At 31.9% G+C, this 115,619-nt stretch overlaps 2 protein-coding genes and 1 long non-coding RNA gene across 5 annotated transcripts; 1 reads left to right on the forward strand and 2 right to left on the reverse strand.

Annotated features, from left to right (window-relative positions):
• The first annotated feature begins 1,524 nt into the window (after window positions 1-1,524).
• LOC148305498 (uncharacterized) lies at window positions 1,525-59,546 on the forward strand. Its single transcript, XR_015838153.1, has 4 exons — window positions 1,525-2,107; window positions 23,213-23,269; window positions 37,018-37,086; window positions 58,830-59,546. It is a non-coding gene; the product is annotated as an uncharacterized LOC148305498 (long non-coding RNA).
• A 15,556-nt stretch (window positions 59,547-75,102) lies between these two features.
• LOC148305499 (juvenile hormone esterase-like) lies at window positions 75,103-85,269 on the reverse strand. 3 transcript variants are annotated; one of them, XM_088266599.1, is made up of 4 exons: window positions 85,177-85,269; window positions 83,313-83,481; window positions 77,813-79,098; window positions 75,103-75,990 (listed from the first exon to the last, which is right to left on the reverse strand). In XM_088266599.1, the coding sequence occupies exons 2-4, from the start codon at window positions 83,445-83,447 to the stop codon at window positions 75,819-75,821; spliced, it is 1,593 nt and encodes a 530-aa protein (XP_088122725.1). In that variant the 5' UTR covers window positions 83,448-83,481; window positions 85,177-85,269; the 3' UTR covers window positions 75,103-75,818. The 3 variants fall into 3 exon arrangements, with proteins under 3 accessions (XP_088122725.1, XP_088122724.1, XP_088122726.1); XM_088266598.1 differs by lacking the exon at window positions 85,177-85,269 and adding an exon at window positions 84,972-85,116; XM_088266600.1 differs by lacking the exon at window positions 85,177-85,269 and adding an exon at window positions 84,879-85,019.
• A 4,004-nt stretch (window positions 85,270-89,273) lies between these two features.
• LOC148305500 (juvenile hormone esterase-like) lies at window positions 89,274-94,300 on the reverse strand. Its single transcript, XM_088266621.1, has 3 exons — window positions 94,051-94,300; window positions 91,391-92,661; window positions 89,274-90,676 (listed from the first exon to the last, which is right to left on the reverse strand). The coding sequence occupies exons 1-3, from the start codon at window positions 94,183-94,185 to the stop codon at window positions 90,499-90,501; spliced, it is 1,584 nt and encodes a 527-aa protein (XP_088122747.1). The 5' UTR covers window positions 94,186-94,300; the 3' UTR covers window positions 89,274-90,498.
• Between the last annotated feature and the right edge of the window lie 21,319 nt (window positions 94,301-115,619).

Genomic DNA, 115,619 nt, shown 5'->3' on the forward strand with positions numbered 1-115,619 from the left:
CCGCTCCATATAAAAGAGATGACAACCCTGTAGACTGCAACCTTAGTATTTATGGTCAGATCATGATTATAAAAAAACCCTATTCCGTAGTTTTTAGTAAAATCTACCTGCAGTCGATTACTCGAACTGCTTGAAAGAAATTACGGGAGTCATTTCGGTCGGCATATTCTTTGATTTCCTGTGCCTTTGTAGTCTACCACTTATTTTTCAACTCCCGAATATCTCGCTAAGCTTGCCGCTTGGCCGCCCTAAAATTCACATCGGCTTCACCATCCTGGAGGCGCGAAATCATGGCTTCGAAGGTCGAATTCTTAGCATCGAGTATGTTTTCAAAATTGTCTCTCTTCTCCACAAACCAGTCTTTGCTCTTCATAAAAAGTCTTTGGCCAAGTGTGGAAGACGACTCCACGCCCTCCCCCATATCAAGATCCCAAAGATGGCAGAGCTCAAAGCATCCTGCACTTTAAGGGGGGCTATATCCACATTCAATTTATAGAGCTCCCCATATACAATGGCAGTTCTTCCTTCGGGGCTTTCCGAAGAAGGCGAGTCCATCAGGGTCCTAATGTTCCAAGCAGCAACAATCAAAGGCTTCCGTCCTTTCCTCTTATCATTCGATTTATCAAAGTGACGATTTTCTCGAACAGGCACCCTCACCCGTGGATCCGATTGGGAAGATATTTTAACTCTATTCGAAAACTCCATCTTTATGCTGAAAGCTGCTTAGGGGAAAGATAGCTTAACGGGTACGCGGCTGTTAGCTATGACCGCTACATACCAGAATTTATCCCGTGGCACAGATAATCTGAGATGACAGGGCCACCTGATCGTCAATACGGTCTAAAGGGATTTTGAAGGTGGAAAAATTGAATCGAATATAAGGTTAGGGAGAACGCTGCTCGGTAAGGAAGATCGGTGGTAGTGTGAACAGAGAACGGCGTAGGACAATCCTGAGAAGCCATACCCGTAGCTCTTGGGAGTGAGAGCCTCCCGAGTTCACGGATCCGCGAGGGGAGGGGAAGGGGGGGGACGTTCGCCATTTTGTTCTTTTCTCGCTTCCACATGCGCGCCTCTCGTATACGTATACGGCACTCCCACATACGCGCGATCCGAGCTCTGAATCTGTGGTGCGGGCTTCGTTAGCGCAATTTTCTCGGTTTTCTGTCGCGATTCGGACGGCTCTTTCGAGCGCCTCGACAGCCGACGACCGGCGTCCCGAATCCGGGAATCCTGGAGAGAAATAAATGGCCGAAAATTGGCTACGTACGTATGTAAACCTGTATCGCGTAGCGAAGTGCGCGCATGTGGAAGATTTTACTCCTATCCGTGCCTCATTGGTGTTCACGACTTAAACATGTGATACTCGACTCTAGCTTCTAACGCTTCTAACGTTTTGCGGCTGTTTCGCTCTGGCGGCCGCGCCGGGGCCGGCGCCGAGCGAGACGGCACGCTGCTCGGTCGTCCGCCAGCCGCGTAGTTGCTAACAAAGTAACAATGCTAACGGGGCCCAGATTGTCCAGGGTTCTAGTCGTCCCGCGGCCCGCGGTGGGGAAACTCGCTGGAAGCGGCTCTCCGCGCTCCTCCGCCGGGCGCTGTGAACATTATGTATATTGCGAACTTTACGGCGCGATTATTCATTTTCGCGCGTAGATTAACTAAATTCGGTCGCCGACTCTCGGCCGTCATTCCACCCTTAAAACAAAAGTGGTATTTCGGTTTTGCGAGTTTTTCCGGTCGTTCGAAATTCAAATTGAGCGCCATGGCCGACGGATATGCGCAGTTTTCGGTCGGCGGTTCGTTTCGCGCAATATTACAAATTTCCGCCAAGTTTTATTTTTATTAGACGCATTTTCTGATAAAACTTAAGTGACGATTTTGTTAAACCAAATTTTCGGCGATCGTATTTCACAATTTCACTCATTACGCGAAGTTGGACTTGTCGAGATGTTTTGCCGTCGCAAAGAAAATTATCGAACATTTTACTGTTTGCGAAAAATCAGTTACTGTTTCGTCTTCGTAAAACATCATGATGTGTTCAGTGAAAAAACTCTAAGCACTCTGGATTCCTGGGATATGTCAATGGATTTCGAAACGTATTTTTTCTTATGTAATATTTTTATTTTTATTATTGCTGTTTTTAATTTTTACTCTTTGAAAAACATGTATTTAACTAACAAAACACTTATTACCATATTTAATCTGCACTTTTTAAATTTTCTACAGAGTTAAATTCTTTACCACACTTCACTTAACTTTCCATAATATGTCATGTAAATATGCATAATTATAACAGTCGACATATTTTTTCATTATTTAAATAAATATACTTTATTTTATATGTTATATGTCCCTTTGAAACTTAAAATATATTTTTATAAAAAAAAATATACAAATTTAGAAGCGATGTTTCAGTTATTTGATAAACTCGAGTAAAATGCGCGAAAATAATGAAATTTCTATATTATTCTAGACAATAGTAAAATACATATAAAGACATTTGGTTTTAAATTATTAACGTGGTTCCTATTGTCTTACCCTAGAGGTCATTGACATTTACGAATCACCTATGCATAAAAATGGTTGGTTAAAGAATCAAATTCGCATATTCTTTTCCCTGATAAAAAATTAAACTGTCGACAATCGCCATAAGAAGGAAACTAAATTTCGTGGAAAAAATCAAATCCTTTAAAATCTTGCATGTATCTCTACACATATTCTAGCAATTATTAACCCTTAGCACTCCTAAGTCAAGTGATTCTCGACATCGTATTTATTACGCCAATTGTCGAGTTTAACTCGACATTATTTGGCGAGATTTTTTAAATAAAAAAAGTACAAAAAAATATTACTAAATGTTAGACCTCTTTTTAAAACGATTTTTTAAGAATTGATTCTAGGTTTAAAAAAAATATTCAGGAATCAAAGAGTGCTATGGGTAAATATCAACATAAGCATAATAGATCTTTCAATTCTGAGAAATGATCTAAAAAAAAATTTGATAATAAGATGCCAATTTGATAAAATTATTTAAAAGCTTCTATTCTTTCCAATGCCTTCTTACAGAGATTCCAAAAAATGGATAAAGTTTGAAAAATATGCATTTTAGCTAAATGTGTTTTTATAAAAATGAATTCAATGGATTATTGTGATTTAAGCATTACAGCAATATTTGAAAAGATAAATAGGGTAAGAAATGTTAGCATGATATAGATTTATAAATTAAAATGCATGTCAAATTTTTCATACTTCAACAAATTACTCTCTGTTATACATTTTAGCAATAGTTTGATTAACATGTATATATTGTTTTTAATATGCATTAAAAATATAAATTATTGGTATGAAAAATTAAAAGATATTTAAAAAAAAATAATTATACTAAAAAAGCATTACAGATATCTCAATAAAGACTAGATAACTTTTTGTGTGGTCACAATCTGTCATCGGCTGGCTTAAGTTGTTACTTTACACACTTGAGTCACATTCTTCTTCTAACTAGCTTCTATCTGTGATATTCAATCACGAGCAGAATGGTAAATGTTACGCAAGTATACAAGAATGCATTCTAGCCAGCCATACAGGACGTAAGCTTTGTAAATGTTAAGGGTTCCATATTTCCTTCTTATTAAAAATTGATTGATCTCAACTCTGTTAAGACATCTTTAAAAAGTCTTTATACCTCTGAAGGGTTAACTATTATTGGTTGCCAAAAAAACATATTGATATTTATGATATCCAACATTTAAACCACGTATGAAGTCCAATTATGTATTTTATTTTATTTCAGCAAAACATTATATCAACCCTTCGTTTTGCATCTAAGAATTCGTACAAATTCACAGTGGTTTCTTTATAACTGAGCCATTTCTATTACTTCATTTTTTCTTATCATTAATTATAAGTTTTTCTTGCCATTCCTCCATTTCCCATATAAAACAGTATCCTTTGCCCTGTATTCCATCCTTACCTACGTCATCTGTATATCGTCAATTCTTTCTTGGCTCTAAAGTACTGGACTTTACTTTAAATCATCTTCACAATCAACAGTCAATTTAATACCGCGTGAATTCAATATGCACCCTATGCAACGATCGAATGGTTGTCAAACGAATATTTATCTCGTTAAAGTATACGAAAAGATATGTAAAATGCCGTTATTTATCAGGAAATGTAAATAAAATGAAAATATTAATCAATTTCGTATATTTTAAAATGATTTGTAATAATACAGCATGGAGTATATGTACAATTACAAAATAAAATATTACTTCCTAAATTTTTGCGAACTTAGCTAAGTTCCAAACAATGGGGTAGTCCATCCCTAACGGTAAGAATTCTTTTTCAGTTAGTGAATAACAACGGTATTACAGGTTGTGTGAGCATAGAGTGTTCAACGACAAAAAATATAGAGTAAACAAATACCTTGCTTACCATCTACAGTGACAATGAAAAGGTTAAAGAAAAACCTACCTGTTGAATTTCATTCACATTTAAGCAGTGCATTACAAATAAAAAAAACTTGCAAACTTACAAAGATGCAACTTATTCCATTTTTAGGTAAAATTTAATACCAGGGTAACTTTCTAAAAGTTTGCGTACATTATGGAAATATTAAAAATTATTAACCTTACATGTAATATCTATATGTAAATCATATACATACACATATAGCCTTACGTATACATTTCAAATTTTCTCAAACATGCCTCAAATATATATATATATATATATATATATATATATATATATATATATATATATATATATATATATATATATATATATATATATAAATCTATGTCAATAACATATTTTGTGAAGTAGTTTCGTGTTAATTTTTCATTTAAATTTTACTTGGTAATACATTTATTGGTTTACATACCACTATTTTTTTTTAATCTACCGTGTAACATATTTCGATGTATTCTGCATCATTTTCGAACACCATTTGCGTATGAATATGATGCGGAATGCATCGAAACACGTGTCACGAAATATTTTAAGAAATAGTGTTATTCACCAAGTATAACCTAAATTAAAAATGGATAATTACTACCACGAAGAGACTATCGAATCAGTTAATGAAATATTTTTGTTGTTGTTAAAAAGTTACCACTAATTATAGGCTGTTTGTATTTTTTTTAATCAAATAAGAAGTATTTGTTTTTATATTATATACAAAAAAAAAATAGATTTCATTATTTTTCTGTGTGCTTCAGCGGCTCATTATTATAAATAGGTATCAACTTGTGGTAGAGTGGGTTCGAACCCAGAAACTCTGACTCAAGAGTCGGCTACACTCACCACGGGACCACAACCCGACACTTACGTATGATATTTCTGATTCAGTAGTTTTTCATTTCTTTACGCGAACGGAGTATACACCGTTCATCCCGCTTAGCAGCGGAGGAGGGATATTGGTAGTAGATAGATACTAGGTACTAGTGGTAGTGTACTTGTCTTGTACATTGTACCACACACGATCCGGCCGGCGACTGACAAAGAACTTTCCCGTTATGCGCTGGAATGCGGAGGAACCTGGTAGCCATGTTACAGAGTAACGCTAACCGTTTAATTTTTCATCCAAATTAAAAAAAAATCTCTTTGCTTATATTAAAATTAGAGTACATACTTTTAGACAGTGCTTTCCTTTTTCTGTGAAATTTACAGAAAAAAATAATACGACATTTTCATGAATTTTCTTTTTACTAATTATTATTATTTAATTTTTCAAATTTCAATATATTTTTCGTTATTATTATTACATAATTTTAATTTTAGTAGTGTATTTTTTAATCGACAGTAAATGCACAATAATGTTATAAATACAATTTTTAAAATGTGCACATTTGAATATAATAATTATTTCATTTATGACAAATGGAAACCAATGATTTTTTAATTTCATATATTCCCGCTTAACCAAAACTAACCAACCGTTACGCAGCTTTGCCGCAGGGGTTGGTAGAGAGAATAGAACGCCACACGACTCTGTTTTTAAAACATTCTACTCTTCTTCTACATTTTTGTATCTCCTCATAAACATCCGCCGATTATTCTTACTCCCGATCTGATCAACTTCAAGTATTTAAAATATGTTCATAATTTACCATAGTAAGTTAAAAAAATTAAATCCATTATTGAATTATTTATCTATTTATAAATCTAATATCACGAACTCAAGCGTATTTTTTCGACTAACCTTAAATATTAGTCTGTCATGTTATATAAAAGTCGTTAAAATATTTGTTTTTAATGATATTTAATTTTCTTTTCATATATTTCATCTCATTAACAATATTATCCCTAAAAAGTGCATGCGGTATTTGTGAATTGCTTTCGATGATTTTTTTTTTTTGTGAAAAAAAACTTTATAAACCTTTTTTAAACCATGTTATTTTTGTGGATTACATACATGTCCTTGTGCGCACAGTTTCCCCTCGCCTACAAAGAGCCAACCACTTGATGAAAGATATTTCATATTATAAATGTCCGCATGGTCCACAGTATCCCACGTTCCTCTTCTTACATAACATCATTATTTATTATATAAAAAATTTAAGATTCCCATATACAAACCATTTTCTCTGAAACCGATATACCATATTTTGTGTTGTATATTATTAAAAGGTTGTAATAATTTAAGCGTGTAATCTTTGATTTTGAAGATAATTATTTGAAAACGGATATAACACTGCGCGTTCTTTTGTTATTTTGATGTAATAATAAATTAATATAAATACGAGAAGATTAGTATTTTGATAAAAAAATATTATTAGTAATTCGGAAATAAACCCTTATACGTTTTTCGATTTCCGCCAAGCAAATGTAATATTAGTATATTTTTAAATGGTTCGTTTTGCACACACCATCAAATGATGCGAATATGAAACACATGGGTCAATATGTTATTAATTATTAAAACAATACTTTAATAATGCGTTTACACGCAAAAATATGTGATATTTTTAAACGTTTCCTCATCAAGTCATTATGAAAACGATCTATTTTGCATAAGAAAAAGGCTTTTAACTTGTTGACAATTTTGAACTTAAAATGTAAACCATAAAGTTTGTGTTTAATATAACGATTTTTTTGTCAGTTGAGATTCACATACTACTTGAGATATTAGAGGAATATAATCAATCAAACCGACCAACAATAGGTTGTAAGCTAGTCATAAGTAGTTATATTGTGCGAAGATGCGTCTGTTCAGTCGGCATGTCCTGTGAATCTGCAAATTTAAGGGATGGTATGGTAACAGATATGGGGGATGTGATGAAGCCGATATGGTGCATCGATCCGTTGGCTTATTATAAAATAACATGTGTACAGATCAAGAGATATCAAGGAAAGCACAGGATTCAATAATCTAAAGTATCCTACTAAGTATCCTAGTAGTTGTTTTCACACTAATATTTATTCAATATTACCCTGGACTGTATATATCTGAAGTGGGCGGCTGATCACCTTTCCTTCATATATTAACGATCAAGTTAACACTGAGTTTATATGATGTAGTGCCTAATGCACAATTGGGATGCGGATAAGGGTTTGGAGAAGATGAAGAAGTTAAACTAAACTAACGTCTGAGATGTTTCAATTCCATTGAAGAGATGTGGGAATACTAAATTTTCTAATAAAACTATTCATTTTAGTCCTCATGGCGGTGGATTTGGGTTTAGAAAATGGTTAGCTTGATAGAGACATATTTCATACGTATTTAATGTTTCGGTGTCCTCCGATATACGATCACCAGAGCAGACAGTCTTCCTGGTGTTTTTTCTCGGGACTTTACCAGGGTTTAGGGGAAGGGCTGAGGCGTGTGGCAGTTGGCCTGTAGGCGGGGGCGGTCTCCTATTGGAGCATAGATCCCCTAGTAGAGTAACTAACTCCCTTTATGCTGTTATCCTGGTCACTAAATCACGGTGGTGGATTATGTCTTTGTTTTGTATTTACTTAATATGCTCCCCTAGTAGTGATAAGGGCTTTAAAATTATTAGTAATTACACAATCTTTGCTCGCGAAACACTGGATGATCTCAAGCCCTATATGTGGAGGTCCTCACCAAAAAGTTAAATTTCCTATGTTGCACAAACATCCTTTAAATGCAAATCTGTTCTGTTTACTGTATTCTATCGAAATCTTAATTAAAGTAGCAACAAAACGTGACCAATCCTGTGTTAAACCAATATGAAATCATTAAATCGCACAAAAACATAACAATTTTAAAACCTAGAATTCCCGAATACTTAAAATCATTTATAATGGAAATGTAACGTTTTGGTGAGTACCTCCACAAATGGTATGTGACCCAGACTTCATACATTAATATGATGTTTTTTTATTATTTAAGTTAAAGTCATATTCGTACATAAATCTTTAATCCGTAGTGTATTTTATTTTATTTAGAATGCAAGAAGGACCATGCTTAAATCCAAATTTTGGCATTTTCTCACGAACGTTTCAGGATCCGGGACCGATAGAGCCTCCCGTGAGGCTCGCTAGGGTCAATGACAACTTCTAGGAATAACGTCTGCGGCTTCAGTCAGAGCTTTTATAGGGAGCTTTAAAATTATACGGCTGTTTTGCGGTGCAGATCTGCTCGACAGAACTTCGTTCGGCATACATTCATACATAATAATGCATTATACCTACAGATTGCCAACATTCCTTTACTTGAATCGTAGCGCCTTATTTCTTTAACATACCTTCTACACACACTTCCACATTCGTTTTTCATACCCTTACCTTTACATACATGTTTACTTTGTTATTTTTATTTCAATTTCATGAGATTATTAAATCGTTTATAGAATGATATTGAATTTTATTCATAGATTGTTGAATTGTATTAAAGGATTATGGATTTTCGTCAAAATATAACTTTATTTTTTTAACATTCTAGCAAAGAATTCATTCGTAAATGACACATTACGAAATCATTTAAAAAAAAAGTATTATCAAAAATATGGTCGTATCACGAAATAAAATTAAGATCGCTTCATACTTCATACATGATAACATCGCTCATCAGATAATACTAAACAAATCTTTATTACCTCGACAAATGTCTATAAATGTAATATACTACATAATACAAACATGAACATTGAAATTGGCTAATTATTGTCATAACTCAAGTGCGTTTCTACGTAGAACACAGGTTCTCAACCTTTTTTTAATCTAGCGCCTTCTGCCAAAATTTGTCGTTGTTGACGGGAATTAAACTTGATAGAATATCCCCTCATAGAAAGAGAGAGGCAAGATACCTGCATATTACTTGCTTCCACTTTGCAAACATTCTTCACCTCTCACACGTTCATAAAATTCCTCATACATCCGCCTATTATTTCGACCCCTAACCTAACCGCTTTCAAATATTTGACATACCTAATCGTGCCAATTTTTTTTCGGTCTTCCTCTGCTCTTTTTTCCAATTATGTACATTCGTCTAGTAAATTAGTTTTACCGTTCTTTATTCACTCATTCGCTCCACATGTCCAAACCATCTCAACACACCTTTCTTAATTTTATCGAAAATGCTTATCTCAGCTTAGCATTCCTTCCTTACTATTTTTATCCATTTTTGAAAGATTTATTTTTTATTTTATTTCTGTGTACAATCCAAGAACACTTTTAGCATCTCATATGATAAAATTCACGTCGACCAGTAATATTCGTTCTTTACGAACGCACGCGGTAGTAACACCTCTATGTGAAGACTTGGTGCACACGATGTGGGGTATGGTTGGCGCCGCGCCTCGTGTGTCAATGCGCCCGATGCACTCAGTGATCCACACAATGCACACACACTACTCGACCAACTACCTAACTTGTAAACCACTACCTGAATGCACCTACCATATGCACAAGTCTGTTAAACATGATTATGTAATAAAATAACAACTAACGCCGAATGGATAACGAGAGAATGACTAAGAAAATATATATGGCGAATATGAACAGAACGAGGACGGCCGAAAAAGACTTGGCACGGATGTATCAAAAGTCTGCGTAATTGGAGTGCATGTATGACTAGACGTATGGATGTGAAGGAAGCAAGGAGTGTATGTCAGGACTGAAGAGTGTGGCGTTCCATTCTCTCTGCCTATCCCTTCGGGGAAATGGCGTGATGGTGTAAGTAGTCGATGTAGTAGTATTAGTTTTTTTCTACAATGATTTTATTTGACCAGTGACGGTCTTTTACCGACATCGCCAGACTGGTGAGAGGCAAGACGAAATTCTACTCTACTATAATGTTAAATAAATATCAAAGCAAGTGTTAAAAAAAGCATGATTTATTATAATTTTTCTAATGAATCCAATTTTAAGGAATAAGTACATATATTTTAAAAATAATTAAATATTTATAATAACTTACTCGTATATATTAAAGGTTTTAAGTATGAATTTTATAATTTTATTGTAGAAATGGATTGAATTATGTAAATTAAAATAATATATGTATATTTGAATCTGGAACCGTTGGTCGACAACTCCTTCTACTGCATATTAGTATGGGGAAGTCCTGTGTTCTCTGAAATATAAAAATTTCGCAGTTGTTCCTTATCGACATAACATTTAAGTATCTATTATTACTTAAATCTATAAAAATAAAAGGCTGAAGCTTCTGCTATGCTAATGACACGCTATACAGGTGACCTAAAAATTACACAAGCTTAATGCATGAGATTTCTAATATGGCCCAGTCACATGTTCCAACAGTTCACAGGCCTTCGCTTTCCTTGTCCACAGCGAATATTTTAAGCGAATTAGAAATTCGAGCCCGCCTTGTTTCAACGAAAACTGTAATGTACATAAATAATTTATTCATATTTTCCCGGGTATTGTTCTTGAAACGTGCGACAGTGTTGGTGCAGTTGACAATAAGGCCATCACATGGCGGCATGTTCCATTTAATGAATAATTATACCGTTTAAATAATCCAGTTACACGTGTGAACCTTGCGGGATGCCCGAAAATACCTTGAAAAACAAAAATTATCAAGCAATCATAGATACAGATTGAGAAACAAATATTTCCAACCAATTTGTATATGTAATTGATTGAGAAAGATAGTAAAAAAGTGGTACCATGTATAAATGCTATCTGATACCTTCTGTGTTTCGAATCGAACCAGCTATCATGGCAGTATGTTACAGCTATGCGCGTTTTGGTCGTTTTTATAAAATGTATGGTTAAAACATTAATCAGTTTTTCAATATATCAAATGAATACAAATAAAGACACAAAGCTAAAAGGTAATTTCAGCATGCTTTGAGTGCCACAATGTGAATAGGATCGAAAAGGGTGTTCGAAAGGGACCTGCGTTTAGGAAATTTCGATTAGATTGATATAAAAAAAACACAAATATTTATCAATAGGAGAACAACAGACTGATTTGATCCATTATTTTTTTCTCAAATATAAATTGATTATCTTGTCGTTTAAATCGATGATCTATTTTTTTCAATCCCAAAGGAACATTTACAGTTTATAGGTATTTTAACTAAATATGAAACATCTATCGTTCCTCTTTATATGAAAGAAGATGGAAATCTGAGCACCTTAGCTTACCACTGATATAGTAAATAACATTAATTTTGGAAGAATTACAGGCTACGGATGCTGGAAAATGAGATAAAGTAAGAAATGCGCACGAAGATTTCAAGCCATACTTAACAGTATAAATGGAATAATGTTGCTTAAGATCTTGTTGCCGAGATTGAAACCATATTATTGATTATAATTAGGAATTCACCGAGCCGTTTAACCCGCAGCTCACCGATCCAACTATTTCGATTACTTGTGCATTACAATGGTAGTTGTGCAATAACCTTAGCAGAGAAAGGGCATACTGAATCATGGAAATCAATTATTGAACTTTCGTTTTAATTAAACGAGTAATTACTTCGATGATAATTTAAACGTCTTCGGATTGACAGGTCTTGTTTTCATTCGTTCCATGCAAATTAGGCTTCGTCTTCAATATTTGATCAGAATCAATAGATTTCTCTAAAAAGTGTGATGAAATCGATACTTTATTATTCTATATTTATCACAATGTCATATTCTTAGGAATGACAGATCTTGGCCTCTAGACTGGTCTTAAAGTATAATAATTAGCACATCTTCCCCTAGGACCAATTTTCTATCTAAGATACTCAGTATGGCCGCATCATCATAGATCGTTTCGAAGTAACTTCTATTTATTCTTCTTCTTTGTCATTCTATAGATTCTAGGGATCTGTTTGTTCCGCCGCCCGTTCCTCTTAAGATATCGACTGCAAGCTATCTCTCCACATTTTAGGGGTCTACTGGGAGTCTACGTCCTTCGGGATTTCCTTGGAGGACGATACGTCTGTCTTCTGACGTGCTCTGTTTACTCTGTTTACGTGCTCATTCCAGTTTCGCTTCTGTTGTCGTCTTCATCTGACGATATCTTCCGTCTTACACGTGCTTCGGATATCAATGTTTCTTGCGTGATCTCTCAACATGTTTCCGATTATAGATCGGAGAGTTCTTTTCTCAGAGCTTCGAAGTCAAGATTTTGTTCTAGAAGTATCTGACTTTGCTTCGATTCCATAAGGGTCTATTGGTCGGACTCATATTTTGTTGTATATTCATTTTATCGATATAAATTTTTTCAATTTAGACAAAATTTAACCACCAATGGGCTGGAATCGAACAAACAATCATTAGATATTGTATACTGAATGCTGTCCATTAATACTACAGAATGTATTAAAGTAGGTTAGCAAAAAACGTTCTTCAATAAAAATTGACTCAGGTTTTCTATCCGCATCCGCAACAGTTAGTAAATACATTTTTTCACTATGTATGAAGAGCCTTCTTTTCTTCTAGGTGTATGCTGCATTGATACAATGAGGTTTTAAGTAACATGAAATACTGTGTTCAATTTCTGCTATTTCATAAATACTATACACATTTTTTTACAGCATAATCAGCTTAGATCGGCATCTATCCCCAAGGCTGATGGGATATTTTTTGTTTTACGTATTTTAGCCCGATATTCAAATCGTTGAGGTATTACAGTCTGATCTTAACAGATTTACCATAAAACATGATTGCAAGCGAGTTGTGATACTAAAAATAAAAATATAGTGCTTATCCGGCCCTGTCTCGGTTGGGTGTAAGGTCGCCATCTCAGGCGTGAGAGATCTCCTCGTATGGAGATAAGTTGGAATTCCGGACCCGCTTTCCTGGAACGACTGCGGCCGGCTCTTTTGAACACCCATCGGCCCTTATAATGCACCCATTTTTGGGACCTTGTCTTGGCCAACAACAAATAAAGAAAAACGATACAAAATGCTTCGGGGTCCTAATGGACGAGGTTCTGCTTACCTCTAGGTTTTGTTGTTAACAATATCGAATATTTAATTCCGAAATTCCTGGCGAAACCTGTCTTTGAAAGGAAAGCTTCTTTTTATTGAATGAGATGGTGACTATTTTGTAAAACTAACTATAAAACCTTCTTCATATTTTTCTCAATTCTCTTAATTTTCGTGTTTCCATTTAAGATGATATTGTTTAATATCTGACGTAGATTCCCAATTATTATTCCATCTCTTGAATACGTGTTTATAAAATTTAAAAAAGCATGACAGGCAAGTGCTTTTTAACATCAATTCACATATTGGATACGATTTCTGAAATAGTTGAATATGTCTCCAGAGTATCTACATAAAATGTGCATTTCAGACAAAAAATACTTTGTTTGCTATTGATTTTGGATACTATGGTGAAACACTAAATATAAAATGTATATTATTTTTAATTTTCAAAATTTTGAATATGCTCACAACTCAAAGACATTTTTGTGTCGATGCGATATTCGAACTTCGATATAACGATCCCAGTACAGATATGAAATCTTGAGAAGATGAATCATGAATCATGTCTCACGGTTCATGACTTCATTCATTCTGACAATCATTCGCATTTCCCACTGCAAATCATCACTTAAGCACTGCAATTGCCACTTTGATATCTATATATAGAGCAAATTCTTCTCTCAATTACAGCGGAGGTCCTTAGCCTCATAAACCATATTCTCATTATTAATATAAACTTGATGGACACACGAGACTATTCTCCACCACCTTCATTGTGTTAATATCGTACAATAAATAGGGACATAACGGATGATTAACCCTAACATAACTAAAAACGAGGACATCCGACTTTGCACTTACGAGTATTTCGTAATATGATTTTTATGCAGAAAACCCTTAGAATTCTTTTTATGTTGCCGATTTAGCATCAAATAATAACAATCTACAATTATCCCTCTATTAATATAATGATGCTCTTTGCTTTTATATTAAATATAATTTTTAATCTCCCTTGTGGTAGTGATGGTCGATTGAATCCAAAAATCTAATTAACGACTTCTTCACGAGAACTCTTTGCCTAATTCGGTTTTTCGACTCGATCATTCAACGCTTATCAGTGCATAAATTTGGTTGTGTTTTGCCCATATCTAGTTCGTGAAACATTTGACAATTTTGCATCAAAAACATAAGCTAGATCGGAATATAAACAAAAAAGTTAACGAATATCATTTCAATCGGATATCAATAAACAGTTATCCATTAAGCAGATATATATGTTAAGGTAGTATTCTTAGAAAAATAAATATTATATAAAAATTATCCATAGACAATACTGTTATTACGAGGGGCATATGAAAAGTAAGGTCTGCATTTTTTCGTAAATAATGATATTTATCGCCAATGTTCTCGTGTATTACATGGTTAGAAAATATGAACATTCAGCTACTTTCCGATGTAGTCACCTTCGTGCTCGATGACTTTCCGCATCCGGGAGACGAACTTTTGTATTTCCTCCTCGAACCGGCTTCCCCTAGTAATATAAGAACTGCTTCTTGAACTCCCTCGTCGTTTTCGAATTTTCGCCCTACCAAGTCTTTTTTGAGGGCTGGAAAGAGATGATAGTCACTAGGGGCGACGTCTGGACTGTACGGTGGGTGATCAATCATCTCCCATCCAAATTGCTCGATGGGTGACGGTGAAGCACACTCAACGCGCTTGCAAGGCATGCGACGGCCTGCCGCTGCGCTCCTCATCATGAACGTTTCAACGTCCAGCAGAAAATTCTCTGCACTACATCCATACATTTTTTCGCTTCAATGCACTTTGGAGCGTACACTTCTTCCTTTTTCAATCGGAGCAACCTCCTTTGCATGCAAAAACTTAATGGCAGAACAAGGTTCGCACTAGCGGGAGCAATAATTGGGATGTCCATCGCAAATGCCTGCTGCGCCGACACTGCGGAAGGGAGGAATGAAGGGAAAGGATAAAAAAACGCGATAGTTTTATCAAGTTTTACGTAGCGCTGCAAGCTTGCAGACCATACTTTACTTATGCCCCTCGTATTATTGATCATACGTATTAAGCCAAAAAAGAGGCGTCGAATTCATGAGAATTTATTTAGTCGTACAGTAAATATACTTGCAACTGAATTATACTCGTACCAACACGTGAACATCAAACGTATGAAAAAGTTTATAATCAAATGCATAATTACATACAATTATACGAGGCAATGTATGTAAATAAATAAACATACACATGCATGTCATGAAGGCGAGTGCTGTTAACTACCGTTGGTTATGGGGACAGTTAGAAAATGGCTTATCGGGGATATTATTTTTTTCTTCTGTATTTTATAGAATCTAAATATTTTTTTAAACCTTCTGTTTTTGTCAACATGTCATTATAAAGAATATATAACGACCAAAGTTTGATGAAAATTTCTACGAGAGAATCAAAGATACGTAGGTACGTAGGTACCTTCACAAATCTTTGTGTAACAAAAATGTGGAAAATAATTTGGTACTGAAATTTTCACATTCGAGATTTTAAATAAACCTAATAAAAATATTCTACAAAATGATGAAAATGCCGAATTTGTTTAGCGCCATTTTAGTTAAAAAATCACCCAATATAAAGCATAATTCAGCAAATCAAAAGATATCGGGACGATCAATTTGAAAGTAGTTTCGAGAGCAGAATAATGTTTTTTTTCTAGAAATATAAATAAAATTAGGTTCAAACTTATTAAGTTATCAGTTTAATGTGGAGTTTTCTAAAGTAACATCAATTAAAGCGCTTGTATGTCAATAATAATAATAAGCCAAGATTAAGCTTTTATTTCAAATACATATACTTTTATGACATCCATCTTCCAAATCCTGTAGAAAATATACTTCATGATGCTATAAAAGTTAGTAAAATATATTGGTTCTTATAAAATTGGAACTTAATTAAGGAACAACAAATCACTTATTAATGGGAGATATTAAAAAACAAACATTTTATTTATTTTTACCTTATTTATATAATTCTAAAAACCTGAAGGGATTCAAAAAAGATAAAAATTAGATACATATATTTGAACATTTCCTTAATATTATGTTATCCTGATATTATGAAATAACTACAGAAAGAGTTCATTAAGGTGATATGGAGAACAGAACGAGGACGGCCGAAAAAGACTTCAGAACTTAAAATCTGGTGGTGTCTAAAGTTTGCGTAAAGGGAGGGCATGTATGACTAGATGTATGGATGTGAAGGAAGTGAGGAGGTATGTATAAGACTGTGGCGTACCATCTTATCATCCTACCCCTGCGGAGAAACGGCATGATGGTAGTAGTAGAAGTAGTAGTATTAATAATAATAATAATAAATCTTTATTCCAGCTTGACTAAGTGGTGGGTGTAATACTTAGTCAGCCATACTTATATGTTTTGCAGCATTTTTTAAATATTTTTTTATAAGACTGGTAGGCTCGATCCTAAGATTGATTAGTATTACTTGTCCGGGAAATCCAAGAAAACAACAGCTCAATTGATTTATCAATAATTTTTTATTATTATTCATAAATAATTTAATTAAAATTCCATCCCGTACAAGGAGCATTGTCGTATGGACTATCAGCAGAGTTGTGCAAGGGCCCTCATATAGGGCAAAAGGAAGCAATAAATCACGTCGACTTGGGCAGGGTTGCCTCACACGGCGCCCTCTGCGCTAACCGCTCCCGTTCTTGGAATACGAACCGGAAATATCATTTTTACACAAACATTTCCAATAATTTTACGCATGCCTACGTAAGAACTTTTATGTTGTGTTTATTTTTACAAATCATAAAAAATGTGGTGGACACACGGCCGGCATAAAGAGCAGTGTCGAAACATTTTTAACTTAATAATAATTTATTTTAAATTTAGGTATACAGTATGAAGCTTAATTTGTGTACCTCCAGATTACCACATAATCAAGTAATGTTAAAAAAAAAATACAACATTTTGAGTGTGTCCAAGTACTTGTTCACAAATCTGGATTTTCTACAATTAGGAGTTATTAGTTCTTATCCCACCATAGATGCCTCTAGTGAGCTCGTGCTTACTGTGTTACGAGTTGAGTTGAGTAGTGTGGTTGTAAATCATGGGTAGAATTGGTGAATGTTACGCGTGTGTAAAATGATCACTTAAACCAGCATATGATGGTCGAAGCCCTATAAATGCGCAGACTTCTATATCCTTCTTCCTCTTTATTGAGATGTCAAAAATAATATGAAAAATATACCTATGAAACTTTTATTTTACATCAAGATTTCGAGCATTTACATTCTATAGCAAGTATTTTTCGTAGATTTATATCATCTAAAAACATGCACAAAAAAACAAAAGAAAATGAAACGGAGATCATAATAGCGATATACCGTGCAATTTAGGGAACTGCATCAACAAGAAATTTAGTGTTTGTTACGTACCCGTTCTGCGTTTTACTTTAAATTTATTTGTTAACGAATTACATACATACATTCTCTTCAACAGGTAAAAATGCGAACTCCTTTTTAAAACAACAGTTTGTATTTTTACCAATTGATGAGAACGTCTATAGTTTCCGAAACTAGTCGTTTTTATATTATGTACTAATAATTTAAAAAAGAGGTATCTTAGAAGTATTTCATTCTTATATTTAAATCATCATGTTATTTCACAAAGGAAACGATAAATCAATGAAAAATTTTTTTTATCTCGATGCCAATTTAACGTATTTCAAATTCAATATTTTTCTTATATTTTTTTTTAGAAAAATCCTTATAAAATATTGATAACCGTTATTTAGAATTTCATTTAAAATATCAAATTAATTTTTACTTAGGTATGTGTTTTTTTTGACGACGATAACTATATTAAACTATGATATTGCATTCTTTTATCGAAAGGCAATAAGAAATAATGCTTTTCATATTTATTATTAATATTTTTTTATATTATTCCCACATACGAGTATGTAAGCATTATAAATATTTGAATTTTTGTGCTTTACTTTATTTGTAAAAACCTCATACATTGTATTATTTATATTTCCGGCCGTATTCATAGGTAAACAGGTTTTATATGCAGTCATCGAATTTACAATATGGACAAGATTATAAGAATAATTGACAGGAACGAATACATTTATGATAATGCAAAGGAGATGTGTTTTGTAAAAGCTTCAATAATTTTCACTCTTGAAATAATATTTTATTTGAAGATTTCCGAAAACAGAAAATGTCTTTTTTTTCATCATCAAACAAGTATAATAAGGATTTTTTTCAAATGTTTGCTTTTCAAAATAGATGTGGAAAATGCCATATTGACAAATACGCAAAAACGTATGAATGAAGATGCTTTTATATTCATTTGAAAAATTTAATCAATGGCAATGATAAATATGGTTTTAGAGCATTTCATCGGCAACGTTGAAAACCCTGACTGTAACATACACTCAATATTGAAAATTGAACATTTCTGTTTAAAACAACCATATAATTTTGTCCATAAACTTTTAAAGGAGTTTTTAAGCTCTTTGTCTCGAAGCTATTGATCTTGCTCCTTTTTTCTGATTAAAAGAAGCCTGCAGCTGGATGTTGTGCGAGTAAAAAAGGATTAATATCTCAGTCATACATTTAAGGTTTTAACTTTATTTTTTTAATACCGACTTCCTTTTTTGATTGTTTAATCATTTCGGATATTTATAAAGAGTCATTTTCGTAAAGGGATTAATTATTTATCTTATCGCGATTTTTAAAACATTTATTGAAAGCTAATTAACGTTAGTAAATTTCTTAGAAAAAAATAACTTTTGACAGCCCTGCACTTCGAGTATGTTTGTAAGTTGACAGTCCAGGCTAGATAATGAATATGGGAACACATCAACCATGAATGTTTCTAACACAATGCCATATTCCAGTAATCCTCAAACTGTTGCACGCAACAGAACGACAATCACTAAAAGAACCTCTGAACTTATTAAATTAGTAAACTTTATTTTTCTGAAAAATATAGCGTTTTGTAACATTATGATTTAGAATACATATTGATAAATATTTAATTTTAAAAATGTATTTTTTTAAACTCCTTACTTTTTAGTAACTTTTCTTTTCAAAATCATATATTTATTTCGAATAAAAACTTATTTTTTTAGTAAAAACGTTGTTTTAAGAAAAAAAAAATTACGTTAAATGTACCCTGGTTTAAATAAAATGAATAAATATTGAATACAGGGCTTTAAGTTTGTGAACCTCTGCGCACATAATATACAATGTGTCGTGATATCTCGTGGTGTATTTTTTGTAAATGTCAACAATATTACCGACAAACGGTCTCCAAATGTACCAGCGCTTATCTCTATCTCTATTATGAATGACTCTGTATAAGGTTCAGACCGTTACTAAAGCGATGACCCGTGAGAAGTGTGAATGTACCAGCGCTTATCTCTATCTCTCTATTATGAATGACTCTGTATAAGGTTCAGACCGTTACTAAAGCGATGACCCGTGAGAAGTGTGAATGTACCAGCGCTTATCTCTATCTCTCTATTATGAATGACTCTGTATAAGGTTCAGACCGTTACTAAAGCGATGACCCGTGAGAAGTGTGAATGTACCAGCGCTTATCTCTATCTCTCTATTATGAATGACTCTGTATAAGGTTCAGACCGTTACTAAAGCGATGACCCGTGAGAAGTGTGAATGTACCAGCGCTTATCTCTATCTCTCTATTATGAATGACTCTGTATAAGGTTCAGACCGTTACTAAAGCGATGACCCGTGAGAAGTGTGAATGTACCAGCGCTTATCTCTATCTCTCTATTATGAATGACTCTGTATAAGGTTCAGACCGTTACTAAAGCGATGACCCGTGAGAAGTGTGAATGTACCAGCGCTTATCTCTATCTCTATTATGAATGACTCTGTATAAGGTTCAGACCGTTACTAAAGCGATGACCCGTGAGAAGTGTGAATGTACCAGCGCTTATCTCTATCTCTATTATGAATGACTCTGTATAAGGTTCAGACCGTTACTAAAGCGATGACCCGTGAGAAGTGTGAATGTACCAGCGCTTATCTCTATCTCTATTATGAATGACTCTGTATAAGGTTCAGACCGTTACTAAAGCGATGACCCGTGAGAAGTGTGAATGTACCAGCGCTTATCTCTATCTCTATTATGAATGACTCTGTATAAGGTTCAGACCGTTACTAAAGCGATGACCCGTGAGAAGTGTGAATGTACCAGCGCTTATCTCTATCTCTATTATGAATGACTCTGTATAAGGTTCAGACCGTTACTAAAGCGATGACCCGTGAGAAGTGTGAATGTACCAGCGCTTATCTCTATCTCTATTATGAATGACTCTGTATAAGGTTCAGACCGTTACTAAAGCGATGACCCGTGAGAAGTGTGAATGTACCAGCGCTTATCTCTATCTCTATTATGAATGACTCTGTATAAGGTTCAGACCGTTACTAAAGCGATGACCCGTGAGAAGTGTGAATGTACCAGCGCTTATCTCTATCTCTATTATGAATGACTCTGTATAAGGTTCAGACCGTTACTAAAGCGATGACCCGTGAGAAGTGTGAATGTACCAGCGCTTATCTCTATCTCTATTATGAATGACTCTGTATGAGGTTCAGACCGTTACTAAAGCGATGACCCGTGAGAAGTGTGAATGTACCAGCGCTTATCTCTATCTCTCTATTATGAATGACTCTGTATAAGGTTCAGACCGTTACTAAAGCGATGACCCGTGAGAAGTGTGAATGTACCAGCGCTTATCTCTATCTCTATTATGAATGACTCTGTATAAGGTTCAGACCGTTACTAAAGCGATGACCCGTGAGAAGTGTGAATGTACCAGCGCTTATCTCTATCTCTATTATGAATGACTCTGTATAAGGTTCAGACCGTTACTAAAGCGATGACCCGTGAGAAGTGTGAATGTACCAGCGCTTATCTCTATCTCTATTATGAATGACTCTGTATAAGGTTCAGACCGTTACTAAAGCGATGACCCGTGAGAAGTGTGAATGTACCAGCGCTTATCTCTATCTCTATTATGAATGACTCTGTATAAGGTTCAGACCGTTACTAAAGCGATGACCCGTGAGAAGTGTGAATGTACCAGCGCTTATCTCTATCTCTATTATGAATGACTCTGTATGAGGTTCAGACCGTTACTAAAGCGATGACCCGTGAGAAGTGTGAATGTACCAGCGCTTATCTCTATCTCTCTATTATGAATGACTCTGTATAAGGTTCAGACCGTTACTAAAGCGATGACCCGTGAGAAGTGTGAATGTACCAGCGCTTATCTCTATCTCTATTATGAATGACTCTGTATAAGGTTCAGACCGTTACTAAAGCGATGACCCGTGAGAAGTGTGAATGTACCAGCGCTTATCTCTATCTCTATTATGAATGACTCTGTATAAGGTTCAGACCGTTACTAAAGCGATGACCCGTGAGAAGTGTGAATGTACCAGCGCTTATCTCTATCTCTATTATGAATGACTCTGTATAAGGTTCAGACCGTTACTAAAGCGATGACCCGTGAGAAGTGTGAATGTACCAGCGCTTATCTCTATCTCTATTATGAATGACTCTGTATAAGGTTCAGACCGTTACTAAAGCGATGACCCGTGAGAAGTGTGAATGTACCAGCGCTTATCTCTATCTCTATTATGAATGACTCTGTATAAGGTTCAGACCGTTACTAAAGCGATGACCCGTGAGAAGTGTGAATGTACCAGCGCTTATCTCTATCTCTATTATGAATGACTCTGTATAAGGTTCAGACCGTTACTAAAGCGATGACCCGTGAGAAGTGTGAATGTAATCAGTGATTATTTATTTAAGGCATTTTTTACTTTTTTTACACTAGTCGTTGAAGAAATCTCACACAGCTCTTATACTTTACCGTCGTATGGTTACATTGCGTATAGAAATATTGAAATTCAAATATAAATTTAAAATAATAATGATTTGAAATCAAATCGTATCATTCTTAGAATAATTTTTAAGTTTTTAATTGAAGTTTTACTTGGTGAATACCATCATTTCTTAAAATCTATTGTTACACGTGTTTTGATGCATTCAACGTCATTTTAAAACTCCGTATTTGAACGTAAGTCTTAATTTTATATTATAAGTAAGAAGGTGGAAGTCTAAGCATGCCTATAATATGTATGTATTGATATTTCATCTGTGAATAATTCAGTGTCCGATATAAAATATTGCTAAAATTTATTGTTGCGGGACCTTGAAGAATGAAGAGGGGGTAGGATCTGTTTGTTATTTTTATTTTCATTTTTAACCGAAGGAACATAGACAATAGGGAGGAGGTTTTAGTCATTGTCATATTGTTAATTATGGGTTTATTATAGATTTTAAGAAATAGTAGTATTTATCAAGTAAAACTAAAATGAAAAATGGATGGATATTATCTCAAAGTGACTGCTGAATTAATCGATACCTCAAAACGAAAAAAAGGCCGGTGAAATAAATATTGAATACCCTAAAAAAATTGTATTAATGTACATAAATTTGAGAGCTTTTTCGTGTTTTTACCGATCGTTTAAGGCTTTCGTTAATGTCATTTGGTTATTAAATTCATTATTATTTATCATGTCTATGAATAAAAGTTTCAATTTTAAGCTTTTGGTGTTACTAATTTATAGATTTATGGTCTTATATTAGCGTAATAAATTATTTACCAAACAAGCTTTGAAACATACCCCTAAACATTTAAGTATTTATTAAACACGTGTTTATTTCAGCTTCATTATTTACATGCAACAAATAATTTATTTTTATTTTTTTCCACAGATATGCACCAAAACAGCCCCAATCGTGGACCATGATCGTTAGCTAAGGCATTTTCACGTAAGTCACTTAAACATTTAGGTTAATACAATATTTAAATTATTTTTATTATTATTTTAATCGTAAAGTGGAGATGCATACGCACGTATATTAAAAGAATTTCAGCGTAGAGGCAGAACAGTTAAACCAGGACAAGTGAATACGAACGGTACTGTCCCATTTGTCTGAATATATCCTGAGCCGTTATTGCTTTGCTTAATATTGTGTCAATTTTGCTTTAAAAAAAACGAAATTTGCACCAACGGTTATACTATATTTTGAAATAATGCATTCAGTGTATATCATAAAAAATATACAATACGTAATCAGTCGCTAACTGTTAAAAGAAAGTCATTTTTCCAGGTTCTCATAAATATGCAGGAGGTGATGAATTAAGTAGTAGATTCATAATATATTATGTATAAATGGATTCAGTAGCCTACACTTAGGTTAATCAGTATTCAAGTATGGGTACTAATACAAACAATCGTGTTGTATTTCATTCTCATGTGACTATGCATATGAGTATTTCATAGAGATACTTTGAATATGCATAGGTTTTTGAAACCAAAACGAATAAACCGCATTTACAGAATACAACCTTTAGTTTTTTTTTTCTTTTTTCTTATTTATTTAATTTGACTAAAATTCATAAATCATTCATGTTATAAAATTGGATTTTTCGAAGCACTAAATAAATTTGATCAATATTCCTTGATGAACTTCCATGTTAAGTTCTTAATATTGTATAATATGATCGCTAATGGTTTGGATATTTTATTTTACGATTATTGTTGAAAACAAATTATAAATATTCAGTTCAATTATATTCATTCCGATTATAAATATGTATTTTTTATAAAGCTTCATAGTGTATTAAAAATATTAAAAAAAAATGATATGAAATAAAACAAAATAAAAATACTTAATTTAAAAAAAATCTGATATTTATTTTTATCAATGTAAAAATCTGTAGGTATAAGGTTCAAACCTTGACTATATCAAAATACTATAGAGCGTTTTTGGCATTTTTTATGCTTTACGGGGAGATTCTGTTTGTATATAATATTTAAAGTAATTAAATTATTCCAGAATTCTCTCGGAGTAACTTTTCGATAAAAGCAAATATATTTTAAATCTAGTTTTTTTTCTTTAAATTAATAATTATACGTATCTATTTTTTCTCGGTTGCTTTGATGTAGATATACTTACAAATGTACAATAATAAATTATCATTTAAAATTATGGCATAATTAAGTATCTAACCTCTCTCTTATGAATAGTCAGCAGTGTAATCATATCTCCAAATTCTATAGAATCATTTACATACTACAATTCCTAAAGTATTTCCTTAGTTTTGCTTTGCATACAAATAATACAGCGCAAATAGAAACTGCGCTGTCTGACCCACATTGATTTCCCAGGAAAATGCATACATGTCAATGCTTACTTATGCAGAAAATTTGTCGGGTCGGAAGCAAGAGTCCGTTAAATGCATATTAAACTTGTCATCAGTGTTCGTCTTCTTTTTCTTCTTGATGAAGGCCTTGTGGCCTGTATTTAAGAGGGATTAGCCTCCTGTGATGTCGATTCCCAGCTGTCAATCCATCTCTTTGGTGGTCTGCCCGGTAGTCGTCTACCTTCAAGTTGATCGTGGAGACGCGTTTCGTCTTATTAAAACATCATCAAACACCCTAGTCAAATAGTCTTTTTTCTTGCCTTACCCACATGATCTTCGATCATCCTTAAAAAAAAATCACAATATAAGCGTCTTGAACACTCTCAATAAATGTAACCTTTTCTTTTTCTGTTATAGATATCTCAAGTTGAGACACTTTGAGTGAATCTATCAATTGTTGAGGTCAAAGTTGTGAAAGAAGACACTATTTTTTCCAATTTTTTAAGAAAAGTCGAAGTTCCACATGATGAGGCCATGCTATCGATTATTCCAGTAGATTTCACGCCGACTTTCTTCGAGAATAGACTCCAATCGAAACAGAATCTGATTTTATTTCAACCGATGCTTTGTGACAAAATTTCGTAAAATACAATGTCCACTTTTATTTCTTAATCGAATATCACGGTTCCATTAATGGAATATCGGCTTTAATGTTCGACTTCTATGTTTTTTGTTGTTGTTTTTTATTTACTTCGGTATTACTTCTCTTTTGTTCGATGAAAAAGAAAACAAATACGTTGTTTTAATTGTAATTGATTGAAAATATACGTGACCAAATTAGGAAATTAATTTACAACCGTTTATCGACGCCGCTTGAAGAGAAATAAAAAACAATTATACTCTGGAAGCTTGACGCTGTTAAAAGTTGTCAAAAATTAAATCATTAATGCTTTTAACTATTTAATATTAGTTATCTATCCCTATAATGTAGTGGTCGCTGCGTTTGACTACCGTGGTCCTGGGTTCGATTCCCATGGTTGGTCAAAATAAATGTGTGATTTTACTCTATTTTGGATTTTTAGGGATGGTTTGTGAAGTTATCTGATAAAATCACGGATATCCTCATTATCATAGTCCTTAATACTTTCATTTACGATCTTCTGAGTTGGTTCTTGGTTCTGTTTGTGTCGGCTTTTGTCTCCTCTACATAATACAACAGTTAAAGACCTTCTCTTTGAACCCCCTGGGAATCGAACCCTGAACCTTTAGTCGGTAGCTAAACGTACTAACAACTTCACGATGGAGGCGATTAAAATATATTTTCAAACACACGAATATGTTAAGGAAATTATTTTTTTTTCTTCATTCACCTGTCCTGTGATGCAAGCTGCAAACTTATTAAATACCAATTAAGTGTCATTATTTCGTTAATTTGACAATTAGATTCATTAACGAGCATTTGCATATTTCAAATGTCTTGCCTTAAATGAATGATTTAGTCAAAGGATGTGTGAGTATTTTCATAACACAAATAATTAGGCATGTATTTTATTTTGACCTACATATTAAATCTTTAAAGCCCGACTTCCATTTCTCGCTGAGCCGAACACCAGACGTCAACCCTGAAATAAATTGAGCGTTTAATCGTCTGAGCAGGTGGAAGATTTGAAGGTGATAGGTGATCGGTTTTAAGTAATAAATATTATGGTTAAATGATACAATCGCCTTTATCCTAACCGAAGCACGAACCCTAATGTTTCTAAACAACAGGTTATTTGATATTTTGACAATCGGCCATCATAAATGGGACGTTGATTATTTCATGGTTGAATTTTTCCTTAGAATTAAATAATCGCAATACTTTTCAGTTCAAGTCAAAAAAAACTTTAGTTTTTAAAATAAAACTAGAACTTTGTTTTTGACTACTTTTATTTTTAGTACTTTTCTCCGACTGTTTGCTACCAAAACTTTGTCATTTTCAGGAATAGACATGTACAGTACATGTCCATTCCTGAAAAAGGTTTTGACCGGTTGCAGAAAAGTTCCAAAAATAAAAGTGATTGAAAACAAAGTTTTAGTTTCATATTATAAAATTTTACTAACTACTCCATTATAAAATTTTAAATTGTAAAAATATACACCAGACCAAATAGTTAAAATTGTCTGTAAAATGAATCAATCCCAATCGGTTACTTGGTATATGTTATAACAATTTATAAAATAATACCTTATTTTCTAGAAAATTCACCATTATTACAGTAGTATCAAGTAGGATGCATATCCTATACCCTCACAAAAACATCTTTGTTTTTTTAAGTGATTTTTTGACTTTGCTAGAAATTTTACCCTGTAACTACCATAAAACAATTTTTTATCATTGTATTTAAATTTTTGACATCGTTACCGGTAACTGAATGATACGACCACCGTAACCGGTAAATTTTAAATCGTTTCTTTGAAAAGGAATATTACCGTAACCACGTAGTTCGGTTCACTTCAATAATAACCGGTGATTATTGATCATTACCGTCTTATCACTGAAACCGTTGCATATTCACGTATCTAGTAACTTTATTAATAAAATGATTATGTACTTGTATGATCATACCGAGTAGATGATTTTTATTAGTTCTAAACAGTTAATTACTAACCCAAATAACTGTTTATTGATGCTGCGATTGCTGTATTTAACGGAAATATTGAAAGCTGAATCGATTATCTCAAAGTCTGAATAGAGACGATAATAATATATGTATGTTAAGTAACTGCAAACAACTTATCTTTAGACCATCGAGGCATATATTTTTTGCGTTGCATTCCTCGGCTTCTTTTCAAAGCAATTGGCTTGAAGCGAGTCGGTAATTTCAGAACCCTCCATTCCTTATCAGCTCGCATCTCCTTTGTCGGCGCTGTAATACCACTAGTTCATCACTTAATCACCTGACCTCTGTTTTTATTTCCAATATGTAGTATGCATATACCAACAGGTTTTTGATTTTTTTAACTAGCTGTACCCAGCCACGCGTTTTTGTGGCTCAGTTAGGTTAAATAAAAAAGAAAGAAATGATATTCAATTTCACAATGCTTGTGGGTACATAATTTAAGTATACAATTTTTAACAGCTTTTAGGAATATGCTGTCCGCCGCGAGCAATGTTAAGTGTGTGTGCGTTGCTGTTATCTTCAAACGATGACGCTGCCATTATGGTAAATAAACTGTTAAAAGTAAAACTTATTCAAACTAAGCAAAGATGGCTCCCGTGAACTCAAACAAAAAGCGTCATTTGATTTGTGATTTATGTATGAGTTTAAAAAAAACGAGTAGTATGGTTGTCAATCATGGGTAGAATGGTGTATGTTACACGTGTAAAGTGATCAATTAATCAGCCATGACAAGTCATAAGCCCTGTAAAAACCCAGACTTCCATATTCTTATTCATCTTAGACAGGCGCTGTGGCGTAGTGGGTAGACGCTCGACTGCGAAACTGATGTCGCGGATTCGATTCCCACCAATTGCAAATTGAATTCAAGAAATATTTATTTTCAATTGGCCTGGGGTGTTTGCGATGTATTTTTCACATCTAACATTACTATCTTAACTATCCTACCTGCACAAGAGCCTTTAAAATAGAGGCTTTGCGGGTTTATCCACTTTTTAAAATCCATGTTGGAATGTCAATTTACTATGTTTTTTATCAAGGCAATTTCCGTATATTTAAAAATTTTCATTTGTACTGAACTGACCGCGCGTACGCGATACGGGTTAGTGATGTGTGACAGGAACTTTGCGCGCGTATTACAGACGTTCGTGAAGGCAGGGTGGCTGAAACACGATATGATTATACTCCCATGCAGTATCATAATGTAACGATTATGAAGGCGTTCATTAAAATTTGCATTTGTTTCTCGTGTGAGCGTCAGGTGTTCTTGTTGGCAAACTGAAGTATTTCTCGTGGATATTAAATGTTGGATTAACCGCCCTTGAAGTAAACATTTCCGTTAAAGATTTGTATTCATGTATTCCCTATCATTGTATAACTTAAATTTTTCCCAGAAAATGTAATAATTTTAAAAGGGAATTGTCGGACAAATTCAAAACTCAGTTCGTAAACCTTTTTAAAAATTATAAATTTATTTACATTTTTTGATATCTTAACACAGATAAAGAATAATATGGATGTCTGCATATTTACAGGGCTTAAGACCTATCATAGGCTGGTTAAGTGATCACTTTACACACGTGCAAAATTCACCATTCTACCCATGATTGAAAAACACACGACACATTTTTTTAATTCAATATGTTTTGAGCTTTTATTAAGAAGAGATCTTTTTTATGTACTGTATGTATGCAATTTATGAAATTAGTGAACAAGTATCTGGACACACTCAAAATGTTCATTCATTTTTATTTTGACTCTTATTTGCAATTTATTACTATTGGCTTTAATTTCTAATAAAAACCTCGTACTGAATAATAAATGATTATGGGATGATTGATAGAATTACATTCATAATTTATTTTTTTAATGACTGCATTCTCAGTTGGTTTTGCTGCAAATCTCTGTGAATGTCATAAATTTAACACTTTATACTCTACAGATACATTATACGTATATTACGTATGTACATCAGCTTAAAGCTCTGTACTTTGTACTTTACACTTTACACTATGCTCTATGGTATGTTTCTATGCAGTCATATTGTTTATACCTATTAATTCCAACTGAATTTGACATATTTTGGTTATATTTGTATATCTGGTTATGAAAATTTTACTAGTCACTTTACTAATTGATTTGACAGTTACTTTGTGGTAATATCAATCTATTTTCAACTTAAGTTTCACTTTATAAACTAGATTTTACAAAGAAACATATTGAGATGTGATAGCAATATAGGTTTACATATGAATACAAATTCTTATATAAATAGCTCCTATGTGAAAACACGTATCGTAAATAAATATCTTTCAAAAAACCTTGTGATAACACTTAAAACGCACTGTATGTTTCTTTAACAAATTGATTTAAAATAAAATGGGTAGAATATAACTTCACTAGCCATTTTTAAGTGGTAAGCTCTGTGAATGGCCAAACTTCCATAAAACCTTCAAATAAAATTTAATCCATGAATTGGATTGTTCATCCTTTATTATAAACAATGCTATTTCAGAGTGAATAAATATTAAGTTCAGTCAGTTATTTGAGAATCCAGCATAGTTCATTTTGTACGGTAGCAAAAGAATTTTAAGTATTGAACACAGCACTGTAAAAACAGAAAAATAATTGTAATTTATATATTTTACTCAAAATCTAATACATGTGTGTACTCGTATTCATTCTTGCTTGTATATTTTATTTTCTTTTTCGTATCGTCACATGAATTGGATAAAACAGATGTAATAAATGAGACGTGTCCAAGGTTTATCATTCTATAACACAGTGAGTACTAATTCGCTGATAAACGATGGGAATTTCACTATCTTAGCTCAACCCTACTGAAAAATGATAGATCAAACTAAAGCTCTGAAACGGTTGATCGTGTCCTTTTTTGGATCTTTTTGCGCAGGTTCGAGAAAGGCGTTGAATAGGTTTTATTACATTCATAATTTTAAAGGAGCAACAAGTATATGGTCACCATATTTTACTGACGAGAAAGTAGTTACAAACTACATTTTTACTTTGGAAAACTTTTGGTATAAATGAAGTTATGTACTCTATCCAATCAACCCTTTCAATCGGTAAATTTTAATCGTGTATAATAAAAGCAATGGAACAGTTATTACAAACTGATGTTTCACCTGACACCAGCGCTATGCTTTAATCAATTTCTTCAATAAAAAAAACATATTTTTCATAAACAAAACATGTATATTGGTTATTCTTCTTCTTCTTAAAACCCTCACCCGATGGTGCATAAGGCACTGCATCATATAAATGCAGTATTAGCTTGATCAGGAAAGGTGATCAGCCCTGCGCTTCAGGTACCTGTCCAGGGTAATATTTGAAAAATATTGAAATTGGGAATAGAACCCGGGACCTCCAGTACGGTAGCCGAGCGTGATGACCATTACACTACGGAGCTTATTGGTAACCCAGCACTTATAAATAAGACAAAATGATAACAAAAACAGTAAATCAAGTGATTGTTGTGTAAAATAATGTATAAAATGGGAAAATCCTGAAAACCGGGACGTCTGGCAACCCTATACATCTGTGATGTCACACTGAGTATCAGATCTCAGCTGGTAATTTAATTCGTGTCGTATAAGTATGTAACATTGCGTTCCCAGTCTATTAAATCATCCTACACTAGAAATATACATAAGTACATTTTATAAAACTTACATGTGTCAAGTGCGTTATCCTATTCACATGCTTGTATAAATTCATTTCCTGAAATAAAATAATTATACTTGTGGACTACTCACTTGGACTCATTTCAGCATAATATACTAGATCTTAGTCGAAGTCTAAGTCATTCATGTAACAAAAGTTGATTCAACTCTCTACCAAGACATTTTTTACCCAAAAATATAAATTTTGGAGTAAAATAATACCGATGAAAGAATCAGTGGACATAAAAATCTGAATAATTATTTCTCTTAAACAGCATATATAAAATTTCCAATATTATCGCGATCTACATAAACATGAAACATATCTTCTTCTCGACAAATATCACTGAACCTATAAGTGATATTTGTCGAGATTTTTTTTTTTATTAAAAATGAGATTTATCTATTACTTTTTAGAATTAAATAATTCATAAATTAAGGAGAGCTTTTCCACGTAAAACACAAATACCCCGCTGGATCGAACAAAAAAAGGTCGACAGGATATTTTGATGTTGAAAATTTATTTTTATTTTACAATAATTTTTTTGACACTAACAGCATGCGATAATTTTTTTGACATTACGAATATACCAGCTTCATAATTTATTACTACCTAATCCTTTAAGTTAAATAAAAATCTTAAAGTTTAACAATAAAAAACGTAATGTTAAATTTGTAAAGAAATTGTGTTTTTTTTTCATATTTGTGGTATTTTAATATTAATAAATAAATATTATATCTACGATAACATCAAAATGTATATGAAAATACCAGGATACCAAGAACGCGAAGGAGGTAAAATTTATCTCCGTAAAGATCGTTCAGGTACCTATACATACGTGTTTACAGGAAATACAACAAACCCAAAACAACAATCATCTGCTGTCTGTGCCTGTAAACGTGTCCATGCCTCACTACTCACTCATACAAGACAAACCATGTGATGCGTACAACCACACCAACACAATCACAGCGCAGCATCGTCAATGGGCACCTTTTTTTACTTCACACATACATGCAAACTATAATATGGAAATTTTTATGAATGACGACAGTGGTGATTCAACATCAGTCCGCCATATTGAAAGGATTCGGTTTATTATTTTATTGAAATTAACAAACAATAAAATATTAAATAAAAGATAACTAAAACCAAAAGTATATGGTATTACGATTCATATATATATATATATATATATATATATATATATATATATATATATATATATATATATATATATATATATATATATATATACATATATATATATATATATATATATATATATATATATATATATATATATATATAGCATTGAAAGCTCTCTTCGCGAGCTTAGATTTGATTTAAAGACATCAGGTCTTCCTCATTCATCAATAAAGCTTAGCGAACGGTTTTTATAATAGTATTTTGATATTTAAATTTGTTGACGAATTTATTATACTACTATAAACATATATATATAATATAACAATTTCTATGTCTTTATAACTTCCTTGTTTAGTACATGCATAACTAAAGATTACCTATTTAAAAATAATAAAAAAAAAACAGTTAAATACGAGTTGTATTGGTTATTTAAAATGTTAAAAAAATACAAATTATTGTTCAAAATAATTTTCGCTGCCAACATAGTCAAATTAGTAGAATTGTAAGTTTACTTCTTAATAAAAAGTTTAATTTAATGTTTTTTTTGTCTCTTTGAGTGTTTTATGTAAATAACGAAAAAAACATTAAAAAATTAACTTAAACCACGCTGAATATTTAACTTAATGCTGTAGTAAGAAACTGTTCGTTTAACTGTTTTACGAGTATTTTGAAATCGTACCATTTTGTAACTAACTATGATCTTTTATATTATTCATTATTACTATAAAGGATTGAAAAAAGCACTAATGTCATGAATAAATAAATAGTTTTAATTTCATTAATTGATTCTGCATGTCACTTTCTGATAATATCTATACATTTTTTATTTCAATTTTACTTTTTGAAAATGATGCGGAATGCATCTAAACACGTATCGCAATAGATTTTAAAAAATAGTGAGATTTAGTATTTATCAAATGAAATTGAAATCAAAATTTATTTAGAATGTGAAACTGAGATTCACATGTACTATTTTTGTATGAAACTATGTTTGGTATATTGAGTCCTTAAAATAATGCTTGTGTTAAGGAGCCAGCCAACGAGCTGTGTTGGGTGGCGATCCGGTGGAATAACAAAGCCGAAGGAAGCGGACGCTCGCGTGCTACAACTTGTTTCGGAACATCCGGTGTCTCGGTACCCACTCTTCCGGTTGCCGCCTTATAATGACCCCAACGTCTTCTTCCTTTGCGGCGTTTCCTCTTGCACGATATACGCAAACATCGGGAGGGCGCAATTAAGAACGTTGCAGATTTAATTCAGCAATTCTAATTGATCGAGTATAATTTACGTAATTGCATTAATTAAGAGGTGATATTTTGCCGAATGCAAGAATATACCATTCCATTAAATCAGCAGGGTAGAAAGTCAAAGCATACAGACGTAAAACAACTCATACGAATTATATAATAGTTAAATTTCATGCAAGTAAAACAATTAACTAAATTTTATACCTCGTTACAAACCATTAATGTTGAATTATACCGACATTATTATCCACGGGTGTTGATAATAATTAGTGGGTTGTTTAAATAAAATCATGCATAATACTTTATAATACAGAAGTTCTTTGTCAATAGGCAGTGAGAACGTTAAGTTTTGCAAACAAATTAGAAACTATTACTTTATTTTAAACCATTATATATAATAATTTTCATATATTGATTCGGCAGTCACTTTGTGGTAAAATCTATCCATTTTTAATGAATGTTTTACTTAGTAAATACCACTATTTCTTAAAATCTACTGTGACACGTGTTTCGATGCATTCCGCATCATTTTCCGCAAACGGTGTTTGAAAATGATGCGGAATGCATCGAAACACGTGTCACAGTAAATTTTAAGAAATAGTGGTATTTACTAAGTGAAACATTAATTAAAAATAATAATTTTCATTTTATAACTAACTAACTAACCACTACGCCGCTTCCCCCGGGGTAGGCAGAGAGAATAGAACGCCAAATCCATCTGTATTTGCAAACAATATTCACCTTTTCCACATTCATGCATCTTCTCATACATACTGACTGATTAATCCGACTTTCAATTGGTCAGGTAAGGAGTCGTATGTCTCAATTGAAAGTTGTTGTATTTTTACTTTTAATTTCACTTAGAAATACCACTTTTCTCTATAATTTATTATGACACGTGTTTCGATGAATTCCGCTCATTTTCAAAAAACGGTTAGCGGAATGCATCGAAATACGTGTCTCATTAGACTTTCTGAAATAGTGGTATTAACCGAGTGAAGTTTAAATTAAAAATGGATAGATATTACATTATTATCAGTAAAATTATTTTTTGACATCTCAACATAGATGAAGAAGAATATGGAAGTCTGAGCATTTACGGGGCTTAGTATGGGAATTTGAGTAGTGTGGTTGTCAATCATGGGTAGAATTGGTGAATGTTACACGTGTGTAAAGTGACTTAAACCAACTTATGACGGTCGTAAGCCCCGTAATTGCCCAAACTTCCATATACTTCTTCACATATTTTAAGATGTCGAAAAATAATATTAAAAATAACTCCTAATTGGAGCAGATTTGAAAACGAGTATTTGGACACATCAAAATGTTGTTATTATCAGTTAATGAACTTGTTGAATTTTCATATTATTTTTTGACATCTCATCAAAGATGAAGAAGAATATGGAAGTCTGAGCATTTATGGGGCTGACGACCGTCATAGGCTGGTTTAAGTGATCACTTTACACACGTGTAACATTCACCCTTTCTACCCATTATTGACAACCACACTACTCAAATTCTTGGAAGCTCTATATATATGAACCAATTTTGAAACATTATTCTCGAATCACTAGAACTTCACTAGAGACATCTATTGGTGAGATGAAAAGAAGCTTTTTATTGAGCAGAAACTCTTTTATTAGTATGTTGAATTTTGTTAGTGATCTGTTGGAACTGCTCACCTCGGAGGTAACTGTCAAATTTGAAATAGTTTCCTAGTTCCAGTAATTCCTAATTGCTTCCTGTCCGGTTTATGAGGCGTACGCTTGCTGCAGTGCGATGTTCCTATAGTTCGAGGCCCTGAGAATTCGAAAGATTGGTTATTTGCCGCTTCGTTAATTTCCAGTAGGTATGTGTTCCCTCGCAAGGCATTATGTAAATGCTTTATGGGATCAACAGCGTGCGATAGATTTTGGTAAGACAGTTTTTATTGCTATTATGAGGTATTAAGTTCGTTATAATAGAAAATTATATCGAAATTATCAGTACATGTTCGGATACACTAAATCACGCGCCTGAATTAGAAGGGTTTTAAATTTTAATTGACTTTTCTCATCTTTCCGGAGAACCCTGTATAAAATTAACGTTAATTTAATAGGAGTTTAAAACTGAGTGCTTTTTTACATTTTAAACATATTGCGAGAATTCCAAAATTACCATTGGTATATATATTCAAAAATTGAATAAATATTCAGCAAAAATTGCCAGCAAATGATTTTTTTATTGAAATAAAATCTTTTAAAATTGCTAGATTGTAAATATAAATATAAATATTTAAAAAAAAATCATGGTTGACTCACAAAATATATTCCTTCTTCTTCAAACCCTTATCTTCACCCGATGTTGCATAGGGCAATGCATCATATAAACGCAGTGTTATCTTGACTACTATGTAGGTACTACTATGTAGTATGACGTCAGTAATTGAATATAAGAAATCATATCGGCATCATAAAAAGCATGAAATATGCGTAATCATAATTTAAGTTCATTTCTAAGATGTTCTCTTTGCAATGTTTATATAAAAACATTAAAAAAAGAATGTTGAAGACCTTTGAAATGCTGAGAGTACTATCTCGCCTCAGCCCTTTGCGAGCTAGGCGAGATTGCTTAAGTTTATTCTATTTCTGATGCAACCGGAAAGCTTTCTTCCGCTATCCGTCCATGTGCATGGGATTGTAAGCCCACGTGTCTTTTTTTATAAATATCATGCACATTAGGCGCGTGTTCGCGTGGGGTAAAACTATGGATACTCGTCTGACGCATAATCCACTTTGAAACACATTTTAGACAACGCTTCCCGGATATATCTACGCGAAAGAATCTCCTGTCATTTCCAAAAATGAACTCGCGTCCCTATGTATACGTGTACCTTTTATACCATCATCGTTCTAAGGTTTTGGGGAATTAATTTAGGGGAGATCAAATAAAGAATAACAAAGTACCACTTGAATTGTGTTAGGTACTTTTAAGTACTTATTTGTTAAATTATTTATTGATTTAGCATTAACTTAGGACCACTTTTGAGATTATTGAAATTGATTCTAGTTTTTATGAGAACATCTGTAGTTCTAACTAGTCGTGTTTACATTTATAAACTCAAAAGAGGTCTTATACCAGTGCGTTATTTTTTAATTTAAATATTTATTTGTGTAATCAAATAAGCAAACTTATAATGTAATAATGTCGTTCTCCTAAGGTTTTGTAAATAGAATATAAGTATTTTCGTTCTTTGAGGTTTATTAATTATCGTCGTTCCTTTGAGATTCCGTAATTAGTACAAGTATTTTCAAAGCATATATTTTAAATAAAAATAAATATAATAATTGTCTATGTACCGTTTACAAGAATGTATCGAGTACCTAATAAAATGACATTTAACGTATTTTATGGATGTATTTATTAAATTTAATAAAAAAATTTATTAACCTCTTTCTCTATACATACCAATAGTAAATAAAATTCGACCTCATCAACATATAAATCATTTCATGTTTTACTTTAAATAAATAACCCTTAATTTGTAAACTTGGATTATTCACTGCTTATTCATGGAGTAATAAATATGTTGTTTTACTTTTTAAAATTTAATTAAATTAATTTACACAAAACCTTTATTTTTTTTGTCCACAGATTTGCAAATCCTACAAGAATTTTGAGAATCACATTACAAACGTCAACCATAATGCAGTTTTTTTAGTGGTGAGTCTTATTTCTTAATATTTAATGCAAATAAACTTATACATATATATATATATATATATATATATATATATATATATATATATATATATATATATATATATATATATATATATATATATATATATATATATATATATATATATATATATATATATATATATATATATATATATATATATATATATATATATATATATATATATATATATATATATATATATATATATATATATATATATATATATATATATATATATATATATATATATATATATATATATATATATATATATATATATATATATATATATATATATATATATATATATATATATATATATATATATATATATATATATATATATATATATATATATATATATATATATATATATATATATATATATATATATATATATATATATATATATATATATATATATATATAAATATATATATATTTATATACATATATATATATATATATATATATATATATATATATATATATATATATATATATATATTTATGTGTGTGTGTGTGTGTATTTTCTTTATTTGGTACTTGACCGCCCTAGAATATGTATCAATGTACCAGGATATCATAAACACAAAGAAGGTACGTATGTTTAATACGTATTAGTATTACTTGGTTTGTTGTTATTTACTTCTGTGTTTGGGTGTACTGAGCACATTTTGCGCGCGAACGCTGAGAGCTTCCTTATTCAAAACGATCCACTTCCTGTCTGCCCCCACCACCCGCGCCCATGCACAATCCATCGTGCATGACGTCACATCCCATTCATAATACTAACCGACCGTACCACACACACACTCACACATGCACACACATTAATGAGGTCAGTGCACGTACATTTTTCTCTCATAGCATTCTGCTTGCCTGGTATGAAGACGTGGCCATTTTCTTGAAAACATCGGAAACCTCAAATTTGCATAATCATTTTTGAATCAATTCCTGGCTCTAATTTCTCTACATATTCGTCATTCGTTCGTTCACTCATTTAAACAAGGTTTGTTTTTTATATTTTCTTCATTCATCGTCAAACATATTTGTTCGGGGATTTTCTTCGTTCGAAATTATGTTTTATACAAAATTTAAATAATAGTGATTGCAAAGCAAATATTATAGATTTCACAGGAACATTCAATAGGAATTTTTATCTTTTGTAAATATTGATACATGTTTTGGTCATATCGTAGTCAGCCATTTTTTTTGACAGGAAATGGCTCATAAGAAATATTTTTTTGTATTCCAACCATGTCTCACATATGTGCTGTAACATTGTAATATGTGATTATTAAGTTATGCATTCAAGTCATAAGAATATAGAAGACAACACACTTAAAACAGTAAGACAGAAAAAACGTGGTGTTTATGAAAATTTAATATTACTTTATTTTGGTTAGACAATCTTAAAAATTATACGCATCGAAATATGTACATGTAATAATATATTGAGCAAATTACTGCATTTTCTAATTTAAAATATATAATGGTTAATCAAGTATGTTTTCTTTTTTTTTTTATTTAATTTAAAAGAAACCATTGTAATTATGAGTAAAGTCGATATTGTTAGGGGATTAAAATATTTGATAGTGTAGGTACGAGGGTAAATTTGATATAACATATCGCTCACTCCTTTCAAGAACGTCATAAATCAAAAATCGTCAATTTTCAGTTGTGCATGTTTTCGGAATGCCCAGAAAATGTACTATATCCCAGCAAAAGAGGCATATTTTTAACATAATATTTACCCGCTACAGGGCAGAAAATATTGTTTTTGCATTTTGAAGAAAATGTAGTGTTAAATAATTTTTTTAAATATACTAAATATTTTTCAAATGGAAAAAAAACCTTCAGGTTTTACCGAAAAAGATCTGTTGCATAGTAAAAAGTTCAATAAGTGGCTTGATATTTATTTTTAATACATTGTGTTATATTTTTAAACTTTAAAAACGATCTCCTGAAAAATCAAGTTTTTTGATTTATGACGTTCTTGAAACGAGTGAGCGATATGTGTTTACCGATATTGTTTTCGTATTTTAGTTTGTAAAGGAAAATCATGTTCCTATACTTGGTTGATGGTTCAAAGAATTAGGTGTCATTTTAACTGAGGTGACGTCTTCATATTTGTGCTCTTTGAGTTCTTATGCACTTAATACAGTTTCAACCAAGTTCAAACGGTTTTGCTAGTAGATACTACATGTGTACGTTTGTATATTACCGTCTTTAGTCGCAAAGATATGTACATGTGTACGAAAATAGTCCCTCCGAGCGCGTTCACAAGATGTATTTTTGTCAACGCCAAGAGATGAAAGCAGCCTTTAGTCGGAATAACCGGAAGACACATAACTGACAATGAGGAGAGTCGCCGGAGTATACGCGTAGCATTATTAGGTTTCCTCTTAAAGTACGTGGCCATATTGGTTAAAAACTAAAGACAAACCTACCGAGACGTCGCACGTGGTTAAATGCATACACCTGGACCCAATTGAGCGTGTGAGAGAATCTATTAAAGGTACACGCATAATAGAAACGTGTGGTGTTTAAAAATAACTGTGTATTGTGGTGTGGTAAAAGGTCATTAATCCCGATAGAAAAATCAAGATTATCTCATTAACCTCACCCCGTGTTATATACTCTCGTCTGGAGCTTACTGTTGTATGGAAGCGAAACGTTGACTCTTGGGCAAGCAGAACGGGGGAGGCTGGAGGCATTTGAGATGTGGTGATACAGGAGCATGTTGGGAATTTATCGGTTCATGACAGGGCTGGGGAGCCTAGATGCTTACTAATTAAAGTTACACAACAAGGACCCAAATAGATACGGCATTTTTTTTTAAAGAATTTTTAAGAATTTTTAAGAATTTTTAAGAATTCTTAAGAATTTTTATATCTTCAATTTTTTTATTCTGTTATAAGAGACATCCAAGCCGGCTTCTTATGATTGGGGAGGACGTGTGCGAAGGCACAAACTGCATGTATTAAATTATCTCTGACATGCGCTGTAGCGGGGTTGAAGAAACGAGCGGACGATAGATATATGGAAACTGACTATGAAATAAGCGAATTAATCATCAGACATATTAACATAGTAACACACGAAGAAGAAAAATAAAAAAATCAGGTTTTTAGGTGTTTCCCAGTTTATAAAATAATCCGGGTTCGAATCTTGCATACAAATAAAAAGGTCTGTGCTAAATAAAAGTTTTCTAAATCCAATCATAGATGGCTGTTGTGAACTCAATCATGGAACGTCATGAGATGGACTATATTAGTATGACTATCAAAATTTGAGTAGTGTGATTGACAATCATGGGTGGAAAAGTGAATGTTACAAATATGTAAAGTGATGATAGGATGTAGGCCCTGTAAATACCCAGACTTCCATATTCTTCTTCATCTATGTCGACAGCAAAAAAATCAACCTTATCGTGGTTGAAAATGTTAATCAGTTGATGATTAAAATTGACGTTTAGTGATTACAAATTTATTCAGACAAGAAGGTTTTTATATCCCTGGGAAGCCCAATATGGGTTTTACCCACAATTTAATAGTTGCGTTCTCTATTGATAACTTCGACGGCTCCCAAAGTCCTCGATCCAATATGTGTTCAGGCGCGATAAATTTAGTCTTTGACATAAAAATATTGAAAATTTCGCCTTTTTATGTTTTTGTTTGATGAACCGTTTTGCGCACCGACTCGCGCAATACACACACATGTTGATTCAGTTTTGTTTGACGGTCACGCTTAAAGGGCAATTCACATTGTAACGACTGTTTTCCCAGATTAAAAATGAAAATATTATCCAACGTATTTATTGCTTTTGTTGATTTGTAAAACAAAACCAAGGTCCTTCAAATGACTCACTCTGAGACGTAATAAATCATGTTTAAATTAAGTATTACTTTGTAAATACCACTTTCTTAAAATCTATTGTGACACGTGTTTCGATGAAAATCTTCTTCTTCATCCAACCCTCAACCACACCCGATGGTGCTTAGGGCAGTGCATCATATAAACGTAGTGTTATCTTGATCATTGATACATGAAAGCAATGTGATCAGCCCTCTGCTTCAGGTACCAGTCCAGGGTGATATTGAATAAATATTAGTGTGCAATATCCACATATATTAATTTAACCCTTTCCTGGAAACCGTTCCTGCAGTACGGTAGCCGAGCGTGCTGACCATTACGCTGCGGAGGCAGACATATATTTATATATATATATATATATATATATATATATATATATATATATATATATATATATATATATATATATATATATATAGTATAATTTTTCATATTTAACATCGTTTTGTGAATGGATAAAAGTGAATGTTTTAATACCGCACACACAAAACGTATTGTTTAAAAATATGTCAATTAAGCACTACGGGATTCCCCATTGATAATATATACATACTTGTACTTCCTGTTTCTCCGGAAATCCAACAGATTACAAACAACTTATCAGTGTGATTTTTGGCCACATATTTGTATCGTTGTGTAGCAAATGCCAGGAATTGAAACTAAAACACACACGAAATTCAGAAGTCGCATATTCAATAGAAATCAAAGTCTCCTTCTTTCCTTGCCTTCTTTCTCTGCCTATCCCCGACTTAATAATTGTTTGATGCGGCAACACACCAAAGAAACGTTTTTTCCTCTTTGGAAAATTCCTTATTAACAATATTGATTTAATCAAGACAATCACTTAAGAATAATAATAAAAATAATAAATTTGGATAACTTATATAGCGCCATTTTCGTAAAATAATACCTCAAGGGCGCTTCAAAAAGAAACTGTTAATATTATAAAACAAGTGCTAATTTGAAAGGATATTTTGTTCGCAGTATAAACACATTATTTATACTGTTTACACGATACATTTTTTTACGAAATAATAATATGCACTTTTTTTTTATCTTAGTACACCTTAGTAACGAGCTGAGTTTAAAAAAAATATGTATACTTATATTTGGAAGATGAGGTTAGAAATGATAGTTTGGAGGAAAATAAATTTGAGTGTTGGTTTTTTTCATACGTGCATCTTTGTTTGAAGATCAAATTCAGACCAGCGGCATAGGAATCGATCATCTTCTCAATGATATTGCATAATATAATAAAATCACAACAGCATTGAACAAACATACACTAGTAAAATATAGTACTGAGCTCGTGTGTTAATGTGTATATAAATTCAATATATAAAATTTATAGAAAATTAACGAGAAATCCTTGGGACTTGCTAACTTCAGTAATTGTACATCATAGAGGCTAGCAATGCGATTATAACCTAGATAATTTTTGCAGAAGAAAGCGATGATAATTTTAATTACTTAAGATTCAAAATGTCGCTCACTCCTTTCAAGAACGCCATAAATCAAAAAACTTGATTTTTCAGGAGAACCTTTTTAAAGTTTAAAAATATAATAAATGTATTAAAAATCGTTTGATAATGCCCTAACAAGGCGAAACAATTGTCACAATATAATTTTTTATGTGTTTTTTGTTAATAAAATACAACTTAATAGACTCAAAAAATCTTTTTGATTTAAAATTAATACATAAATTAAAATGGAGTTCTACAAATTAAACGCCAAGTCAATAAATAAATATGAAGCCACTTACTGAACTTTTTACTATGCAACAGATCTTTTTAGGTAAAACCTGAAGGTTTTTTCTCCATTTGAAAAATATTTATTATATTTTAAAAAAATAATTAAACAATACCTTTTCATCAAAATGCAAAAACAACATTTTCTGCCCTGTAGCGGGTAAATATTAAGTTTAAAATATGCCTCTTTTGCTGGGATATAATACATTTTCCGGGCATTCCGAAAACATGCCCAACTCAAAATTGACGATTTTTTATTTATGACGTTTTTGAAAGGAGTGAGCGATGTATGTTTCTTAATAAATCGATTTAATAAACATGGAGCTGCAAAAATGCAGTGTCAAAAATATAATTAATATATTATTATTATTACACGACCCACCTTCATTTTTTAATACAAATATTAGTGATTGTCAAACTTTTCCGCGTAACAGCTAGTTTTATACGAGTACTTAAGTTCAATGATCAAATTGTGTTCCGTCTGCGAGATTAACCGACGTATTACAAGGGCTGATACTTACTTACATAATTTTGTACGATAACTAAAGTGATTATATGATATGTGATATAAAAAACAGAGGGAGGTATATTTCATATATGTATTTTTGTTTTAATAAAATGAATATCCGTTAAACAGAAAAAAGATTCTTCAAAACAGACACACACAGAAAATACTAAAAACTCACACTTAAATTATTTTCAGATGTAAATACAAAAAAAATAATCATTTTTTTGATCTAGAAAGACCATAAAAACTACATATACTGTATTATGTGATGGAGAAAATTCATATCTGGTTCAAATTTCAAATATAATTTATTAAAAAAAAAAATATATAAGTTTTACTTGTTAAATACCAATATTTATTAAAATGTTTTATGACGTGTGTTTCCAAAGCGACTGCCGAATCAATTGATGACAATCTATTTATATAATATTTTTATATAGAAATAATAAACGTCAATTTATTTAAATAATTTAATTGAAGCATCGTTTATAAAATCGAATTTACAATTAAGCTGTGTCAGAATAACTGTAATAGAAGCTTATAATATGTTATATGTGTCTCACAAAAGACTTGGTTGTTTTTTTAAGTAAAAAGAGGTAAAATCACAATGTAAGTGCTTTAAAGAATATTGTGCTTTGATTATCCTCTTACAATACACCTAATAAAATTATTAATCTATAAAGATGGCCATAGAAATATATTATCATAAATAATTAGCAATAAATTAAATATTTTTACGACGCATTAATTCGCATTCAATAGAAGATAATTCCATAAATTTGATAATTTGACGTGATAAAGAAATTTCATTGCCAGATTTGGATTTAGCACACTTAAACAATAATAATAAAAAAATAATTGCAAAAAAATAGCTACCAGTGAACAGTGGCGTGCACAGAGTTTTTAACCAGGGTTAGGTAAGGATATGGCAAAGTAGGCCTTGGTCGTGTTTCTGTATGGAAAACGAGTAATCTAGGGTACGCACTGCTTTTCTGCCTATATAGAATGCACGCCTCTGCAAGTGAATGACGTCAGCACTGCGTACCACCGTTGCGCCGTTCGACTCCGCGCCCCACAGATGGGCGATTCGTGACCAGTAATTTTGTTTTAAGACCTTCTCCGTTTCATGAACTCCTATTTTTTTTTACTCTCGTGACCTTGATATCTCAACTAAAGGCAGATCCTATGAACTATTCGATTACGCGCAATTTGCGGCCGCATCTCCCAGAAAACAATGAGATTTAAATGACACCAAGTTTCCGCTATATTGACCTACCTCGAGATCCCACGATATTTGTTCATTTGATTTAATCCGCCTCCGCAGTGTAATGGTAAAGTGTTTGGCTACCGTGCGTGATTTCAAAACAAGCGTAAGTGATTTCTTCCCTCTAATGGTTATTCATACCTTAGATCGGTACCTGAAGCGCAGTTCTGATCATATTTTCTTCAAGTAAACACTTTATTAATCATAAAGCACCCAGTCAGTTTATACGAAATAAATAGAAATGATACTTTTTGGTATCTCAAAATGATGAAAAGAATATGGAAATCTGAGTATTTGCAGGGATTATGACCTATGATAGGCTGGTTTAAGTGATCACTTTACACACGTGCAACATTCACCATTCTGCCTATGATTGACAACCACACTTTTCAATTTTTTGGAACTTTTTTCACTGGAAATTTTATGATATCACAACAGTTGACATCCACTGGCGCTACGCAGAAAGGATATAGAAAAGTGTTTAATTTTTGGAACTCCTTAATAAATGATCAATCACAGTACTCGTACATATGAATTCACAACAGCAACAAGTTAACAAGTGTTTGGACACACTCAAAATGTTTTGTAAAAAAAATATATTATAGCAGTAAATGTGGAAATTTTGAAACAGATTGATGATTTCGTATATTCGGGAAGTATTTTCCTAGGTATGGAAAGATTGATAAAGATATAGAAATGAGAGTGAATGCTGAGAACAGAGTGAATGGGGCACTGAAATCAACTATAGCAAATAAAAATATTTCAGCAAAAGCTAATCTGGCAGTGCGCAATGGAGTCAAACCATAAGTTATGCAAGTAAAGCATGGAGTTGTTGAAAAAGGATGAAAGTAGGCTGAATGCAGTCAAAATGCGATCTCTTAGACGAATGTGCGGTAAAATGATTGATGACAGATCATTTAAGAAAAAAATAATTAGATAATACTTTTTTAACACTTACCGGTGATATTTTTATGTATTGACTTTGTAAGCAAAAATAAAAAAATATATTTTTAAACATAGAGCAATGCATCGTATTAACGCGGTTTTATCTTGATCATTTATTGCATTAAGCCATGGTACTATCCTTCGTTTCTTGTACCAGTTTAGGTTGAGATTCAATCAATATGAGAGTGAAAATCGTTTTTATTTTGACTTCTCTGGGAATCGGACCCGGGACCTCCAGCGCGGTAGCCACGAAAAGCGTATACATCAATAATAATAGTGTAGAATTTCAAAAACAGATAGGTCCAAACATAAGTTGCAAAAATAGCACCGAATAGGGGGAAAATAAAACAAAAACCCCACTATTCTGAAGTCCGCATTTCATTTTACATATTTAAAAAATATATAATTTACTAAATGTATGTAAATGAAAACCCGGCGCTTAAATTCAAGTGTAAAAATTACTTATTATGTTTAACTTGCGACCATTTGTTGATAATATTTAATTATAAGTTTCGTTTGCGATGATAAAACACAAATGTTAAATATTTGCTTAATCCTCCTTTTCAATGCTACACAAATAAAAGTAGTGACGCTATGTGACGTAGAGTAAATGGATTGATTTCCAAATAAATACAGTACAAATGTAATAAATTTACTGTACATGTGCTGATGTTACTCTATTTGCCCTAATGTACACATGTAGGTCGTATATAAATATCACTTAAATAAATAACACAAAAGCTCTGTTTTTAACACGGATAATATTACAGAGTGGGATTCCAAAATTCGAGGATTGAAAGTTCTAAACCCACTTATAATTTGGCAATATCATGTTCATTAAAAAAAAACTACAATATCGGACATGTTTTTAAATTATATCAACTAGTGTCAATATATGACCCAAGTACACTAAAAAATGTCACAAAAAATAAGAAAATGAATTACTAATAACAGAACTTTGACCTGTGCTACGAAGCCTGCATCGAGGCGTAGTTCGGTAGACGCCTGAAAAATGATGACTCATGATATTTCCATTGATTGTGAAATAGTTCTGGAAATTGTGTTTCATATTTTATTTCTTCCTTTCAGATAATTTATTTCATATATTCACACTACTAGCCTTAAGTATGGTAGCTTGAAAAGAGATTTTCTGTTATTGTTTATTAATTTTTTAAATTAATCTTTCTCCTTTAAAACAATCAGCGCTTTTGTAAAACTATACAATATTATTTTAAAAATCATAATATTTTCAGTCCATTTTTTATTTCATTACTTGTTTATCTTAAGTTTATTTAATTTTCGTAGAGAAACATTTACTGATTCGTTTGTAAAATGATGTTTTTTCTTTCACGCTTTTCATACACAAAATTTTTGAAAAAATTATCTAACCAATGATTTTTTCATTGACAGCTCTTTCTCGCAGCATTTCCAAAAAAAAAATATTTGTGATTCGTATTTCAATTATATTTTCAATGTTTTTAGTATATTTATTGTTATGTTTAAATCTTTGTTCTTTGAAAATCTTGGTCTGAACACTTGTTTATATTATTTAAAATGTTTATTTAAGATTTTGTGTATACTAATATAATTTTCATAGCCATTATTTATAAGTAAATGTGGTCTGTATATTACCTTCTGACGTTGACGTATTTTGGCTCTTATTTATTCTTACTTTGATTAAATAGCAACCACCAACGTCACTGAGACAGAATACGCAAACATGTCTCGGCCATTGTTATACGTAAAGCAATAACAACTCTTATTCCAGTATGTGAGTAGTGTTATCATCTGCACCTAAGATTTGGCTTCACGTTTTTAATTACTAATTTCTCCATCTACCAAACAGACCGCCAAGGTGTTTCTATTTCAATTTCTCCATTCTGCGGCAGATGTTGCATTATATTACATCTTCTTCTGGCCTTATCCATAAGTGACCATAAGGCACCTTTTATTTTTTTCCATCGTTTTAAGTATCTTCATCATCGAAGAGTTTCTCGGATAGTTGATATATGTCCGTTATAATAACAACTCGATAGAATCCATCACTAAGCAAGATCATTCGTCTTAAGATCACTCCAGAAATAGCCACTGGCAAGGTGCTCTGATTGACTCACTGTTCGACCTTTTGTCGAACATACGACAAGTTCACATTAAACTATTTCGTCTCTTGTCGTGACAGACAGGAAATTATCACTCAGCAAAGCAAAATAAGGTAAGGTTATTCTTGGAAAATACTGAAATCATATTTTTCTAAATTATTTTCAAGTAAAAATATTACTGAAGAAAAAGCTTTTTTGATCTTAGAATAAGGTACGGTTCGAAGAAAAAAAATCTCCAAGATTTACGATAATTCCATTCTTATAAAAACATCAATAAATCCCCGCGTGTCTCAATCTATTGCAGTTTTTATTAGGATTTTTAACAATGATGCATCTAATAATTAATATTTTACTATCTATGTACATTTCAGGTGCTAAATATAATATTTTTTTTTGATAACATACGTTTTTGCATTCAAATTTTCCGATTAATTTGCAAAATAATGACACATTTGCTGTTCTCGTTGATATATATTAATCTTCTTCGTCTTCTGCTCGGTGTAGGCCTTGTGTCTGGTTTAAGAGGTATTATCCTCCCTCGTATACAAATCAAATCATTAAATCAAAAATTTGTAACACTTTATACTGTGGAGATAATAAAGAAGAAAGGGATATGGATAGATAAGCGACTAAATCTGGTTCTGTAATTTTTTGGTATCATGTTAAAAAATATTTATTTCTTCAATCATATGATGCAATACCATATATATTCATATAATAAAAAGGTTTTTTGTTGTTTTTTCATCTGTCATTAACGGGAAAAATATTATTATTTATCAATGTACCTACTATACCTACACAGCAAACGTGAGAACTTCCCATTCGAATTAAATACAATAATCTTACCGAATACCTGGTATATTATAAGTATTTTTTACATTAAATTTTGAATGTTCAATGGTATATTATCTTATGTCCAACTATTAGACCCTATTAACGCTAGGTTCTCATACCTTCATTCATATTCGGTCCTATAGAAAAGAGAGAAGGGAACTGCTCAATACCAGAATTCCAGGAAGTGATCGAGCAAACGATAATGTTCAATAGCTTTTCATAGTTACTACGCTGTTATTACTATCATTCATATTCAATTACGCTGTTTTTGGAACGTTATGTGTTTATTTACTACCAAAGGCAATCTTTATTTTTTTCGAAAATCTTTTCTTTCAGGCTTCAGTTTCAGGTAATTAAGCTTTTCAGAAATTAAGCAATTTTGATTATTATTTTCACCTGCGGAAGGAAGTATGGTTGGTTGTCTACGAGAAAACGCAAGATAAAGTGAAAAGAAAACAAGAAAGGAATACCTCCTCCGCACGCGTATCCAAGGCAATGTACCAGGAGCACAGGAGGGCGCGGGAGATGCGCGCGGGTGGCGTGCGACTGCCGCCCGGCGCCAAATCCCACGCTCTCCGTTCGGGAATCTCCGTCTGGATTCGGTAACCTTCGCGCCGCTATACCCGATCATAGCCGAACATAGCCGAGTTTAGCCGATCGCATAGCGAATTAATATACCTAACCCGTTTCTGCTACCCTGGTTGTAACAACCATGCTTGAAAGCTGTAAAGTTTGGCGGTGCGTGCGGTGAGCTTTTTCAATGTTTCAGTTGTACTTCGATAAGTTTTTTAATGTACTTATTTAATTTTTTAAATTCACATTTTATTTACTTTTCAATTGCGCGTCTCTGAAAACCTTATCCTCATTTTCGTGACATTCGTGCAAGATCGCTGTCTGCTTTCTAAATAAATATTCGGCTTCTCTTTAAATCGGAACGTGATTTTCTATACTTCAAAGCATATGGTGCCGTGGTACCCAACTACGCTAGTTACGTAGTGCCACATTCCTTCGCTTCAGTTTAACACGACAAGCGTCCAATGTCCGAGAACGGAGGCTTATGAAAACCGTTCAATTCGGCTCATTATTCTGAAAGCCATTATACAGTGATCTTTGGCATAACATAAGCTTTGATGCGAAAACTGCACTTTTACGGAGTAACGCTTCGCGTACGTCAGCGGCCTAACGATATTAAGTATAGAGAAAATACGACTTTTTCTCGTCAACGTGTCTAGACGCTTACGTACAGAATACAATGTGTGTTCCATGCTGTATTTCCTTTTATATCCACCTCGGCGCCGGTACATCGTGACAATGGAATTGATTTGTGTAACTCAAAGACATGCCAATCCATGAGACTAATATGGGCAATGGTGCTCATAACGCGGAACAGTTTTGGCGCCATCTCCATTGTTACGGAGTTGGTTGAAATTTTCCTCTCGGCGGAACAACGACCTATAGAACGATCATGTTCTCCTATTACTGAACGTTTTTGCATACCGCTCCGAGTCAGTCCCTTCTAGTCTCAGCAGAATAAAGGATTGACAGTTAGTTAGTTAGTTGTCAAGTTTTATTTTTGATTGCTGGTAATAAAAATTTATAAAAAATACAGAATTTTAGATATATTTGTTCTATGAAACATCGTACATTGATGTTAATTAGAATTCATACTATGTGTCAATTTTTTAAATATTCTCATTTTCAAATATTCAAAAAAGCTCCGACAACGCAATTATATTTCATTATTTTTTCGGAAGGCATTTTAATTTAATATTGAATTTTGAAAAAAATCCCACCATTCAATCAAACAATTGTGGCAAAATTTGTACGAGTAAAATACTTTTTTTTAATAATAATGTAAAAAAATAATTAATTATCAGTGTAAATAACTTCATGAATATTTAACCCGTTTGAATGTTTTCGTAGATCTGGCTAGTACCATGAATGAAATCTTCTTTTGTTACGTCAATGTACGCTTCTCTATTAACGCTTTCACTACCGGTCAACGGTCTCATAAAAACAGATCTAACAAATAATTGATTCGCTTAATGTGAAAAGGTGTTCCTAGTAAATGCTCAGAAATTCATTCGGCACTTTATTTATCTTTCTTTTTATAGAGTTTAAAAGGGATACATAAATATTTATTCGAGTTTAAAAAAGGTTTCTTCACTAAAAATACAAAATTAATCGAGCTTTTATTTTATATTGTTTTTCTTATTTTTTGGAATATTAATCAAGCTTTTCTTGACGTAAAAAGGAGTACCGAGCTCAATTTTCCACAATGTATTAAGTGTGCCCATTTTTAAATTTGATAATTCTGTTAACTGTTAAAATTATATTAAGATAGAAATATGCAAGGGTGGGTTGATTCGTATTTTTTTTTAATACAACATCGTCGATAATTTTTATCTATCTTTAAAAATACTATATCTTGATTTTTATTTTTGATACTATTTAGAATAAATTGAATCTTAAAGTAATGTGTCATGCGATTAATATAAGTTACAAAGTAAAGTCTGTTCCCAGAATCATTATTAGGATAAACTGCTCAATATACACATTATTAGCATACAATGCACACATTAACCGTTCCAATCTCAGTGTGATGTCATACTCGTACAAGTAAAATAAGTATTGTAAAACCTTTATTTTAACTGTTAGCTTTGTGGGTTATTATTTATTAAAACTATTTAGAATTTCATTGATAATATTTTTTTCAATTTGATGTTAAAATATCTGTTAAAAATATGCATTTAACATGATTCTTCGTGTATTTATGTATTTGTGTATTTATGTACTTGTATTTATTTCATGTATCCGCATGAAAAGTGTAAATTTTTGATACCATGTAGTTTTCTGCTCTCAATTTCCACTTCACAAACCAGTGGAAGCTCTCGCTATGGACATAGCGCCGGACACTGTCGCGGGCTGCAGGAATGCAGAGAGGTCAAGGCTCCCGTTCGGACCTGCCCGGAGGGCGGTGGGGCGACGCAGTCTGGAAGGGCGGCGGGGGACCGCATTCCGGGGCGAGTTATGTCATCGATCTCTCTGTTTAGAGGTGCGCTTAGGGTTTTATTTTATAAACGTAATTGCTAATACCGTTACTTAAATTGAAAAGTTACAAGTAACCATTATATATTATAACGCATTAAGGAACCAACGAAAAGCTTTTCGACAAAATCCCTGAAAATGCCCGTTTACACAAAATACATGTTTGCGGCCAATGTATAACTACTGTTGTAGTAAGAGAGAGAGATAAGGGTAGTTTTAAAATAACCTATTACTTTACCGAGGAAAATATTTCCAATAACACGTTACAAGATAAATATTAACAGTCCTCTACTTTTTTATCTCTCTCTCTCTCAGTCAGAGAGAATCTCTCAGTACGAGAGTGCGCTTCAACCTCCTCGCAGACGCTCATCGCCTCCCGGTTCATCGCTACGGCTATGAGGCTTCCAGTTGAAAAAAAAACACTTTGCCGAAGACCGTCGCAGCTTTTTCCTACTCTGGTAGATAAAAATGCTGACAAGGCAGAGAAATGAACGGGAAAAGCGCTTTTTGGTTTGCATTTCAGAAATGTAAATTTTGCCCAGTAAGTTTCTGCGTTCCTGTTAGCTGTATTTCAGGAAAATGAGGGGAAATTAGGTTAATATTTTTTCTCGCGTATTATGAAATCTTGTCGGTTCTGTGGATTTCGAAACGCGGAATTTTAATCCATAAAATGTGTTATTGTGTAGACACGAATAGACTTCCAATTCATAAACAACATTCCTCGATGTCTTGCATAACTAAGGGCCAGGCAGAGCCGGTTGCGCAATGCGGCCGCGGCCTTCTAGTCTCGCAAGAGGCAAGAGCGTCCCACGCTAGGCCGCCAGGACCGGATGTCGTATAAAGCCGTTATTTGGTAATCTCCATTCCTAACCTCCGTCAACGTTGGCAAGGCTGCACACATAGCAAAACTGGTTTTAGGAATTTTTGTCCGTAGCACTATGGCTACCGACGCCTCAACAATCGATCATTAATTTAGCTTTATGACGAATATGAAAAACGGCATCTTCTCTATACTAAGTTCATAGAGAGGACAGAATGCTTACGCTCCTACGCATCGAGAGCTTTATGCATCAGACGCTTCAAATACCTGGATTCCAATCATGTCTTAAACATAAAACTCCAAGCTCCATATTCTATTACAATACAATGATAACTGTGTTGTTTTTTGTAATTCCAAGTACAGTTTTAATACTACTAAAATTAAACGTGGTTTGGAAATGAACAGCTTTTTGTACAAAGGTCGTTTTTCGTCAGCCAAATTTGTCGAATGTTGTCGACAAATTTGGTCAAAAGTCAAAAGTCGACAAAAATTTCCCACTGATAACAATCAGTGGCAAATTTAAAGTGGCATATTGTCGTAATTTCCCTAAATCGCTAGAATATGTGTATTTTAAATCGCCATGTAAAAACATCTTGGTGTATTTTCTAGCCAAACGTTACTTACGATTTTTCCAAGTTTGGTCTAATTCCATTATCTTTCAACTGATTTTCCCCAAACCAACAAACTTAACCAACTTTTCTGGCTTTCCCGAAATCAACCAAATGTATATAGTCTTATCTCACTTCTCTCTCTGCCAGAGGACTTCCCAAACTCGCCACACATTCGTACCACGTCTTCATACATTCTCTAGTAACGGGTTTTCCCCGAATTCGTAGAAGGAAAAAGACTTATTTTATAAAATGAACAGAAATACCTTCCCTTTATTGCTTATTTTAATAAATCTCTTTGAAGAGAAAATAAATGTTTTATACTTTATTCATGGTACTTCTACTCCTAACCCTTATCCGAATCCAATGGTGCGTAGGGCACTGCATAAAATTGATACAATGTTAATTTTATCGTTTTTATAGGAAAGCCAGGTGATTTAGTCCTGTGCTTTAGATGCCAGTCCAGGGTAAAATTAGATAAATATTATATTGGAAAAACACTTTAAATTACTTTGACGCCCCTTGGGACTCGAACCCGGAACTTGCAGTGCGGTAGCCAAATGTGGTAACCACTTCACCATATATTCTTGGAATTTGGAATGTATACATTTTTCATCATTTAACTAAAACTACTACTACTAGTATTAGTATTACAACTACCATCACGCCGTTTCTCCGCAGAGGTAGGCAGAGAGGATAAAACACCACAATCTTCTGTCTTGACATTCCTCGCTTCATTCACATCCATTCATCTAGTCATACATGCCATCCGATTACGCAGACTTTTATAGTGACGAGGATAGCAAAGGAAGATTGGAAAACTCCACTTGATTTGGAGTTACTACTGGTTCGTCGCCTTGTTCCGAATTGGAAACTCAGCCGATACGCATTCCAACGCGCGGTGGGAAACAAGCCACGTGCACAGAAACCACCGCGCATTCCTAAAGCCTAGTTTCCCGTGATGCCCCCAACCCGTTCACCTTACACAGGACAACCAGTTCACGGGCACCCGCGAAAGGTATTTTAGAACTTAAGAGCGATAAAATCATCGAATGAAATAAGCTTAACGAAATAAGCTCAACGAAATACTCAGTTTTGATACTATTGGCAAAACACATTAAATGACGAATAAAATAATTAATGGCGAATGAAAATTCTAACCTTTTTACGAACATCCAAAAAACTAACTTTTTTGCCAACATAATTTTTTTTTGGTTAAATCTTTTGTTACAAACATTTTTTTTTAAATTTTCAATTAAATGATACTAATTTTAAAAAAAACTATTTTATTTCGATGCATTTCGCATCAATTTCAAACACCGTGTGTGAAGCTAAGTTTAAGACGTGTCACAATAAATTTGAAGAAATAGTGTTATTGACCAAGTGAAATTTAAATTAAAAATTAATAGATAGAAAATATTCAAAAAAGGTTTTTTTCTCCTCGTGAGTTCAATTTACGTTTACAAAAATCGTAAATTCTAATGGAAATACTACTACTACCACCACCATCACGCCATTTCTCCGCAGGTGTAGGCAGAGAGGATGTAACGCCACACTCTTCTGTCATGAAATACACTCGACCAGATTTTAGGTTCTGATTGATCTGATTGTACTGTTCTTCGTTCTGTTCTCCTGCTCACATTTGCCACATGTATTTTCTTAGTCATTCTCTAGTTATCCACACGCTCCACATGTCCATATCACCTTAATCTTTTCAATTAAGCCTAGTTCAGCCTTTGTTATAATTGTTACAATTTCTATTTTTGTCTCCGCTATACATTGCCGTAATCTTTTTTACATACTTAGTACATTTCAGGTATTCGCAATTAACATTCCCTAGCGCGAGCAAATGCCATTACTCAAAATCGAGTGTAAATTTGAATATCATATGGTGATTAATAAGCGTAAATCTGGGCTCGAGAAATTTGAACTTGGTAATGTGGCATTGGTGCTCAGGAATTCTGTTTAGCAACCTGTCACCTCGTCCGACCAGTGGCGACGGAATGCTTCGTACCAGCTAACGAATAATGTTGCAACCAAACCAGATTCAGCGGCCTCAGACATGTTGGAGTCGGATGGGGATTCCATTTGGCATTCGACCGCTCATCTAGTCTGGCATACGTGGATGAGAAACTGTCGACTGGCAAAGCTAGCAGTTCTTTCCAGTTTTTTTTCTCCTGTGCCGGATTCTCCCAGCTTCGAGTGCGAAGATTGTGAATCTAGTTTAAAGAGTTTTACTGCTACGATAGTGCTTTGTTGAACGTCGGACTCGTGAAGTTCTAGTGGGTATTTGCTATTTGTTTAAAATTTGAATTCTATTCCTAAAGCGCATTTGTGATTTGTCTAGTATTTAAATTTTGTTCTTGTGGCGTATTTGTGATTTGTTGAATATTTGAATTCAGTTTTCTGCGAGAATTTGTGATTTGTTTAAAGTTTAACTTTAAAAACATATATTTAGAACATTTTGAGTGTGTCCAAATACTTGAGATATGGATTATCTCCAATTAGGAGTTATTTTTTACATTTTTTTGGCATCTCAACATAGATGAAGAACGTATGTAAATATTATCCAGGATTCGGTCCTCACGTGAAAATAAAAAAAGTCTCTGTTTAATAAAAGCATTCCTCATCCTACCATAGATGTCTCTAGTGGACTCGCGCATATTGTGTTACGAGTTTGATCAATATATATCTAGAAGTTTCAAGAATTAGAGTAGTGTGGTTGTCAATCATGAGCAGAATTGGTTAATGTTACAAGTGTGTATAATGATCACTTAAACCTGCCTATGACGGTCGTAAGCCCTGTAAATGCCCAGACTTCCATATTCTTCTTCATCTTTGCTGAGATGTCAAAAATAATGTATTTAATATATTTGATTATGTTGTGGATTGAATTTTATATTTCGATTCACTGTTTTCCACTGATCTCATTTAGATTTTCATAAAAACAGATTTAAACGCTTATTTTGTGATATAATGCTATTTAAAAAAAGTTATTCAAATGAAAAATAATTAAAGCGGTTTAAAAAAATCGTAATATCGAAGTGAAGAACCCAATGTATAAATATTTCTATTTATTTCATTTAAAGTGCGCATATTATGAAAGTACGCACTACACAATCGTATTATAAAGATTTGTTTTATTTCCTTTTGTGTTTATGTGATTTGTAGACTATTTCCATTTATTTTCTGGTGCTTACCTATTCGTGATTTGTTGAATTTTAGAATGTTAATCCTAATGCGTATATGTGTTTTCATAAATATTTGTTCTTGATTGCTAGTGCGTAGATATATATCTTTGCGAGTGTTTATATTAAACTTGTGCGTAGTACCTACTTAAAGTGTTTGTCAGATTTACACGCAAGGTGTGGTTTAACTGTTCTTGTAGATTTGTGGTGTTTTAAGGTACAGTGTGTTTAAATTAACTCCAAATTTCAATGCTGTGATCATGTTCCAATATTTAAATGCCAGCTCCAATATTGCTTCATTCAAGTGTCAACTTAAAACATGGATCCAAAAACTTGTTGTAAGATGCTTGATTTTATTTATATTATAATATCTTACAGAGATGTTCTTAAATTGAGTTCAATTTTTAAACAAATTTAGTAAAAGATGTAGTTTTTATTATAATACAATATGGTAGATAATAAAACATGGCACGATCAGGTATGCCAAATACTTGAAAGTGGTCAGGTTAGGAGTCGTAACAATCGGCGGGTATGTATGAAGAGATGCATGAACGTGGAAGAGGCGAAGAGTGTTTGCAAAGACAGGGTGGTGTGGCGTTCTATTCTCTCTGCCTACCCCTGCGGGGTAGCGGCGTAATGGTAAGTTAGTTAGTTAGTTTTTAGATATATACTGTAGATATATTTTTTAATTGATTCTGCACTCACTTTGTGCCATTTCATCTTGCTTATCTCAGCATTACGTTCTTTCTTCGTCATCGTATGACCGTCATACAACCTTTTGAAACACATTCGTCTGAGAGATCGCATTTTGACTGAATTCATTCTATTCGTATTTAGTTTATTCTTATTACGTAAGTAATAATCCCATACGGATGATTACATATTAAATAAAATGTAAAAATATATATACATTCCAGCCAGAGAAAATAGTTCACCGTTCGTTGAACTACCATCGTGTTCCTACATGTATTATTATTAAGTATTTTGAGTACATTCAAATTATTTTGTAAATTGAGTGTAACTGATTTCTAAACGTATGTTTTACTCTTGAGCGTAACATTTTGTATAATGCATGTAAATATTCATGCACAGGTTATTCAAATACCTTACCTTAGCTCAGTAATTTGTAAGAGAGCTGCAAGTTTGATTTCTGATGTTTCGTACAACAATTTGACGATTCACATTTAATAAATATAACAGATCTCGTAAGCATAGGCCAGCAAAACTGTTGCAAATGAGAAAGAAAAAATAAAGAGTCAATAAATGACTACTATCTCAATTTCAATATGTTGAAATCCCTAAAATATCATAATGTAAACTCTCCCCATCCACATATCCCTCTTCGCGGCTAAGGACAGTTTTACACATCTATTCGGAGATGCCCATATAAATAATCATCATTGGCGCACGAAAAAAGCTCTTTGGTTTTTAAATATGAAGCCATAGCACCTATAAAAGCTCTATTAAATGTTACTTATCATCACGTCCCTTCCATGCGGACCTAGGCCGAGATAATAGAACTCCAAATCACTGCCTTTTGCAAACATTCTTTGTCTCTTCCGCATTCATCCATCTACTCATACATACCCTAAGATGTAAAGTATTTTAATACTTGAATCAAGACAAGTTATCCTCTGTCATCCGCTTCTTCTGTTTCTAACTACACTAGCCCCATATATTTATTTTACCGTTCTTTCCTTACTTATTCGTTCCACATGTCCAAACCATCTCAAGATACCTTTCTTCATTTCATCGACATTGCTTATTTCAGTCTTGCAGTTTTGCCGCACATTCGTTCGAGTTATCGGATTTAGTGCTTTCATTCTCCTTTTGCCAACTCCATGTTTTATTTCCATACATTAGGGTTGGTATTAAGAATATGATGTCGAGCGGAAATATTGTATTTTAAAATCACGTTTATCATTCACCATTCTACCCAATATAATGGTTAATATTATACGTGTGTAAAGTTATCACTTAAAATAGCCTATGACAGATTGTAAACTAATTTAAGTGATCGTTTTTCATCTTTGTTGAGATATCAAAATATATATATATATATATATATATATATATATATATATATATATATATATATATATATATATATATATATATATATATATATATATATATATATATATATATATATATATATATATATATATATATATATATATATATATATATATATATATATATATATAAATAAATGACTCCTAAGTGGAGCCAAACCCAGAATTTTAGAAAAAATATTTGAGCACACTCAATTTTATTTACAATCACTACTACAGCATGCAAACAATACCACCCTCACCACCATAGCACCATTTGCACACTTAAAACTACACTAAATATTTAACACATGCGATTTTTTTTGGTCGACCCGAAGACCAACATGCACTTTTTGAGTCTACTAAGCTGTATTTTACTTAAAAAATACAAAACAATTAATATTGTCACAGTGTTTTCGCCTAGTTATGGCATTTTCAAACGAATTCGTTTGAAAATGAAAGTGGAGGAGTTGTTCCGGACGGCGCAGGATCGCGAACCTTTGCCATAGTGATAGCCAACTTTGGGGGGACCCAACAAGGCACACAAAGAAGAAGAGACTCAAAAAAATTGTGTTTGATTTAAAAATAAATACATAAATTAAAATGGAGTTCTACAAATTAAACGCCAAATCAACAAATATTTCCGATTAATTTATTACCAATATTATCGTGAATACTTAATTTAAATGTTTACTTATATTTATTTGTATTTTTTCCTTTTTGCAGATAATTTTCTCCTGGTGTGCTGAAGAACGCCCTTGGACATAAGAATAGTACTTGCAACCAAAGGTAATTATTTTTGGTATCACTGCATGGAATCATTTATAAAAATCATTTTAAATATGTTTTTTGTTTTCTTGTTTGCGATTTACAAAAAAAAACCTTAAACACATATCATTACTCATGATATTGTTTTTCTTTTATGTGTTTTATTTCTATATTTTAAAAATTTCACCGAAATATTTTCTTAAATTATTTTTCTTTCCTTACATTTATTGGTGGAACTTCATTTTAACAACGACTTAATGGGTTTTTCAGCTTTTATCGAAAAAACTAAAAACAAATAAGTAGTTGTTATTTTATTATTTACTTTTTTTAACTTAATTTGTTTACTTATTTTACAAATAAATTTGTCTACTTGGTAAGTAAATAATGACCCTGAGTTCATTTTTCGGACAAAAAAATGGCGTGTTTTCACTTACTTATAAATTGCACAAAATTTTAATTTACCTTTAAATTGTACAAATAGAACTAAGATGTATTTTTTCTACATATAGCGCGAGTTTTCTATACCATTTTTTGAATTTTTGAATTTATTTTTATCGATCTTTCGAAACAAAGTGATCTAAAAAATAATAAAAATAATATCGATAAATTTGTATAATAGGATGATGATTACGTATAATGATAGATAAAAAATAAAAATGAAAAATAAAAATAAAATAGAGTGGGCTCGAACTAAGGAACTCTAACTCAAAGTCCGCGATATTAACCACGAGACCACAATCTAGTTTTTATTATAAATCATTTAATATAGGAATCAAACAACTAATTTTCCGCTTTTTTACATGATCAATTGTCAGGTTTCGTCTCCACCGATATCATCAGACTGGTAGGTAACGTCGATGTCAACAAAACCTGATTGCTTACTAATATAAAATGGTAAAAATATTGAGTTGTTGAATTTTTTGTTGTTGTTGAATATATCTGAAACAAGCGATAGGTACGCAAAAGAAAATTAGGCAAACGCTGTGTAGCGGTAAACCGGTGTCACTAAATAAAATCCGCGAAAATTGCGCAACCTTCTTTGTCCATTTAGTGAGCACGAGCGCGCGAGGCTGTGTGAGTGACTGTCTAGACAAACACGAAAATGTCTGGTGACCACATTCTACGACCCAATTGCTCCACCAGCAACGCAAGATACTAGCATTCTGTTCTCGCTAGAAAAGTGTATGTTATTCAAATAGGTATAAAGTGTATAATACTGAACATAGGTATAAAGTGTGAGATACTCACTCAACATAGGTATAAAGTGTATGGCAATAAAGATATAAAGTGTATATACACAACATAGGTATAAAGTGTAACCCACTCGCTGCCGGAGTTCTGTCTTTTTTTGCACTGCGCGTCTCGTTGCCAAATTCTGACTCATTTCTATCGTTCTAGTTTCTCGCAAATATCATAGGTGAGAATGCTAATTTTATTTTTTAACGCTATATTTATATATAGCTTTATTTTCTGCGCAATTAATCATATTTTATTACTTTTCTTATTTGAAACATACTTGCGTACCATTTTTAGAGCACAAGTGTTTGGATTATTAATTTGATTTTATTTTTATTCTTTCGTTCGTTCATATTTTCCTTTTTTTGTAAATTTGGTATCTGACTAATATAAGGATTGACCGCATAAAAACAATTATGATTAAAATTTATTTATTTATTTTTGCATTACATACAATCTCATCCAGAAACAACCAGGAGATTTTAATTAACCATGAAAATCTAATAATAATAAAAATGTCGCCATTATTCACAGTTTTGATAGGATTTCGAGCAAGATTTTAGTGAAAGTTAATAAAAATTTTTTTTAACTTTTTACAAAAGATTTGTGAGAAAATGAATCAAGTCTTGGACTAGAATAATAGTGAAAATAAAACGCATTCACTAATTAGTGTAGATATTTTGAACATTACTTTCGGACTTTTACCGAGACCATTGCACGTATACTTACAGGTTACAAAAATTAATGTAATATGAATGTTCAATAATGGAGTTACATAAGTATTATTTTTTGACATCTCATCAAAGATGAAGAAGAATATGGAAGTCTGGGCATTTACGGGGCTGACGACCGTCATATGCTGATTTAATTGATCACTTTACTTACGTGTAACATTCACCAATTCTACCCATTATTGACAACCACACTACTGAAATTCTTGGAAGTTCTATATATATGAACCAATTTAGAAACTTTGTTCTTGAATCACTAGAACTTCACTAGAGACATCTATTAGTGAGATGAAAAGAAGCTTTTTTACTGAGCAGAAACCCTTATGTATAAGAGGTCCGAATCTTGGATTATAATCACATACATGAGAAACGCCAGAAAATTCATTTTTATTATTTTAGCTCATAATACAATTATTAATTATTTTTGAGTTACACAAGTGTATAAAGTGATCGCTTAAGCCAGGCAAATGCCAGGATGCTCAAACTTCCATCTTCTTTCAGAAAAAAAATCATCTACCGTCCTCCTTCCATCTTCGTTCATATAAAGAGGAACGATAGATGTTTCATATCGAGTTGAGACACCTATAAACAGAATTTATCTCTCGCACATAGAACCGCAAATTGTCACGTAAAAAATCGTCTACTTTTGAAAAGGATAAGTTATGTGTCTCGAGCCAAATGGCCGAACGACGGAAATCGGGTCATCTCGCAGTCTAGAGTCTAGAGCGTCTAGAGTCTAGAAATGAAGGGGAAAGAGGGGACAGCGGGCCAAGAAATAAAAGCGGACATTATTTTATTATTTTCCGCAAATGTCTCCTCTCTCCGACGGTGACGACACACGCGACCGAAATCGAAAGCTCCCCCGCTCGCATTTTTTCTTAATCCCAGTGGAGATTCTAGTCTTCGCGTGGGACGGGATTAGGTCACATATGTTTTAGCTATTCTAGAATACTGTTTTGCTTTCGAGGTATTCGAGAGTCAACTAATCGATATAAATATTCATTTGTTACAAATTCCTTTGATATTTATTTTTAAAAATACTGATCTCTTTGTGGCTGCCTTGTGTATCGTCTACGCCGGCAAATTTCTGAGATGTGAATGGTTTATTGACTTAGCCTCACACACTAGTATACTTTAAAGCACGAAACGTTTATTCTTACGTAGCAATAATGTTTAACTAACGAACAAACTCCGCAGGGGTAGGCAGAGAGATTAGAACGACACATTACCATATCTTTGCAATCATTCCTCGCCTCTTTGAAATTCATGCATTTCCTCTTACATACCTGTCGATTATTTTGACTACCCGAGAGCTTTTAAGTATTTGTCATATCTGATTTTGTCAAGTTTTCAATACAATGATCGTTTTGAAAAATTAATTTGAAACCAATTATTTTACCCAGAATAAACGGCAATTCAAAGATATACGTAATAAAAGACAACTGTACCTTTAGATAAAGGGGTGAACAGTAATCAGAGAATCCGGGTTCGAATCCTGGAACGGATTATAATTTTTCCAGCGATATGAGGAATTAATGGAGAAATTATGATTTTTCTATTTTTATTTGTGAAAAAAATTATATTTTTCGATTAAATAATTTACTTCACGTATTATTTTTTCTTCTACCATTTTTCATCATCTGCATCTTAAGATCTTCAATGCACGATATTTTATTTATGTAGCGTTATCGTGATTGTAAATTACATAATAGTTATATCAGTCTGTTGGTCAAAATAATCCATAGTTTTCGCACTAAGCACTAACTAATACTTATTTTTTGTTGTATTTATGTTGTATTTAGGTACAAAGATTTAAACATACTTACTCCAAAATTGTTTCTGAAATGTATTTGAAGTTGGAAAAATGCGAATTATGTTTACGATAACAGAATTACAAAAACAGTGATTCCGGAATAACCCTACACATAAAGAAATAATAAACGATTTCTAATGTCAGGCGTATTTGAGCATTTGTGATATATCAATTTTATTCATAATATCCTTTGCTTTCTAAATTTGTGTTGAGAAAAAATCGCTACTAAAAACTTAACTTAATAAAATCGAAACGTAACCTAATCTCATTAAGCATTTTCTTCTCTCTTTTGAATTTTTTTGCAGATATACTGTTATATCCGCTTGAACAATGTTGTGTATTCAAAGACAAAGAAGGCCTTGGCCCTAATGATGTTGATAATGAAAATTGCGTAAAAAAACAGCATACTAATTCAATTTTTTTTCTTGCTGAAAAATGTGAACGAAATGTGCTTTTTGCCTTTCTTCGACTCTAGTTCCGTTCCAAAATTCGGAGAATAACTTTCACTTAGGCATTATTATTATCACACTACGCTGTACAGGCGTCATTCAAGATAAATACCAAGTCTTTAACTTATCACAGTCGCGACCTGCACTTAATATGTTTGTGTAGTAAAATGCCAATGCCTCTCACGACTATTCCACACAATCAGAGAAGTTATCTTTAGTGGGCGGTCAATTATATTTCGCGCAATTCGATGATCTAAACATGTGATCGAAATGAGAGAATGTCATTAATTGATTCGGCAGTCATTTTGTGTGAATATCTATCCATTTTTTTTTTAATTTTTACTTCATTTTCGCGGTGTTTGAAAATGATGCGGAACGCAACGCGATACGACTTATTTGAGATTTTAATAAATAGTGGTACTTACCAAATATAATTTTAATTTAAAAAGAAAGGATTTCAATTGACTAAAACAAACTTTATGAATTTTAAGGTATTTAAAGTTAACTTTATTTTAGATGAAAGCTCCTTTGTATAGTGCCTAGTTAGATACAAGTAGTACAAAACATTTTGACTTCCTTGTTCCACTTGTAAAAAAAATATAATTAAATCTATTTTTCTCGCAGCATTATCTCGAAAGTTGATGGACGTTAATGGATAACTTGATTTTATGTTGACCCAGACGGAATCATACATGGAACCAATACAACTGCAACTGATACGATATATCAATGACACAGTACATAATATATTACCATTTACACATACGTTATATCCACTGGGTTCTGAAAAATGCTACAGCATAATCTTCACACTAGTAAAACGTCAAAATATGTCTCGAGGTGTGTAGCTTCTTGCGATGGCTCCACGGATGATTTTTGACTTTTAGCACTCCAATAAATGGCGGAATGTTGATTCTGACAGTCCGTAATTAGTGTTGAGATCGCCCCCCCAGTCCGGCCCACGACCGCAGCCGCTCTGCCTACCCACAGCGGAACTGCCTAAAATGGAGACCTAGTATGAACTATTACTATTATAGGAAATATTCACTCTGTAAGGACTTTTGACTCTCCTCGATCTGCAGGTGGAAGCGAGCATTTTTGTACTTGTGTAATCACAATCTCGGGTTTCGAAATATTTCGCTTAAAAATATAATCTATAATAAACCTAAACGTCAACAAAAAAATCAAAATCAAATCAAAAATCAAAAGGCAGGTCAATAGATTGATGAATAGATTGAACAAGATGATTTAAATGTAAACGTATAAAATACTTGTACAAGACTACTTTTGTTTATTCATGTAAATACTACTAGTTTCGAGAACTACAGATAAACATAAAAATATAAGCTTTGTTTTTATTTTCACCTGACGATGTTAATATCTGTAGTTCTCGAAACTAGTCGTGTTTATATCAATAAATAAAAAAGTGGTCTTATACAAGTATTTTATTTTTATTTTGAATATTTTAGGTTTACTGAAAGCTTTCGTCACATTCGCTGGTTTAGAAAGTCCTCATTTCCCAAACATGCAATAACGTGTTTTATTTCAAGCTTATTTCGGTATTGAAACACAATTGCAAGGAAAGATAATAGCTATTACTAATGCCTTTTTAGTAACTACATGTAAAGTATAATCTATAATCAATATTGCCCATGGTGACACCGATAGGGTAGTTAGCAACCCTAATCAGTGGCGGATTTGCCATAAGACCGCGTAGGTCCGGACCTAGGGCGGCCAGATATTAGGCGCGGCCAATCGTAACAATAAGTCTCTGATGATAACAAAAAATAACTAAGAGAACCTCCAATATTCTAAAGTATCCATTTTCGTGCTCAGGTTCTTTCGAAACAGTGTTGTAAATTTGTTGAATCGATTACGAACTGAAGGCCTTCAAACCCAAACCTTAACGTGAATATTTATTTGAGACTTCTTGTATATTTGAAATACGACAGTAGGTACTATTTTAATAACTGTTTAAGCGAATTAATTTGTAATATCTTTACCAATTAAAATTTAGTTATTCGTCAGGAGTGTTGGCATATACGGTTTCTTAAGCACCTCTTCGACGTATTTTGAAACGTTTTTCAACAGCCACGTGTTGTAACAAGGCCGTCGTGGGCTGACTAGACTAGGACACCGGAAGTTGTGGCGCCGCGCAGGAAATGGTAGGTGTTTTCTTTGGAGATGGAGAAGAAACCTGAAAATAAAAACCCACCTATCAACACCTCCAGGAACCAGCCGAGAGTGGAACCTGGAACCGTTAGCAATCGCCGGATGTCTTCCCACATACCAGTGTGACGACATTATCAAACACGATGGTGACAGCGAAACCAGGGCCGTCCCTGACGAACACCGAGTCGAGGAAATCCTCTGGGCGGCATATTCAAGGTGCGGCAAGTTAAAGATACAAGCAAGCACATCAGATAAAAATTCGCGATAAAATCCGCCTCTGAAGTGTAGTAGTTATCAAGTTTTACAGAATTACACGATGTCCTGGATTTTATTTCTGAACGGGTTCACACAAAATTAGTATAAGACTTACTGACTATCAAAGGTATTTAACGATCAATTATTTTAACCATATAAACATCAAGTTTCTCCGAATATTGAGAAGAAACCTTACTAAGAAACATTTCGGAATAGACCTACGAAATCAACCCAAAACCCAGAAGACGATTGAATTGTAATAAAAAAGAGCGAATAATACATTCGACATACCTTTGACAAATGTTATTGGCATTGAAAAATGACTTGAAGATTGTAAAATGATGGTGGTTATAGTTTACAACTTATTTTTACCTATGCAAAATTATTCATTTGAATGAAATTGTGATTGATTTTCTATTTTCAACAGTGCCATTTTTACAATATTTGCTCACCATTAATTTTGCCTTGGTGTGGAACAATATCGCGGGACATCCATACGTAAAATCAATAAACGGAGGATATCCTTCATTCCCATTTTTCCATCCTACAGTATATCGTGGAAGTAGTTTTTACGCTAACAAGATTGAAGGCGAAAACCTTAATTATCTGTTTCGTAAGTCAGTGGAATCTCGTGGTTTCGAATTCAGACCAAATGTAATTAATTTATAAAACGCTTTGAACTGACGGCCAGTGGATATTATAGGAAATGCGTAGGACCGTATTTCGACTACCTACTTTATTTCCTGTGTTGATACACGAATACCTTCCTACACAAACACAATAGAAAGTTGCACACTCTCTGGGATCGTATGTTATTTTTCATTTATTAATGAATATATCAAATGTTTCAAAGATAAAGATGGAATCGTGCATAACAGCCTTATACCGCCCTCGCAGGGATTGATTTATTTAGATTCCTTAACTTTTATGCTCTCCGGTTACTTATACCTTCATATTATCCATTTGAGGTTTTCATTGATTAGGTGGTATCAAGTTTTTTGGATATTATTTCATATTATTTTGGATGTCATTCACACTTCCCAAATATTTCCATTTAACCATTCTTTCAGTGTCCGATTGCTTTACGTAGCACTGTCACTTTAATAAAGCGAGGACTGGTGCATAAACATTTGCGGGATCGACAAATAAAAAATACCGTTGGATTGCGTAGACGATCAAATAAAGGTCGTCGGCCGCATATCTTTTCGGTTTTTCTAATTTTTTTTTAGTTTCAGAACTCAATTTCTGATAACGATGCAAGAAGGGATGGTTCTGGCTCCTCACGATCAAACTATCTTCTACGTCCCCTTTAACTCTTCTCAGATATGTAATATACATCCTCGTAGAATCCTACATCTGTTATTTTTTGTTTTTTTCTTCTGTAGCAATCTTGCACTGTTTTTATTTAACATAATTTTGATCACGCGTAGTACGGAGTTAAAAGATATTTATTTAAAGTTAAAGGGATATCAAATTGACAAGAAAATGTAATTAAATACTATTGACGGTCACAAGGAAGAAAAATAAGATGGAGAGTATCTAAAGATATCATCAATTAAACTGAAGTCATCTGCAGACTGTTTCTAAAACTATTCCAAAGCATCTATGCAGGTATGTTTAGAGGTATACACGCAGATAAACTGGAAAAATTACTGTTTATTAAATCATTGCAAGGCATGCGCCCATGCTAGTGCTTCTCAGGGTATATACGCCGATTAAACTAGAGATATCTGCATACGGTTTCTTAAATCATTGCAAAGCAAGAACCTTCACAGGTAGGTGTTTTACCTATTAGGTAAACAGGTGTTTTACCTGAATTAATCTGTCAGTATCTCTTTTACGTTTCCATCTCCTGAAAACCGCTTTCAGATATTATGGAAAATTTGAAATGACCATTTTCCTCCTGAAATACGACGTTCTTTTGACGTTTGAGTGCCGTGGCCGCGGCCGAAGTCGGCTGGTCACGAGACGCTGTGTAGTTCCAGAGCGCAGCCGTGCTAATGAGCCAATGTACGAGATGCGTTACTAGTTAATCGTTTTATTTCTGATTTCCCGGTTTTATTTCTGTCTGTCGCGTGTTTGAGAAGTGTCTAGTCGCGAAAGATCATTGACTGCCAAATCTAACAAACTATTTTAACACGATCTAAAGGGTACACAGTGTCTTTGTTTGCATGTCGTCTGGTAGACATTTCAACGATTGAATATATAATGTCTTACCCAGACACCGCTTAATTTTATTTCAGTTATTTATCACTCTGTTTCAATGAAAACTGAGAAGTCAACGTTTTCAGCATAGAAGCGAGAGTAAATTAATCATGTTTTCGCAGCATTTTTCCAGCGAAATTATGCAAGATCACCTTATTACATACTAAGTTGATTTTAATCAATCTTAATTAACAAAAAACGCATATCGAGTCAACTCTAGTGAGAGAAACAATGTATTCTCTTATACTAAAAAAAAATGTAAAACGATTCTAGATTTCTTTATTCTAATTTAAGTACTATTTTCCAAATTTACCTTCATTAAATAAACATAATAGAATCGCTGTCGCTTATAAAAACGATATAAAAATCATTAAATAAATAGAATATAACAAGAATCGCTTAGGTCTTCAATTTCAACGGTTATGTTCACTTGAAGTTAAGTTTAAACTCGAACCACATCACTAAAGTATTTCGTACAACGGCATCGCATAGCTGTTAGTTAACCAGTAGTTTTGGCTAATATGGAAAGTTTATTCCTAAAAAGTTCTTAAGGATTATTTGTAACATAGTATAAGACAGGTAAAAAATCCATGTATTCTTGACTAAAAAAATGTTTCACTAATTGATTCGGCAGTCACTTTGTGGTAATATCTATTCATTTTTGATTTCAGTTTTACCTGGGAAATACTACTATTTCTTTAAACCTATTGTGACACGTGTTACCTCGCATTCCGTAACATTTTCACGTATCTACGGTGTTTAAAAAGGATGCAAAATGCATGGAAACACGTATCACAATAGATTTTTTTAAACGCGTTAATTACCAAGCAAAACTTTAATTAAAAATAAAGAAAAGTTATTAAACTTTTTAGGATATCGCAGGCTTATTTCTTCTTCTAGAATTCTAGGAACGGGATGACCCTGTCTCTTTGCGTCTCTCCGCCTATCCTTTTGAGACGCAACGAGACGTTAGTGTGAAATAGTGTAGGTACGCAGACGGCATATTAATATCATATGTGTTGCGTAAACGATCGCCCCAAATTTGAAACAGGACGCGGGCATTTTCATTCATAACCTAGCGGATGTGGCATTGGATGGCCTCTCGCTTTATCATGGAATTATGTTATTTATAATACAATCAGAACTAACTGGGGCTTCATATTTTCGTGAGTTAATCATTATCGTCGGGCCTTGTGAATGATAATCATTTATTTAAGTGATGATTCTCATTGGGGAGATTCTCTCTTCGATTGCAAAGCAGGATATTTACCGCGTTTATTAAAAAAATCTCATCTTTTCTCCTTTTAACCTGAGGTCTTTCAACTTTTTATCCGGACCTCGAACTCTCAGATAATCAATATTACTCAGGTTATCAACTGTCGCTTTCTTATTTTTTGTATTTTATTTTCTAACTTTAAAGCAATTTCGAATGCACGCATCGCTTTCACAATTAAAATATATCTTTCAGTTTATGAATTCAGGGATGAGTCAAAGGAATACCACTAAGTTAGAAACGGGAAAAAAATCTATCAAATAAATATTTTTAAATAATTTATAAATTGCCATTTTCATAAAATAATTCGTAAAGGCACTTATACATATTTAAATGTAAAATAAATATCTGTGATTTAATTATGTAGAAAATAATCCTGTTTAATTGATTTTGCGAACTAATGCGAAATTATTTTTTTTAAAGATCACCTCACTCCCAATGTTTCTAACTGATGGTGGAAGAGTATTACGTGCCATCAGGCCTGCAACAGCAAAGACACGTTCGCCAACTTTGGCACGAGGGTCGCGAGCTGGTAAGATCACTTTACCCCTCGCAGATTTTGTAGCTAATTTTGTAGCTAGTCAAACTACTTTTAAACATTTAACATGATTGACCATAATGCAATGAAAAATTAATTACTTCAGCCCAACGACCGTTCAGTATGGAACATCATGCATGTGTTAGTGCGTGTCAAGTGTGTTGACTCTGCCAACGGTCGCATTCGATAACTCACACGTGTTTATTTGCCTTTTATCTACTTAAAAACTACGTTAAAATCCCCCATTTATTTGAGATAAGCGTTATCATAACCCAAGTGTTGAGTTTATATAAAAATATACTAGAACCATCTCTGAATCACTGGAAAATAGTGCTATTTTTTTTTTAACACACCATCTATCGGCGAGTAGCTTTATTAAAGTTTGTGATCCTTAGTACGGAAATTTACCCATTGGACTGTTGAATTAATGTGTAAATGGGTAGTGCGTCTTTGCTGCCATTGAAGATTGATGTTTTGTCTACTGATAAATAGATGGCTCTAGTATATTTGAATTTTAGTTTTCACTGTAATTTTATTCTACTTATTTTGTACAAAGGAAAATAAAGCTTATATTTGCATTTATAGTTGCTCTTTCAATTAAATGTTTTTTTGCGTTTCCAAATAAATACAAGAGAATGTTTTGTTTGTTTCATTTTGTCTTTATTTATCAAATCCATTAGACTTTACATTGATTATATTATTACTTTGGTGACCTAAGAAAATCTAAATTTAACTATTCTGAGCTGTTATTTCATCATAATATAAATTACAATAGTACACTAAAACAACGACGATATAACCGATATCTTAGTAGTTTGTTCCCAGTACATGTATTGAATTTACATACTTGCATTTAAAAGTTTTATTTGTTATCGGTAGAATTTATTTTTTATATACTTATTTATGATAACTACTATCCAATTTCAGTTTTTACACAACGATTTTTATTTTTAAAAAATGTGTCACATATAAGTGTGGTCACACCTTCAATATATTAATTTTATTTATTTTTCAGGATTGACAGGAGAAAGCTAATGACATCTTGCGGCGGGATCAAAAAACTTGAAACAAGAGTAAAGATAGAAGATAGTAAAATCGAAAATCAAGGATCTTCAAAGGAAATGCGTGCAACTTTTTTCTTCTTCTTTCTATATAAACATTTTTTATGGCGTCTAATATGATTTATTTTTCAGGTAATCTTTTAACCCCCGAAAATTCGGGGTTGGAAGTTTATAATAACAATAATTTTGGATAACTTATACAGCGCTATTTTCATAAAATACTACCTTAAGGGCGCTTATACAGATGTGGATTATGATATGAAAATTATAATGATAGATACAATATTTTAAATAAAAACGTTATCAATCCGCTATTATTGCGCCTTCTTCCCGGTCTTCTTGGGCTGGAGCATGGCCAAGATGTTGGGCAGGACCCCTCCCTGCGCGATGGCCACGCTGGAGAGCAGCTTGTTTTAGGTGTTTAAAATTGCACTCAATTTATTACAAATCACAGTATTTCTATATTTGTAAAAAATTACAGATGAATATATCCAGGAGAATCTACTCAAATTCAGAGACAAGCTCAGCGGCAACCTGTTCTGGTGCCAAGCAGAACCGTAGCTGAAACCGATGAACTGCAACGAAACCATGAGCACAGGACGTCATCTGACGCTGTCGAAGGCTGAACCGTATCGAAACTGGTTTTCATAATGGTTTGACAGATGCATTTGATATCTGAGATCATTGTGAAAGCTGATTTTGTCGGTCATCCTGCCTTCACGTGATATTTGGACACCGTCACTGCAGACTCCCAAAGAAGGACCACTGGATTATCAACAATTATTTGTATTTGTATATTATTATATTGAAATATTTTTAGTATGTTTTATTTTCATTATGTTTTAATTGTATGTATAACTTTATCCCAAGAGGAGCGCAAGAAAAACAACATTAAAACATATAACTTTAATGACCTTCATGAAGTTACCACGACACTGAATGCTTGCTTCATCACACTGGGATGGGCTAATAAGACATAGATTGGCATGCTCCCGGGAGAGGCTGATGAAGAGCTCCAACTTCTTCATGAAACTGCTTGTGGACCACAGATTGGAGCAGCACTGGAGGGTTGCGGTTGTCAGCGAGCTGATGTTCTTACAACTTCTTCCCAAAATAACGCTTATGTTATATACTCGTATTTACAAAGTTTTGTTCTTTTTATTTATTTTTTTATTATTATTGTTTTAAATTGTTAACAATACTTTACTTTTGTTGTACTTAAGTTTTGTTGTGCTTAAGCATGTAAGTATTTCGGCTCAACACAGGCTATGTCAAAAGAGCCAAAATGCAGATAAATTATACGTGAGAAACAAAGAATTAAATAAAAAATATTTTATTTTATAATACTATGTAGTTGTAAGCAAATTATGGCAATTAAGTTTTGCACTCAGCGTTTAGTCAAGCCAGAATGAAAAATATTATAACTTTTATTAAATACATATTTAATTTGAACATTTAACATAGTTTCATAATAGTAGTGTCACCATATTTACAAATACAGACACGAAACGTTAATTTCAAATTTCATTTTGACATCTCAACTCAGATGAGGAAGAATATGGAAGTCTGGGTATTTACAGGGCTTATGACCTGTCACAGGTTGGTTAAGTGATCACTTAGAGATGCAACACAATCACCTACCCATGATTGACAACCGCTCTACTAAAAAAATGGAATTTACAGATCTTTATGTATCATAAATCTCATGACGCTTTATCTCACATAAGCCATCTATCTATATTTGGTTTGAGAAAGCGTTTGTTTAGAAGATAATCTTAAATTTTTAATTAATGTTTTACTTAGTAAATACCACTATGTCTTAAAATCTACTGCGACATGTGTTTCGATGCATTCCGCATCATTTTCAAACACCGTATGTGAAGCTAATTCTAAATTTTAGAGTTGGGTCCATCACATAAAATAACCAAAAAATTCCCTAATAATATAATACCAGCATTTTACATAAAAAATAATTTAACAAAAATTTTTAAAACACCTGAAAGTAATCCTGAAAATATATTAGAGAAAAGTGGCATATATAAAATAAACTGCGACTGTGGAAGTTCGTATTTTAGTATGACTTCCAGAAAATTCAAAACAAGAATCAGGGAACATGTTTTTTTTTAAATTAATGTTTTACTTAGTAAGTACCACTATTTCTTAAAATCTACTGTGACACGTGTTTCGGTGCATTCCGCATCATTTTCAAACACCGTATGTGAAGCTAATTCTAAATTTTAGAGTTCGGTCCTTGGAACGTTGAAGGTTGAAGAGGGGGTAGTAGCTGTTTCTTATTTTTATTTATAAATTGAATTTTTATTTTTTATTTTTATTTCTGATCAGGGGGAACATAGACAATAGGGGGGAGGCTTTAGTCATTGTCATATTGATTGTCATTTGATGTAAATTGAGTGTTAATAATAGTTTATATTTGTGTTATTTAAACTAATTAAAGAATAAAAATTATTAAAAGCTAAACTGGCAGTACACAACGGAGTCTGGAAGCGAAACATGGAGTTGACATGAAAGTAGACTGAATGAAATAAGGAATGAATGCAACGCATTCATACATTATAAATAAAAATTAGAGCGGTGTGTTGAGATCGTTTGGACATATTTTTATTTATTTATTTTTTTTAAATTTATTTATTTATTTTCATAATACATAGATACATTCAATATACATATTCATTTCATATACACATTTATTATACGTATTACGGCTCTTTAGGCATGGCCTGTGTTGAGCCGAATACTAATGAATTGGAACGAATGAGTGAGGAAAGAATGGTAAAAAATATATGAGGAAGACCGAAGAAACCTTCTGTTAAATATGTACTGCATTGCGAAGGCAGATAAAGGATATTTAGGATATTATTATTATTTGAGATATTATAGGATATTATTAAGGCTATTTCTCTATAACTTTGTATCATGAAACGAATTTGATTTTGTGTATGTTTTGAGTGTTTTTTTTATATGCTGTTATTGTTTAAACATTCATCATTGTTGTTTGTTCATTCTTTTTGGTTGGTAGGCTTGTAATTGGACATTATGTTTTTTTTATGTATAAATAAACAAATAAAACCAAATAACGCGTTTTAATACTGATATCTTAACATAAATGAAAATCTATTGAGATAAATATGGAAGTCTGAATGTTAACATGACTTCGATATGTTATTGGCTGGTTTAAGTGATGATTTATACACTGTTACACTATTCTACGTACGTTTGATAACCATATTACTCAAAATTAAAAATCTTGGTGTTAATAACTCCCAAATTCAAATCTAGCATTCATGAACACTTAACATTTTACAAATATTGTAAAATAAATAGATTTAAGATAGTCAAGATTTATTCACACGTTAATTTTTCCTTTAATATTTAGATTTTTTTTCAATAAATATGTAGATCAATTATATCACATATATGGACAAAGTCGGAAATATATTTATTTAATTTATTTAAAAACCAATAATATTTACACTGGAATACTATTGTACTGATTCATATTATATCATGAGTAGGTACATTTTTAGTATAATTTTCCACATAATCTTCTTCAAACCCCAATGGCGCACAAGGCACTGCATCATATAAACGCAGTGTTATCTTGATCGCTAGCACGCGAAGGAAAGGCGATTAGCCTCTGCTTCAGGTACCAGTCCAGGATAATATTGAATTAATATCAAAGTGAAAAAAAAACATTTATATGTAATTGACCTCCCGCTGGGAATCGAAACCGGGTCGTTTAGAACTGTAGCCAAGCGTGCTGACCAATACACTACGGAGGTGGACACACATGTTTTATAATTGACGTTATAAAGGTATAAAAGTAGTCTTACTGCAGTTGAAATGCAATCTCTCAGATGAATGTGCGGTAAAACGATGTATGATAGATATTTGAATGGTGATATATAGGTTAAGAATGTAAGGCTGAGATAAGCATTAATGATAAAATCAAGAAAGGTGTGTATATTTGAATCGAATGAGTGAAATGATAGTAAAACAAATTTATGAGGGTAATGTGGTTGGTGATAGATGCAGAGGATGACAGAAAATTACTTGGAATGATCAAGTATAACATTTCAAATACTTGAATGCCGTCGGGCCAGAAGTCGGAATAATCGGTGGGTATGTATGAGGAGATGCATGAATGTGGGAGACGCGAAGATTGTTTGCAAAGACAGATTGGTGTGGCGTTCTATTCCCTCTGCGTACCCTTCGGAGAAGCGGCGTTAAGGTAATAAGCATTAGTTAGTTAATGAATGTTACAGTTATAATCATACTCTAAATTTTTAAAGGAGAAACCGGGATTTTAAAGAAGAAATCAATTAGTTACAATGCAACTATGTATACGTAATTAAAAAAAAAATAACCATTTTTTTAAATTGTGTATGTCTCGATACATTTAAACATTTTAATGGTGAAGGGAAGGGAAGGTGTTGTCGAATTTAATACAATACTCGAAATTATGTTTAAAAAATTGTGTGTATTTAAAATTTTATTTATTTTTAATAGTATAAAATCTACCACAAAGATTCTTTTAAAAAATGAAAATGTAAATGGAAAAACATTTAATTAAAAAAAATATGGTCTTTGGATAACTAACTGAATTAATATTTTATTAGGTTACATATTTAAGGTCGTAAATTTTATTGAGGTTTCATCATATGATAAATCATATAAAAAACATTTAATAAAAATATATAGAATATTGCTGAAAAGTATCAATCATCTTAGAAAAGGATTTTTAAACAATCGTAATTGAAGATAAACACCATGAATTCAAGACATTTACCGTTATAATTCAAATGTAACTTTGTTTTAAAATCACTATAAATGTTTTATTATTATAATGTCTACCGGTTTCGAAGCTAACCGCTCCTTTATCAAGACTCTTGAGTATTAATCAGTCTTGATAAAGAAGCGGTTAGCTTCGAAACCGGTAGACATTATAATTAAGTAATAATAAAATATTTAAAGTGATTTTAAAACCAAGTTACATTTTAATTATAAACTGGAAAGTCACAAAGTGAGTGCTTTAAATATAAATTACATTTACAGTTGCCGAAAATTTTCAATTTTGGTAGTTTTGAAATTTACATTTTCCTACAAAGTTAAATTTTTATTACAACTTTCAACAAACAGTTATAATTTTTTAATCAAAATTTACGTTTTAAAATTGATCAATTTTCAAGGATCAGTTTAATCTAGGGTTGTATTTGAGTTGTATAAACTTTGCCATAAAGTAATTCGCTTCAAAAAGGGCATTTTGTTCATCTTGACTTCCTCTCCGATTTCCAATAGAACTGTGTGGTGACATGTTACTGGTAGCCATTCTGTGGTAATGAGTTCTGATTTCGACGGAGTTGGATTTCTGAAAATAAAGAAAAAAACTCATAATTTTGAAAAAAAATATTTTGAATATTGAAAGCATTAACTTTGTGGATCATAGGGATATATTATTTGGAGAAATAAAAAGACTTCGTTTTTTGATCCACTCACATTTTTATTAACAACAACTTGTTGCCCTCTTCGGGGTTTATTTTATGACTCTATATAAGTGTCCGCCTCCGTAGTGTAATGGTCAGCACGCTTGGCTACCGTTCTGAAAGTCCCGGGCTCGATTCCCAGGGGGGGGTAAAATAAATATGAGTGATTTTTTCACTGTAATATTTATCAATATTACCCTGGACTGGTACCTGAAGCGGAGGGCTGATCACCTTTCCTTCATGTGTAAACGATTAAGATAACACTGCGTTTATATGACGCAGTGCCTTATGCACCATTGGGGTGCGGATAAGGGTTTTATTATTTATTATTATTATAATTAGTAGTTTATTTGATATTCATATCCTTTTTTTGACAACCCAACATAGATGATGAAGAATATGGAAGTCTGGACATTTACAGGGCTTATGACCGTCATAGGCTGGTTTATATTAAACCATATTGTTGAGATGTTAAAAAGTAATATGAAAAATAACTTCTATAATTGGAGATAATCTAGGTTTATGAACAAATATATTTGGACACACTCAAAATGTTATAAACTACAAATCAGTGAATTTGTTAATGGCTCTGAATGCTTTAAGGGAGTCTTTTAAATTATGACTTATAATAATTCTAATATTTAACGAATTGATTGATGTGGTGATCATTTTACAAAGCTACAAACATTGCATTTGGAGGGCAGAACTGATGAATATTCCTTTTATTTGGCATTAGCGTATTTATTGATTTGGCGTTTAATTGTAGAATTCCATAATAAATGTATCAAATATTATAATCAAACACTGATTTTTAGTGTCAACTTAGCTGCATTTTTTATTTAAAAATAAATAAAATATAGATTCGCGATAATTGTTTCGCCTTAATCTTAATGAAATGCATCCAGTGTGCTGAAAAAGATATATCTGAAAATAGTTATCCAAGTACAAATAGCTGCATATAGTCATGCACTTAGCGAGGCCACAAGTATGGAAAACGAGTATATACAGGAACTGACTCAACAAACTAACATTAAAATATATAAGTACATACGCAATACATGGCAAACTTTCTTCTGTACATTATAATAATTTATTGACAAGTTTCACTTACGCCTATATTTAAGATAAATAGTTGTATAGTACGATTCCTCAAAGAGAAAAAAACGGTAATTTTTAATCGAATTGAATTGTAATGGGAATTTGGAAAAAATATTTTGTAAAAACTAATTAACCATCATGCTGCTTCTCCGCAGGGGCACGATATGAGGATAGAACGCCATAGCACTTTGTCTCTTCCACATACACGCATCCTTTTTTAATTTACAAATAACTTCTTTTCGGTTATCCCTTTGGTGATATAACCAAATGGTGATAAAGAAACTGATAAATCAAACAGTTGTTAAAATAAATCTATGTCTAATGATTATATCGTGGGTATACTGGCAAAAAACGTTAACTCTAAATCCCTGTTTGTAAAACCCCTGTTATTTAGAGCTTTAAACCTGCATAAAATACCCGATATTAAACTTTAACTTGAATTTACTTTTAAAATCACATAAATATGACAGTTTTAACTATTTAGTATATTTTGCCAGTTTATAGAACTTTATAACAATGCATCATTAAGTCAAAATTGCATATTTTCGAGATAACGTTTTTGGCCAGTACACCCGCGATATGAGCGTAAGTTGGTGTTAAAACTCTTACCCATATCTAGCAAAATCTGTCCACATCTGCACCATTTTACTTCTCACAATAATATCCTTAGCTGTCGGCGAAACATCTAAAACATATTTACTAGATCCAATATACGTGGTATCATCTCCATGGTATGCACCTTTATCCATGATATTAAATAACTTCTTAATGAAGTTTAAGCTGCCATCATATGTAAAAGTGTAATAGAAATTCTCCAAGTGATTATTTCGTAACCTGCAGAGCAATGACTGATGGATTCCACCCAGAAAACCGAGATCTCCCAAGAATGAATGAACAGCATCCACATCGTTCATTTGGTCATAGGTTTCTCTCAGTTTGGCATCGTAATGCACTCGGTCTACCTCAAAACTCGCTGGTAAATAATCTATGAAGTTTCTCTTATTAAGTTGTTGAAGTTCTTTTTGATAATAATCTTCGAACAGGCCGCCTTCGTTTTCGCAGAAGCCAGTTATCGTCGGGACTCGAGTAAATTTACCCGCATTAAGAAGATCTGCCGGTTCAGCATTCAAGAATGGTTCCATTCCTTCAAAAGTTTTTTCGACAACTGGTACAAATGGAAACATTTCACCGTTTTTGATATCTTCATCATCCGAGATCTCGTAGCCTGTTGTCGCCAGTTTCTCCACTTCTATGGTTTTTAAGAATTCCAAACATTCTTCCGGGTCTTCGGGGGGAATATTAGATCCGAGAGCTTTCAATAGAGCTTTTACATTTTTTGCCGGATTTCTTGATCTTGCCCAAGGATTTAGAGAAGATCCCGATTGTAAAATGGCCTTGTGAAAGAGACCTTCTGACATTGGTGATAGTAGATGGTACTCGACTGAAGCCGAACCAGCACTGATACCAAAGATGGTTACATTATCAGGATCGCCATTGAAGGCTCTAATGTTTTTCTGCACCCATTTTAGGGCGAGGTTTTGGTCTTTCAGACCGACGTTTCCAGGTGCTCCGGGAATATCTAAGGACAAAAACCCAAGAACACCCAGACGATAGTTGACTGACACAAGAACGATATCTTTCGCTACAATGAAATCGGGTCCGAACCAATCGTAGCTTCCTGATCCGTTGACGAAACCTCCTCCGTGAATGAAAAACATAACTGGCAGAAGTTCATCTTCTTCTTTGGGATTGGGAAGCCTCGGAGTGGAAACATTTAGATACAGACAGTCTTCTGATCCGACGTATTGTCTCGATACATTTTCAAACTGAGCACAGGGTTGACCCTCTTCTGAGGCGTCATATACTCCGGACCAAGGCTGTTTTGGAACTGGAGCCTGAAATGAAAAAAATATATATTTGAAATTTAATTAACATATTTTTGATATACTATTTATGAAAAGTCGTTTGAAAAAAAATCTACTCAACCGTATGAGTGACTATGCCTTAATAAGGTTTAAAGAAATAAGTGCATTCAAATGAAACATATAAATCGTTTGTTTTTTTTTTTATCATTAATAACAGAATTATATCTGTGATGAATTGTTTAAATGTAGCTTATATTACGCACTAAAAGAATTTAAATAAACCATTATGAATATTTATTGAAAAAATATTATGATCGATATTACTATCGAACCGCCTTTGAGGTAGTATTTTACGAAAATGACGCTATTTAAATTATCCAAAATAAAAATTATTATTATTGTTTTTAAGACTATTATTATTACTACAACTATTACGAATGCCCGAATGCATTCGTAACTAATCTCTAGTACTCTCTTCGAAATGTAGATACTCTCTTCATTATCACAGTGACAAACACTTTCAGTAAACACGTTTTTGTATTGCATATTTTTTAGATACATATAAACAATAATTGTTTTAATAATATTGTAAATAATTAAATGTCTCATGACCTGTGCATAAATAAGATAAAATTAATCGTTCAAAAGTATGCGTAATGCCCGATATCGAAATTTGCTTTGAATAACACGGAGGTGTGTATGAATAACAATAAGATATTATTATAAGAAAAAATAAATAAAGGAAGTGTTGCCCGGACCTAACTAAAGAAGAGAGCAATACACACGTAATAAACTATTAGAGGCAGATTACATTTTATCCTATATTTTGAGTGCATTTTCCAAGATGACTTTGCACCGTGTCACGAAGCAAAAAATTGTTAGTATTATTTTTTTCTGATACTGTAGATTATATTATTAAAAAAAATAAAAAATGAAACACTATGAAAATACATTTTTGGTCAAAAACATATGAAAAATCATAAAATTTCAACACTGGATTGACCCGGAAATAGTCCTGACCTGAGCCCTATCGAGAATTTGTGGTATAAAATGGCAATCGAAATAAATAAACTGAAGCCTTCCTCAAAGGAAAACCTAAAAACGTCACCAAAACAGTGTGGTTTGAGTTTTTTTTTCCAAGACTACATACAAAATTTGGTGAAATCCATGTCAAAACGTATTGAAGCATAAATAAAAAAAATTGGAATAACAAAGTAGGTACTGGTTTTGTTGATTTTTATAATGGTAAGTAAATATGTGTTTTTTAAAATTATATGAGCTTTTTTATATTTTTGTGTGAAAAAATCTAAAATCTACAAATTAACTGTAAAATTATGAAAATAGAATTTTGTTCACTAAAGAGGCATTTTTGCCATAAATCATCTTTAAACATTGTTAAATAATTTTAACAGAAAACCTATCAAGAAATCACCCAAATATTTATTTTTATTTTTAAAACTGATATTTTCAATCTGAAAACATTTTAGTGCTCGCTACTGTATGTTCATATATATATATATTTTATGACGAAGTATTTGTGAATTATTTATCTCTTAAAAAGCTGATATTTTTTATATGGGTATGAATTATCAGCTAAAGAAATGACGTCGTAAACAGTGTACAATTGGCCGCCTCTAATGTGTTCAATATAAAAACAAAACATTTGTATAATACCACTTTTGAGTTGATTAATATAAACACGACTAGTTTCGAGAACTACACATGTTCTCATCAACGGATGAATATACAAACCGTAACGATAGAATTTGTATTTCACCCTTAGAAGAGAACTAATTGTAGTTCTCGAAGCTAGTCGTGTTTATAAGAACATTCTTTGGTTAACCTATTCAAGTATCAGTTTTTATTATTTATATATAATAGGAAGTGAATGTAATTCATGACCCAAGGTTTAGATTGCGGAAATATTACTGCTGATATCATATTATACTTTACGATAGAAGCGTATTAAGACTAAACAATAATTTATTTACTATTATCACATACAAATCTTTATTATGGTACAGATATCTCCCTTTGGAATTGATAAACGTCTGTGAGTAATTCAAATATGCAAATATCATAATATATCTTGCTGTACATCTGAAGCTGAGTTGTGCAAACCCACATGATTGCAAACATAAACGGCTCAAAGTAAATGCAACATCATCAATGGTGACGTTGTAAAGGCCTAGATCTTAAATCATAACGCGTTTGGGCGCGCTGAGGACTAGACGTGTGTTCACGTTCAATTTTTTTTTTATAAAATGTATATTAGAATTTGCCTCTTTTTTTCTTCTGATTATTGGTAAGAAGTATTAAAGGTATTCAAAGTATTAAAGGTTTTGGAAGGTTTTCAATAACTCTATTTTTTTAAAAGCCATATATTTATTTCGAAGAAAAACTATTTTTTCAATACCAAAAAGGTGTTTTAAGAAAAAAAATTCAAATATTCTGGGCTTAGAGAAAATGACGTTGCTCTAACGTATATTGAGCCTTGATAGACGTGAAAACATGGATATCTTTCACTTGACCATTACATTTTTACAAATTCTTCAACCGGTGTAAAACGTTCCTACTAAATGTCAAAATCTCTCAGTCATTCACGAATCACGAAATGCTGCATTTTTAAATTATCTAACGCTTAAGTGATTCTGAAATCTAACTGCGGTTTATGCAACACCGCTTATCATGGCCCTACTTAGTCTTCAAGCCAAGAACAAGTTTTATGGCCTATTCCTACTTCTGAGTGGTATGACTCGACAAGTTAAAAGTTCCTGTAATTTCATGTAATTCGTGAGTGAAAATTCTGTGTGAAAACTCTCAATCTAGTTAAAGGCACGAATGTATCGCACTTTTTTGTATATTATTTTCATTGTATTATTTTTTTAACATTTTTGACATCTCAACATAGATGAAGAAGAATATGGAAATCAGGGCATCATAACATCCAAAAATTGAGTAGTGTGGTTGTCAATCATGGGTGGGATGGTGAATGTTACACGTGTGTAAAGTGACCACCTAAACCAGCCTGTGACGGTCGTAAGCCCCGTAAATGCCCAGACTTCCATGTTCTTCTTCATCTATATTGAGATGTCAAAAAAATAATAGTTTTGAAATATGTATTTAATAAAAAAAAACTAACGGATTTTTTTTTATAAATAACGTATGCTTTTCGTGATTCAGCTTTTTTGGTAGACAGTTACGTAGATACATATTCTCTATCTTATCTTGAAGTTATATTATTTATATTTTACTTCGTTAGTGTACTAGTATAAACATTTTTTTACGATGAAAAAATACAGTTATTTTCTTACTGTGGTTATACAACTCATAAAATATACTTACTTTTATGTCTACGTAATATATATAACAAATAAGAGAACATATTACATACCTACATACTAACGTGTAAATAAATTCTAAGATCGGTAAATAAATCCCTTGTAGTAACAAGTATTTTGTATATTAAAAGCTTAGTTAACTTTGTGGTATGGTAATATAACACTGCCCTTATCATTCGTCGTTCACTTTGTGTAATACCACTTAAAAACTCATCACTACATAGCGGCAACCAGTTTCAGAATGACCATTCCATCATCAAATCAACTATAGTCCAAAATAAAAAAAATATCCATAACATCGATTTATAAGATCGATTTCTCCGTTTTGGAGCGAAAATACACAATTTGAAAACTCTAAAGTGCGTGGTTATTATTTGAAATAATTAAGAACGTAATTTTCTTCTAAATTGATTGTTTAGTCCCGTTTTGTACGCCTCCATGGTGTAGTGGTCAGTGCTTTTGGCTACCTTACTGGAGAACCGGTGGGAATTATCCCAGAGGGGTTAGAATAAACAAAGATTATTAATTAAAAAAACATCATGAACTGGTGCCAGAAGCGTAGGACTGATCGCCCTGTCTTCACGTAATTTACAATCTATATGCGTCGATGAGATGCAGTGACCTTTGCACCATTAGGTGCCGATAAAGGTCAGAAAAAGAAGAAGAAGAACGTAAATTAAATGTGATGAAATGGATATTAATTTATAAATAAAAAAGAGTAATACAGGCAGTAGTTTGAAAATGAAATAACAAGACGAAACACCTGTCACTTATTTCATTTTGTGATTTATTATTTAAATAACTAAAATGTGTTATTTAAATAATAAAATAAAATTTAGTAGACTTTTGAAATTGGCGTTTAATTTTAATATTTCATATATAAATAAAAAAGTAGGTAGGTACCTTGAACCTGAGATCTCCGACAGGCGACTCTGCATAGGGGATCCCCTGAAAACTGTAAAAGGTTTTTCCCTCCAGGGAGGTGACCTCTCGACCCATCAATTCACCTTCCAACACCTTGACTTTAGGACCGGCCATACTTGGTTACTGATTACCAGCCTGGATTCGATAGCTGGAATAAAAATAAAGACAACATATTTATTGATTTGGCGTTTAATTTGCAGAACTCCATAATTTATTTTTTAAATATTAAAATCAAACGCTGATTTTTAGGGTCTAGTAAGTAACATATTTTATTTAAAAAATAACTTAAAATATTAAATTCGTGACAATTGTTTCGCGTTGTTAGGGCATTATCAAACAACTGTTAGTAGATGGTTTAAGTTAGTCAATTATAAATTCGAATATGAAAATAATAATATACATTTAATAAAAATGAAGATATCAGTAGACTCTGAACTGATAAGGTTAAGCCTGACTGCGATACTGGCGTCATGGGTTCGATTCCAACCAATTATATAAAATGAATAGATTATATGAATATTGCATTCCGAGTATTATTTCATATATCACTTGTGCAGACAAGCCTTTAATATAAGTAATAGTTTCTACATTTAATATTTTAATTGTTTGTATTTTATGTGCCATTGTTTACATGCAAAATCTGTTTTATCGTATGTATTTATGTAAAAATCCTTGTATTTTTAATTTTTTTTTATTACTGTTAATTTACAGATAATACAATTGTTTTGAAATCTTCTGCAATGCAAAATTCCGTCTAAAATGTATATTAATAATAAAAAATACATACGATTAACAAAGGCTACAGCGATATTGAAATATGAAATATGAAGATTGGAAAATAACAGTGTTTTATAAAAATTATTGTAAAAAATTATATTACTGTAATATCATTCGATGTGACAGCTGTTTCGCCTAACAGGGGTAGTCTCAAACTGAATCAAAAGATTCAATATGGTTTGGAATCATAAAGCGTTATTAATTTTTACTATAATTGAATATTAAAAGTAATGACTGTAAAAAAATAGTAAACTGTTGTAAAAAAAAAAATTATTTTCATTCATACAGTTTATTAAATAAGTATTATAAAATATGTCCTTGCCACGCCAAATGTATCCTAACTTGGAAAAACTCAGTAAGGGTACGTTATTGTTAATTGTAATTTATAATTATAAATATGATAAAAAATAAATGAATAAAATAAGAAAATTTGGCAAGTATTTTACACAGATGACACATTAAATTAATTATATAAATTAATTACATGACAGAATGAAACCGGTAAAATAAAATGAAAAAACTAACTGGATCGAACCATCAACATGTCATTTTTAAACAAAATTTACCATTATTTCACAAAAGTAGAAAAATAAATTAAACTAATTATTATTTCATAACAAGTTGGTACTCTGAGCCGACGAAACCGGTTAGTAATTAATAAAACAATGTGAATGAAGGTATGAACCTAATACATTATTAGTATGCGATGAACCGCTCTCGAGAAATTTCACCTATTTAAACATTTTATAATTAATACAGTTTATTCACCTCTAACTTTAAAAATACAGAAAACTACAGAAAAAAAGGAAATACGGAAACTGTGAATTGATAATTAATTTAATATATTATATTGAAACTAACTTATTGTATTCACTGAAAACGAAACAACAAAATATTTGTTATTTTATGTAGATAAATACACGTATGTCTTCGCACAACCCGCCTTTCCATTTGAATCACACGTCGACCGGAGACTAACTAATTGTACGACTGAAGGACAGTAATCAACAAGCCGAGCTCTTTTACTATTCCGTTTCAACTCATTTAATATCGCTTTAACCATTACCGGAAGATTGAACCAAGGAAAATTTGTTTCGTAACGAATAGTTGTAAGTTGAACTTGCACCGATCGAGTCTAGCACAATACTGTTGGCTCAACGCCCCCACTATGGCTTCAACGGGTGACTACAAAATTACTTTCTTTCATTAGTTGGATGAAAACTTACGATTGTTTTACAAACAAATAATGTAAGTGTGTTTCGTTTGGAATTATGCATACAAATAAGTTTTATGTGAGTACATATATCACATATATTACATTGGTGCATAATTACTTCCGTTTTGAGGGAGGGTTTTAACAATTTTATAATATTAATGTACCTAGATAGGTTGAATAAATATATATATATATATATATATATATATATATATATATATATATATATATATATATATATATATATATATATATATATATATATATATATATATATATATATATATATATATATATATATATATATATATATATATATATATATATATATATATATATATATATATATATATATATATATATATATATATATATATATATATATATATATATATATATATATATATATATATATATATATATATATATATATATATATATATATATTTATATGTTTTGAATATCGCAGCTTCCATAGAAAACTTATATGTTAATGCAATGCAAAGGGTTTTGTACACCGACACCATATCACTATTATCTGTCTGGATGTGGTCCCGTGGTAAGTGTCGCTGACTCTTGAGTCAGAGTTTCTCGGTTCGAAACTACTCTACCACAATTTGATACCTATTTCAAATAATGAGCCGCTTAGGCTCACAGAAATAGTATGAAATTTAAGTATTTTTGTAAATAATAAAAACACAAATACTTCTCTTTATGAAAAAAATACTTACATATATGATGATGGTCTTTTGAACCCGTCACACTAAGCTTCCATTCAGCTTTGTTTTTTGTTCTCTTTTAAAAAAATATACTGAAAACCACATTTAATAAAAACCAATGGTTTTAACTCATTGACACTATAATATTTGTACTATAAAAAATAAAACCCAACCACACAACTTATATTTGTCAATGTATTTATTTATTTTAGTATTATTTTCTCATTTTTAAACGGTGTGTGGGATACTTATCCAAGACATTGCAATATCATGCAGCCGATGTTCAAAACTGCTGATAGTGCTCGATGCTTGAAAAACATGTAACCCGAAACATTGATCAGCCAGCTGACTTCACACAAAAATACAATGTGATTATCATACATATATATATATATATATATATATATATATATATATATATATATATATATATATATATATATATATATATATATATATATATATATATATATATATATATATTTATATATATATATATATATATATATATATATATATATATATATATATATATATATATATATATATATATATATATATATATGTATGTATATATATATATATATATATATATATATATATATATATATATATATATATATATATATATATATATATATATATATATATATATATATATATATATATATATATATATATATATATATATATATATATATATATATATATATATATATATATATATATATATATCATTATAAGCATGAGAAATATAAACGAACATCTCTACGACAACATACTACAGTTTATATGCCTACATGACAATGATCCTCAGAATGCTTTCACAATATTTCTGTATCTTATTTCCATACCCAGACAAGCTTCGACCGAGATCGCAAAGATCAAAAAAACATTTGAAACAACAACCAACTCTTTGAAATCCATTTTAAATTGTTGAAAACCTGACCACGCAATCAATAATTGATGATATTGTATGCCTGCCTGCTATTTCTTTCTTCTAACATTTTTTTACTTATCAAATGGTATATAGGAGGATGAGCTCTATTGATGTAGTGTGATCTTGATCGACAATAACAAGAAATAAATTTGATACGTACTATGGTCAAGTAGAAACCTAGTATACCACATTAAATTAATACTTTCTCAACAAATAAGAAGAATATGGAAATCTGCGTATTAAAATGGTTTACGACTTGTCACAGACTGGTTAAGTGATCACTTGACACACGTATAATATTAACCATTCTACTCACGATTGAAAACCACATTTCTCAAAATTTTGAACATATTTTATATTTATCATACATGAAAAATTAGTGAAGGCATTAGTGAACACATGAGCAAACAAGATGTATAAATCTTCTATTTTCTAGTCTGTTGTAATGATATACATGCTACTTATTCAAGAAACAAAACATCCTGTAGATTCTGAGACCTAAGGTCAACGAAATGAAGATATCCCTATTGCTTTTCTTTTCACTCTAATGTAAATTAATACAAAAAATAGCAGGATAGCTGCTGTGACTGAAGCAGAAGAGTGAGAAGTATTATGTCTATCCACAACAATAGAGATAAAAAGAGATGGAATACTCTAGCCATTTTTTGTTGCTGTAAAAGTTATATTCAATACAAAAGGGGCTAACAAAAAAAGGTTTATGGTCAGACTAGAACTACAAAAGCGGAATGATTTTGTTTTAAAAGAATTTGTATTCATTATTATTACGAACAATATATACTGTTGTATGTGTATCAAGTTTCAGTCATCTCTCATCACTAATCTCTCGTTTTGCAATGGTTCTTAAATCTCTTTTTATGAGACGACATTTATATTTCCGATCAGCTATAATAACTGCCATAAGTTATCTTCTCTTCCTCTTTCTTCTACCAGCCCGTAACTGCACTAAATTTGGTTAGCGTGCCTTTGCTGTTGCGGGATCGATGGCATGGAATACTTTTCCATCCAAACAAATTGACCGGCAGTTATTTGACATATCCTTGATGTATTTTTCTATAATAAATTTGACCATTATTTTTTATAATTTACTTTAGCGCCTTTTAGATAGTATTTTATGCAACAAAAGAAAACATCTTTCTTAAAGAAGAATTTATTTCCTTAGTTGATTCAGCAGTCACTTTATGGTAATATCTATCCATTTTTAATTTAAGGTTTACTTGGTAAATACTACTACATTTAAATCCATTGTGATACGGTGTTTGAAAATCATGCGGAATGCATCGAAACGCGTGTCACAATACATTTTAAGAAAATATGATTTACCTAAGCGAAATTAAAATTAAAAATGAGGAATTTCTTATTGACTTCTCTTTCTTCAATATATTTCTATAATTAATATTATTTTTAATGGCGTCGTTTCGTATGAAATGATTAATGTATAGATTAAAGAAAAACTTTTTTTTTGAAAAAAAAATTTTTTATAGTAGCACTCATATTGATGATGCTGACGATAATCATCACGTTATTAATTAAAGTAACAAGAACTGTGAACATTGTTTTTAAACACCCAATGTTTTAAAGAGAAGACGAAATTAAAGCAAGGTCACACTGTAGAGCGCTTTAATGCTTCTACTGTCGTAAACATTTTCCTCATTCCAATATACAGCAATTCATTTATAAAACTAGGCATTAAATATGTACTTTTCTCGTTTATTCACAGATGGCGTTTTAATTTTTAAATTAAGTAACTGTCTCCCAATACCAAACCAAGACTTGTTAAAAAACATTAAACATTATTTCGTATACTAAAAAAAACGTGAAAATTTATTTTGCCTGAAAGACGTTCAATTTGTATAAGATCTCGTGTGTAGTACAATGTGGGTCAAATGCAATATGCTCTCACAAGTAATATTACCATATGTTTGTAGGAAACAAATTTAAAACCCATACAAAACTAATGGATTTATAAAAAAAAACAGGTGTTTGTTTATGATACACCGTTTTTTAAAGTGAGATTTCTTGGGGGCGATACTTTATAAACTATAAACATTAGTTTAATTTGTTTATAAAGTTTAAATTGTTTAAGATAGCCTTTTTACCATTGCAAATAGAACATATTAAGTTATTAAACATAATAAATGACGATTTTCAGCATTCAGCATATATATATATATATATATATATATATATATATATATATATATATATATATATATATATATATATATATATATATATATATATATACATATATATCTCATCACCTACCATATTTTAATAATAATAAAAAAGCTTCATCGTTTACCGCGTAAAATTTAATTGCAGAAAACGTTTATTTTGCCTAAAATTTCACATAAAATATTGCCTGAATTGTAATTGAGATACCAATCATTTTCTACTCGCTTATGTTTTTAATTTTGAATTTGAAGTTTTCAGTAAAAAAATAATTAATATCAATATCGCGCAACACAACAGGACATCAACCCTTTCGCCCTGTAAGTAATTTTTTTGGGTCATGACATTTCGCTCACTCCTTTCAACAACGTCGTATATCAAAAATCGTCAATTTTCAGTTGTGCATGCCTTCGGAATCCCCAAAAAATGTACTATATCCCCGCAAAAGCGGCACATTTTCAACTTAATATTTACCCGCTACGGGGCAGAAAGTGTTTTTTTTTGCATTTTGAAGAAAAGGTATTGTATAATTATTTTTTTAAATATACTAAATATTTTTCAAACAGAGAAAAACATTCAGGTTTTACCTGAAAAGATCTGTTGCACAGTAAAAAGTTCAATAAGTCGCTTGATATTTATTTTTAATACATTTTATTATATTTTTTAACTTTAAAAACGATCTCCTGAAAAATATATTTTTTTGAAGTATAACATTGTTGAAAGGAGTGAGCGATTTGTGAAACAATAGTACTATATATGTATAAGATGTAATGGATATGCATCAAACTTTTTATTAAATGATGTATGTAAATATGTAATATATTTAATACACTTTTTTATATTTGAAACCTCGTTTACGGTATAAAAGTACGTATATACGAAAATTACTTCACGTATGTCGAATATTGTGGATAGATATCATAGCTGAGCAACAAACTAGTTAAAAGTATAAAAATCATACCCGCTTAACCCACAACTAAAGGTTGACGGTCCCAAGAGTGTACAGAAAATATGGAAATATATCAGAACACTTTAATAAGTAAATACATAGCTCCGAGCATTTTAGTAAGTGGGCAAAGAAAAATATTGAGCAAAGCCAGAATAAGATCACGAGTAAATATTAAAAAAAAATGTGTTTTTAGTAAAACAGATAATAAAAAAAAGAAATGTAAAAAGAGCTTAACCAACAACACACATAAGATAGCTTGATGGGCCTCGACATAATTTTTTAAAAATTATTTATATATTTTTACATATAAATTTATGTATATATTTTTGTATGTACGTTTATATTTTTAACAAATAAAACAAATCCAAAAACTAAACGTAAACAATTGAGTGTGATGATTCATATAAATCCTCCCAGAGTTGCATCCTTTCGGAAAATGGGACACCTTCCATCTTTAGTTCTTCTCCTATCCTCATCACCATCAAGTTTTCATTTGTAGCTGGAATCCATCTTGTATTAACAAGATCTGTCACCTCAGGAGTCGGATCCCTGGAAATATATATTTTATAGTTATTATATTTCTTTTGTTTATTTAGGATTTGAAACAAAGCGAATCCCTAGTTTGTTAGTAACATCCGTTTTATTAAATTACTCAAAGTCCAAGTGACTGAAATCTAGCTATGGCTCATGCAACACCGCCTATCATGTTCCTACAAAGGCTCCAATTTCATTAGTTTTATAGCCTTTACCAACTTGTGAGTGGGTTTACTATTTAGTTTAACGTTATTATTATTTCATGTGATTCACGAGTGAAAATTTAAAGCAAAAACACAAGCTAACTCAGGTGTATGCTTTTAGTTCTATGATTTAACATACGATATAAGTTTATTTATGTACTAGGTATAAACGATCTGGAGCACTTATATTTTGATGAAATACATATTTCAAATGACGTTGTCATATAAAATACATACAACAATCCATCAGTTAAAATGTGTGTTGAATATTATAAAATAAAGATAATGCTTCATATTGATTACATAAATTAACGTTGAGACCCGTTTGAGTATTCGAAAGTTCACAAAAATTAAAAATCGAACGAATAATGAAAATGAAATGTACAATACGAAGATATATATAGACGTATATAAATATTTATATAATTAATAATTTCAATATCTCTTTGAAATTTACAACCCACCCTACATTCAATTTCAGTTTAAGTAAGTACCTACGTGTTTTATTTAAAATTTTGGTACTTACCCATGCTTCGCGAAATCTGTCCACATTTGTACGTGGCGTTTTCTAACGGTAATATCTTGGACAGTCGCTTCCTTATCCAATGGGAAAATTGTGGTTCCTAAATACATCGTGTCATCACCATGAGCAGCCCCATTCTCGGTCTTGAACATGTTTTTAACCATATTCATGTTGCCCACATACGCAAATACGTAAATATAATTATTTGACTTTTTATCGTTTGCCAATCGTAGCCTTAAAGAATGATGTATTCCGGCAACAAAATAAAGATCTGAAGTAAACGAGTCGATTGCATCAGTATCTTTCTGTTGATTATATACTTGATTAAATTTGGCGACAAATGAACCCTTGTCTACTTTGAAAGATGATGGTAGAGCTTCTGCAAACTTTTTATCACCATATAAATTATCATTCAAACTTTTAAAAAGACTGCCTTCGTTTTCGCAAAAGCCACTTATAGTAGATACGCGATTGAAGCTCCCAGAAGCGAGGATATCTAATGGTTCAGAATTTAAGAACGGTTCAACACCCTCAAACGTCTTTTCAACAACTGGTACAAAGGCAAATACTTCACCTTCTTTCATTCTCTCTTCTCTCAAGACAGAGAACGATAATGAAACTAGTTTATTCACATCCACTTCTTGCAAGCATTTCAATCGTTCTACAGGATCTTCGGCTATTATTCCTAGTTCTTTTACCAAGTTGTCTACCATAGCAGATGAATTAATCATCCTAGTCCAAGGGTTAAGGGAAGAACCTGATTGAAGGATAGCCTTTTTAAACAGATCTTTTGACATTGGAGACAGTAAATGATACTCTACAGAAGCGGAACCAGCACTGATGCCGAAAATAGTGACGTTATCTGGATCTCCATTGAAAGATTTAATATTTTTTTGCACCCATTTCAGAGCCAGGTTTTGGTCCCTCAGTCCGGCGTTCCCTGGTACTTCGGGAATATCGAGGCATAGAAACCCGAGAACGTTGAGACGGTAATTGATTGATACCATGATTGTGTCTTTTGCCACTATGTAATCTGGACCGAAAAAATCTCCACCTCCAGATCCATTAACGAAGCCTCCACCGTGTATGTATACCATGACAGGAAGGAGGTTTTTGTCTTCGTTTGATGGCAGCTGTGGAGTAAACACGTTGAGGTATAAACAGTCCTCAGACCCATCAAACTGTATGCCATCGAACATAGAGAGCTGGCCACAATTACTTCCTTCCTTTGTGGCATTGTGCACTCCTGTCCATGGTTTTTTGGGCACAGGTGCCTAAAATATACAAACTAATTATTTTTTATAATTCGCTGTATGGATGATATTCCATTTCTCTGTAATCTTTATAATTGCACTCCATTTATATTTATTATCTATGTATGCATATATTAAATATTTACCCATGTGAGTATCCACGCAGATTATAATACCTTGATAAAGGAAAATAAGCTAATTCATATAAGTATGTAAAGATAATAAAAACGTTTTCATTATATTTCGTAATTATGTTTCATACAATTAGCAATATGATATAATTTGGATTAGATATTGCATAAATAAGCCCTGGGGAAATTGTGGTATGCGAGCTTAATGTTGTATTTTTTCGTATTAATTTTTAAATTGTAAAAATATCGCTAAAAATATTAATATTATTTACAAGCAGTTTTACATATCGAGATTGGTATTTAAATTGAAAAAAAAATGTTAAAATTTTTGTGATATTACGGTAATATCTATCCATTTTTTACCTAAATTTACTTGGCAATATCACTACTTATTCAAATCTATCGTGACACGTGTTTCTATGCATTACGCATTATTTTTGGAACGCAACGCTGTTTGAAAAGGATGCGTAATGCATCGAAACACGTGTCACAACAGATTTTAATAAATATTGTTTTTTTTTTTCCAAATAAAATTTAAATTAAAAATAAAAACAATTACATTAGCAAAAAATGAAGAATCTATTATTAGATTAAAACCAATATTTTTAGCTTTTCCACTTTTTTATATTTGACCAGCGACCGGGTTTCGTCGTTACCGACATCATCAGACTGGACCAGTCTGATGATGTCGGTAACGACGAAACCCGGTCGCTGGTCAAATATAAAAAAGTGGAAAAGCTAAAAATATTGGTTTTAATCTAATAATAAATTAAAAATGCAATTCCACCACGAAGTGTCAGTGGATAATATAAATCTATTAATGAAGGATCGTCTAGAATTAGGTTTTTTCGTTCCAATATATCGGAACGTGTCACCGTTATGGACCATAATGTCCCGAGACGAAGTCCTGCGACTAAAAAAAATTTCCTAGACCTGGAGTATACTCCCTCAGTCTAATATATGATCAAAATACACAAATGATAAAAATGATATCACGATGATTTGTACAATACAAATCCATTTAGGTAGATACTAGAATGGTGTATCCAAATACAATACGTACCAAATATAGCCAAAATAACCTGTGGTGAAATAAATAAATAAATGTCTTTGATGAAAATAATGATGATAATAATAAAATAATAATGCAGGCACTGAAGTACTATAATTAAGATTAATTTAAAGTTTAATTATAAACATTTTCCGTAATGTTTCTTCAAAAAAAAAATCAAAATTTTTGCAGATATCGTAATTTGGCTGTACACCACAATTTTTTTACCTTAAATCTCAAATCTCCAACTGGTGGTTCCGCAAACGGAATACCCTTGAAACTGTAGTACTCCACGCCTTCCGAGGAAACGTTTAATTTCCCTTCAATTTCTCCCTCTAGAATCCTAACCCGTGGATTAACCATGTCCTGATATTTCTGGTCAGTTGTATATTATGGTTTCCGAGCGACAACACCCAACTAACACTTATTTATCCGCTTGATGGTTTATAAAGTGGACGAGTACTGTCATACTTTTATTGAGTCGAGCTTAAATTATTACATAATAATTTAAACTCGACGTAATTGATACGTATGAAGGTTAACGCTGGACAGGTACGAATTAGAAAAATATACAATAATTTAAATTATTTTATATCTTACGTTATTTAAAAAGTAGTGGTATCACTGTGGTGTGGTGTCGCGGCCCAGTTGGGTAGACGCTTGACTGCGACAAAAACTGGCGTCGTGGGTTCGATTCCCTAAAATTGCTAAATGAGTTTAAAAAATGTATATATATATATATATATATATATATATATATATATATATATATATATATATATATATATATATATATATATATATATATATATATATATATATATATATATATATATATATATATATATATATATATATATATATATATACATATATATATATACATATATAATAGATTTATATTATCCACTGACACTTCGTGATGGAATTGCATTTTTAATTTATTATTAGATTAAAACCAATATTTTTAGCTTTTCCACTTTTTTATTTGACCAGCGACCGGGTTTCGTCGTTACCGACATCATCAGACTGGTCTGATGATGTCGGTAACGACGAAACCCGGTCGCTGGTCAAATAAAAAAGTGGAAAAGCTAAAAATATTGGTTTTAATCTAATAATAAAATATACATATATATATATATACATATATATATATATAAACATATATATATATTTATATATATATATATATATATATATATATATATATATATATATATATATATATATATATATATATATATGTATATATATATATATATATATATATATATATATATATATTAATACTTGGTACTTTTCTTGATAAAAATAATTATGAATCACAAATTACAATAATGTACTGTGTTTTTCCGTGCAGAGAACACATTTTACAATTCTGTTTTCACTTATTTTAAGTTATTTTTCATTGAAGAAGAAGAGTTTGATATGCTGCGTATTAATAGGGCTTATGCCCTGTCAAAGGCTGGTTAGGTGATCACTTTACACACGTGCAACATTCACCATTCTACCCATGATTGACAAACACACTCAAAATTTTGGAATTCCAAATATGTATATAGCATTAATCTTATGAAGCTGTACATATGAGTTCACGAGAGCCATCTATGTTGGACTGAGAAAGCATTTATTCAGCATAGATCCTTTTTGGATGTATGCAAAACATAAGCCCCGGATTAGGTACTGGGAAACGCCCACATGATTTTAAATTACATATTTTTTTTTGTATAAAAATGGTTTTGAAAACATTCATAAAGGTCTCTGCTACTTTAAAAAAAACTTGCTTATTCAAATATAGATGGTGCTAAAGAAGTAGTATGATCAGGAAGGTGTCCATTATAGGATAAATATAAATAGAATAAGATAATGTCGGGTTGTGGTCCCGTGGTTAGTGTCGCGGATTCTTAAATCAGAGTTTCTCGGATCGAACCCACTCTACCACAATTTGATTCCTTTTTCTAATAATGAGCCGCTCAGGCTCCCAGAAATAGTGTGAAATAGTAATATTTGTGTAAATAATTAAAAAGAAAAAAAAGTAGAATGATAAATATTACCAGACTATGACTCAGCTATGACCAGCTCTGTTAATACTCAGATTGTTTTAAAAAAAAAATCTATATTGAGATATTAATTTATGAAAAATAATAGAATATACACTTTTGTGAATTGATACAAGTATATTATTATCTATTTCCTACTGGGCAAGTGTTTGGGTGTTTATAACAAATAAACCTATCGTCCGGCACTGAACTCACTTTTATAACGATTAGATAAAGTATTATTATTTATGATGACATTCTTGGAAAAAAATATAGTATTTGTCAATCTAAACAAAGCGACATCTATGGAATTTTACTCAAAGTATCTATCATTCAATAAATTCACAACATGTCGAAAGATGTCGTTCGTAAGTCTGTTTTTGCAAGCAGTATTTTTTTTAAATGTTTAATTTATATATATATTTTATTTAATACGCTTCAAAAACCATTTAGTAACGTGTTATTCCAAAATAAATTAAACGTTTACTTGGATATATTTGTAGCAACCTAATTTTAGTAATAATTATTATAATCTTTATTATTTCGCCTATGTATTTAAAACTCCTCTAATATTTAGCATACGTGTTAAGCAGATTGCTTAAAACAGGTGTTACTCAATTTTTGTACTTTTTTATTTTTACATTTTGAATGAAATGAAATGAATTGTTTTTTTTCTTATTTAGGGTGCTTGTGCACTCCAGGAATTTTACCGTCCGGCAGTCCGGTTAGCGTAATAAAACGGATAAAACGACTTGGGTTGGTATGTGCTTTTGGCCGTCTTTCTTCGGATCGGTGCGTTTGACCGGTGCGTGATCACGGTCCGCGTAAATTCGATCACGCTAAACTGTCGCAGTCGCTTTTATTTAAAAAAAAAAACGGACTGCTAGACGGTAAAATTCCGGGAAGTGTACAAACGCTCTTACTTCGTAAATTGACTACTTGAGCCGATTCTTTATTAAAATAAGTTTGTTTAGGATGAAGAGAGATAGAGAGGGAGAGAGGAAGGTTTTTTTTATTATAAAAATTCCAGAAATACACGGAACGTAGCAAATAATGACGGTTTCTTCGGACTATTCAGTAAACGAGATTTTTAAAAATGTTTAATATAAAAAAAAATCAGGGACAAACAAATATCGTCAATAAGATCGCCACTAAGAAATATCAATCTGTAAAAATGTAAATATATGAGCCAGCCGTCAATCGAATTCGAAACATAATGCATGCGGAGCAGAGCGCTAACCATTGCACTATCAGGAAGCCGGCGATATGAGTTATATAAATAAAAAAATACTCTTAAATTCCTGAAACTACCAGGATCGCATAAGAGACGAGAAGTTTGCTTGCCGCGTCCCTTGCAATGTAGCGTGGCCGTCACACAAGCGGCTAATTGGGGGACATACCGTGCGCGCCTCATCAACGCCAGATCTGCATGCAGCGCGTGTCCATATCATCCTATTATATATTATTTTAAATAACAATATCTCCAATTAGTTGAAACGTTTTGATGAAATCACTCCCCGGTCCTAGCGCCAGAAAATATCTCGCACTTTCCAACGCATTCCTCCCCTCTCCTTTCCTCCTCCTTCCTGCAAAATCTATTTTTTTATACCATACCCTTTTTTTAAATCTCAGAATGTTTTTTGATAGTTATTATGAAATAAATGTGGAATTGTTTAATTGGATTTATTTTTATCAATGTAACAATCAATATCAATTTTTGTTAATGTAATGTAATGTTTATTATTCTTAATGTAACTATTGTTTATTATTTACTTTTATTTATTTATAAAGATGTGTTATTCTCGATTTAATAAAACGAAATAAATATAATAAGTTTATAAAATTAAACAACTTTGTTTTAACCACTTTTTATTTATTATTAATACACTTTAACCAACCGGTTTCGACAAGAACCTTGTCATCATCAGGGTGTATTAAATTATTATAAGTGATTTTTCAACTCTAATATTTATTCAATATTACCTTGGACTGCTACCTGAAGGGAAGGGCTGATCACCTTTCCTTCATGTGTTGATCAAGGTAGCACTGCGTTTATATGATGCCGGGCCTAATGGTGCATAGGGCACTGCTTCATATGAACACAGTGTTATCTTGATCGTTTACACACGAAGGAAATCAGCCCTCCGCTTCAGGTACCAGTCCAGGGTAATATTGAATAAATGTTACAGTGAAAAAATCACTTATATTTATTTGACCCCCCTGGGAATCAAACCAGGGACCTCCAGAATGGTAGCCGAACGTGCTGACTATTACACTACAGAGGCGGACAGAGAAAGAACGTGTTAATATATTACAATATATACATGTTTGTATGTATTTATATATTCCAAGCAATTTTGAGCAGTGTGTTTTCAATCAGGGATAGAAAGAATGGTAAATGCTACACGTGTTTAAAGTGATCACTTAAACCAGCCTACGATAGCCCTGTAAATTCATCTTCATCTTTGTTGAGTTGTCAAAATCTATTCTCTGTTAGAATTCACACGAATTATGACACTAATATTCCTTGCTACGACGTCAATCGACGACAAAAGGGTAAAAACATTATCGCTCACTCCTTTCAAGAACGTCATAAATCAAAAATCGTCCATTTTTAGTTGTACATGTTTTCGCAATGCCCAGAAAATTTACTATATCTCAGCAAAAGGGGCATATTTTTAACTTAATATTTACCCGCTACAGGGCAGAAAGTGTTGTTTTTGCATTTTGAAGAAAAGGTCATTTCTAATATTTTTTTTAAATTTACTTAATATTTTCCAAATGGAGAAAAAACCTTCAGGTTTTACCTAAAAAGATCTGTTGCACTCTAAAAAGTTCAATACGTGGCTTGATATTTATTTTTAATATATTGAATTATATTTTTTAACTTTAAAAACGTTCTCCTGAAAAATAAGTTTTTTGATTTATGACGTTCTTGAAAGGAGTGAGCGATATATGGATTTGTAAATCTTGAATACACTATTATAATGCATTCATTAAATTTTTATCGAAATCATTCTCTCTTTGTGTAAACTCGAAATAATATGTGGATAGGTTACAGAAAGAAATGCATAAAAAGCATCTAATAAAGACACCAAATTATAACATTTTACTACAATATGATTACTTTAATTTGGTTAGTCATTGATCATAGTTGTATTTACGTTGAATACCATTAATATTGCCGTGAATGGACTTGGAAAAGATGTATTGATTTATATCAAAGCTGTCAACACCGACAACAAAAACTACCTTGAGAATGACTTGTCGAATAAATATTATATTATGAACTACGTGAAGGTATAGTTGGATCACGAAAAGTTGGTACTACCATATGTTCAAATTTATATTTATTATTTAAGGAATTTTTTAAGATAATTATTTTTTTTATAGCATCTCCATCACATGGAGATTAAGTAATATCATCAGTTTGTATTATGATAATTATTATATACGTAAAAAAAATAATCAGTGAAAATTATAATTAAAAATATATAACCCACACACAGGCCATTCCTTTGTGGTATCTTATTTTGTATTAATATTACATATTTTTTTTACTTGTAATTAAAATATATTGTGAAATGCAAAAAAAAATAAAGAAAAAAAATGCGATGCCTGAATACAAAAAGGGATAAGTTACACTATATATAGATTTGTAAAGACGATTCGAAAAGTATCTAGGTCTGAATAGCATCGGTATATTAATTTGTAGCAATAATACATATTTCAATTGAATTGTTAGAATTTAAACTAAATTAAGATTTCTCAGGAATCATGAAAATCATGAAAAATCTGCCAAGAAACTGTAATCGAACTATACCTTCTTTGGGGTCGGTATATTTTTATATCTTATATGGACTGGAGCACCTCAGTTTAAGAATCTCAATAATGTCTATTACCAAAATCGCGTCGTCATCCATTCAGCCCTTTCATCTTATAGGAGACTGATTAGTAGGTATCTACCTAAATATTTATACACACATCGATATATATATATATATATATATATATATATATATATATATATATATATATATATATATATATATATACAGTATCTACTCAATGAATTAGGGCCACCCATTATTTTTTTGAATACTCTGAAATCTTTTGGATTATTATATTTATTTTACATAAATACTTTAAGTTTTCTATTGACATCTAATATCATGTATATTACCTTCAATAATATGTAAAATATACCTGGATTATTTAACCCTTTACAAAAGTTCAAACCCTTTTTCTGAGAAAGGTCCCTAATTAGCACAGGTAGACAGATAGTTGAAAGTTCAAAAAATAGTCCTATCTCATTTATTAGTGAAGTTTCTTGAGTTCTGGTTATTGTTTTGTTCAGAGAGGTTATATAGTTATCGTGTCTTGTGAAAAAAACTTAATTTTTAATTTTAGTTCATAAAGTATAATTTTTTTTGTAAACACAAGTGTTTTTTTTGAAAAGGACGAAATGGGAAAAAGTAAAGACATTTCTGAGGAAAAAAAGTCTAGTGTTATAGTGCTACTGAAATTAGGAATACTATCTAATAGAGAAATTTCAAAAAAAGAAAACGTTTCTCTTCAAACAGTGGACAGAATTTCAAAATCAATAAAAAACCAGTCACCCGCCACCAGCAATCGGCGAAAGAACTGTCGTAGGATTAGAAAAACAACACCGAGGACTGATCGAAAAATCGTTCAAAGTGCCTTAGAAAACCGTAGTGCATCAGCAAAAACATTAAAAATAAAATTGGAAGAAGAGGGTATAAATATATCGGTATCAACACTGAGGCGACGTTTTTACGAAGTAAATCTGAAATGCAGGCGCCCTGTAAAAGTACCAAAATTGACACCACGAATGAAAGCGGATCGATTAAAATGGGCCAGGCTACATCGAAATTACTCGGTAGATGATTGGAAAAAGGTATTTATTTAAACTGAATTTTCAACATATCATTTTAGTAAATAAACTTATATATTTGAATTAAACTTAAATTTTCATTATTTTTCAGGTCATCTTTAGTGATGGGTGCCGGTTAGAAGCCGTGACTGAGAGCCGTCGATTCATCAGGAGAACACCAATGGAACGTTACAATGAGGCCTGTGTGGTAAAAGTTATCAAACACCCCCCTGCAACAATGATATGGTCATGTATTATTAACAATTTACCTGGGCCGTTGTTTTTCGTGGAAGGAACAATGAACCAAAATTCCTATAAGCAGGTCCTCGAACGAATTTTATTGCCCTTCTACCATACACTCGACCCAACAGAAGGTCCATACACCTTCATGCAGGATGGGGCACCTTGCCACCGGGCTAAATCAATAATAAAATTTTTGTCTAACAAAAATCTGCCTTTGCTACCCTGGCCTGGAAATTCTCCGGACCTTAATCCTATAGAAAACGTATGGATCATGTTAAAAAATAAGGTATACTCATTTCCAAATCCGACAGTAGACTGTCTAAAAAAAATATTCAAAAAATTTGGTCAGAAGACGAAGAAATAAAAAACATGATAAAACAGTGCATTTTAAGTATGCCAAAAAAGAATTGAGGCAGTTATTTCTGCCAAAGGTGGAAATACTAAATACTAACTATATTTATATGAAAATATATGCATAATTTAAGCGTAATAAAGTGTTCATGTGTAAATAAAATTCAATGTTGTTTTATTCAAGGTTTTCTCTGAGTTATTCCTGTTTGAATTGAGAAATTGCGCGAAATTCTGCGTGGCCCTAATTCATTGAGTAGATACTGTATATATATATATATATATATAAATATATATATATATATATAAATATATATATATATATATATATATATATATGTATATATATATATATATATATATATATATATATATATATATATATATATATATATATATATATATTTATATATATATAAATATATATATAAATATATATATATATATTTATATATATATATAACGTGGTAATATTTTCCTTTTGAAAATTAAGTGTAAATAATATGTAAAGTGGGTGTATAATAATAAAATAAACAATGTGTTGCTTTGTAATTAAAGAAACGACAATAAAAGTTTATTCTTAATTAATCTTTACAATAATTTTTATATCTATCTGATTCTGACAGTTATTTTTTCTATCGGATCTCTTTTGTTTAATTCTGTGCGACGCATGCGACATCTGGTGGTAACTGTTTTATGTAGGTACTATTTGTAAGTACTTAATAAAATGTATAGGTAGGTACCTAGTTATTTTATTACATCTCCCCCCTTGGGGATGAAAATTCATAGTAAAATTTTCACTCGTCCTCCGGATCATCTTCTTGTAGTGAAGGGACTGGTATAAGTTTAGTGATATGATAAAGGTTTGATTTTATTTTTTTGTGACCTGTATCAATTCTGTATATTGAGTTAGAAATTTTTTCAATAATTTTATAAGGTCCAATTTTTAGTTCATCCAATTTTTTTCTGTTTAGCTTGTTTCCATTTTCCACATACACCATGTCTCCTACGTTGAATTCGCAGCCTATTCTATTTTTGTCAAATAATGTTTTATTGTAATTATGTGATTTTATTGTATTTTCAAGCGCTATTTTCCTGTCTCTAATCCAGTCATTATTAGATTTTCCTTGTTTTAATTCGTTGGGTAAAATATTTACATCTGTACCATATAAAAGATAACTTGGGGAAAAGTCAGTGACTGAGTGATTAGTATTATTATATTTATTAACACATTCTTGAGCTATTGTGGTCCATGCTCTTCTTTTCCCTTTTTCATTTATTTTGCATCTGATTTTGTTCACCAATGTTTGATTCAGCCTTTCATTTAGGCCATTTGAGAATGGTGCATTTACTGCAGTGAAGATTATTGGGATCTGCTTGTCATTTAAGAATTCCTTGAATTCTTTCGAGTTTATTCCTGGGTATTGGTCGGTGAGAAGCATACCAATATCCTCGGTTTCTGTTATTTTCATGACTAGTTTTATAAAATCATTTGCATTCTGAGTTTTCGAGGTTAAAATAAATGCGTATCTTGTAAAGTGATCCACTAAGAGATGTAGATATTTTTTTGTTGATCTTGAACCTCCTAAACCTCCAATTGTGTCTAAAGATATTATTTCAAAAGGCTTTGTGGCCGGGCCTAGATGAGACATAAATCCAAATTTCTTTTGTCCTCTTGATTTATTTTTAATACAAATTTCACAATTTCTACAAATTGTTTTTATGTTTTTTGTCAAATTTTTGGCTGTGTAATGTGGACTTATAGTCTTTTGCATTTGTCCAATTCCAATATGGCATAGGTTTTCATGTATGTCTTTTATGATTTCGATGCTAAACGGTTCTGAAAGAATTATTTTTTCTTTTTTCTTGACCTTTTTAAAATAGACATTGTTTTTTTCAATCCATTTGTTTTTTTTCTGTTGAATTCTTTCATTTTTATTCTGATCTCTTAAAATATCTTCTAATTTAACCAAATTTACAACTTTTAATTGTTCATCTGCATTTTCACTCGATTCTAATACTGGATTCCTGCTTAGACAATCTACTTCTAAATTCTTCTTTCCTGGAGTATATTTTATTTTATCTTTCGTAGAAGCTTTTTCTACTTTATTTTTATTTTCATTTTTCAAGCACTGTTTCTGTGTTATTTGTATGTCTTCATTTTTATTCTGATCTTTTAAAATATCTTCTAATTTAACCAAATTTACAACTTTTAATTGTTCATTTGCATTTTCCTTCGATTCTAATACTGGATTCCTGCTCATACAATCTGCTTCGAAATTCTTCTTTTCTGGAGTATATTTTATTTTATATTTTGTAGAAATTTTTTCCACATTATTTTTATTTTCATTCTTCAAGCACTGTTTCTGTGTGATTTGTAAATCTTCATTTTTATTATTAATCTTATCATCGTCCTTTGTTTTAAACCAGCATGTTGCTTCAGGGTGATATCGAGTTCCCTTATTTAATTTTTCACAAATCTTACATGGACTTTTATCTTTAATTTTATCACTAGTTCTTAGATTTCCACGTCTTCTTTGATTATCTTCTAATCGTTTTCTTTGATCATCTTCTAATTTTTCTCTCTCACTCCGAACATATTGTAGTAATTGTTTTAATACATCTAATGTTTTATAATCCATTTCCAATTAACAAAATTGTCGTTTTATAACGTGGTATTATTTTCCTTTTGAAAATTAAGTGTAAATAATATGTAAAGTGGGTGTATAATAATAAAATAAACAATGTGTTGCTTTGTAATTAAAGAAACGACAATAAAAGTTTATTCTTAATTAATCTTTACAATAATTTTTATATCTATCTGATTCTGACAGTTATTTTTTCTATCGGATCTCTTTTGTTTAATTCTGTGCGACGCATGCGACATCTGGTGGTAACTGTTTTATGTACAGTATCTACTCAATGAATTAGGGCCACCCATTATTTTTTTGAATACTCTGAAATCTTTTGGATTATTATATTTATTTTACATAAATACTTTAAGTTTTCTATTGACATCTAATATCATGTATATTACCTTCAATAATATGTAAAATATACCTGGATTATTTAAGCCTTTACAAAATTTCAAACCCTTTTTCTGAGAAAGGTCCCTAATTAGCACAGGTAGACAGATAGTTGAAAGTTCAAAAAATAGTCCTATCTCATTTATTAGTGAAGTTTCTTGAGTTCTTTTTGTTGTTTTGTTCAGAGAGGTTATATAGTTATCGTGTCTTGTGAAAAAAACTTAATTTTTAATTTTAGTTCATAAAGTATTTTTTTTTTTTGTAAACACAAGTGTTTTTTTTGAAAAGGACAAAATGGGAAAAAGTAAAGACATTTCTGAGGAAAAAAAGTCTAGTGTTATAGTGCTACTGAAATTAGGAATACTATCTAATAGAGAAATATTAAAAAAAAGAAAACGTTTCTCGTCAAACAGTGGACAGAATTTCAAAATCAATAAAAAATCAGTCACCCGCCACCAGCAATCGGCGAAAGAACTGTCGTAGGATTAGAAAAACAACACCGAGGACTGATCGAAAAATCATTCAAAGTGCCTTATAAAACCGTAGTGCATCAGCAAAAACATTAAAAATAAAATTGGAAGAAGAGGGTATAAATATATCGGTATCAACACTGAGGCGACGTTTTTACGAAGTAAATCTGAAATGCAGGCGCCCTGTAAAAGTACCAAAATTGACACCACGAATGAAAGCGGATATATTAAAATGGGCCAGGCTACATCGAAATTACTCGGTAGATGATTGGAAAAAGGTATTTATTTAAATTGAATTTTCAACATATCATTTTAGTAAATAAACTTATATATTTGAATTAAACTAAAATTTTTATTATTTTTCAGGTCATCTTTAGTGATGAGTGCCGGTTAGAAGCCGTGACAGAGAGCCGTCGATTCGTCAGGAGAACACCAATGGAACGTTACAATGAGGCCTGTGTGGTAAAAGTTATCAAACACCCCCCTGCAACAATGATATTGTCATGTATTATTAACAATTTACCTGGGCCGTTGTTTTTCGTGGAAGGAACAATGAACCAAAATTCCTATAAGCAGGTCCTCGAACGAATTTTATTGCCCTTCTACCATACACTCGACCCAACAGAAGGTCCATACACCTTCATGCAGGATGGGGCACCTTGCCACCGGGCTAAATCAATAATAAAATTTTTGTCTAACAAAAATCTGCCTTTGCTCCCCTGGCCTGGAAATTCTCCGGACCTTAATCCTATAGAAAACGTATGGAGCATGTTAAAAAATAAGGTTTACTCATTTCCAAATCCGACAGTAGACTGTCTAAAAAAAAATATTCAAAAAATTTGGTCAGAAGACGAAGAAATAAAAAACATGATAAAACAGTGCATTTTAAGTATGCCAAAAAGAATTGAGGCAGTTATTTCTGCCAAAGGTGGAAATACTAAATACTAACTATATTTATATGAAAATATATGCATAATTTAAGCGTAATAAAGTGTTCATGTGTAAATAAAATTCAATGTTGTTTTATTCAAGGTTTTCTCTGAGTTATTCCTGTTTGAATTGAGAAATTGCGCGAAATTCTGCGTGGCCCTAATTCATTGAGTAGATACTGTAGGTACTATTTGTAAGTACTTAATAAAATGTATAGGTAGGTACCTAGTTATTTTATTACATATATATATATATATATGTATATAAATATATATATATATTTATATATATATATATATATATATATATATATATATATATATATATATATATATATATAAATATATATATATATATTTATATATATATATATATATATATATATATATATATATATATATATATATATATATATATATTTGTATATAAATATATATATATATATATATATATATATATATATATATATATATATATATATATATATATATATATATATATATATATATATATATATATATATATATATATATATATATATATATATACATATATTTATTTATAAACATATATATATATATATACACAGTGAAACCTCTATCTATCGTTTTTAAAGGGACCTATTAAAATAAACTATGAATGCGGGATTAAGAGGTCAATATGCAAGTATTGTAGATACGACCGAGTAAAGATACCGGCCTCCCAATCTGTATAACCATTCGTAGGCTAAAATTTTAAGAAGAATACAGGTTTTAGATCCAAATAAAAAAAAAATACAAATCAGAATAGAATTTGAAAAAAATACTAAAGTTTATTGATGAAAATTTCAATGAAAGTCAATAGTATATTTTCGGCTTTGCAAATAGTATTTTTTTCAGTATCGGTTATTGAATGTGCGTTGTAGAAAGTTTTCTTTCAAAGAGTATGCACGCTTCTGGAAATGCAGGTACAGACAGCGGCTCCTTTTCATCGATATCGACCTCTCCTGCTATCGGTTACATAAGCTTTCGATAGTTTCTATCCCATACGTTGCCGTTGAATGTAAGAAAATTGAAAACAATGTAAAAAAAACAGACAAAATGTATCAAATATGCAGCTTAATTCGAACGATAAATGCGGTAAATGGTGATAGAGAAACGATCGATGCGGTTTAGTTTAGTATGAAATGAATTTGGGATAGACGAAATAAACTATATATCCGGGAAAATGATTATTCGAGGAACGATAGATAGAGGTTTCCCTGTATATATATATATATATATATATATATATATATATATATATATATATATATATATATATATATATATTATATATATATATATATATATATATATATATATATATATATATATATATATATATATATATATATATATATATATATATATATATATATATATATATATATATATATATATTGTATATATAAATAATGCACCTAAATATCTGGTTTAAAATTTTATATACCTCTCAGATTATGGTCTATCAATTTGTTCTACCCAAGAAAGGCCAGACTATGGAATGAATTACCTCTCCTTGTAAAAAATGGATCTTCTCTAAACTCCCTTTTTCCTTTGCCCTCCCTTTTTCCTTATCATCTTGAAATTTATGTTTTTTTCATATGTTAATTTGTAATTTATGTTTTTTTACATGTTAATTTGTAATTTACGTTTTTTCTTATGTTCAAGTACTATCTACCCTCTGATTGCAAACAGCTATATATGGTAGTAAACGTTTTGATCAATATCAGTAGTCTATTTTTGGTTGTTTGGAAGATATTGATTTTTTTATTGATAAATAAGCCTGTATAAATTTATTTTGTGTACATGAAGTTTACATAAATAAATAAATATAATATTTTTTCTTCGATTTTTATAAAGAATCCTTTGCGAAATGATTTCCTAATTTTAAATGAAAATATAAATGATTATACATTAGTGTTAATCAGTGTTGGCTATAATACGTTTACCTACATGCATTTGTGTGCGTTCATATGCAATTATTCCAATATCAAGTACTCTATCACGAGCAACACATTGTCACTTTGTTTGATGATTGTACGCTGAAACCTATCAGCTTAGCGTGCCAAATAGCGAGATGTGGCTCATTTAGAAGTGGACGACAATTCATACGGACAGAAAGACATTAATATTCCTCTATCCAAAGTAAGGCGAACTAATTTTACTAGTACAAAGTATATTATTTATTGATTCGGCGTTAACTTTGTGGAATGATATGTTGATTATTTAAATAAAATGCTTGTGTAATACCACTTATTGAGTTTTATTCCATTACACATGGCTAGTTTGTAAAACTACAGTTGTTTTCATCGACAATAATAATAATAAAAATTAACCACTCATTTGACTCCCACAAACTTTAACTGATAAAACTTTAACCGATAATATGCTTTTCCAACATACATCACATTATTTTCTAGGTTTCCTTTTACCAAAAGTCCCGTTTCTTAGACCCCTCTATTTTTAACCCTACCAGCATCTAGGCATATCCTTCAGACCCTGTTCCGCACCCAATGGTGATCAGCCCTCCGTTTCAGGCACCAGTCCAGAGTAATATTGAATAAATATTTGTGTGAAAAGATCACTTACATATATTCATTTGACTCTTCCCCTGGGAATCGAATCCGGGACCTTCAATACGGTAGCCGAGCGTGCTGTAATTGTCAACAAGCTCGGCTGCCGTATTGGAGGTCCCGGGTTCAATTCCAAGGGGGGGGGTCAGATAAATATAAATGATTTTTTGACACAAATATTTCATCAATATTACCCTTGACTTGTGCCTGAAGCGGAGGGCTGATCACCTTTGCTTCATGTTTTAATGATCAGGATAACACTGACGCAGTGCTCTATACACCATTGGGTCGGATAAGGGTATAAACCGAGTCACAAAATTGTTTAATGTATAAGGGTTTGAAAATGTATGATGAGATGCCATATGAAGAATGAAAAGGGTCTGAAAGAATTTTACAACTACTACTAGTACCTACTAGTGTACCAAATAAAAGCTAATTAAAGAAGAAGAAAAAAATGCATATATCGTAGTCGTACAGGAGAAAGTGACCAACTAACAAAACGTTAAATGTTCAGGATGGTCACTTTTTCTAGGTAAGAAAATAACCATCAATGAAGTTAGTAATTTTTAACAAGTTCATGTATTACACTTCCATGTTTAAAATCCTTTGGGATTTTTTTCAGGGCAATATTAAGCTAGTAAGATACCAAATAGTCAATGATTACGTTTTTGTAAAAAATGCACGTGGTCACTTTCTCCTATATGACTACGGTATATATATATATATATATATATATATATATATATATATATATATATATATATATATATATATATATATATATATATATATATATATATATATATATATATATATATATATATATATATTATATATATATATATATATATATATATATATATATATATATATATATATATATATATATATATATATATATATATATATATATATATATATATATATACCTGAATATTTTTTTCCTCGTTAGTTTTACTAATTACCTGTCGATGTAAACAACTGTACTTTTCAAAACTCGACTGGTTTCGAATACTTTGTGTAATGAAATAAAACTAAATAAGTAGTATTATACAAGTGCTTATTTTTAAAAAAATAAGTTATGTCCCGCTGTAGCTAGACGGCACCCTCCTCCTAGAAGGGTTTGCTGTTTGACACGGCTCATTGCAAGCCGAGAGATGAAGAGATAATCCCCTTAATAGCCGGCGACTGGAACGCTCCGCTTGAAGCGAGGAAAGGGGACTCTATTACCGGAATAATCGTGGAAACGAAATGATTTATTTTTCGCACAGTGGCCGCGAAATGTTCATTAGCGTCGGACGCTAATTGTCCCCATTTATAACGAAACGAGGCGGTTCTGGCCGCTCGTACGTGACGTCACGGCGGCCATTTTGATGGAAGTGAAAATTCGACGTGAAATGTGATTAGTCAAAGGTTTTAAACTCACATCCTATGCAAACATACATGTTTGAAATTTAAATTTTTTAAAACTCATACCTATAACGAGATAACGAGTGTTTTTGCCTAGAATCTTTACTCATAAAATTATTTTTATACCATATCCGCTCCCTATGTGCATAAATTTCTAAAAATCCACTTTTAAAAATATTCCCATTGTGATTCATGTGTCTTCTTTCTCACTTTCAATTTTTTTTTATTTTTGTAAATATGTCAGACCGTAATAATTTTATTTTAATGACCTGGTGATGGAATGATTATTCCGAGACCGGTATTTACGAATTAGTGTTTATTAAAGTGGTATTACACAAAGCGAACGATGAATGATAAGGAGACTGTTAAGCGTAAATCTACTCACAAGTAGGTGTGGGCTATAAAACATGGATATAAAGTTGAAACCGAAATAGGGCCATGATAAGCGGTGTTGCATAAGCCTTAGATCGATTTAAAAGTCACTTGAACGCTGGGTAATTCAGGAAACACAGTAAAAGTAACTAAAACATACAAAATAATCAAGACTGATCAATAAAACGTACATTGTGTGCTAAAATTTCATTTGAATTAAATTTAAAATAATCAAATAATGTTATTTTTTGAGGGCAACTAACTACAGATTACATTAATATATTTGAATATGCTAGTTTGGGATATCGACATCTACTTCATGGAAATATTAGACAAGTATTAGACCACCAGCGAACCTTTCAACTGTCGTTATACCAGGCATTCTCAATAAATTAATAAATATTTTATATTTTTAAAATATTTTCTTTTTTGTTGATATTTTAATACTGATATTTCTTGACGAAACATAAACTAACTAACTAACTAACAGAGTAGGTAGGTAGGCAGAGAGAATCGAACGCCACACCACTCTGTCTTTGCAAACATTCTTTGCCTCTTCTACATTCATGCATCTCCTCATACATACCCGACGATTATTACGACTCCTGATCCGGCCGCTTTCAAGTATTTGACATACCTGATTGTGCCAAGATTTCCTCGGTCGTCCTCTGCTTCTTTTTCCAACTACGTTCGCTCCATAAATTTGTTTAACCGTTCTTTCTTCACTCATACGCTCCACATGTCCAAACCATCTCAACACACCTTTCTTAATTTTATCGAAAATGCTTATCTCATTTTCTTTTTCTCATCCTTCTTTTGCCAACTCCATGCTTCGCTTCCATACATAAGGGTTGGAACCAGAACTCCATTGTGTTCTGCCAGTTTAGCTTCCGCTGATAGATTTTTATTTGCTAAAACTGAATTTAGTGCACCATTCACTCTGTTCCCAGCATTCATTCTCCTTTCTATGTCTTTATCAATCTTTCCCTTGACGAAACTTTATTATTAAATTTTACCTAAATATAAAAGTAGGTAAAATAATACCTAATTAAAATAAGAATAGGTCATGTGGCAAGTATGTCGGAAGATAAATAAGGTCGAAAAAGGTGCTTGACTAGAACAGAAAAAAGATGTTATTTTTTGACATCTCATCAAATATGAAGAAGAATATGGAAGTCTGGGCATTTACGGGGCTATCGACCGTCATAGGCTGGTTTAAGCGATCATTTTACACACGTGTAACATTCACCAATTCTACACATTATTGACAATTACACTAATAAAATTCTTGGAAGTTCTATATATACTAACCAATTTTGAAATATTGTTCTTGAATCACTAGAACTTCACAAGAGACATCTTTTAAAAATAATACGAAAATAACTCCTGTAATAGGAGATAATTCAAATTTTGTGAACAAGTATTTGGACACACTCAAAATGTTGTAGAAAAAAGATGGCCCGAAGACATAAGGAAAGTGGCGGGACTGCACTGGAAAAGAGACACGCCCAACGGAGAACTGTGGATGTCCAAAAGGGAGGCCTTTGTTCAATAACTTTTTACTTTTACATCTTTTTTATTTTTTAAGTTTAAAATATTAATTTAAGTTTTATATGAATTTTTGTTTTCTGTTAGTCTAGTATTTTGTATTTTTTGTATTTTATATTAACATTTTTATTCTAGTTCTACTTCTTATCTGTTGTATTCTTGCCAGTGCCCTTTACTATGACCTAAATTATATTGTATAACCACACATAGGCCATGCCTTTGTGTGAACTTTTTTTGTATTTATATTTTATATATTTTGTTGTATTTGTATTTATATAACGTTGTATAATGCAAAGAAATTTAAAATAAAGAGGAAAAAAATACTGCACACAAAAAGAAAGCTGAAGTATGTAACTAACTAACTACCTAACTAACCAAAACGCCACTTCTCCGCAGGGGTAGGCAGAGAGAATAGAATGCCACACCACTCTGTCCTTGCAAACATTTTTCGCCTCTTCCACGTTCATGCATCTCCTCATACATACCCGCCGATTGTTTCGGACTCCTAACCTGACAACTTTAGGTATTTGGTAATAATAATAATTATGGACCGCTTAAATAGCGCAAATTTTTGTAATACTGCTTTAAGAGCGCTTTGATACAATCTATGTACAAAAGTAATGAATGGGTATACTTAACATTTTCTTTTTCTGCTTTAGTTAGACTCTATCCTCTCAGAGTCTCCTAAGAGGTGGATGTCTTCTCCTGAGAGGTGGATGTCTTCCTGAGGGTCTGCTATCTGTTATGATCTTGTCTTCTGCTATCCTCACCACTCGATAGTTCCACCCACATGATCTCTTCAAAAGCGTCTTCTTGCTCTTCCCTGTCGTAAAACTGAGAACAAAAGAATGCTTAATTATATTAAATTAAGCATAAATGTTACGTTAATACTCATTGATTAAAAAACTACCCTGGACTGGTCCCTGGAGCTCAGGAGTAATCATCTGCCTTCCTTTAAGTAACGATCAAGAAAACACTGCGTCAATAGAATGCAGTGCTCTATGCACCATTGGGTGCGGATAAGCGTTATAAAAACAATAATAAATATCATGTCCAAGGTAAGTAAGTAAAAAGTCTAAAAATATTTTACATGCGAATTGAACCTATGAAGCCTGTATGCTTCAAAAAATACCAGCCGCAATAAATATCAAATAATTTTTATTAAATATAATTATAAAATCTTGTCAGTTGAGAGTGCATGCCATCACAGGCCCGCGGTCCACTGTCAGAGTCCAGTGTAGAGTTTAGTGGTAGAGTGTGGTATACCCATAGGCATAGTGGATGTGCTGGAATTCCAAGTGACACGCCACTCACACCACACACCTCTCATCTCCATTCTCCGCGTCATTCTTCATTAAGTGCCGATATCTCGTTGAGGGCTCTATTATGACACGTCACTGCTTCGCCAGGTGAAGTCAACTAGTCGTCCTCAAAACATTTTTTACTGGGTAAAAATATAATATTATGTATGCTTCTAAAAACGCAAACAAAATTTCTTTGCAAGATTAGGTTTTTTTTAAATTCTTGGTATAGACAGGACTTCGATTTGTCATTGGTGTCTTATTTTTTTGAGTTTTTTATACGCTACATAAAATTAATCATTCTTTCTTTATTATTAGGTACTTGATTACTGCATTACTTAATATTCGGCGAGTTGTACATGTATTATAATTATATTTTTATATATTAATGTGAGGAACGAATGTTGTTTTAATTATTAATATTACTGTATATTGTAAAGCACCTTTAAAGTGATTTCTCACACAAATGGCGCTTTATAAATTGTCTGATAAATTAAAAATAATAATTAATATATGCAAGAAGTGAGAGCACACAACATCATTTTTCGAACAATCTTCAAAATCGATATTTACGGTTTAAATGAGCAAGAAGAAACCTTCATAAATGCAAGTAAGATTCTTTGCCGCATTATTTCACATACTACAAAAACCACGAAGAAAAATTTTGTTTGGTAGAATTTTTTTTTTTAAATATAATAATATTCGTAATTTTTAGGATGAAAAAAAAAAAAGATATTGATATTGACAGACGAATGAAATCATGAAATTAATTTGTTTGTCTTTTGGTTTTAAGACCGCGGGCCCTAATTGTGAGGCCATGTCACTGGTCTTAAATAATAATATGTGTATTTAGCGGTATTATATCACAAAATACAAGAATGCTTAATGGCCGCTTCAGAACATGTCTAGTAACAGCTGTCATTTTTTCATCTACGTTTTTTTGTCTCTGCCCGGAGATATCTTTAAAGTTTTGAAACATTTTGTTTACTATGATAATAGTTTGGGCAACACGCTGTAATGTAAAATATGAATATTCATAGACGATAATTGACTTTGAACTTATCAAAGTGAAACGCGTTGAGAATTTGAAATACTCGCATTTCCCTTGTCGCCAGATTAGTGCATGATACTGTATTCTCGTCCAATATCACAAATGACATGGAATTCAGTGGCGGACCTTCCCTAGAAGCCCAAAAGCCCGGCTTGCGTAACAACTCCACATAAGGATGACTAAATCTAGACCAAATGATTAAAAATACATAATTAATGCATGCCTGTTTTTAAATTATCGCGCGCTTTTTCGTACTACCCGAGATAGCCGAGTGTAAACATTCTGCTTTCGCCCTGTCTGTTGCAGGTGCAGGCGATACAAGATTAGCCATCTCGCTCGCTCTCATTGGCTTCAATTTGGGCTTCTGGTTCCGGCAATATGTCTTATATTTTTGCTTAAAAAATATAACTCTAACCATAAAATAGTAGGTACATATATGGCATTTTGTATGAAATTCGGAAGCCAGCTTCTATTGGTCTGAACCTAGCCACACACACGTGCTGCAGAATTTGCAATCGTATCGAACGTATTTCATAATGGTTATCTGTCAAACTATTCTCAACGTATTTTATGCCTTTGTATTTGAGTCAATTATTATTCATTGATTATTTGCCTAATCTGCACTTAGTACATATTTATTTATTATTGGAAATTATCTAATTATTTCCTTACGTATTCATACGTCATAATGAGTTCGGAAATGGCCGATGTCGTTTCTTGTAGTGATTTAAAGTGTGTAAAAGAGTTACTTCATAATGGAAAGGTTAGCGCTTTGAATTTTATTTAAAAAAAAGAAATGATTACATCTCTAAGACCTACTCCCAATTTAAATATATCGCAAACTGTTAAATCGCATAAAAGGAAGTTTAATCGGTCAGTATACAAAACTCGATGGATTGCCGGTTGCTCTCATATTAATAAATTATTTTGTTGGTATTGCGTTTTTTTTCTAATGACAAAAATGTGTGGAATTCATCCGGTTATGATGATTTAAACAATTTAACAAACGCCATAAAACGACATCAAAATACACAAAAGCATTTGAACGCTGTAATAAGTTTCCATAATTTCGGTAAACATAGAATAGAAACATCCATATCTCGGCAATTATCTGAGGAGGTAACTAGACATAATTTAAAAGTAAACCATAATCGAAGTGTTTTTCAGCGGTTAGTCGATGTTGTTTGCTATTTAGCTCAGCAAGAACTCGCTTTTAGGGGACACGATGAATCCGAAACATCACTTAATAGAGGAAATTTCCTAGAGCTCATTTCAATGTTGTCTAAATATGATCTTGTTTTAGAAAAACATATGCAGCAAAGCGACAAACAGGGTCCTAGTTACCTTTCTAATAAAATACAAAACGATATTATTTGCAGCGTATCGGAAGTAATGAGGAATCAAATAAAATCGTAAATAAAAATGTCCACTTTTGTATCAGTAATTATAGATGAGACGCCAGATATAAGTAATAAAGAACAATTATGTATGATATTTAGATATTTCTCTGGAAATGATATACATGATCGATTTTTAGGATTTATTGATGTATCCGAAAATCGAACCTCA

The sequence above is a fragment of the Brachycentrus maculatus genome, unplaced genomic scaffold, assembly GCF_059751285.1.
Source record: "Brachycentrus maculatus isolate JH-2025_06_01 unplaced genomic scaffold, ASM5975128v1 h1tg000272l, whole genome shotgun sequence".
Lineage (NCBI taxonomy): Eukaryota > Metazoa > Arthropoda > Insecta > Trichoptera > Brachycentridae > Brachycentrus > Brachycentrus maculatus.

Bases quoted from the DNA above. Each gene is read 5' to 3' on its own strand.
- LOC148305499 (XM_088266599.1), bottom strand. From the start codon at position 83,447: ATGGCCGGTCCTAAAGTCAAGGTGTTGGAAGGTGAATTGATGGGTCGA. The intron at 79,099-83,312 runs GTACCTACCTAC...TTTTCATTTCAG, and splicing joins TCGGAGATCTCAGGTTCAAG to GCTCCAGTTCCAAAACAGCC. The intron at 75,991-77,812 runs GTAAGAGTTTTA...CTTTATTTTCAG, and splicing joins ACAGATTTTGCTAGATATGG to AAATCCAACTCCGTCGAAAT.
- LOC148305500 (XM_088266621.1), bottom strand. From the start codon at position 94,185: ATGGTTAATCCACGGGTTAGGATTCTAGAGGGAGAAATTGAAGGGAAA. The intron at 92,662-94,050 runs GTAAAAAAATTG...TGTATATTTTAG, and splicing joins TTGGAGATTTGAGATTTAAG to GCACCTGTGCCCAAAAAACC. The intron at 90,677-91,390 runs GTAAGTACCAAA...ATATATTTCCAG, and splicing joins ACAGATTTCGCGAAGCATGG to GGATCCGACTCCTGAGGTGA.